This window comes from Argiope bruennichi, chromosome 10 (assembly GCF_947563725.1).
Source record: "Argiope bruennichi chromosome 10, qqArgBrue1.1, whole genome shotgun sequence".
NCBI lineage: Eukaryota > Metazoa > Arthropoda > Arachnida > Araneae > Araneidae > Argiope > Argiope bruennichi.
Window position 1 is genome coordinate 21,570,913 of NC_079160.1, and position 144,179 is coordinate 21,715,091.

At 30.3% G+C, this 144,179-nt stretch overlaps 1 protein-coding gene across 2 annotated transcripts; it reads right to left on the minus strand.

The window, feature by feature from the left end:
• Window positions 1-50,882: 50,882 nt before the first annotated feature.
• Window positions 50,883-108,919, minus strand: LOC129988957 (achaete-scute complex protein T8-like). 2 transcript variants are annotated; one of them, XM_056097251.1, is made up of 4 exons: window positions 108,851-108,919; window positions 101,687-101,934; window positions 86,265-86,495; window positions 50,883-51,349 (listed from the first exon to the last, which is right to left on the minus strand). In XM_056097251.1, the coding sequence occupies exons 1-3, from the start codon at window positions 108,885-108,887 to the stop codon at window positions 86,268-86,270; spliced, it is 513 nt and encodes a 170-aa protein (XP_055953226.1). In that variant the 5' UTR covers window positions 108,888-108,919; the 3' UTR covers window positions 50,883-51,349; window positions 86,265-86,267. The 2 variants fall into 2 exon arrangements, with proteins under 2 accessions (XP_055953226.1, XP_055953227.1); XM_056097252.1 differs by lacking the exon at window positions 108,851-108,919 and adding an exon at window positions 108,651-108,790 and having other exon boundaries at window positions 50,885-51,349.
• Between the last annotated feature and the right edge of the window lie 35,260 nt (window positions 108,920-144,179).

Consider the following 144,179-nt stretch of genomic DNA (forward strand, 5'->3'; position numbering starts at 1 on the left):
AAGAGAAAAATAAATAACATGTCCGAAAGTATTTGGATAAACCAATGGTTAAATGGATTCAGCTATTGCATGACTATGAATAGGACCAAACATCTGTTGCTAACTTTATGGAAATATATGGTATATATAAAATTCCCAAAATTACAATACCTCCTCGTGTTCACATTATCTAAAAGAACTCTGCTAGGCACCACACAGAATGATTTTTATTGAAACTCAGCAGGAAAGAAATCAAATTAGCAGTTGAGTTGCTGTTTAAAACCATACAAAGGGGTTGGATAAAATATTCTGAACGCTTGTGAAAAATTACTACTCGAAATAAACCTCTCGTATGCTCCTGCCCAAGAGCAGTGAAGGGTGCCACTTAATAGATGAGAAAGTACACTCGGCAAGTATCGGTCAGCTACTAGGAGTGACAGATGTCGCATGCGAAATATATTTGTTGAAATTGCGTTATGGCTCACCTCTGATTTCGAAAGAGGCATGATTGTTGGGGCTCGTCTTGCTGCAATCTCAGAAACGATGGCGGCAAGGCTTCTGGATGTTGGGAAAAGTACAGTGTCGACTATATCAGCATATTTCAAAAACGGGAAAACAAAAAAAAAGCACAACAGTGGTCAAAAGTCAAAGATGAATGACACAGACAGAAGGGTTTTGAAGCGGACTGGGGCAAAAAAATACAAGATAACAGCATTCCAGATATGATGCAATAAAAGATATATATGGTAAAAACAGTGTTAAAAAGTATGAATGCATTGGCAATATTCAAAAATGAGTCGGTTCAAGACTTAGGAAATTCAAAATGACACATAAAGGTCTTGGATGTAAGGGGAAACTGGCTGATGTATTTATTGACAAACTGCAAAATTACAACGATATTGCAATACGTAGTAATGTAAACAATTTGCAAGAAATGCAAAGTGCAGTGATTGCATCCTTTTTTCATTGCTGCTCAAGTGCAAAACAGCCTATGCATGGCCAATGCCCAACTGGACCCAACAGCTGGTGCAAATTTCAGAGAGCTGTATATAATGGATTAAATTACACCGAAAAGTCAAAGGGACTACCCCAAAATATTTTGAATATTGTGAAAAAAGAATACATGAAACTATGTGATTAAAAAATTTTAGAAAAATGTTTACACGGGAAAACACAAAATGCCAATGAGAGCTTCAATGGTGTTTTGTTGAAATTCATACCCAAAGATGTCTTTTGTTGAGCTCCAGACCCTCAGATTAGGGGCATTTATGTCAGTAACACATTTTAACAAAGGTTTTGTGGGATTACTGAACATCCTTAACCCTTTCGCGCCGACTGTCACCTGTACGTGCCAGCAAGAAACGCACTCACTTCCCGGCCGACACGCCGGCGTGCAAGAGCGTTTTCTCGTTCACCCCCGGCCGTCACCCATTAGTGCCAGTGTCCTGGAACGTTTTAAAAACTAAAATTTTTACCAGAAGATGGCATTATATGTCCATATGGTTTCAGATACATGTAGATTTGACCTTCTACTCAAAATGAGAGTAGTATGACTCACATACACGTGGTTTTTAGGGGGAAGGAATGAAGGAGAAAGGAATGTTTCCGAATGGCGTGAATTATGACGGCTCTTTAAATTCGCACGTGGTATTTGTTTACAGTAAGCAGGGGAAGTTTTTTTTTTTCGCTACAGCGTTGGGTATTTCGATTTGCGGTCCAGTTTTTAGTGGATAGTTAGATCTTGTAGACGTGAATTTTTTCTCTTTTTACCGTTAGAATGTCGAAGCGTCGAAAAATTTTAACTGAGCTTGAAATAGCGGAAATGATGCAAAATATTTCAGATATTGATTCTGAAACAGATTCGGATAGTGACAGTGATAGTGACACTATAATATATTCTGATCATAATGAATCTAGCGAATCTTGTGATGATGAGGACATTACTGATATCTGTATGCCGAGTACATCGAAAGCAAGTACTTCTCCATGGTCATCCACAGTAGAAAATTTAACACAATTACCATTCAAAGCAGTGCCTGGACTAAAAGTGGATGATTCGGTTGCAGAAGAAATTGATTTCTTTAGGCATTATTTCGATGATACAGTAATGAAATTAATTACGGAACAGACCAATCTGTATCAGAGAAGTATATATCCTGAGGATGCATCTGGTGCACGTTCTTCGAACTATTTACCTGTCACAGAGGAAGAAATGTTTGTTTTCTTTGCTCTTACAATTTTGATAGGCATTATAAAAAAACCCAAAATCAAAATGTACTTCTCAACGAATCCCATGCTTGCAACGCCATTTTTTAATAGCGTAATGAGTCGTGATCGATACGTTGCAATTCTTCGATGTTTGCATTTTGCCAGCAGCGATGCCAAAAAAATCGGAAAGCTTCAACCAGTTTTAGATAAAATAATTGAAAATTTCAAGTCCGCTTACACCCCTGAAAGGAATATATCAATAGATGAAAGTTTATTATTGTGGAAAGGAAGACTTGGATTTCGCCAATACGTCCCTGCTAAACGATCTCGATATGGAATTAAACTCTATAAATTATGCGAATCTAAATCAGGATATATATACAATTTTATTATTTATACGGGGAAGGATACAGTGTTAAAGGAAACTTTAGGATTATATGGGGAAAGAGTTGTGAAATCTCTACTTGAAGAACTTTCTGGTCAAGGGTACCATTTATATATTGATCGTTTTTTTATGTCTCCATCATTAGCGGATGAACTCTTCGGACTACAAACAAATACTTGTGGGACTGTAATGAGGAGAAGGAAAGGAATGCCTGAAAATTTTCCGCCGCCCAAAATGAAAATCGGTGAGATGTTGGTTTTGCAGAAAAAGAACATGAACTTAACTGCTTTCAAAGATAGACGAGAAGTGCTAGTGATATCAACTATGCATGATGCAAAATTGCTTGATACTGGTAAAAAAGATCGCGCAACATCTAATCCCATAATGAAGCCAGAGTGTATCGTAGAATACAACAAAAATATGGGAGGGATAGACTTAAGCGATGCCGTCATAATTCAGTATCCATCTTTCAGGAAAACTGTTAAATGGTATAAGAAACTTTTCTTTAATATCATGGATATGGCTGTATTTAATGCCAATATTCTTTTCAACAAAAAAAGTAAGAACAATCTTCCTCTCCTTAATTATCGCCTTAATTTAGTTAATCAAATTATTTCTCAGTATTCCTCTAAAATCCCCAAAGTTAATGTCATACCAAAATCAGCAGAATCATTAAATCCACTCCGATTAACTGAAAGACATTTCCCAAAACTTTGTTCAAAAGAAACGGGTGAGAAAGTGAGACGACGATGCTTCGTTTGTTCACATTCCCGGAAAAATCCTCCAAAACGGCAAATGAGTTATTATGAGTGCAAGGACTGTAACGTAGGACTGTGTGTAGATCCCTGTTTTCAAATTTTTCATACGAAAAAAGAATTTTAAGTCATATATTTAGTTTTGAGATATATGATGTTAAAAGTTATTAAATGGTAAGTACATAGTGAAAATAAAATGTGTAAAATATATATTTAAACAAGAAATAACTTAAATAAATAAAGTATCTATAGAAATAAATATGAAGCATATGCCATTTAAATATTCTACAGAATATTATTAAACAACGCGTTGATATTTCGGTAATTTCATGGATTTAGGCTTAACAGTGAAAAACCCTCCGGCCGTGGACAGACACTCGCGAGAGAGACTGCCGGCCTCAGCGATAAGCGCGCGTTTGCGCTTCGCGTCGCGAAAGGGTTAAGGCTGTTGGAGTGTATCCTAGTGAAAATGCAGTTAGAGCATTTGCTGAGCTCGACAAAGACGGAATAACTGAATCTAGACGGCATTAACTGCCAGAAAAAAAAAAAAAGAATGATTAAAAAAGGAAAATTGTTAAAAGCTGAGAAGAAAGAAGGTGTAACTTATAAATGTGGTGAATTTTAAGTATGTACACTCAGAATTTATTATAAAAACATGTTATTGTAAACTTGAAATGCATTTTTCTCAAAACTGATTTTTACTTATTTTTTGCTCACTCCAAATCAAATAACTCCAAATATAATTATCACATTACTATGAAATTTGGTACACTTTGTCTTTATACTATTTTCTAGGGAATGAACTAAAAGAATTTAGATTGGGTGAATAGTTTTTAATTTATAGCTTAATGTTTGAATAATAACGTCATAAATTAACTAAAAATTTCATGATAAATCTTCGATTGGTTCTAAAATTTTTATTTATTATTATAATCATATGATTGTAGTTCATTCCCTAAAGAAAACTATGTAGTTTATTTTCGTATAAGTTTTGTTTGGATAAGAATAATAGTTCTTGGTGTAGCAAATTTGAAGTTTTTGAAGAATTTGCTTAAATTTATGCTATAAAATGCCAATTTTCAAAAAGTTTTAATATTTATTTCAAATTTTGATATCCTATTACTAATTTTGAATGGTGTTAAACCTAGAAATATGATTAGAAAAAACATGGTGCAGGCATACTTTAAAAAAGTGCTCCGAACGTGTTCGGATACCTTAAGGAAATAAAAGGCTTGGTCTTTTCATGGAGGGATACTGTTCAATGAATATGAAGATATTTTTAGATGGTTCATGTTCAGTTCTGAAGATAGTACGCATCCTGGTAAAAAATATAGGTTTAAAATGCTTTCTAGCTTCTTGCAAACGAAGCAGAAGAGGTCAAAATTCAAAATTGTAATATGGATGGCTAGGATGAGACTGAATTCTAAAATAACAATGCAATGAGCATTTGTCTTCTAAGGTGTAAATCTAATTCATAACACTTTCTATATAACTTTTAAGTGAAGAAATGCAGAAAGCTCCAGAACATATTTTAAGAGCAGCCTGGTGGACAGGCTCCCGATTTTTCCAGTACGCCTTTCTTAGCTGAGCCATAGATTACGCAGTCATAATCTATTTTCGAAAGGATGGTAGTTCTATAAATCATCAGCATCGAAATTCTGTAGACTCCCCAAGAAGCATTAGAACAAACTTTCAGGATAAAGCCCTCTCATATTTTTTCATAAAAAAAAGTTTGGTGGGATTGAAACGTCAGTTTTTTGTCAAAAGGAATTTTTTGGCCATCTAACATAATTTCAGGGTCTGGATGAAGATTGCTCTTCCGACAAAAAAATGCACTCCCGCTGTTTTTGCCGTTGAGAAAGTGAAACCATTTAAATCTTTAGCTCACTGCATTTGCAACAGTTTTCCTATAAAACGCATATGATTTCCCATTCAAGAAATGTACAGATCGTGTACATAAAGGCAACCTTTGACGTGTGTTGGGAGCTGGTTTAAAATATTAATCTTTTTACTATAAAGTGCGACGCTTAAAACACTGCCTTGCGGGTCACTTTCTTTTTGGGTAAAAATATCAGAGAATTCATGTAATAGTTTAAATTATCTCAATCGCAACAAATTTTGAATAAAAATTGGCAAGTTTTCTCGTAGTTTAAAGTCGTACAGATCTTTCAGGATACTATATCCCTATGTGTGATCGTACGGTTTTTTTTCTTTTTATATAAAAGATGACCACCAAATGTTTCCTCAGTAAAATTGCAGAACGAATATCGTTTTCTAATGTTAAAAGGTTGTCGAATGTTGATCTTCCCTTTTTAAAACCACTTTGGAATGGACCGAGGATTTTACGTCTCTAAAAAGTTTATAAGCCGTCCGTTAATCATTTTTTCTAAAAGTTTGAAAAGACAGTTTGTTAAAGCTATTCGGCGATAGTTCGAAGGATTCAAAGGATTAAGCGATGGATAATTATTGCCTGTAGATTTTTTCAACTTTCTACCAAAATTATCGGCTTGAAACGGAAGATTTCATAGTTGAAACAAATTTTCGCAACGACATGCTACGGCTATATCGTTGAATACATCGAGACTCTGCTTTGGCTGTTTTGTATGAAATTAAATTTTCGGATGTGGGATACCTGCAAAAGGTGCCCTTTGACTTGTTGACATTCACTATTTCACCATGGTTTACTTTGCTCGGTAAAGAAACAAACTTATGGACACTCAAACTGAACAGAAAAGACATACCAAATTAATTACAATAAAAAAAAAACACCGAAATCCGTGTTTTCCAAACAGGAAAAGCATGCATCATCAAATACATGGATAAATAGGTTGGAACTCTTATCTGCTGTCAGAATCCTGAAATGACTGAAGTGCCGCCTCCATATGAGATCAAAAGAAGCCAAAACTGGTAATTGAATATAATCATACTATAGGAAGTTTGATAGAGTGGATCAACATTTCCTCAATTAACCCATCGTACAGAAAAGAAAGAAAGTATATTTCAAATATTCTTTCACTTTTTTAATATGGAGGAAAATACTCTCATTTAGATTTTAGATTTGACCTCGTTGATCGATTGATCTAGAGGCTTGGAACCGTAAATGAGAAGAAAGGACGGCCAGGAATTTTCCCAAATCCCTTAAGGAGACCAACGAGGATGCTTTGTGTATTGCTCGAGAAGGAAAAAGGTCCAGAAATCTTTATCCGGATTGTAATATTGTATTCTGCTTGTCTCCATGTTTCAAAATATATCATACCAAAACTGAATTTTGAAATCAATTAAAAATGTAAATATTTAAAAAATAAATGCTCTTTAACATTTATCTCCTACAAAGTGCTTTTTTCAATTTAGTTCCCGCTTCAGAAAAAAGCCAACTTTAAGTAAAAATGCCTTATTTTCGATAAATAAAATTTATCATAAATTAATAAATGATGATTGTTGACTAGCTGAGGATAGAATATCATCATCCCACGGATGTACGAATAAATAAAGGTAAATCATTAAACATCAGTGAAATCGTCACACACACACACCCTCTGTACAACCCATGATTTCATCAGAAAGAAGCATGAATCACTGAGAAAATTCTTTCTACAAAGCCGCTTCGTCCATCAATGTCAATTGCCCTTCTTTTGTCGAAGGTTATTTATTGTAACCCCTCCAACACCCTCTTCTTCTCAACCTTCCTGTATGCAAACGGCGATGCAATCCACAATACCTAGCCGTTTGTCAACCAGCCACATTTTCAGAAAATAGCGATCTACCTCGGTTCGTTCTTTTAGACGAACCGTTCGTATCAGTCCGTTCGTTCTACAACTCATTCTTACTGCCAAACCATTAACGTTCATTTTTCTTCATTTATTTCTCTGACCCGCTCCAAAGCGACTGTGAATATAACTGTGTCCACTTTTGCAAGAGCAGCCACGTTTTCTTAATATTGATACTATATGCAATACAAATAAGCCGACAGGACCTGAACTGAGTTTAAAAGTTGTTGCCGTTTTCATCATTTCCAATTTTCGTATTCTTGGATATACAATTGTTACAAATCTGTAAATATTACTTGTCTTTGTCTTGAAATATCTCAGACAGATCTGAAGTACTCGGATTTTGGCGAAGAATCACGCAACTTACGCGTATTTTACGTTGAAGGTGGCATTTCCATTGGTCTGGCGACTTGGAGAGAAATGGATATTTCTGGGACGTTCCATCACCGAAGCTCTAGGACCAATATTAAGTGAGATAGCCTAGAAGCTTCCAGAACTTCGGCGAAACCACGAGATTTTCACGCCAAGTCGGGTATAAATTCAGCTGCCCAGCATATTAAAAGAGTAGTTCAGGTTTGAATGCGAGTTCAGAGCATAGAAACTGTTATCTGTCTGAGGTATCTGAGACCTGAGATATATTAGCTGAATTGGAGCGACATAACTGTGACAGTGAAATTTCCTGCTAATTCTACAAATTCCTTGGTGAATAAAAGTCTTCTGATTTTCAAAAGACAGTTTTATCGACTCTCAATCCACACGAACCCCGAAGCTCGGAACAATATATTTATATTTACTAGTATTTCATAAAAACTGGTTGGTTTGAAACCAAAAAAAATTTCCTGGTTTGACTAACCAGAAAAAATAACTTTTCACTGCTGCGGATATCATTCAGCACAGTTTTATAATGCAAAATTCAATTTCATCTTTAAACTTAGAAGTGAGCCGAAGTCAAGAGCGTGGAAAATTGGGTTTGGACAGAAAAATATTATCCTTCGTATTCTTATTCTAAAGACATGATTATTACCGAGGAGAAATGTAAAATTCATGGAGACCGGAGAATTTTATATAATCTGCATTTAGACTTGCATGCTTTCAAAGAGACGAGCTTGAAAAACAGTTTGTACACTAATAATTCTAAACAATGGTACACATCTGCCATGTCGATTGTTTAAATATGCATTGAAAATGGTTTTTATACTTGTAAACTGTTTCATTTCGTCGACTATGCATGGGAAAAAAACAAACAAATCAAAAATTTTAAAATATACAAAAAAATGCGTGGGCAGCGATTTTCATCACCTCAAGAAGCTGTTAATGCCTCCAAAACTATGTTTTTCAGATATCAACTTCAGAGTAGAAAAACTGTTTCAAGAATTGGTTTGAACGGATGGAAAATGTATAAATCTTAAAGGCGAATATTCTGAAAAGCAATAAAACAGTTTGTTCTCAAAAAGAAGTGAGCCGAAGTCATGAGCTTGGCAATTGTGTTTAGACAGAAAATATTATCCTTCATATTCGTATTCTAAAGACATGATTATTACCGAAGAAAAATGTAAAATTCATGGAGACCGGAAAATTTTATATAATCTGCATTTAGACTTGCATGCTTTCAAAGAGACGAGCTTGAAAAACAGTTTGTACACTAATAATTCTAAAGAATGGTACACATCTGCCATGTCGATTGTTTAAATATGCATTGAAAATGGTTTTTATACTTGTAAACTGTTTCATTTCGTCGACTATGCATGGGAAAAAAAACTAACAAATCAAAAATTTTAAAATATACAAAGAAATGCGTGGGCAGCGATTTTCATCACCTCAAGAAGCTGTTAATGCCTCCAAAACTATGTTTTTCAGATATCAACTTCAGAGTAGAAAAACTGTTTCAAGAATTGGTTTGAAAGGATGGAAAATGTATAAATCTTAAAGGCGAATATTCTGAAAAGCAATAAAACAGTTTGTTCTCAAAAAGAAGTGAGCCGAAGTCATGAGCTTGGCAATTGTGTTTAGACAGAAAATATTATCCTTCATATTCGTATTCTAAAGACATAATTATTAAAGAAGAAAAATGTAAAATTCATGGAGACCGGAAAATTTTATATAATCTGCATTTAGACTTGCATGCTTTCAAAGAGACGAGCTTGAAAAACAGTTTGTACACTAATAATTCTAAAGAATGGTACACATCTGCCATGTCGATTGTTTAAATATGCATTGAAAATGGTTTTTATACTTGTAAATCATGTTTTTCAGATATCAACTTCAGAGTGGAAAAACTGTTTCAAGAATTGGGATGGAAAATGTATAAATCTTAAAGGCGAATATTCTGAAAAGCAATAAAACAGTTAGTTCCCAAAAACTTAGAAGTGAGCCGAAGTCAACAGCTTGGCAATTGGGTTTAGACAGAAAAATATTTTCCTTCATATTCGTATTCTAAAGACATGATTATTACCGAAGAAAAATGTAAAATTCATGGAGACCGGAAAATTTTATATAATCTGCATTTAGACTTGCCTGCTTTCAAAGAGGCGAGCTTGAAAACCAGTTTGTACCGTAATAATTCTAAAGAATGGTACACATCTGCCATGTCGATTGTTTAAATATGCATTGAAAATGGTTTTTATACTTGTAAACTGTTTCATTTCGTCGACTATGCATGGGAAAAAAAACTAACAAATCAAAAATTTTAAAATATACAAAAAAATGCGTGGGCAGCGATTTTCATCACCTCAAGAAGCTGTTAATGCCTCCAAAACTATGTTTTTCAGATATCAACTTCAGAGTAGAAAAACTGTTTCAAGAATTGGTTTGAACGGATGGAAAATGAATAAATCTTAAAGGCGAATATTCTGAAAAGCAATAAAACAGTTTGTTCTCAAAAAGAAGTGAGCCGAAGTCATGAGCTTGGCAATTGTGTTTAGACAGAAAATATTATCCTTCATATTCGTATTCTAAAGACATGATTATTAAAGAAGAAAAATGTAAAATTCATGGAGACCGGAAAATTTTATATAATCTGCATTTAGACTTGCATGCTTTCAAAGAGACGAGCTTGAAAAACAGTTTGTACACTAATAATTCTAAAGAATGGTACACATCTGCCATGTCGATTGTTTAAATATGCATTGAAAATGGTTTTTATACTTGTAAATCATGTTTTTCAGATATCAACTTCAGAGTGGAAAAACTGTTTCAAGAATTGGGATGGAAAATGTATAAATCTTAAAGGCGAATATTCTGAAAAGCAATAAAACAGTTAGTTCCCAAAAACTTAGAAGTGAGCCGAAGTCAACAGCTTGGCAATTGGGTTTAGACAGAAAAATATTTTCCTTCATATTCGTATTCTAAAGACATGATTATTACCGAAGAAAAATGTAAAATTCATGGAGACCGGAAAATTTTATATAATCTGCATTTAGACTTGCCTGCTTTCAAAGAGGCGAGCTTGAAAACCAGTTTGTACCGTAATAATTCTAAAGAATGGTACACATCTGCCATGTCGATTGTTTAAATATGCATTGAAAATGGTTTTTATACTTGTAAACTGTTTCATTTCGTCGACTATGCATGGGAAAAAAAACTAACAAATCAAAAATTTTAAAATATACAAAAAAATGCGTGGGCAGCGATTTTCATCACCTCAAGAAGCTGTTAATGCCTCCAAAACTATGTTTTTCAGATATCAACTTCAGAGTAGAAAAACTGTTTCAAGAATTGGTTTGAACGGATGGAAAATGTATAAATCTTAAAGGCGAATATTCTGAAAAGCAATAAAACAGTTTGTTCTCAAAAAGAAGTGAGCCGAAGTCATGAGCTTGGCAATTGGGTTTAGACAGAAAATATTATCCTTCATATTCGTATTCTAAAGACATGATTATTACCGAAAAAAAATTCATGGAGACCGGAAAATTTTATATAATCTGCATTTAGACTTGCCTGCTTTCAAAGAGCCGAGCTTGAAAAACAGTTTGTACTGTAATAATTCTAAAGAATGGTACACATCTGCCATGTCGATTGTTTAAATATGCATTGAAAATGGTTTTTATACTTGTAAATCATGTTTTTCAGATATCAACTTCAGAGTGGAAAAACTGTTTCAAGAATTGGTTTGAACGGATGGAAAATGTATAAATCTTAAAGGCGAATATTCTGAAAAGCAATAAAACAGTTTGTTCTCAAAAACTTAGAAGTGAGCCGAAGTCATGAGCTTGGCAATTGGGTTTAGACAGAAAAATATTATCCTTCATATTCGTATTCTAAAGACATGATTATTACCGAAGAGAAATGTAAAATTCATGGAAACCGGATAATTTTATATAATCTGCATTTAGACTTGCCCGCTTTCAAAGAGCCGGGCTTGAAAAACAGTTTTTACACTAATAATTCTAAAGAATGGTACACATCTGCCATGTCGATTGTTTAAATATGCATTGAAAATGGTTTTTATACTTATAAACTGTTTCATTTCGTCGACTATACATGGAAAAAAAAAACTAACAAATCAAAAATTTTAAAATTTACAAAAAATGCGTGGGCAGCGATTTTCATCACCTCAAGAAGCTGTTAATGCCTTCCAAAACCATGTTTTTCATATATCAACTTCAGAGTGGAAAAACTGTTTCAAGAATTGGTTTGATCGTATGGAAAATGTATAAATCTTAAAGGCGAATATTCTGAAAAGCAATAAAACAGTTTGTTCCCAAAAAATTCTTTTTCCCCCATCTTTTTGTAAAAACTTAAAAAGCAACTCTCGTATGTGACTAATTTTGTGTATGCTGCCCCCCCCCTTTTTGTTCAAAAAGTTTTTGTTTAACTCTTGGCTTATTTGGTAAACAGGGTCGCTAGTTTGGCTTATTTTAAGCCTAATCTCAAAAATCTGGCTTTTTTCAAACGTGTTTGGCTTCAAAGAAATTGATTGGCTTTTTTTTTTGGTGGCTTTTTTTAGTCATTTAGAAGTATTTTATACATTTTTTTAGTTAGAGTGTGTTTTGTCACTATGGTTTTCTTCATAAATTATTTCTCCATGGTTTTTATTTCTTGTCGGTCAATCAGCAATCAGCTAATATACCATGAGCAATGAGATGGGAAAGAAATGGAGAATCGACTATTTCTGTTCTTTCGCGGAGCTTTGTCTTCGTCGAACTTTTCGATCATTGCTGCTTTGCGCGCGCTTATGATAACGTGAATTTACTTCTGCTGATCTGCTCACCACGTGTGATTATTATTTTATTTATTATGTCGTCCAAAAGTGGAAAGCTTTTTACGAGAGTAACCGAAAATATAACGAGAGTTGGGAGAAAAAGTTTGTGTGGTTAAAAAATGCAAGTGATGGTTCGGAGAATACATATTGTAAATTATGTCGATGCAATATTTTACCGAAATTATCCAATTTATCTCATCACGAATCATCTGATAAGCATAAGAAAAATACGCCAGCGAATACGCAGAAAACTATTTCTGTTGTAAAAACTTCAACATCTAAGAGGCTGTAAAAATAGCCGAATTGAAACTTGCTGTTTCAATGACGTACCACAGTGCTATAAGGACTATCGACCATTTAGGAGAAATCATTGTTCAACATCGTATTGGAAATCCACTTGGAGAATTAAAATTACATAGAACAAAGTGCATCTCCTTGATTAAAAACGTCATTTTACCAGCATTGAAATCTGATCTGATTAAAGACCTTCAAGAGAAAAAATATGAATTAATTATCGATGAGTCGACAGATATCTCAGTCTAAAAATATTTGTGTATTTTGGTGAGATTTTGGAGCGACAGAAGAAAAGAAATTTCAAGTCTATCGACTGGACTGTGTTTAGAAAAAATTTGCATTTTAAGCTTTACAATTTTCAAAACATAAAAGTATTGATGCTTAACACTTTGAGGTCTAAGCCCGAGCGTCACGCGGGTTGCCGTTTTCGGTGAAGCGAACTAAGCCCGAGACTCTCTCGGGGTCAACTTTTAAGCCTCTGAGCTATAAAAGTACCGACTATATTTGTTCGCCGACATTCTAAATATCATCTACGAACCTTTTAGTTCCAAAAAAAATATATAGATGGCAGCACTAAACAGAATTATTATAAAACGATGTAGAATAAGAGTTACTTTTTTGATTATTTGAGCGTTCAGTAGCCACTTTTTGCCGCGTTTTACGATGTCGCGTTCTAAGAAAAACGAAAGTTTGATTTATCAAATGCAGATGATTTGGAGATATCTTGGCATGCAGATATCTTGGCATCTGATTCTTTGTCAGAGTTATCTGAATCAGATGAAGATGATCCAGATTACCAGCCTACGTGTATAGGGGATCAGATCTCAGATGACGATGAAAATAGCACAGGTATATTTGAGTTTTAGCTTTTGAACAATTTTGTGAATGACTTATTTTTTACAAAATATTGAGGACCGATATTTTGCAAAATTATTTATTTTACATTATTTTAGATGACGAAATGGCAAATGTTTTGCCACAATTGGCTACAAATCATCCAGTGGCATCTACATCTCGTGTAGTGAAAAAAAATAAAACGAAAAATCAAAGGGATGATTCTGAATGGAGCACAAATGATATTCTGCCACAACTCCCTGTGTTCCAAGAAGAATGCAAGGTGACTGCAGCAGTAGATAAAGATTCTACTGAACTAGATTTTTTTAATATTTTTTTTGATGAAACATTTATTAGAAAAATGAAAACTGAAACAAACAGGTATGCTGGTTGTACAATTGAGAAAATGAAAAGACAAAATAAATTGAAAAAATCCTCCTTGTGGGGTAATTGGGCTGCTGTAAAACTTCAAGAAATGTACTTTTTCCTTGCAATTGTTCTGTATATGTGCATATTAAAAAACCTTGCATAGCCGATTATTGGTCAACTGATGTTTTCTTGCAAACTTCATTTGCGCCAAAGCTTATGAGTCGTGACAGATTCCGTTCCATATTTTTCAGGCTGCATGTAAATGATAACTCTACATATATTAGCAGAAATCAACCAAATCATGACCCTTTGCACAAAATAAGACCAATTTATGATTTAATTCGGCAAAAATGCATGGAATCCTTTTATCCGAATCACAATCTGACAGTGGATGAAGGCATGTTTTCTTTTCGAGGTCGAGTTTCCTTTCGTGTTTTCATGAAGAACAAACCTAATAAATATGGACTCAAGTTTTATGTACTGAGTGACGCAGAAAGTGGATATATACTGAACATGGAACTTTATACGGGTAAACTTGGTGACACTGATAACAGTATCAACTCTCTGATGTTGCGACTGTGTGAAAGCTATCTTGACAAAGGACATACAATATACATGGACCGATTTTACTCTAGTCCTACTCTTTTTGACGTTTTGTGGTTCAAAAAGACTTTAGCAGTAGGAACTGTAATGAAAAATAAAAAGAATTACCAGTAGCAATAAAAAGCACCACCCTAAAAAAAGATGGCATGATCTTTCGACGCAGAGAACATTTACTTGCTATAAAATGGAAAGACGTAAGAGATTTATATATTTTATCGACAAAACACAAAGCAACAAGTAACAGTAAAATCTAAAGTTGGCCCAATACAAAAGAGCAAGCCTAATGCTGTTTTAGACTATAATGTAAATAAAACTGGAGTAGATCGAGGCGATCAAATGTTGTCATACTATCCTTTCGACAGAAGATCTTTGAAATGGTGGAAAAAAGCATTTTTTCATCTTATAATGATGTCCATCACAAATTCTTTTGTGTTATATAGAAAGATAAAGTGTGAAAAAGGAGAAAAACTACAATAGAGCAAATATATAAGAGAAATCGCCATGCAGTTGGTTGAAAAAGGAGGTTCAATAATGAATGAATGCCAACCTGCAACAACCGTTGACAGACTTTTTGCAAGACATTTTCCAAAGCTAATACCACCGACAGCAAATAAGGAGAAACCTACAAGAATTTGCAAAGTTTGTAGCAGCAAATCAAAGGTATAAACTGGGAAAAAATTGAGGAAAGAAACTCTCACTTATTGTGAACCTTGTGGTGTTGCTCTTTGTGCAAATCCATGCTTTGAAATCTATTATACAAAAGCAAATTTAACTAAATAATGTTTATTTACAAATAAAACCCATTTTCAGAATTTGTACAACATTTGGGTAAGTTTTTATTCAAGTCTTTGTAAAATTTTATGTTCAAAAATGATGTTTTCTTATGTGGAACTTTTTTTTACTTTAAAACATGTTTTCAATAATTTCTCATTAAATATTAATTCTTAGCATATTTAAATAGTTCCTTCATTATGAATAAGTTTGAGTTCATAATAAAAAAAATTATTAAAATAAGTACCTGCCAGGTATTTTAAAAAAAAATCGTGAAAAGTATAAAAAATCCTCAGTCCACAGGGAGATGTGTGATCAAAATAGCTCAGACCTCAAAGTGTTAATAAGGAGTTGCAACGTCTAAACTGTTTCCTTTTCATACAAAAAGCTACGGAAGATGAGCATTTTAGCAATAAACTCGTACTTGGTGAAGGAAGTCATCTTTCATGTAAATGGCAAAGACATCTTCATAGCATGCGAATTTGGGAATCGGAAAATCCCCAAGTTTAAATTCACCAATAAAAGCATTCAATAAGGAACTCCCCAAAAGAAAATGTATTTTGTGCAGTATCTTCATCAAAGTTTTATGGTTCTTTTTACCGAACGATCAATGAGTAGTATTATCTACCTCGATATATTGGAAATTTGGTTTTTCCCTCACTTGAAGGAAGGTATGAAAAATGTCATTTTTCAACAAGATGGTGCATCACACCCTTGATATTTAAAGGCTTAAGTCTCTAAACAGAGAATCATCATGCTGTCGGATTGGTCATAGTGCAACCGATGATTTGGTCTTAGACACCTACCATCCTAGCTAACCTAACTTAACCCAATGAGACTTTTTTTTTCCTTTGAGATGTATCAAAGATCTTGTGTTCATATTACCTTTACCCACAAGTTTGTACGGATTTAAACAACAATTGCGCAATGCCTTAAACAATTTGCCGTGAAACATTACAAGGATTGGCATACTGCAATTATATTATATACGGAGCGATTAAAGGAAGTCATATCGAACACTTGTGCAAAAAAAATGTAACATTTTTTTACGAAATATTAATTATAATTTTCTGCTTGTGATTATGGAAATTATTAAATTTTGTAATCGTATGATTCTTTCCTGACATTAAGTATTAGGAAGAACATTTAAGTATTTGTAACGTATTTAAGAAACAAAAAGATAATCTTAATTAAACCTAACGAAATGGAGAACCTCGTTGTATAGAGGGGAAGAATTAAAACTGGTCCAGAAAGTATTAAGACAATAGTTGATTAGTCTCGTCCTCTGACAGTATACGTTTTTCGTAGTTTCCCTTAGACCAGGGATCGGCAACCTATTGAAATAGAAGAGCCAAAAGCAACGATTTACAAAATTTTCTAGTTTTTAAAGAGCCACAAAAAAACTTACGATTAAATATTGTAGTATTTGCTTATATATATATATATTGATTTTTAATTTAAAATAAACGTCTTTAAATACGGAATAATCTTTATTCATATAAAAACATCAATGGGAGCATTGGCTTTGCATGCCTTTTGAAAGTTTGATTAAATCTGGTTTATTTACTGGTGTTGCTTTAAGTTTCAAGCACAATTCTCGATTTTTATTTGTTAGTTGACTCCGAAATTTACTTTTATTATATTCATACAAAAGAACTCTTGCTCACACGAATATGTCGACCCGAAGATCATCAGCACTCCATATACTGACTTCTTCACCTCACTGTAGCATTCTGGAAGACTATTCCATGTGTCGAATATGAAGGCCTCAACTCGCGGAATTTCTTTTAGAGTTGGCCACTTGAGCTGCGCGATGTGCATGCATTTCTGGACTATCCAACTCTTCCAAATTGCTCTTGAGTTTTGTGAACTTGCCACTTCACAAGTCTTTGGTTTTCAAATCTAGCAATTGCATTTGAAGCGATACATCAATTCCAAATGGCTCAATGTTGATCTCATTTATATTTGTGTTGAGAGGATTTTACTATGAACAGGATTTACTATGAAAAACAGTATACTTCGTAGGCATTCCAGGAGCAAAAAATGGGCACCAACATTGAAAGATGAATTACATGTATTTTTTGCTTTGAATATTCTGCAAGATATTGTAAAAAAGCAAGTAGTTGAGCAGTATTGGAACAAGAGGCATTCTACATCCACGCCATTTTTTCCAAGAGTGATGTCATATCGCCGCTTTCAATTCATTTAGTTATTTTCATTTTTCAGATAATATCAATTTTGACATAAATTCGCATGAGTGTCCAAAATTAGTAAAAATATGGCCCGTGCTAAAGCATTTAAAAACTCGTTTCCAAGAAATGATCAGCCCTGAACGTGATGCTATCATAGACGAGTCTTATATTGTTCAAAGGAAGACTAAGCTGGAAATAGTATATTCCTCTAAGGCGATCACGCTTCGGAATAAAATTGTATATGCTTTGCGAATCGAAGTCTGGATATGTATGGTCTATGGCAGGTGTCAGCAACCTATTGAAACGGAAGAGCCAAAAGCAGCAATTTACAAAAATTTCCAGTTTTTAAAGAGCGACTAAAAATTTTTCGATTTGATAATATTGTATTTGCTTATATAAATTTAATTTTTGATTTAAAATAAACAGCTTTAAATACGGAATAATCTTTCCTCGTATAAAAACACAAATATACATAGTTACATCAGTGGGAGAATTGGTTTTGCATGCCTTTTGAAAGTTTGATTAAATATGGCTTATAGCTTGTTGTTTTAAGTTTCAAGCACAATTCTCGATTTTTATTTGTTAATTGACTTCTAAATTTACTTTTTATTATATTCATGCATTAGAACGCTTGCTCACACGAATATGTCGACCAAAGATCGTCAGCATTCCATATGCCAACTTCTTCACCTCACTGTGGCATTCTGGAAGACTATACTATGCGTCGAACACGAGGGCCTCAACGCGGAATTTCTTTTAGAGCTGTCCACTTGTTCTGCGCGAATTGCGTGCATTTCTGGACCTCCAACTCTTCCAACATCCTCTTGAGTTCAGTGAACTTGCCACTCCACAAGTCTTTGGTTTTCAAATCCAGCAATTGCATTTGATGCGAACCAGCATTAATTCCAAATGGCTCAATGTTGATCTCATTTGTATTTGTGTTGAGAGGATTTGCTATGAACGCGAGAGTACTTTTGTTTGTTTTGAATTGCTCGAATCTCTCAGCGTATCGATCCTTCGTGTTTTTTAAAGTTATGCTGAAGTAATTCGTGTCAATAGTTGCATTGGTCTCATCGCGATATTGCTCCAGATTTTTAAAATGAGGTAATTTATCGCTCCCCATGTCTTCAACAACAGACAGAAATGAAATGCAATTGGCTGAAAGATAAACATGGTCACGGTGTCTCATCTCTAAGAACAAAACGATAGTTCAAACTTATCTCATTACGGTCATGTTTAGCGTAGCGATTTGTAATTAACGATTATGTTAATAGAAGCTGTTGAGAGATTAGGTACTCAAAAATATATTCCCTTATTTTTTAAGGGCTTTGATAATAAATTATTAATTTTTTGTATGGAACTGGAGAGCCGCAACTTTACATCAAAAGAGCCGCAGGTTGCCGGCCCCTGCTCTATGGCAATATACATCAGAAAAGGAACTGTGTTTGATGAAAGTTACAAACATTTGAGCAAATCATCGCAGATTGTAATGACACTTATGCAACCACTTTTATATAAAGGATACTGTCTGACAACTTTTATTCATCCCCTGAAATAGCAGATGTCATCATTAGTTACTGTACAGATATGTATGGAACATTAAAACTTCAAAGAATGGAAGTTCCTAAAGCACTGTTGACAAAAAAACTTCAGAAAGGGCAAATACTCGCTTACCAGAGGAAAAGTGTGCATTATGAAATGGGTGGACAAAGAAGCCGTGTCTCTTATATCTACAATACATAATCCAGAAATGGTTCAAGAATCCACTTCGACGAATGAAATAAAACGAAAACCTAAAGTAGTTATGGAGTATAAAACAATGGGTGGTGTAGATCGAATGGACTAGAATCTAAGTAATTATCCTGTAATAAAGAACGAGGAAAGAAATACTACAAAAAATATTTTCTCATTTTCTAGACGCCTGTTTATGGAACGTTTATGTTTTGTATAAAAAGCTTGGCGGTAAAGATACGAATTTACAGATTCGATTGGAAATTGTCGATCGACTTATTGCAAGGCATGCAGCAGTAGAAGAAAGAAAAGGTCGTCCTGGATATTTAGCAACTCCACTAACACTAACAGAAAGACATTTTTAGAGGTAATTCCACCTGCGGAGGAAAAGCTAAGACCCGCAAGACAGTGTTGTGTGTGTTCATTGAAAAAAAAAATGACAACGGCAAAATAATTGGGTATTTTTGCCCAGACTGATGTTGGACTGTGCCTCTCGCCTTGTTTTAAGATACATCATACTAAATCAGATCTTTAAAAAAAGAAGGGCAAGTTTTTTTTTTTGTTTGGAAACATAATAGTATATGTAAGTGAATTGTAATCGAAAATGACTTAAGTAATTGTACTATTTTAACTGTTCCCTGTTTGGCGTTCAAGTAGGGAAAAAAAACTTGCAGGGAAAACTGATTATTTTCATTAAATAAAAAAGTTGTAATAAATGCTTGAAAATATTAGAAATGTTAATTTTAATAACATATCTTTACTTAAAAATATAAAATGAACAAAAAAATGCAATAAAAAAACGTGTCACTTATTGGATCGAATTCTGGAAAAAATGAAACTGTTAAAGGGTTAAAAAGGGGAATCGGAGCGTGAAATTTGCAAAAGCTGAAGATACGATGGAGAAGCATGGATACCATCTACTTCGCTAATCTTGATGAATCTACGGCCAAACGACAAAAGATGGTGAAAAAGTTCAAGGTAAACACTGACTATAATTACAATAAAATACATGAATTAGTTTTTTTTTTTTTTTTTTTTTTTGTCAGCACTGTAAACATTAAAATCATACATGGCTGGTTTGGAAAAACTATCATTTTTAAAAATTACCCAACTATTTCAGTGACAAATTGCAGCTTTCTCATTAAGTTGAGTCTTTTAACCCTTTCGATTCTAATGGACATATACGACCTAGAGATTGGATTTCATTCCCTCGGGCGTAAACAAATCCTACTTTTACATCGATTCTAGTAGAGAGAACCATTCTTACATGGGATTTAAAATTTTAATCATGCAAAAATTGGATCAAAAGAATTAAGGACATAGAGTAGAAAACTGATTTCTTTTGACACATTCACCTAATCATTTATAAAAACAATAATTCAGAGCAATTTTGCCACAAAACATTTACAGGTAAAAAATTATATCAGTAAATAAAGGAAATATTCACAAGACCTAAGTAATTCAAATAAATTAAATTAATACTACTTGTCACGACTATAAGCATTGAAATTCAGAAAATCATGATTCCACTACTAAATGTAGCTTATCACAAAACACTTCTCAAACTATTTCAGTTTTCTTATTTAAATCATTTCTCAAAATTGTTCTATATGCTATAAATTCAGAACCCCCAAAAAATTGCCACTCTAATTTTGCGACGATCACCCAAAGATTTTTTTTTTTTTTTTTTTTAATCTTCCAGAGAATTAAATTTTTCAAAGCCTTGCTGACTAACTAGAATCTAAAAGGAATGAAGATAAAGGGTGAATATAAATGAATGACTCAATCAACAAAACAACAGTTGCAAGACTAAAATAATGTAATTATAGAAAGGCTTAGAAAAGTTCCCAAGACAGGGGAGCAAATGTAAAAGATAAAAATAGAATTCGGATGCATAAAGAAATTAAAACTACATTAAAATGAACTACATTAACTGAAGAGAGAAAAATTAAAAAACAAGAATGGTAACTAAGTAAGAATCTAAAAAGTATATCAAACTTTTAAGTTAATTACACCTATAATAAAAATTTGAGCAATTAATACTTTTATCGTCGGAAGTCTTTGGCTTAGATCTTCATCAACACTTTAGTAGACGACCTTATGTGCAAACATTTTTTTAAATAATCTATTAAATATTTCGAAAATTATTGGTTTTTGTTAACGATTTTTCAATTCCTCAAAGTTAAGCATTCAACTACATCCAGGTATATAAGGTAAGTGTTCTTATGTTCAGCCATATCTCAAAAGTCAGCTACAATGGGATAAAATGCTTTATAAATAATTTGATTTTCCAAAAGACAACATGAGGTTAAAAAAAGAAGAAACTGAACCTCAAATTAGAACCTAAACAATTTAGAATGGAACTGATTGAAAAACAAATTTCAGAAAATCATCGTGACGAGTTTTTTTCCCACATCAGGAGACCCAGCAGTAGTGCTTCACCATTCAGGTTAACCTCAAGGCATTTTCCAGATGTTATTCCTGCTACTGAAAAAAAAAATCAAATCGAACGAGACAGTACTCTGTGCTCTCGTAAAAGAGATTCCAGAAGTAAGCCAGTAAGCAAAGAGACCAGATACCAGTGTACAGAATGTTAGGTATCACTTTGTGTTGTCCCTTGTTTCAAAAACTATCATACAAAGACTAATATTTAACTTTTTTTCATTTGTCCGAGATAACTCGGGATAGTAAACAAATGTGAAAACTAAATGCTTTTACACCTGTAAAAAATTAAAAATTCAATTTAAAACCTACATATTTTGTTTTATTTCGTTTCCTTGTGTTTAATAATAAAATTTTAAAATGTGACGATTTTTTGCATTTTTTTTTCAAACAAATTGGTAAGGGAAGCAGTTAAGTATAATAAATCAAACAATTAAAAAAAAAGGGAATAAACCCTAACAAAAAATGCTTCAAATATTAAAAATATGTAAGAATTATTACATAAAAAGAAAATCATTCAACCTCAAAAATGATGAAATTCCATTCCAAAAACAGAGAAATTCGAATTTTTGAAGAAATATATTGTTTTTGAATGAAATATTACAATTTCCAAATGTCATGTCATGTTAGTTGTCAGCCAATTGTTATGGGTAGTTGCATGCTTGATAAAGGTTAACCATTTTTGGTATATTGTACTTTTCTGAAAACACATTATTATTATTTGTTCTTACCTATAAATTTTCAATATTGATATGATAAATAGGCTAAAATGTTTAACTATACAAAATAGAAAAAAAATTTTTAGGCATGTTTAATATAAAGGGTACTGACCAAATTTTCCTTAAATACCCTGTAAATAGTCATAGATTTATCTATTTTTATCCTTTTCGCATTTATTTTTCATATGATAAATCTAGCTCTATACATTGAGGGAAAACTTTGTTACCTAGTTAATTTTTCTACATTGTCAGTCACCCATTTAACAAGAGGTAGACGACATGGTTTCAAAATCCTAGCTTCAGCCTTTATAATAATTTTTTAATTAAAAATTATACAAATAAATTTAAATACATTTTTAATAATTAGGGCTAATTACTTCATTTTTTTTAGTATTGATAGCTCATAAACCTACATATAGAAATAACCAAAATATTAGAATTATGAAAATGCTTTACGAAAACACCGATTGAAATTTGACAAAGTTCTTCTAATTAGAGCTGCCAGCAAATAGTTTTGTGTACCAAGATATATACTGCAAAATCATATCCATGTTGATTTGCCTGAAATATCTCATCAAATGGAATATTATTCTTACTGCAGCTGCAAAAAGGAAATTAATAAAATAGCTAACATATGTAGTGAAATATGAATTTTCGAGGAAGACTGTTGACTTATCAAATATTATGCAAAAGATTGCAATCTCAGATAACGGGAAAAATCCACTTAAAGATAAGTCTGGAAGAAAAAAAAGTGGTGTAATTTATGTTTGAGATGAAACCTTGCAATTAAAACAATTAAAATAAAACCACAAGCTATTAAAAAAAAAAAGGTATAAGAGAATGTTATTAGAATATGGCTTGATAAACTGGAATGCTTTTTAAGTGGACAAAATAAATTTTGAATTGGAATAAAATATCATTAAGAACATTCTATCTCTGATTAATACAGTTATAAATAATTATACCAAAAGGATAGGAAAATGCATATCAGCTGCAACAAGGGAATAAAAAAGGAATTATTGAACATAAATAAATATTAATGAGGCAAGTAATATACTATATGCCCCTTGATTGGTTTTGGGGGGTAATTAATACAGACTGTATTAAAAGTGATTTTTTTTTGACAAATTCCAAATGGAATAAAGAAGTAATATGAAAATAATTAGACCAAGAAAATTTTTAGTTGATTTGTAAAGTTTACAAATAGATTTCAATTGTATTAGATTTTTGATATACAGAATAAATCATTCTTTATGTATAGTATGTTTTTATTACCTACTAATTCTACTCGTACTATGGAGTTTGCTTATACAATAGATGGGGATAAAAATTGCCAAAAATTACTTAAATCGAATTCAAAACATGGATCCTGCTCTTAAAATTAAAGCTACATTTTGCCCTTTTTTTATCAAATGCGTAGCAAAATACTGAATTTACTAATTTAATTATATATGGATTTAAGAAATATGTACACTTTACCCAACATTAGACACTACAAATTATACTAAGATGTATATAAAATGTGACTGAAAATTTGACACAACTCAACACAAAAATAAACTATCTCCTATTTGGAAACTTCTAAGTAATTATGTTGAAATTGCAGGAGCTTATTAAAGCTATAGAGCTCATTTATCAAAGCAAGCAGTGGATGTTCAAATGGACAAGGCAAAAACTAAGAAAACAATTACTTCATATAGCCTTCAGTTCATAATACTGAAAATAATATTGGAAAACCTGATAATTTCGAGGAAGAAATTTGTAATTTAGGGAAAAAAATTTGTAATTTGGAGAAAATTTTTAATTTCAAATTTTGTAATTTTGAGTAATTTGTAATTAATCAAATAAGGCAATTATAAAATTGATAATAATGGTTTCCATGTACGCAAATAGAATATAAAAATCAGAATTATGCAAGATATTGCTCTTGAAAGTGATAGAAAAATACCATTACAGAATTTTTCTTGTGCGATCTTTCAACAAGAGTTCAAGTTTTCAAAAATTGGATACCAAACTAAATACTCGATCTTAGAAAAGGATAGTAAGCAAAGTTAAATTAATTTTCTTTTTCTAAAAAAAAAAAAATGTTCTTGAAGTTTTCTTAGACATCTCTTTTTATCCCAAACTAATTGCTGATTTTCAAAAAATGCAAGCAAGAGTGCCTAGGATTATTTCTTCAGCAGAATAGTGAGAATTTACAAAAAACAAAGAAAAGAAAAATTGACAAAATTTTGAAAATAAAGTACAAGAGAAATAGAATGAAAAATTAAGAACTTTTGAGAAAATGAAAAGAAATGGATACTTATGGATATTTCCAGCACAGGAGTAAACAAGAAATATCCCGAAGATGTAGTATTGCATAATGGAGCTTGAAGATATCGACATAATCCGAAAATCAGAAGGAATAATTAACCTCAGGTCTCAAGAAAGATACTAGAGGTAGCATTATTTTAACAAATGAAAATGAAAAACTCAAATAATATTGGGCACAATGCATGCCCAATTTAGTTGCATTTTGAATATGTATTATTACTTCTTTTATAGCAGCAAAAGCTATGAAGACAATTAGAAAGTTTTTTAGCTATTATAGATATTTTTTATCTAGAACATTATTTAAAGGTCCCTATCCCCAATAAAGTTTCACCATTTTAATTCAAGAAAATGTTATTAATTCAATACTATCTAATAAACAACAAAGTATTAACTGATTGACTATTGGTACTTTTATCATAAAATATAGGAAGAAACATTTAGTTTCTTATAATGATGCCATGAAATATTAATTGAACTAAATGAGTAATAATGCATAATATTTTTTAAAATTTAACCACAGAACTTATAGCAAATTTGATACCAAATCCTTTCGAATTTGACAGCCTTGCAAATGAAGAGGAGAGAAGCCCATATGCGAAATATAACGATTCAATATTTCCATCTTTATGGAAGTTGACAATTCAAGGACTTGGGATGTGTTCAGTTCTTAATATTTGAAAAAAAGAGTAATTAATTATTTCACAATCACTAAATTCTGATCTTTGAATTCCATAATCTATTTAACTGTCCTAGGAGAATCTATTACTTACTCACCCCAAAACACACAAAATTATGTAAATAACTCAACAGCCTAGCCTCACAGTCAATAATTTAGTCCAAGTATTAATTTGCAATGACGGAAGATTAAGATTTTTAGAATATATACATATATTCTGTAATAGGATTATTATTGAGAAAGGTTGAGTATTATTCATGGAATTTAATTCAAATAAAATTGGCTATATTGATTGGACATCATCCCATCATTTTTGTTAATCAAAATATCCAAGTCTTTTCTCATAAGTTACCAGGCAGTTAGAAATCATTTTCTGAATCAAGAGTATTGATATGCCAGAAATAATCAATATGGTCTAAGCATCTCTTATTCAAGCTCTTTTAAATGACTCAATATATTAAAAAGCATAACTGTAGTAGTAGCAGTAGTAATATTTCATTGTTCATTTAAATGCTTTTTTTATAAAATAAGTCATTGTTCAATGCACAAATATTTGCAATCAAACCACATAAGCACATCAAAAAGTAGATCTCTAAAAGATGATGCAAGATATTCAGTTATTTTCCTACATTGGCAATGTCTTTGTAATGCTTGAAATGCACAATTAATGCAGCAAAGATCTTGATAATTTTCTGTTGGTCTAAGTACTCGAACATGAAAAAGAATATAACTTTTGTTTTAATAAAGTACCTAACAGATTAAACTTGCATCTAAATGTATAGTTTAATGTTAATGTTTATAGCATAATGTTTATATAGAGTCTCGGTATTTTTAAAAATAGCCATCCTTCCATATCTGAAGAAATATATACTCAATAGTAAGTTATTTCTTAGGAGATATAAATGAGTATAGAGCTTATTCTCTTTTTGATGATTGCAGTTCAAACCAAAAGTTTATAATCGTAAATCTTTAATATTACAAACAATACTTTATAGTCATGTTAATCTTCTGTTCTAAAATTCAGTCCAGCTTTATCTACAAACAGGATATGCAAATAAACAGGTGGAATATATTTAACGCAACCAGGTAAAATAAAACAATTCAAGTAAATTCAACAACAGTCTCATTATGCTTGAAAGCGTTTCCTCCTTTTTTTCACCATTATTAGAAGCTTGAAACTTAAAATCTTTCCATTGCAACACATTTAAGCTCAAAATCATTTTCAGAAAGTTTGAATATCAAATGAAGATCTATGAAAATGTATTTGTGTTTACTATTCATGTCCGTAACCAAACCAGACAACAAGAATGAGAAGAAAAAAAATCAAACACATTTATCTTACTGGTCCACAGTCACAGAAGAGGAATGCAAACATGTACATAAAATCGATCCTCTATAAATATTGATCTTGAATCAGATTTCCATTTTTTTTTTTTTAATCATGATGCTAAAACTGTTTATACAGAACAATTTTTTCCCAAATAATTATTCATTCTTCTATGTGTGAATAAATATGTAAATTTTCAATTGTTTTCCAGAAGATAGAAAAGAAAACTGATAATCCATAGTCCATTTTGTTATCAGAAATCGAGTCGAAACATATAGCAACAGGTCGCAAATATATTTTCTCTTGTATTACAAAAAATAAATTTCACTCTAAGTCATACACACATAATGGCAAAAAATAAGATCTTTGCAGAATAATACAAGTTTGTGTTCACAAGTTCAAGAAAATTCAACTATTAAATAAAGATCTATGAAAATGCATTCGTATTCACTATCCATGTCCTGTAACTAAGCAAGAAAACAAGTGAGAAGGAAAAAAAAAATCTCAACCCATTTATCTTACTGGTCAGCAGTCACAGAAGCGGAACACAAAAGTGCACTTAAAACAGATCATCTACAAATAGTGAACTTGAATCCAAGTCTAAATTGATCACGATGCTAAAACTGTATAAATTGCAACACAATTTTGTTTTTCCAAATAATTATTCATTCTTCTATGTTTGAAAAAATATATGAATTTTCAATTGTTTTCCAGAAGATAGAGAAGAAAACTTATAACCCATAGTCCTTTTTGTTATCAACAGTTGAGGCGAAATATATATATATATACAAGTTTTCTCTCATATCACTCTCATGTCATATACATATAATGAAAAAATAATAATAATAAGATCTCCACACAGTAACACAGGTTTCTGTTCAAAATTTTACTTCAAGAAAGTTCAACTATCAAATGAAGACCTATGAAAATGCATTTGTAATCACTATCCATGTCCTGCAACCAAGTAAGACAACAAGTGAGAGGAAAAAGAAAAGAAAAGAAAAATATCTCAACCCATTTATCTTACTGGTCAGCAGTCACAGAAGATGAACACAAAAGTGCACTTAAAATAGATCATCTATGAATAGTGAACTTGAATCAGTAACTTCTGATCACGATGCTAAAACAGTTTATATCGAAATATTCTTTTTCCAAATAAATATTTATTCTTCTACATTTGAATAAATATATAAATTTTCGAAAATGAAGAAAACTGAGAGTCCATAGTCTTTTTTGTTATCAGCAGTTTAATTGAAATTTGCCATTTCACAAATTTTTCTGTTATATCTGCTAAAACGTATTTCACTTTCAAATAGTAATTGTACTTTGATATATATATTATTTGGAAGAAAACACACTACTAAAATAATTTAAAGGTAACTGACAGTACTAATTAGAATTCTTGAAGTCAACAGCAATGCAGGAAATAATTTCAATTCTGAAATCATAAGTTCATTTTGAAGGATCGATGATACCAGTTCACAGATGAGATGGAGCCAAATTTTTAGTGATATCCAAAAGGTATGTCTCCAGTTTCGCTATCATTAGAAAACAATTCTTCCAAATTAGCACATTTTCTATTATAACCCATTTTTGGAAAGCACAATCAACAAGCTTATGTCGTCATGATGATATATATGAAAAAGTTTCTAAAATGTATCCCAACACAGATGGTACTACATTAGAATGTAACGGTATCGTTTTGTTTTTCTATTTTCAGAAAAAGAATTCGTATAAAATAATAAACTGAAGTTCAGATTGTCCAGACGAAAGAACCAACGCACAAACGATTTAAGAACTAAAATGGCAGTAATTCGAATGGAAGAAACGCTTGGCAAGAATTGAAATTATTGAACTGCAGAATTCAGAAGAGGGGGGAAAAAAAATGCAGCTGTTATTTCAAAAAAATTTTTATTAAAAATAATAAAAATAAATTTTATTTTTAAAATAAATCAACAGTTTCCTTTAGGACAAAGTATAACTAAAAACCATTTCAAAATATTTAATTAAAAAAAGAATACAAAATATCACGTGCTAACGGTTAGCTTCATTCCACGGTACTCCAGAAAAAGCTAATCAGAAACTATTATGCGTCAATAATTGCATTAAATTAATTCATTAAATGTGCTCAGATACAAAACAAACCTCCTTAAACTGAAATTTACATACAAGCACTTTACGAAATATATGAAATAAGTTCTGCATGATTTATTATATTTTACTTAATTTCTTATTCCACCAAGTTTACAACTATTATTTGGAACTACACGTTTTATTGGATTTTAACAAAAACTTATTCAAATTATCAATTTTAAACCATTTTAAGCATAATTTTTTTAAAAAAATTACTGCATTTTCATTATATAAACAAGGTGTGTTCTGTGCTTCTTCGCGTTTAACGTGTATAAACACATTTGACGCTATATTGCCTTCCTTTTTGTTAGGTCCACAAATGATATTCAGATTAATCTTACACAAATACGATATTTCTAAATATTTTAATGGATTTTTAATAAAACCCATTAAAATATTTACAAAATGCAGGAGTATTTACTAATAGAATGTAATTTTTTTTTATTTTTTTTATTTTGTACTTTAAATTGTTAGTCATCCGTGACTGTCGCAATCTCATGGTGTCATTTTAATTTCAATCGCAAGTGACTGACGTGGTGCTTAACGTCCTCACATAATTAAGAGAGTTTTGTGCTCCCTAATACAATGAAGAAAACTGCACTGGTTTTGGAGGTTTCCCTTTCTGTCCGCTAGATACAAAATATAATTGTTTCTCTGAGCCTGGCCTACTCTTATTGTTTGTGAACAATCTTTCCGAGTGTCCTACAAAAGCTCTTCAATCGAGGATAAAAATATAATTACAAAACGAGGAAAATTTTAGAATTTATTCAAAAAACCTTAGAAAAATTCAGAATTCTTTAATGCTTATAGTTTGCTGCTTGATGCACTTTTACATCGAATCATTTCTTGATACGCTGAGTCTGACCATTTAAGTGTAGATAAAACAGGATACCTGGTTATTTCATTTATTTTAGACAAGATGAAGTGAATAATTGAATCCACTTTTAAAACGTATTTAGCAATGCAAGAAATGGCCCTTTATTTATTCCTGAGCAACTATTCCAATTTAAGTTCAATATTCGTGTTTCGAGATTGAATAGTTTGTATTTATATATAGAAATGACTTTATTGTTGCAGTTAATTTTCATTATTTTAAAGATTTTAAACATATATGGGACTGCTTCTCAAAATTGTAGTAAAATGCAAGCTTGAAATACTTAATTACAAAAATCGGATTTGGGATCGGTTTCAAATTGAATAAAAATAATAATGTATCCGAAAGCTATTCACGGTTGTGTATTTTTGCGAAAATAAACTTTTATAAATAAAAGAAATAAAATTTTATTCCTTTCTTTAGCATTTTGGACAAGGCTTCCAAATTTTATTTTGTTCCTCATAATAATTATATTTAATTTGTTTATGTGGGGGTGATGGCCAAAAAATAACAAGTTCAAGTTAGTTGATATTTAAGAACTTAATGAGTGACAATATAGTTACGTTAATGACGATGCACAAATTGAAGATGACAAATTTACAGGATGAGACTACGATAATCAGGTTCAAAGTTAACATAAAAGTTCATCTTCACATTCGTCTTTTAAACAACACGTCGTAATATTTCGCTTTCACCTCGCCACGTCTTGGCGTCAACTGGTTGCAACTTTCGTTTCCCCCTCCAGAGGCGCTGCTCAATGGCGAAAAATGAGGTTCCTGGCACCATATTTATTTTAATTAATCATCTTTTATTTCTGCCAAAAATAAAATTTCTCATCCAGCCATTTAACTTCCATTATTAAAATGTTCATTAAAACAAAACATAACACATCAAAAATTAAATAATTTTATAAAGAAATAAACTTAAAAAATGCAATTACGCGGCAGATTCTGAAAGCTTTGCATTTGTAGACTTCAAATAAAAGTAAATTAATTATCAATAATACCTTATTGGAATGCTTAAAGAAAAAGTAAAACAAAATAATTCAGAAATGTAAAATCTTAATTTTATCATCAAACTTTCAAAATAATTTTTTAAAAAGAATTTCGCATCTTTGAATTTTGATAAGTGATTTTGGACAGTAAAAAATTTTAAAAATATAGTTTAATTTAAAATTAACTTTTAATACAAAGTATTCGTTATAAATTTATGATCCCCTATGCAAAGGTAGTTTCTTTTAATATATATTACTAGAATAAAACATTATCAAATATTTAAAATATTTTTAATACAATACTCTTATGTCTCCAAATGCGATTTATTATTTAATATAAATTCTACTTAAAGGCAAACGATTTTCAAGTTCCGTATTTTCAAGTAAAATGTATTTAAACGATTTTCAAGTAAAATGTATAGAAGAGATAGGCTACATTTTTTTCACCAACTTATTTCATTAGATAAGAAATAAATTTTGCTTGTCCTTAGCGCTCAATGATTATTATATTTACAATTTTAATAGGATGTCAAATTACTTTAGAATAGGAAGTTAGAATTTACTAAGATTGGTCTCATCATATGAACTGACATCATTAGAAATATTTTGTTTATTTATATTAATGTCCAGTTTTGAAGTGATATAGTGAAGTCCCTCCCTTTAATTTTCGCATCCCATTAATGAGAAGCCGTTTGACCCTAGATGATACATTATTTAACTTGCATTAAACCCACATAGAGGGAAGGTTTTCTGCTGAAACTGTTTCGAAATATCCTTTGAAGCCGAAGTCGACATTTTACTACCAGGTCATTGTGGAAACAGACAGGAAAAGTTTCTTTCCAACATATTATATACATATTAATTATTATATACCAGTATATGTGCATATATTTCCCTTAAATATATTATCATATGCATATCTATACAATCTTTTCAGGCGCAAGCCCAAATAAGTAAAGGCAAAAATGAAGAGTTTAATTTAGTTAATATTTTTCGATTCACGCCTTATTTTGGAACCACGCAGATACTATTTTGGTGTGGATTTCATACATTTTAGGATGATTTAAAAAGAAACTCTTAATTTATTGAACTTTTACTCACAAAAAAATATATATGTCATTCATCTGCGATTCGATTGATTGTAGCTTTCTAGGCAGTGACAATTCAAGGTTGTAGAACGTAAAGAATTTTGGCAGTCATCAATTAATAACTATATATTATCAATTAATAACAATCCTTCATTAGAAAGAACTGGAGTGGAAGATAATTGGTTGTTTTTACTTCAACTATTTATTTTTTTTACTCCGAAACTATGAGGACGCTGATGTTTGTGATCAGAAAGTGCATTGATTTGACTGATTAACATACCATTTTGAATCAGGTCAAATGTAAAATGACAGCTAAAAATTTACAGGCATGAACAGGACGATGCGATTTAAATTCAGTTATTATGATCATAAATTAATGCTTTGTTTAATTCCAAGTTATCTTTGTCGCTCATATTTATGTATACTTTTCATTCTAGAGGGGTGCAATGAACAAAATCAAATAGGCTCAACGGACCAGACGCGTGTTACATGTACACGAGTTTAGTTGAGTTATATTAACTTCCCGTTTTATAGAAACACTAAGACTGCTTTGACACAATATTATAATATTGAACCTCGATCAGATGATGAGAAAAACACCCGAGTATCCACCTCGCTCTCCAAACTTCCACACGGCACCAATGGGAGGACAGTTGACCCCCACACATTTAACATTCACCTGATCCACACACACTGTAATTCTTTAGTAGAATCGGTGTCGGGGCCTTTATGACATTACACCGAGATGTAACCAGCAAACCACCGCGCCCTAACATGTACGTGTATTGGCTTAGCTAGAGAAGTACATGGAATTTCGAACTGTGATCAGATGAGACAAATAATCTGCATAATTACTAAACGAGACAAATAATCTGCATAATTACTAAACGAGACAAATAATCTGAATAATTATTAAACGAGATAAATAATCTGAATAATTATTAAACGAGATAAATAATCTGAATAATTATTAAACGAGATAAATAATCTGAATAATTATTAAACGAGATAAATAATCTGAATAATTATTAAACGAGATAAATAATCTGAATAATTATTAAACTAAACGAGTTAAATAACCCGAGATATTAAATATAGCAATAAATAATTTATATAAAAATAAGTGACGTTTTTAAACCCTTCGCCCTCAAAGCCGTTTTCGCGCTGACGAATCAGCAACTCGAGACTTTTGGCAGGCTTTGAATTTCTTACATCCAACTTAAAATGATTACACAGATAATTTTGCTTATAAAACTTTTATATTCAAACACTTTTTTAATCTTTAACTTTTCACGTGATATTTCACATGGTTTTTAAGAAACAAGAATTATTGTCGTGCATCTAATTTCAGTACCAATCAAAGTGGTGAGCGAGAGTTACCTTTTGATGGCAAATTGTTAAATTTTACATTCAGTCACCTTCAATCGTTATTTGTATCGTTTTCTGTAAATAGTTTCAAATACTATTGCAATGAAGAGAATTCTTGTTTATACAAAATACCATAAAAATGTTATACAATACAATTTAATAACATATGTCAGTACTTTAACAATATCACATAATTTAGTGTCATAACAGAATAATATGAAAGCATAAAATATAAAATTCACTCATATAATAAATAGGAGAAATTTATCATAGGAGAAATTCACATAATTCAACGCAACAATTACATAATTTCGTGTCACAAATAATTTATCACAATATTACAGTTCATTAAATAGAATTTATAATTGGCTAAATCATGAAACCCTATCATATAACACAAAGCAATTTCGACAATTTACAACCCAATTCAAAAGAAATGATTTTTTTTTTAAAAAAATTGAAATCATATTTCACTTTCTTCTATATCTTAATTCTAGATTCTGTTCTCAAGAGGGCTTGTGCAAAATAAAATCGAATCCTTCAAGCTTTCGCAGTGCCTTTTTTGTTTTTCTTCAGATTTTTAAATATTTATCAACAAAAATTTTGAAGAAAATTATTTTAATTTAAAACACATTATTAAAATTCGTCGAATATATATGTTTGACTTTAATCACTTTATTTACCACTAATTATTGATTATCTTTTAAATTTGTTTTTGTAATTCTATTCTAAATGAAATGAAAATAAAGTGAAAATAGGAATCAAATCCGCAAATGAAAATGGGATCGCGAATTTTAAAGAACTAAAAAGAACATAACTTTTTATACATAAAAGAAAATATTTTTTACACCTAAAATGTACAATATAAGCTCAAGACTACTCAGAAAAATTATTAAATAAATGTATAAGAATAAAATACTTACCTTGAAACTTAAATGATGATTTGAAATCTATGTTTGATTCACAATCGTTTTATTTTCTTTGTTTTGAGTTATACTTCTTCTGTATGTAAAAATCAGATTTTACTTTTTTTAGTTTAGAATTCTAATTTTGCTTGCTGGTTCAGATACATTCTAGCTCTTTCATTCAATTTCATTATTTCAAATTACAGAAAACAATTTTTCAGCAAAAATAAAAAGTTCATAAACAGTTTGTCAACAAATTATAAAGTTTCAGAAAAAAAGTCATTCATGTTTTTAATTTCCTTGTTTTGGCAAGTAATCACTGCAAATCAGTTCTACACCAAACGCAATAGGAAATAAGTGTGCAAATTAGTCAGAAGATGGCATGGCAGTCAGCAAGGTGCTGTGCAGAAAAATTTACATATTGGCGGAATCAAGAAACTTCGGCATTGATTCTTCTCCTGTGGCAAAGTGGTAAAGGTACTTCTAAGAGAAAACAGAAGTAATGTTGGGACAGTAGCTGCCGCTTAATCGGGATTTGAAAATTTTAATAACATTAATAATAATAAACGAATTGGATGAAGTTATCTATATTTTACCATGTCATGGGAAAGAAGAGGAAGTAAATACTTAACCTCAGGGCTTCTATAACTTATTTCAAAAATAACAATTAAAAAATTCCTATATTGTTGTTTATCGACAATTACTTTTTAACAATTCACTTATACATTGTTCGTACTTCTATTGTTAGTTTCTACAATGTAATTCAAAAATAACAATTAAAAAATTTCTATATTATTGTTCGTAGACAATTACTTTTTAACAATTCACTTATATTTTATTCGTACTTTTATTGTTCCGTAAGAAATGCTGAACGATGTTGTGTGCTGGATTTCAAAATGTAATTTCACCTTTCAAAATTCAATACATTCGTTCCTGTATGAATAATCAATGTTTGTTGCTTGGTTTCGCTCACAAACAGTACTCGAGATTTTTCAAAATTTTATAAAGAGAGTCTGTGTAATGTTCAAGTGCACCATACCATTGCATTGATTCATTTAAGGTGAACTTTCATACCTGTTAAGAATTTCAATTTTGCATTTAGCTCTTAAGTCAGTTCACCAAACTGTTATTTATATCTCTTCAACTGACTTTAGGCTCTACGTCAGCATTAATGATGGCGTCCTTGTTACCTAATATATTGGTTGAAATGGTGATCAAAAAGCGACAAAAAAATTTTTTGCCAATTTGGCGATTTCAATCATCAAATTATATAGCATCCTTAAAGCATACTTGAGAATATTTTTATAATTTGGTGAAATTTTTTCTTACCGCTTTTCGGTCGCCGTTAAAATTGAATTGTATCCAATTTTTAAAAAATGAGGTTCAGTCCTGAATTACTCTTCTATTGTTTTTTAAATGGATGGGGTTTAAATTGAGAATACCTACAAGGCCTTTTGTCTAGAAATTATTCATCAACGGAAATTTGTTGTAAATGAGTGCAATGAAAACTGAAACTGAATATTTGTTTAAAAATTGTGAATTATAAAACAGAATTTTTAACTTTCTTGTATAAGTAGTATTTGCATACTATTAAGCCAAAAATTTGACTCTGATAAAATGACTATGCTCATGTATGACTCTATGCCAGTAATTTGACTTTGACAAACCGCAGCTATCAGGCCTTACGTGTGTCTGCCTGACTGCGAACAATCAAAACATGCCAACTCAAAAAGGCAACAAACCAAACGAAGAAAATCTGATATGTGGCAATTATGCCAAAAAATGCGAAGTTCTATTAATTTCGGACGAAATACATTTTCTATAAATCTATCTGTCCCACCACATGCATGTAGATAAAATAACTTAGTTATATTCAATTTTAGTTAAATCATTTAGATTTAACTTCATATCCATGATTCCATCAATTACCAGACAATAAGGCCACATTATTTTAATTCAGTTACAACATATGCTCGGTTCGTTGTGTATAAAAATTGTCGAGACCAGTCTCAAAACATCATAGTGTCATTAAAAACTTAAATCTGCAATTCTTCTATCATATTCCGAGATGCTGTAATTCTACTTTTTTATTCATAACGTAAACTATACAGATATTAAACGGAATTCTTCATCTTTAGCGTTCAACAATGGCAGAAATTAAAACTTGATGAAACAGTGAAAACGGTTTGAATTTTAGATAACAATTAAATCTATTGTTAGAAATTAAGGAAAAAATATTTTTTTTAAAAATCGCATGCTTATTAAATGGTATTAGAGGAAAAATATTGCACGATTTTAAACCTAACATTAGTGGGAAGATAATTGTTTGAATTTTAAGATGATGTAATGGTTATTTTATGCTATAATATTTTCGAAAGTTAATATTCAAACTAATTTTTAATTGATTAAAATTCTAAGTAAATTTTTTTAAATATCGATCGGAGACACACACTTTGACCCTTCAAGGTATGTCTATGCCGAATTTGATTGTCGAAAATCAAACGTTCTGGCCTGTGACACACATGCAATTCAAAGGCTTGATTATTTGCCGATCTCTTTATTGTATGTGAAAACGATGATTCAAAGAAAGCTGCTAGCTAGACAGATGATTTCAGTAAATGAATTTTATACAAAAAGTGTCGACCAATATCTAATTATGAACGACATTCGTCAATGACTAGAACATTTGCGCATGTGAACTGTTAACACAAAAATGCGAAGAATTAGATGAATGATATTTGATATGTGATCTCCAAAATCATAAGTCTGCATCAAATTTGGTGCCAAATAGGTCGACCATAAAAAATTGGAAGTTTATGCAGGACAATTATTTTCTTATTCTGTTACAATATTTGCATATCAATATCAATTTGCTTATTTACAAATACATAACTAAATAGCGATTAAAAAAATCCTTAAACTTTAGCGAATTGAAAAACATGCAATAAACATAATATTTCTATACGAAGAGTAAAAAAAAAGTAAATAAAATAAAAGATATAAATAAATAAGTAAATAAAATGAAATAAAAAATGAATAAAAAAACCTGTAATATTGGTTTGACTAAAACATTACTCCTTTTTCTCATTTTTGCTTATTATTCCTAATGTTCTTATTTGTACCACCAGATGGCAGTCTGTTTAGTTTCGAATGATAAAAGTCAATTTTTAGCATTTGAGATTAAAACGAGCCATATTACCTGCCATCCACTCATACAGTTTCGTTGACAACAGCACCCACTTAATAATTTCCCCCAATTATTTACCTGTAGTAGTTAAGACAATTTCCTTTCTTTCTTAACCAAATTATGGGATCTCAATTTTCTTCCCCCCCCCCCCGGTCTCTATAACTAATTCTCTTCAGTGAACCTCGAGTTGACCAAAATCCTAAAAAAATGACCTCTCGTCCGATACGCTTCAACTCGCAGGGGATGGAAAAAGATAGCAATAACATTTTTTTCGCAATTAAACCGCGACGCATTGTAGGTAATTGCGTACCTCCATGCCTCGCCTTGATGTTTCAATTACGCGTAATTGACCATTAACAAGGAAAGAGGTTAATAATTTAGCAGACCTTTAGAGACGGATCTTTACCAAACATATGTCACGCACTCTCTCCCACACGGGGATCCTAACTTACCTGAAAGGTGAAAAGACCTCGAGGGTGGTTGAAAATGCGTCTGGGACAGGGCTGCCAGATCGGAGGAAAATGCCAATCTTCTCTTTAAAAAATAAGGCCAAACTTTAATTGTGTAATGTGGGTTTTTTTTTAAGTCATGGATCTTCATCAGTGGCAAAATAAGATGCTTTGGGCCAAATATTATTTTTTGATTTGTGTCATCATAGTTGATATTAAAAAGTATGGCAAACACACAATCATTTTGTCCTGGTGGATTCTGAGATGAGTTGATGCTCTATTTGGAGGAAACGTATTTTCTTGCCCCCCCCCCCCAGTCATGATCACTTTCTGTCCTTGATGTGTTACAGATTTTGATTCCAAGTGGATATACTAATATATATTTTAGTATGACAAGAAAATTGAGAGTTCTTGCTTCAGTGCTATTTTCATTTAACAAATAATGATTATGCAACACAGTGTGTTTATCTGATGCATTTTATTAAAATTTTGCTAATGGCACAGCTTAGTCAAATCTGGCTGCTGCGTCATGGGACCCAAATCAAAGAAACATTAAAATTTTCAATGCAAAATATTGTGATTCAAATTCTTCTTTGTTCTCCATCTATTTATGTTTTAATTACTTTTTTTTTTTTTTGCCTACTTGCGTTTCTTTTAAATGAGCGATTGGGAATTTAAAAATTTAGAAAGTCTTAGTTGTCATGGAAACCACTGATTTTTTTTTTTTTTTTCATTTAATCATGAATAGAAATTGGATAGCTTTCACTCAAAAGAATGCTGAAAAATATCTTGAATGGATTAAATACTAGTCACATTTGGAGAAAATCAAAGAAATATTAAAAATTTTCCATGCAAAATATGTTGATTTAAATCCTGTTTTGTTCTTTATCAGTTTATGCTTCAATTAATTTTTTTTTTTTTTTTTTCCTATTTACTTGTACATTTTTTAAACGAGCGGATGCGAATTGAAAAGTTTAGAAAGTCTGGGTTGTCACGGAAACTATTAATTTTTTCTTCTAAAGCTTGAATAGAAATTGGATTTCTTTCCCTCAAAAGAATTCGGACAAATATTTTGAATAGATAAAATACTAATCGCTTTCGGCTGAAAACTGGGATATTAGTTACGTTTGATTTCAGTTAAGCTGTTTAAATATACCTTCATGTCCATGATTCCCTTCATAGTCATGATACGGTTTGTGAAATATCCAAAACATCCATTTTAATTGGTTTTAAATATGTTCTGTTCATCTTGTACTTCCAGTGAAGACCAGTATAATCAAAACGTCGTTATAAACATAAATGCGCGCTTCGTCTATTTTCTAAACTTTTTTTCTATTTGTCCGCAAAATACATAGATTTAAAAAGGACCCTTCTTTAGCTTTCAACAATGGAAAAAAATCAAGTGAATAAATATTTAATGAAACAATGAAAACGGTTTGAATTTCTGGGCAAAAATATGAATTATTGTTAGAAATTGAATACATTTGAAAAAAATTGCGAAAATTCGCGAAAAATTTACATGATTATTAAATTGGTATCATTAAAAATATATTTTTTTAAATTTTGAAATAGTGTAACATTTATTTTTATGCTATAATAATTTCAGTAGTGATAAAACGCTCCAATTCCGTGTAATTTTTAATTAATTAAAATTCTTATTAAAATTTCAAAACAGTCTCTCCAAGGCTTGTATGTATCAAATTCCATAGCTGTAGGTGAAATGGTCTGTAAAGCGGCAACAACAACAACAACAACAAAAAAAAAAAAAAAAAGATTTTGATAGTAGTTTTAATGGTAGAACTGTTCATACAACAGCCATCTCGGTTTTTTCCCAAGTTTTCAATGTGAATCTACCTAAAAATAAATCTTCATGCAATTAATGAAAAAAATAATTATAAAAATAATGAAAAGAAACATATTTTTTTAAAAAAAATCATAAATTAATTTAAAGTTAAAATAAAAAATTTTGATACTAAACTTGCCAAAAGAAAGTCCCCCCAAAAAGTCATTAATTTAGCCTTAAAAATGCCAATATGGCAACCCTGGCCGATGGGAGCATGAAATTAAGAAGCCGCCACCCAGGTTAACGAAAACCCTATTTGAAATTCATATGGCTCCCCGTAAAATGGAATTATCGGCTGAGGAAGACAATTCATTGGCCAAAAGGTTATTTCGCCGTGTTCGCCCCTGGCACGTTTGATATTGAAATGATTAATATTCCTGGGAATTTTTTTAAAGAGCATTTAGGATAAGTGATTTTTAATAGAATCGATAATAGATTTGGTTATTAGTTTTTCAAAATTAAAGGGTTGTGGTCTTATGGGATGTTGTAGTACGAAGTTATTTATTGCGAAGTTTGTTTTTAGTACTAAGAGATAATTTGCTTGTTTTTGTGGTTTTAAGTATGACATTGACCTCTTGCTATTTTTTTTTTTTTTTTCTTCTTTCTTCCAAGATAATTTATTGCGTTTCAGTGTCAGTTTTATAGTTCGTTAAACAATTTAATTTGAAGAAAACACGAGCGATCCGATCGCTATTTAAAATGATTCCTCGAGATTCCATGTAAGAAAAAACTTATATTTATTTATTATTTTTTGCAATGTTTTTCTTTCTTCTAATACACTGGGGAAAGATTTTTAAAAAAATTATTACTCTGTAGAGTGTTTATTTTATTTGAAAAAAAAAAATGTTTTCTCAATTCAATACGTACAAAGGCGCCAAAGAAATATTAAAAAAAAAAAAAAAATCCTATAAAGTTTGAAGTTTGTTTATTGATGTGTTGTACTAATATGAAGGATGTTTACTGATTTTGAGTTTCTGTAAGAATTTATGATCATATAACTAAGAATATTAGTTTAAATTTTTATAATATATGTATATATATATAATCAAGCCTAATTATATTCATTACAATATATAAAAAAAATAAAAATAAAAAAAATGAAGAATAAGAACTGAAAGAAAAATCGGGAGTAAAATAGAAAAATGCGAAGAAAAAGAAGAAGAAAAATCTAAAACACAAGCGCTACGAATGTGGAAAATACTACAGTTCAATAAACGTTCAGGAAATAAATAGTAAATCAACAACAGATATAAAAAAACATAGTAGAACAACGCAATCAAGGCTTCAGTGGCGTCATCAATAGATGAAATCTTTGAGGATCACTTAACACTATAATACTTTCTACAAATAGTTTTTTTTTTTTTTAATTCTTGTTCGTCATTGTTAATAGAAAGTGCAATTTCTTCTTTAAAGCCCTACGCATCGATTTCATCTCCTGATAACAAGGCTGATGAGTCGAGCGTGTATTCTGCCTTTAGTTCAACTGATCGTTTTTAAAGTATTTTTGATTTACAATTATTTATATATATCAATGCGACAAAGCACTTGTATAGAATTGCTCAGTCAATAAATGTTTTTTTTTTAATAATCAAAATATCGATATTAAAAGGAATACTGTTTCAGAGAGAAATATCTGAGAAAAGACCATTAAAGAGAAAAATATTAATGTATCAAAACAAAGTTTAGTTGTATTAATGTCCCGTTTCGAAGCAACACTGTGTTATTTTGGGGCGGACCTCGTCATTTTGAACCGCGGTCAGATGACGAGGACGACATCCGAGCTGGCATTCCCACTCCAAACTTCCACACCACGGCAGCGGGAGGACGTTTGGCGCTGACCGATTTAACATGCACCAAATCCACTTACACAACGGTTCTGGGGTGGAATCTTATCTCGAACCTGAAATCTTCCTGAGATCTTACCACCAAGCCCCGCGGCCCTGTCAAAACATGGGGAAACTAATGACGCAAAAGAGATTTCTTAATGCAGGATTGTTCAAATTAAAATTTAACAATTTTGAGGGATGATACTTTGTTAATTCAAATGATTAACAAAATGTCAATTGTTATCAATTGATAGGGTTTCCGTTTATCAAATTAAAGAAAACAAAATTTAAAGACAAAGACAAGAATAATAAATAAACTTTAAGTCTTAGCAATAAAATTAATCCTTTAAGAAGTCCCATGACCAAAAATACCTATGAGATGAGATCAGGTTTACAAGAAGACCAAATTGTTGCGAAATAAAAGTCTGTCAACAATTTGTTTGTAAAAGTTTGTCGCAGTAAAGGCCGAACATTTGGAATTTTGTGGGAAGGAATTGTGTGTGGAATTCTTGTGAAATATTATGTCTTGAATTCATCGACTTCTAAGGTTTTGAGATCATAAAATTTGTCAACAAGTCATAAAATTATTGTCCAGTAACAGAAAAGATTTGGATCACTGTAGAAGTTACTTTTGAAAAAACAATTATAAAAAAATGAATAAAAAGGCCCAATGATGTTCTTGGAGCTCTCGCACAGCCTGTTGTTCTCTTTTATCTTCAAATCATTTGAATCTTTTACTTATATATTTGTGGTGTTGGATTAAGGATATTTTATTAACACATTTGTGAATTTCATATTATATAGCTCCATCTACCGACAAAATTTTGCATAATTTTTAAATTAATACATGGCTAAAACATCTTATAAAGTTATTCACTATTCTGTTTTTAATTTTACCCTATCTTCTAAACTTTATTAGACAAACATTAGTGAGATATAAATATAATTTGATCATGATAGTCATCCGGGTTAATTTCGAGAATTATAAACATCACATGAGAATGAAACAGATACTACATCTATATGTCATTTAACGAATGAATTATGTGACAAAGAGTTCTAATTAGAAAATAATTATTCTTTTTTCATAAGTTCCTTTCATTCATAACTACCCCCTCTCTTCGTTTCCTTCATGTTATGAAATGCATAAATCGGAGATCGAAATACTTATACCCAAGCGACCGGGAGACAAAGGAGGATAGATTCCACCGGAGCTAGTCTCAGAAGGAGCCATAAGGACAAAACATCATTGGATTTCATCAATTTCTAAAATTAATTATCCTGATGGGACGAGAAAGTGAAGGCATGCCTCAAGTGCCATTCATAATTGCCGAACAACTGAAGATAAACGGTGAAAAAATCATATTCTGGCCCAAGCGTCAGTTTTTGTCGCTACGACATTATTTGGAACACTGGCGTTTTCTAAATAGTCACAAACAATGATATATTATTTAATGCTTTTTTATTTATCATAACAAAAATTAGGAATATTTAATGCAATTTTATTGAATTTTATTATAAGCTTTCAAAATTGCTTTTGTAATAAAAAATTAACATTGCCATGCAAAGTATTCACGGCGTTATCTTATGTCCACAATATGATGCAAAAGGAAGAGATAAGAGCTGTATTAACAAGTACGCAAGAGTATTCTTAACTTTATGGAATATGAGTGATAATTGTGAAGGAAACTTCATTTGCTGATTAGTCCACGAGGCCGTAACAAGGAAACTAGTTCTTCGTTATGGGAGCCTGTATACCAATACTTAGCAGTGAAGCCTTGATATCTACTCTTTTTTTGAATTTGGAATAAATATATTTTGCTTTACAAATAAATACTAGGTTTCAAATGGAAATTTGATCTTGTTTTAGAAAAACAGCAAAACTTCTATTATCAAACCACTTTTTTTATATCAGCAAAAATCTATCTGAAAACTTAATTTAATATGAAGAGCTAGTTTCTTCAGTACACAGCTTGACTGGAACTAAAGAATTTAGGTTGTAAGTATATACTAGGGGTAAATATACAGTACACTCCCGATTATCCGCGGATAACAAAAACCACGGATGATCCGAAAAAAGCTAAAAACGGGTATAGCAAAAGAGAAAACAGTCATTCCAACTTTGACAAATCGTTTTATGTACAATAAAACGTAAAATAAACAGCAGGAAATGTTTAACTAACGCTTAATATTTTAATATATCACTCAAAACTAACCTAAAATGCATTTTGTTAATGAAAACAGAAAAGTGATTTGTACTTAAGAGAGGCGTCAAGGATACACAGAAAAATTAATACATATGTACTCTTTTAATACTGTAATGTATTATGTAATTACAAAAGCATAACTATAAAACTACACCTTTTTGAAGAAATCAGTCATTTGTGTTTGCTTCTTGCTTTGGAAGCATTTTCTCTTTGCTTGGAAGCAAAAAAAAAAAAAAAAAAAACACTTAGTGCGGCAGGCGCGGATAATCCGCACCGCGGATAACCCGCCCGCTGATAATCGGGAGTCTACTGTATATGTAATTCAGAAAAATATCACCTCTCGGGAATCGACATTTTTATGAACATAAATCTTTGATATACATGCTTGATATGAATCTTTGATAATACCATATAACTCTGATATGCATATCAAAATTTAGCTATACATTTTTTTATAAAGTAACAACTCATTTTTAATTTTTGATGCAGTGAATTTTAAAAATTATCTTGAGAAGAAAGTATATTATTTTTTTTATTAAATACACTATATAACTTTTTTTTAGTTTTTATTTAAAAATAAATTTAAAGTTGTCAATGATAAGGCAAAAATTTTGTAAAAATTACCGTTTTCATTTTTGAACTACTCACCTTACTTAATATGCACTGATTTAATCACCGTTTGGGTGCTGATCATGGCTAGTGATTTCAAGTTCAAGTTCAGTTACATTTAATTACTATGCGTCACGATCATGATTGAATTTTTATGCCACGATCATTGAATCATGTTTTATATGAGGATTTTCATGTGCGTCCATCTTTTCTTCTCTTTCATTTATCGATATTTTTTTATTTTGCTTATAACTGATTATCCTGTACATTTTATAAGCTAAATGTTACTAAGATACACACACGTCAGATGACCTTCTATCGAACAGCCAAACTTTAAGGCTCCAAAAATTATTTTATTTCAATTTACTTCAACCATTTGTATCTATCTATATAAATAATTTATTTTATCTCGCACGACTGACAAATGTTTTATTTAGCATGATAAATAACTTGGTAATAGAACATAATGATAATAAATCATGTAGCAGATCAAGTCATTTACATTTCAATGACTGCTTTCTCTGCTAAAATGATTTCAAATTGGAAATAAAAAAAAAATAAAAAATGCCGGGACATTAAATGTTTTTCCCCGAGCGATATCTCCCTATTGACACTTTGCCCTCCCGTAAAAAATCTCACGTTTACATTGTCCGAAGAATGGAAAATAAATTCCCAGTCGAATACTTTGCGATTAGTTAATAGCATCTTATTCACTCGCCATATCGGCGGAGTTAAAGACTGTAATATGCTGCTACGCTCTAACAACGGCATTAACGAATGATGGTGGCCTATTGGATAATGGCACGTTGTCAGACTTTTACAGTCTGTAATCTGATATCGTGCCTAGAGGTAGCTTGTATTACTAAAATCACTGAAGAACTAGTTGGAGAATTAAGATTGATAGATGCTGGTTGTCTGAGTGGCGTGTAATCGAATGACGTGAGCGGTGTTTTGGAAGCCATTTCTCAAGGCACCAAATTACGGCGCTCTCAAGGTGAAGGGATCCGGGGCCTTGTATAAATAATTCTGCTATGCAATGGTGTTCGAAGATTTCGAAATAACAAACAGATAAACCGAAATCAATAAAAAAGGAAAAAAAAAAAAAAAGGGTGACTGAGAAGATAAAACCTTTTTTAGTCCAATTGCAATGCATGATTGGACTTTTTAGACCAATTCATCAATTTAGAAACCAACATTATTTGTTTTGTCCAATTTACTAATTTAGTCACTAATATTACCTTTTTCAGTCCAAGTGCATAACGATGATTGGACTTTTTTAGTCCAATTCACCAATTTAATCACCAAAATTATTTTTTTAGTCCAATTTACTAATTTATCACCAATATGATCTTTTTCAGTCCAATTCACTAATTTAGTCACTAACATGATCATATTTCTTTTTTCATTGAATGAATTGTATATAAATCCTTGTACGAATTACGAGCTTAAAAAAAATTACTTACATACCAACAATGAAGATACAAAGCACAAATGTTTGTTGTTTCTGATGGCATTTGCCATGGAAAATCCGCTGATCTCGAATTCAGCGATTTTAAGGCGGGAGAGAGCGTTTCTTGTTTTTAGTAGCGCCAACTAGCTATTTTATTACTCGCGCATCACATTTGCTTGCACAGCCCCTTTTTACAGGGGAGCACATTCGCACATCTCACAGATAAAACAGATGAAGAGCAACCATGCCCGAACCAGGGCGGCCAAATCACGGAGAAGACACGCTACCCCTATGCCAGGACGCCGGCGTAAAAATGTTTAATAGTAACTAAGTTGATCCAGAAATAAATAATTTTTACCGACTGAATTTCCTAATCTGACTGAGAATTAAAATGCAAATTCTAATTGTGTTCAGTGTTTTATTTTTATATTTAATGACGACGTTTTAACACTATTTTAATTTGATATTCAAGAAGGCAGAAAAAGAAATTACATTAAATATCCTCGAATAAGTCACATTCTAATGTAATATATTTAGAATATATTACAAATAGTTATTTTTGGATTAAAAGAATATATTTGGATATATTTGGACAAGATATATTTAGAATATATTTGGATTTAAATAGTTATTTTAAATATCCGTGATTACCCCTGATTATCCGTGCATTTGTGTTGTTCGCAGGTGAGCGAATTTCGAGCAGGATCCAAACATGACCGAAAGAGAACACACATAAACACCAGAATACTACTGAGTTATTCAAACTTAATAGATTTCTGTGTTTGTAAATTTGTTAGTTTAAGTTTTAATTTTTTAAAAAAAGTTCTGGTTAATTGTATTTTTTTTTTCATTTCTTTTGATTTGTGGTTGAATTTTCTTAACAAGATTTTGATCACAGAAGATCGTCTATAATTAGCAAAACTCTACAATCCACTCTCAAGTAATGGAGAGCTGTCCATAATTCGAAATTTTAGGTGTTCTGCGGATGTTCGCAAGTAATGGAACTTTAGGTGTTCTAAATGTACTCTGCGGATGTTATTATAATTTTAATTCATATGTTTTCATATTATATGCAATTGTAATCTTATTTGTATTTAAATAAAATGTGGGGATTCAATTCTATTAAGTAAGGGATTTAACCTCTTAACCGTGGTGTCTATATAAACATCACAGGGTGTCCATATAGACATCGAATTACCGATTCTCACACTTACAAGCTGAAATCAAGTTATTAGAAGATTCCATAATTCACTATACAAAAAAAAAAAAATCATTATATTCCACAAACATTTCAAGTATTCTGTGGATTCTGAATTAAATCATTAGGACGGCACATTTTCGAAATGGAAATTCTCATCTCTCATAAAAAATAATAAAAGCAAAAGAATAATAAATAAATAAAAAAGCAAAGTAAGTAAGTATGCAACCGACATCTAAAGGTTGACTTTCGTCTCAATTTTCCCGAACCCAAATTTAAGTTTTCCTCACCTTTTTAACTTGTTTCTGTCTCTTACTTTTCCATTCTAATTTGTTTTTTAAAGTCATAGATAATTATAATTTGAAATCAATTTTACACTGCGGCTAATACGAAAGGTTTTCTATGAACTCGCTTTACAGGAAATAATGTTAAATGGGAAATACTCGTATCACGTACAAGATGCAAAATAGAGAATTTTAAACGATTTCTGTCTTTGTGACTTGTATTTTCTATTTTCCAACCGTAGAAAATTACTTTAAAAAATGACAAGCATATATATATATATTGCTGGCTTCAAAAAATTATTAGTATCTAGAGCGTTCAATGAAAAAATTCATTTTAGAATAATCCTAATATCTTTGCTAGGCTAAAAAAATTTACTGCAAACGGAAGTTCTTAATTTGTTTTTTTATAATAATAAAAGAAAAATATCTTAAATTGTGCCGAAAAAATATCCGAAAAATAAATGTATTCAAAACTTTTAAAATGGAATCACCTGTAGAAACTTTGTTAAAATAAAAATATTAAATTTGGATTGATTATGGGTTTAAATTTGAAATTATAATTATTTCTTGGATAATAGGTGATCATTAAGAAATGGGTTTTCAAAATTTAATTTAGATTTTTTTAATGAAAAATAATTGAAACTTTAAATTTAAATTTTTCTCAACAGCTTCGGGGCGAGTCATCACACAAAAATGATTTTATACTACGCTAAAATACAAAAAAAAAGGGGACATTTAAATTATATCAATTTTATTTCCGTATAATCTTTTCAGAAATTTTAATAATTTTTAAAAGATGTTTTTAAGTGTATTTTTCATTTTTTTTTGAAACTGTATTTATACTCATGCGCATTGAAATAATATTTAAATACATTTTTTTTGTGTGCACATTGTTATTATACTTATACAAATAGTAAAACCTCAAAAACTATTTTAAATTCGAAATAGACTAATTTTAATAATCTAATATTAGAAACTCAAAAGAAAGTGGTTATTACTTTTTAAAGCAATTTTTAAAACTTTTTTTCATGATTATCCTTTTAAAATAATTATACTTAAAATTCTTGAAATTTTTCACTTCGGTTAAGTTTTTTTTCTAAATTTTATTTTTAAATCAAGGAATCTGTTGCTAATTTTATTTCTCACATGCAGTTCTAGCATTATTATTTGTCCTCCAAATTCCAAACTGAAAAATAAAGTACTATTTATAAAAAATATTCTAAAATGATACGTTATATTTTTTATAAAAAAACACAAATGTTAGATTTAAAATAATAACAAAAGAAAAATTTAGAAAAAAAATTGTACAGAAGCATAACAGAAAGTATTGTTTATTGAATACTTAAATAATAACTACTGCAGCTTTGTATTTAAAATTTTATTGGAGATTGAAAGATAAAAATGAAGGGAAAAAAAAAAAAAAGACATCACATTGGGAAATTGAATATTTGCCTTTTTAAAAATAAATTGTTTGCTTTTGTAATGTATGCAGATCCAAAATGTGTATAAACAAAATTTATTAACTTTTTCTGTCTTTGAGATTATCATTCATGCGCCTTTGAATTGGAAAACAAGAAGTCACACAGCAATTTCGTATTACAGAAAGAAAATATTAAAACTGTAGTATGATTTTAATTTTCTTGTGCATGATTCCAAAAGATTTCTATGTTACTTTCGTGTAATACTACAAGTCTCGCCTTCAAGATAAAATAAAAAATTTTTTTAATGCTCTATGATTTCTTTAAATATAATATCATATTATTTTCAAATTATTATAAGCATTTGCAACAATAGCTGCATATTACATGCACAAATATACAAGATGCATTTGTATAAATATGACTCCATTTATGTCAGCTGAAAAATGTGAGACGTGTAACCTGATGAAGGTAATGAAACAATAGAAACTTCATCTGTATCTGGTTCCCTTTGGTGGTTTGGTGCCTTTAATGGTTGGTGGTTGCCTTTGATGGTTTGGGGCCTTGTTGTCTTTGGTGGTTGTCTGGCATGCCACTGGAAGGAATACTGGATGTGTTTAATTTAAATTAAATATTTTATACAAAATGAGACTCTCATGATTCTCTTAACAAAAGAGGAATTTGCCCAATGGAGTTAAATCATGAGACCACTAAGAACTTAAAGGATTAACTGCTTAAATATTCTATTTCAAATTGCAGGTTGTTTTTTGATGCAATGTAATTTCACTTTGATTTTTCAAGTAAATTGTTAAGATAATTAGCAGAATATTTCTTTCTTTTCTTTTGAAGGAAGAAAACAATTTTAAATGTTTGATGAGACAATGAACACTGTTTGAATTTTATTGTGACGAGAAAATCTAACATTAAAAATCACGCGAAAAATATTATTAAAAAATTGTCAATATTCAGGAAAAAATGGTGCGTAAATTAAATTGGTATTATTAAACAGTTTTTTTTTTAATTTTAAAGTGGAGTAAAAATGAAATTGGCGTTGTATTATATTCTCCGAAATTGTGGCGGAAAAACATAAAAAGTTTAATAGTTTTTAATAAATTAAATTTTTAAGAAACTCGCTTCGAAATGCACATTCTCACTTTCTAGAGTATAACTGTGGCGAATTTAGCAAAAGAATCTTGAGAGAAAGACCTATTTGAGATTCAAAGAAAAAAAAGAGGCTCGTTTTGAGAAAATATTTTTTATTTTTATTTTTAAAGATTTCTATACATCAAAATTATTATACAAATACATCAGTTTACAAAAGAGCACTGTTATAGCTTTTAAACGGTTAAGGACACTTGGTGAGATTATGATTTTGAATAATGTCTTAATTTTAAAAAATCAAATGAGTTCTTAAGTTTCTAAAAATATTGAAATGTTCATGGATAATTAAAGTATAATATCGAACATCCAAGATTCCCTTTTGTCAGAGTTCTGTCATGCTTTCTAGAAAAATTCAGAACTCTAAATAATTTTAATGCAACGATGTAAATGTAACGTGGGAAATTATTTGTAAAAGCAGTTAGAAAACAAGTGTTTAATTTAGATATCATCAATTAAATATTTTGGGAATAAAACATATATCTTAGGTATTTTTAAAATAAATAGATACAATTTAAGACACAATTAAAGCCTTCATCTTAATTATAAAAATCAGCAGATGTATAGACTGCCTAAAGTAAGAAAAAATTTAAAAAAAAAAGGTTATTCTAAATAAATATATTGTGTATATTACTTGATATTAATTCAATTAATTAACATTTAAGTTAAAAAAAGATATTCTTTTTTATTTTACATCAACTTTTTTCATGTAAATTTAATAGAATAATAATTTATTTCTTAATTTAAGGCAATAATAATTATTTTAATTAGCGTTATCGCTCTATAACACCCACTCTGAGGATAAATTGTTTATAAAGCAACAATTAATTATTTTTATTTTTGATACAGTGAATTTTAAAAATTATCTAGATAAGAAAGTATATTATTTAAAAAAAAAATACGACAAACGACTTTTTTTTTTAGTTTTAGTTTAAAAATAAATCTCTAAAGGATATAAATTTGTTACATTTTCTTTCAAATTCATATTAAACTTGTTTTTTCTACAAAACAAGGTTTTTTTTTTTATCTATTATTTTTCCTTCTTTTTCCTATCTCTTTATAATCTATTTAAAATTTCTTCCTATTCCTTTATAATCTGCAAGAGCTGTCATTAAAATATCAATTATGTTATATTTTCCCATAGAGTTAAAATAATTTATTATATTATAGCATATTTATTATTATATTTTTATGGATTCTAAAATAGGATAGCATTTGAAAAAATAGTCCCTAAAAATAATATAAAAACGATTAAAAATATTTCAGATTTGTTTAAAAACTAGTCAGATTACTTTCTGTAAAAAAATGCTTTTAAGCCATGTTTTAAAAAATAATTTTTTCGTAAAAAAATATTCTTTTCTTTAAATTACTCTGAAACAAAAGGGAAAATCACCATTGGAAATTTCCTATATGGAAGTTTTTGTTTTTTAATAAAGATATTCCATTTAACATCGTCAAGTTGTTACATATTATCAACATTATTTAATTAAAAGAGTTCTAATACTATAAAAGCAAGAAAGATTACATTGTTATTTGGAGAAAAAAAAAATAAGGAATCTACTGATAATATTTTTCTACACAATTAGCAACATGCCTATTAGATATCAGACCCTTTTTCCAGCCTTGTAAATAGCGTTTCATCAACAGTTAATCTCTCATTTGTCCATGAGTTCACTTATCACAAAACAGAGTCAAGTAGTTGAAGATAATTCCACATGTATGTGTATGCATATGCATTATCACCTGTAAAGTTATTCACAAATTCTACAAGTAGATCAACGCCGACTTCGAACCTGGAAAAAAAGAAGGAAAAAAATGATTTAAAAATTGATAAAGATATATGAGTTAACACAAATTCGTCACAGTTCAAATAACATACGGACGTACCAATTGTGTAATTAATATCTGAAGCAGCTTTTAAAATCGAGCATTCACATTATTTCAGAATAAAGTATTCATATATTCTATTCTAATTATATTTAAAAAGAAAAACTGAATAAAAAAATAATGAAAAGGGCATTTAATAATTTTAGTTTCAAACTATAATTACATAAATATTAGTTAAATAAGATATGACATATTATTCGTTGTTGAAAGGGTTGCCTTTTAAAAACAATTGCATTATAAGAAAAAAAGAATGACTAGTTGTTTCAAAATAGTTAATAATTCATTTGTGGCATTTAACAATTAATATCATACAAAATTTATAAAAACACAGTCACTTAGAAAAGTACTAAAAATAAATATGTTATTTCATTTTTAAATACTAATAAATACGGAAATAATTCGCAACAGAATGTTTAATATTTAAATATCAATAGTGTGCGAACTTCGACTTAGCCATAAGCTGTGCGGGTAACTTTATAGGGTCGCCGAAGAGCAACCTCACCTAGCACTAAGAAACAAACTACACTTGATGACATTGGGCCCTTGCAAACAATAAAGAACTCTCTAGAGAAAACGCATATTGGTACAGAAAAAGAATAGAGAGAGAGAAAAAAAACATTATATTTCACATTACATATTAAGTTGTGAAACATTAAAAATGTTTCAAAATGTAATTCACTTTCTCCGAATGTAAAAAATTAAATGAGTGTTAACATTTTACATTAGGAGAGACCTAATTACAAAAGATTTGACAAAATGTCCCTAATAGAAGATTTAATGACTGGAATTTTTATGAGTTCTAAAATTCCGGGATATCGTTTTTGCTATTTATTAAAGGGGGGGGGGGATCGCATTCGTAGTGCGAATAGTAAGTCTCATTCCAACAATGACTAAACTTTTGTGCTAAATATTAAATATTTTTTTATTTATGCGCATGATTGAATATAATATAATGTACCATATTTATCATATCTACAGAAGATGTAATAACATAAAACAAAAGATCTACAATTTTTATAGATATTTTCTCCTTCGTCGACTTTTTTTTTTCCTTCTAAGAAAAGATTCGCTTTCAGCTTTAAATTTTTCAATAAGATTATTTTCTTAAGTAAGTTGAGATTTTCGTGCATATGTTAGGCCGCGGTGGCCTAGTGGTAAGGTCTCGGTTTCGAAACCGGACGGCTTCAAGTTCAATACCCGATTCCGCTGTATAAGAGGGTCTGCCTAGCGTTAAATCCGTCGGGGCCCATCGTCCTCTCGCTGGTGTGGTGTGGAAGCTTAGAGAGGGGGAGCCAGATCAGTTGCCGTCCTCGTCATCTGACTGCGGTTCAAAATTACGAGGTCCGTCCCAAAATAACTCTAGTGTTGCTTCAAAAAACGGGACATTAATATAACTAAATTAACTTGTTTCCAAAGTTGAATGAACGCTTCCAATGGCACTTCCACTCCAAGCTTCCACACCGCACCAGCGGGAGGACGTTCAGCCTCGACGGATTTAATGTGCACCTGACCAGCTTATCCGACGCTTCTTCTGTGGAATCGGGTTTCAAACCTGGAACCCATCGATTCCGACGCCGAGGCTTTACCACCAGGCCTCCGTGGACCTAAGACTTTGTGTAATCCGTAATATATTAAAGAAAAGCGATAGGATTTTTGGAAAATATTTGACAATGTATTGAAATAAAAATTTGGCGCATAACTATAATTTTAGTAACAGGAACACGTAACAAATTTCATTTATCAAAGAGTTTGTATTTCTGAGTTATCGTGTTTACATGCATGAGAAAGTAAAGAACAACAAATGGTCAACCCTTTTACGGATTCAGTTGAAAATTCGAAACGCATATGTAGTCTAGATGATAAACTAGTGTACCTAAATTTTTCTATTTAGTTCTTCACTTTTTAACTTTCGTGTCCCCTTATAAACAGATATACAGGTACACAGCAAACTTCCAAGGATTACATTTTTTTTTTCAAAGTATAACAAAAATTTATAACTTAGTGCAAAAAACACATAATAAAATCATCCATTTCAAAACATCTTTGAGTTATGCGTTCATGGCCAGACATAATTTCAAAAAATGTACTTTTGGAAATCAGGAAACTTTGCATCAAAATTTCAAGATCGGATTTTTTTCAATAACGATTACATTTTTTTCTTTCTGTCTGTATGTTACATGTTTGAGAATGTAAAAATATAGAATCCCTTTGCAATTCCAAATATCTTTTCGTTTGAAACATAAATCAAAAATTTTCCTTTCAAAGTGCATTTCTATTTTGTCTGATAAAAATTCTTTTTTATTTTGATCCAAATAATTCCGATATATTTCTCTTAATTAAAAGATGCCTTTTCGAACTAAAAATGCAAATTCATTAAAAATTTCGAAGTCAAATTTTTAGACAATGATAATAGAGGTGCGAAAAAGTAAATCTCCTTAGAACGGTTATTTGATCGAATTTTACAGAAATGTTATATTTCTCTTAATGCAAATTAACTTTCTTATACAGCAGAAACGCTTTACCAAAACAGCAAAATAATGATTTCTTCATGAAATGATGATTCCCACATAATTTTTAATGATTATACCAAGAGGCACATGGCATACAATATTGTCTAATATTGTTCGTCATTATAAAACATTATTTTTCGTTGAATAATTTTGCATAATGATTACATGTTATTAGGGATAGCACTACCGGACTGTGTGTTATTGGAGATAGCACGAATGTAAAAATCGACAAACAGTAACTTTTTTACGGATGGAGTTAAAAATTCGAAACGCATATGTTCTCTAGATGATAAACTCATGGATTCTAAACCTAATGAGGCTCTAAGCTATTTGAGAAACTTTTGAAAACCCACCTAAGTAGTACATTTAGTACACATGACTTATTGCTTTGGTACTTTTTCACTCGAGGCTCCCTTTTTCGCCCCCTCTCTAAAGATAATGGGGTTTTATTAAGTTACATCTTGTGTAGCATATATCTAATTCTGTCACTGGGATACAAGAAGGCCTACTTTTTACTGGTCTGAAACTTCAAAAACGTTAAAAATTCTTTCGTCAAACGATATTTTTAAAAGCTATATTACATTAATGTTGTGCTCGCTGATTAGAGACAGGATGTATTCCAATTTACATAAATCATATTCCATCGCCACAAACACGCATCCGCACATTTTTTTTCCCGCTTTAGTTCAATCTCATTTTTCTAGAAAGTGGGCAAGACCCGACTTCCCCATAGCTAACCCCTGGCGTGAACTCTTTATCGAAAAATGACACTGACCCGCTCACCTCTCCTCGAACGTGGTTTCAATTACACTCAACTTTTCATTAGCTGTTAATTGAGAAATTACGAAAACATACCGACACGAGTCGGAGTCGGTCCGGCCCCCACAGAAAGAGAAATGGTTCAGCCGCGAATATCCGCGATCTCCCTCACGATATCCGTCACGCACGTCACTCTCCGATTAGCGCCCGCAAAAGGATCCGATTCCCGGTCCTTCTCGGCTTAATTAAAACGAGCGACCGACCTCGGACCCGAGAAGGACGACCGGGTCCTCTGCTGTTTTAGCCAAGAACTCGCTTGTGCTTATCCAAATCCGTTTCCGCAACTATTAGACCCGTAGAGAATAATTTAGCGGAAATGAGGGTTCCTCTTGTTCAGAAAATTTGGTGCGAAATTCTTCAGGGAGACGTTAAAACATTTTGGAATTTTTTGTTTGTTTTAATTTTCAAGTACGAAGCACCTGAAGAAAAAATATTTTAATTGTCAATAATTGAAAGTATAATAAATCTCAGAATTATATGCTGTTGCATACAATTTTGTGATTTATTATACTTCCAGTAATATAGATTCATATTTAGACCTTACAGAATTCCTCCACTTAAAAGTGAGCGACTTTGATAATATCTCTGTTTGCAAGCACGATAATTCAAAAGCAAATAAAGCCACACCAAGGAAATTTGATATGTGATCTAATCATTGCAACTATAGATCCAAATCAAATTTTGGACTTTTATTTTTCTACGCAATATAAATTCTGTTGAATATAAGATTGCCATATCTTGGAAGCACGATATATTTATTATAAAAAATAACATTGAATTATAGAGAATTTTGAACAAAGAAAGGCAACTAATAAGAATGTATTTTAGTTGAGATAAGCATCTTTAGTTGAGATAAGCATAAACTAATAAGCATGGAGATAAAGCATCCATTTATCTTAATTGCATGCTTTACCTCAATGCAATTTACCTCAAAGTCTTCGAGGTAAATTCGCCCACCGATGGTTGGGCAGCCAAAACTCTTTGATGGAAATTTATAAGAGAATTTAGAAGTAAGTTATCAGAAAATCCATCCGTGCCCCTTTAATTACAATCTGATAGAAAAACTGCGTTGCCAATGATGGGGTTTTGTGTGGTTCTAGTCTCTGATTATATGAACATAGTTTTGGTAAACTATCTTTAATCGTTTATTAAATCATCTTTGGTGGGACACATATTTTATTTCACTAATATTACATGTAAATATATTAGTCAACTAATATTAGTATATATTTATTACGTGAAAACAGTATTGGTATCTGTGCATTTTGAATAAAATTTTCAAAATGAGCCCAAAAATTTGTGCGTGGTCTTTAAATTTATCATTAAGTTAACCAGTTGCTAATATTCGAGATATATATTTGCATTGTAATAATAATATTAATTCTTTCAAAATTTCTCCTTTGACCTTACGCCATTCATCAGTAGTTGAGTCATTTGTAGTTTTTAGCGTAACATCAACTTGAACTGGCATTATTTATAGCAAACAGCCATTTATATTTTTTCAACAAATCAGCTGGCGTGTTTTTCTTTTGACTTTTTGATTTGCCACTACAATATGAGCAGGCGTTGTTCGTAAAGGATTGATATGCAAAAAAGTGCCTCGCTTTGCTGATGGCTGCTAAGCTAGCTTAGACCTGCTTTGACAGTTGTGAGAAAATTTATGTCCCCCATACCCATAGAAATTAGTGATTCTACAGAACAAAACATGCGCTTTGGGCACGTCCCATCAATTACACCTCCAGAAACGAGGAAGTAAATTTCATAGTGATATCCAGGTGTCTCAAGCACCCACCATTATGTCATTGAACGGATGTTTGAGACCTTTCATTTTTGAAAGAGATATGACACGCTTTGTGTTCCAGAATATTGAATTTAAGAACACTGAGTACAGAATTTGGGTGTTTCACTTCCCATCGATATTATATATATATATTCAAAGTTTGATAGGGTCTTCAGATTTAATGGCACATATCAAATTTCAAGACCAAATGCGCTGTATTTTTTAATTGGCTTGTTCACAGACGGATGTAATTTTAAAAATGGACTTTCAGATCCAGAAGGTCTGAAATAAGGCGATTCAGCAAAATCGAATTTATAGATAAATGCAATGCTTTCACTTTGTATACGAAAAAAGTAAAAATCAATCAGAGAATAATTAAATAAAAAGTTCATTGGTAGGGCAGATAAAGCACAAAGGAACTTCTAATAATACAGTTATTTCATTTGTGTCCAGTTCAGGAAATTTTCAGATTCATAATGGATAAACATTGTAAATCTGCTGTCCTCTTAGATAAACTGGTGAGACCCACACTGTTACACTTTCTGCAATTTTCCACGCCACATTAACGTGAGGACGTCTGACTTACAATGTTCAAATTAAAAATTAGAGCAATGCAATATCACTTCTGTGGTAGGAACAACCGCTATCAACACGCTCACTCAGACCGTCGCACATTGGATCAAATTTAATTGAATTAATTCGCTACTCTGCTTAGCTGAAACATTTTTATCTGATCCCAGTTCGAAATATGCAATCTGCCGGAATACTGCTTCCATGTTGCATCAAAAATGGATTAGAAAGTTAATTAAATTTAAGGATAATTTAAACAGAATATTTAAAACTAGCCGCGTTTGGCAACCAGCTGGCTCACCTAGAATATTGTTTTTATTTAATTTTCATTTAATCTCTTGTAGATATATTTATGTTCATGATTCTGTTCACAAGCTATACTTAATATATCAAATATTGGCATTAAAGCAGTTCTATATTAATAGTCTTACTCCTGTTCTTTGTTCATTGTACTCTAACGGAATCAAGTCCGATAACAGCATAATACTATAAAACACATAACTGCTTAATTCACCTATCAAATAACTTTCAAGACATTGCAACTTCACTTTTTTATTATCGATATAAACTACACAGATATCAAATAGAATTCTTCTTTTTTATATTTCAACAATAAAAGAAAATCACGCAATAAAACGTCTTGAATTTAATGCATCAATGAAATATACTGTTTACAATGATGCAAAGATATATTTTTACAAATATGCCAATATTCAGAAAATAGTTGCGTGGCGATTAAATTGTTAACATTAACAGGCAATTTTTAAAAATTTAAAATGATATAAAAAATCATTTTGTGCTTTAATATTTTCTGAAATTATAGGAGAAAAGGTCAACATTTTGCTTTATTTTTAATCATTAAAATTTCAAAAAATTCGCACTGAGATGCATATTTCTACTTTCCAAACTACATCAAAATTATCAACGGATGATTCTTGATTTAAATTATTTTTAGGTTAATTGCATGCTTTTGTAATTAAATTGTATTTATGTTAGTTGTATATTTTTTTGTATATGCTTATAGTTTTAAGTACATCGTTTTTTAAGTAGTTTTTTTAAACCTGTTTTCGACCGATTATTTTAAACGATTTATTTTATTTTCTTAGTGCTTGATGCATTTAAAATTAAACATTGTTAATTAATAGATCTACTCATGATGAATCTGAGAAAATTTTGTTGACAAATTCTTGAGATATTACATAAATTAAGAAAGATATTCTTTAGTGACCATAAAGTTTAAACGCTCAGTGACTCTATTATCAGTAATCATATTATTAAAAAAAATGCTTTGTTTCAGTAAAAAATATTATTATATTAATTGCAGATTAATCATTTACACTTTAATTTAAAGCATAATTTCTAAGAGGGGTAACAGAAAATGAGAGAGATACATATCACGTTATGACTGAAGGCCTTTATAATATTATGAGTGAATTATATGACTCTCAAAATTTTAAGTTTTAAAATATTTTGCTGAAGAATCTATTAAAGTTGGAATTGCGTAAAATATTTAATGGTACGACCGGAGTTTAACCCCCTGCTTGCGCAATTTTTAAAAATCGCCAACAACGGCCCTGCGAAATGTTCAAAAGCAAAGGAGCAGATGTTCAATTATAGTGCATAATAAAGATTGCCAGCTTTGGTGCGTTATCGCAACTTGGCGAAGAAGGGGGTTAAACTCCGGCTCAACCTATTTAATTATTAAAATTTAAACGAACATTAAGATTAGCGAACCGGCTGGTCGCCAAAGGCGGCTAGTAAGAAATGAGTGGCGCTATCTGTATTCACTTGCATTTGCTCTTTCTTTTACATTGCTCACTTCTGTAAATACCTCGTGCAATAAGTATGTGTGCCTGTTCTTGACCAAGAATAACATGATACGTAGGCCAACTGCAGGGAGTGAACTATAAGTCAAACGGCTGGTCTGTAGAGCACTAACACTAACACACACACTATTAGTATTATTATTAATAGTAGAGATGAGGAAATATAACGACTGTAAATAATTGTTGCAATTTTGTAATTTAAAAAACCATTGAAGATTATTTATTTATTCATAATATCAAGCAATATAACTAAATTTAAATTTAATTTAGGGAAATCCTATTTTATAAATAATAAATAAAAAAGAATGAATTTAAAGATAACCGCAACTTTGTATTACCTGATCCCAACCGCAGAAGAGCGGATATGATTTAATTTCAGCACAATGTTTCGAAATCTGTCTAGCGTGTACCTTCTTCGCAAACATTCTCACGCGGATGTGATATCAATCTTATTGCGAAACAAGGTTGTTTCCGGGTGGGATTAACGTGATTACCTTCTCATCGTTACGAATGAAATTCCGCTATTTAATGTTTCAATATGAATATTTAATGACGATTATCAAGTTGTAAAATTTATCATGCCTTTAAATTATATTTAGAGTTTCAGATTTAATTAATGTTCCCGAAATCTACAGTGAAGACTTATTTAAATCTTTCATAATGTGTCGCCAAATTTGGCGTACTAAAACAAAACAAATATCAATAACATGGTAAGGGTTATTAGGTTTTTATATGTCAATTCATCTATTACCGGTACGTGATGCAGATGCCATAATGCTAGAATCCAAAAACATATTTTAAATTAATACTCGAAGAATTGTCACCACGCACATAAGAACAAAAATAAATACTTAAACCTAAAAATACTTTAATATAAAATAAAATCAGAAGTGATATCATCTTTTGCAATTTTATATAAATTAAAATGAGTATATCATGTGCATCAAACGGTTTTTAAAAACCACCAAAAGATAACTTTTATTCATTTAAAATTATTAATGATTTAAAAAAAAATTATATAAAATTTTAAATAAACTTTGTAGTTACCAATTAAGAAACTAATAAATAATATGATATAAAAATATCTATTTAATATTTTCATCTAATAGGAATGATAGCACTAGAAATAAAATCATTTTTTTTCTGTACATGAGAAGGAGGTTTTTAGTTCATAAAAAGATAAATACTTAATTTCTATTAAAAATTTCTTTATAATTTAAACTACGTGAGTGAAATTTGAAGAAAATCCAATCAAATGTTAGATTTTTATGGCGTACAAATTATTTTTGGGTTTTACTTTTATTTACATTGATTAGTAGGAGAGACTCTGTCTCATATTCGGTATGGTTCGATAACACAAAGAGTTTTATTATATAAAAATCCAGCATAGCTCCGCAAAGCTTGCTCACTTCGCTTCTTCCATAGAGAACAAGAAATGTCTTGACACAGCCAAAATTTTGAAAAAAAAAAAAAAAAAAAAAGTTGAATTTCGTTTATTTGTTTTTGGCGCTGTAATTAAAATCGCCAAATAAAATTTTTTTTTATCTTGAAAAAGAGTTTTCCCCCTTTGTTTTTGTAAGCATTTAGAAAAAATTTCAAAAATCAAATGAAATTGACAAAGAAAATCACAAAAGTATAAATAAATAAATAACAGATTCAATAAATATAAAGAGAATGATAAAAACAAATTATTTAGAATTCTTCATAAAAAATTACTGATGTATCGTCTTTATGTATCGTCTAACCAAAAAAGTCAATTTTTTGGTTAAACATATATTCTAAATTATTTCATTTTGATGCTTTCACCTTGATCAAGACAGAATAAAATTCGTTAGCCCTGAAAAGAGATTTCTTTATACACATTAATGGGAGTGATTTGGTTGGAACCTTCTTTTCGGCGAGTCATGCTGTCTTCATTATAACAAAGTTTAAGAAGAGTGATAAATAGTTGATTTTACAATACCTATCATGCTTGTAGTGATGCAAATAATCAATACATTGAATACATTCTCTAAATATATGTTAATATATAAATGTCTACATATTAATATGCATTTTTTTTAAAAAAGTCAATACAATTGTAGATTGAAATATAAACTACTTGCTAAAGTATCACATGAATATAATCTTTAAGAACTGATTTAGTGAAGATTTTTTTAGACCTCCACCACAATGAAGCAAGAAAACTGAGTACCTTGAAACAAATAATTTTTTTTCCCTGTGCACCATACAGAATTTTCCACGATTAAATCTTTTGCGTATTGCATTCTTTTTTAATCAATCTTCAGATCATATTTAGCATCAAAGATGAAATTTATGCTTAAATCTCCCCCCTCCCCCACCAAAAAAAATATGATAAAGAAAGTGTATAATCATAATAACCAAAACGAAACTTAAAATAAATCGTGCTCGTTTATTTGCGTTTAGATAGTGAAATGTTGTAAATGTTGCCAACTTTTGTAGCTCAATATTGTTGTTTTTAAGCCACACGGAAGAAATTTTTATTTAGAATTATAAAAGCATTTTTAAAAAAATTACTATTCTTTAACCAATAATAGCAGTGAGTTGTTTCAATGAATTAAGTATAAAGTTGGGGAATTTTTTAAAAATTATTGTTGTTACAAGGCTGTTAATTCTTATAAGGTTTAATAGAGCTGTTTTTCATTCCTCATAGAATTTATTTTTAAAGTAAAGAATTTTTTCATATAGAATTCCTCATAGAATTTTCCTTATAAAATCTCCTTCATCCCCCATTTCCCACATAGAATGAAATTATTATTTTTTTAAATTCATGTTTTGTTTATTTACCAAGTTTCAAAACATTTTCAGTTTTGTTCTGTAAATCTAAATTTTTAGTATCTATGTGCTTTTGTGTAAATTAAAAAAAAAATGTGACGGAATAAGTAAAAATAAAATGTGAAAATTTCAAAATTGCTTTATATTATAGAAATGAAGTCTTCTGGATTTTTTTGTAATCTAAGATAGTTTAAGAAAATATGTTCTTTTATTAAGAAAAAATCATTTAATGTCATATCGATATAGGCGTTATTTTGCCTCTACTAATAGCGCGTCTTTGGAGATGTCAATATAGATCTTTAATTTTGTCAGCATGATATTTTCTAAAAGTTCCACTATACTTCACGATGAAATGGATGGCATCTGATGGAATAAAAAAAAAAAACCTAATTCATCTTTAAAGATATGGTTTTCATCTAAAGTGCTTTTAGTTATTGGATATATCTCTAATATAGCATGGATCGTCTTCGAATTTTAACAAAATCTGGCATGGGCACAAAAAGGTGGCAGTTGTTGTAGGCGAGAATGACAACTATGCTATCTCAACAGTTACCGCCATTCTGCGATTGTGGCTGTTGATTAAGCTTGAGCATGAATAACTTTTTTCATCATACGTCATATATCATCCGTGGTGATTATGTTTTAGTGGTCTAGATGGTGAAATCATGTACTTAAATTGTCCTGAATGCTTCCTGAACAATATGAGTCCAGATAATAACAAATCTATTATTTGGTTCATTGGTTATTCAGTTACTCAAATCCCTAGAATATTCCATTTTTCAATAATTAACGAGATGAAAAGTAGTCGATCTCAGCGATTTCATGCCAATGACTCTTTCAGTCTGATTATACCAGGAAATGACTGTCCACACCTTTATGAAACCTCCTCCGCTAATTTATTTGAGTAGTGCTTTGTTGGAAAGTTGCAACCACAACCTCATGAAATTTCCACCACACCTATCTCGACTATTAGCTATAAAAACTGGAAGCGTGACTCATAAGACTATGCTACCCTTCCCCAATTATCCAAGTGGTATACAGCCACTCGAGGATTGACGCCATCGATCTAATGTAAAGAAATTCGAGGGTCTTCTACCACCATGTTTGACAAACACCAAATTTTGCTGTTCAGACCTCAGATTCAATATGTTAGTACACCCTTTTTCATTTCTAAAATCATTTGGATATATTTTGGTATTTCAAACATGAAATGAAGTGAGTAGTTCCTTATTCTTTTAGCCATCTTGAGGAGTGAGGATTAAAAACATTCTGGCTTTTGGTATTCATCGCAAAAAACGGAAACCACAGAATCGATCTCTCTGGATCACGATGCTTAAAGCCGCTTTATCTTTATTTTTAATTTAATCTCTTTTGCTCTATCTTTATTTTTATCATTATTTTGCATTTTATTTAATATTTTAATTTGTGTTTAATTGTAATCGTTTTAACACGAAAATTAATTCAATGTAAGGAATAAATTTCTCTCTCAGATTTTATAGTTTCTCATTAGTGTCTAAAAACGTTGAGAAAAATTTGTAACAAATTTGAGGGGTTCTTTGAAAGCAATGAGTAAAAAAAAATTATATATTACTAAAGTAAATGTATATTCAACATTTGATTATAAAGTTATATAAAAAAAATATAGTTAGTTATATAGTTTATAGAAAAAAAAATCACGTGAACTGAGATAGTATTGCACCTAATATTAAAATGCACATTAAACTGTGCTTCTAAAGGAAGGTTGAACCGCGGTGGCCTGGGGGTAAGGTCTCGGCTTCGGAGCTGGAGGGTTTCAGGTTTGAGAACTGATTCCACCGAAGTACTGTCGTGTGAGTGGGTCTCGTGCACGTCAAATTCGTTGAGATTAAAGGTAATTCCGGTGGTGTGGTGTGGTGTGTAAGTTTGGAGAGGGCGTGCCAGCTCAGGTGACGTCCTCGTCATCTGACCGCGCTCCAAAATTATAAGGTCCGTACCAAAATAGCCTTAATGTTGTTTCAAAATGGGGCGTTAATATAACTAAACCAAATCAAATCTAAAGGAGGGTTAAATATGGCAGTAAATTGTTCTGTGTCGTTCGTGTATCGAAATTTATACTTTTTGTCAATTATCGCTCTTTGCAAATATCCAATAGGCGCTGATGATCACAATGCTTTTACTTTTGGGAGACATGTTATTCCACCAAGAACCATAAAGCGACTTTACATTGCGCAATAAAGCAGTTTCGACAATTTCTGAAATTATCCCATAAATCGAATTCCAACAATCATTCCACTTTCTTAAAAAAATGATAAATTACAAAAATGCAAGAGTTTCAAATTTTCAACCATTCAAGTTTTACAAAATATTCACATAACAGAAAACATTCATAATCATTCGTTTCTTAATATACTTTTAATGCAATGCATTTAACATCTACTTTTAACACATTAGTCCCTTTGAGAATCACCAATGACTAACATCTGTTTATTTCAGTAACACTCTGGGTCTTATAAGTGACTATATAGACGGATCTCTGAGCTATCTTTCGGCAATGCTTCAGCTTTGTGTATTTCACTATATAAAATGATTGACGTGGCCCTTCAGTATATTACTGCGATTTGGTTGTCAATATGATTTGAAATAAACATGCTCATTTGTAGTAAATTCATTCCATTAGAGCCATAACAAGCATTTGCGACCTCATAGCTGTTAAACTTTCTTTAAAAAATTGTACCAAACTAACAAAATACTAATTACATTTATATAAATTCACAGAAAACAAAAGTCATTTTTGAAGCAATTCAAAATTCTTGCTATTTTATATAAATTAGATGAAATTTCTCATGACTTGCAAAAAAAATTTTTCATCTACACTGATTTGTTGTTTTAATGTCACTGAAATCGTTTAATCCCAATCTTCATAATCATCCTTCGATTTTAAGAGTTTTAGATATTTTTAATAACGAATTCGCACGGTTTTACTGTTTTGCTCTTTGGGTATGTATCGTCGCATGTGGGAATTTTAAGCAACGGGAAAGCGGACAAGGACGTCAAATCGGCGACTGCTCCCATAAATATGACTTTACCAGCGGGCGACTTAAAAAAAAAGACACGTTAAAATAGTTCTTTATTCGAAATGGCAAACAGAGTGGGATTTTGAGATAGAGAACAAACTCCACGCTATCAAACCACTTTTACAATCTTGGACTTCATTAAAAAATGGAAACTCAGGTACTCTTTTAACACGCTTACGCATTGGTCATATTAGATTCATTATCTTCATCTTTTACTTGGAGATAGTTCTGGTTTTAGTTATATTAACGTCCCGTTGTAAAGCAACACTAAGGCTATTTTGGGTTCGTAATTTTGAACCGCGGTCAGATGACGAGGACGACACCTGAGCTGGCACCCCCCTCTCCACGCTACACCACACCAGCGGGAGGACGTTTGGCATGACGGATTTAACGTGCAACAGACCCCCTTACACGACGGTTCTTCGGTGGAATCGGATCTCGAACCTGAAATCCTACGTCTCACAAGCCGAGACCTTACCACCAGGCCACCGCGGCCTCTTTTACTTGGAGAACAACCACCAATGTGTTCACGATGTCTGTTTACCATATTTGGTCTGAATGTTCATGTTTCAGTGTTCAGCGCTTGCGTTTTTTACAGACGTCTACAATTTCTTTGTCAACTTTATTTGGCAAAATCTCTCATGTTAATCTTTTTGATTTTTTTAAAAATCCATAAAGCTTTATTCCCTCATTTAAAATATGTTTATTTTCTTAAAAAATATCATTTATAACCAATCTTAGTAAAATTTTATACACTCATATTGCTATGATTTTAAGCATTTGATTATTTTTTTTAAATTTTAAAGAAATAACTAACCTATTATATAAAAGTTTTTAAAAATATACAAAAGAAGATCAGGCTGAATTTAGTGCTTGAGGTTTCTGTTATTTTCGAGAAAATTACGAAAGCGTCGAATTCTGGTCGCAGCTGATGGGCAATGATTTTCAACGAACGAAACGAATTGTTCGTTGAAAATCATTAACTTTAGGGGAAAAAAATACTATTTGTTATTTTCTTCCAATTCTTAAAGCGTAATGCTAATCATTTTGCAAAAATCTATTATTATTTTTCTTTTCGTCTGTATGGTGTAACTATAAATTAACAATCGTTCATTTTTTCACCTATCATTCAAAATGCATATATAATATTATTGAATGTAGTAGAAGAAAAATAGATGACTGTTAAAAAAAAAAGCAAAAGTGGTTTAGTTTAGTTATATTAAAGTCCCGTTTTTAAAGCAATACTATTGCTATTTTGGGACTGACATCGTAATTATGAACCACACTCAGATGACGAGGCCGACATCCGAGTTGGCACCCCCTTTCTAAACTTCCACACTACACCACACAAATGGGAGGATGTTTGGCCCCGACGGATTTAAAGTACACCAGACCTACTTACACGACGGTTCGTCAGTGGAATCGGGTCTCGAACCTGAAAGCCTACGGTTCCGAAGCTGAGACCTTACTACCAGGCCACCACAGCAAAGTAAAAGAAAGGATAGAAGACTCTCGAATAATTGTTAATTTGACATGTACTGAAATGTCAGAGGTTCATGGGAAAAAACAACATAATGTGGGAAGTTATTTTAAGAGAAACTACCTTAAAACAAAAGACCAAATAGAAACTTCTAAATGTGTAGCTTTTACTCTGTAATTATAGATGTGTAGCAAATCTTAGACGAAATACTGCAAAAGAAAGTCTGGCTGTCTTTTCATTTCTGTTTATTTGTAAACACAACTCGCAACCGCAACTAACCATAAAAGATACATGTCAAATCTCTAGATTATATCAAATTTTGAACATAATCAATCAGTGCAGTCCAAATCACCAAATCACTGTAATCCATACACAATTTTCAGTACTTTCCCGTTTCCGAGGGCCGTTGGCGACAATTATTTTCGCCAAATCGCCAAAATTTCAACAAATTTGTCAAAGTTATTTTTTTTTTCTACGCAACCCTGCGCTATAAGTGTAGTAAAAAATCGTGTTAGATTTACCACAATTAATTAAACATCAGTCTAACAGTTTGCCGATTTTTTTACGGTCCCCGGAAACGGGAAAGCACCCATTTTTCTCCACTAATGTACAATGATACACATAAATGATGGAGATTCATATCATTGTGAATCTCCATCATTTCACTGTCATGCTTAATTTATGATTAAGAAATATTTACAGTGATTCTTAATGGAAGTCAAGACAATGACCTTCGATCTTGGCGACACATTTCGTAGCAAAAATGAAGATTCTATAAAATTCTAGAATCACGTGACATGCCACGTGTCATCACGTCTAATCGTGAATGTACATAACTGCGAGCCCGCTTTAAACAAATCTGAGGCTCGGCAATTGAGTCTGCAGAGTGTGCTGTGGTCAATGAGCGCAATTATCATTATTTAATTAGCGATTTGCTTGTATTATTAGTTTCTAAAAATGCTGTTTGGGTTTGTGCATCTTGATTGGATTTTTTTTTCCATGCGGGATATACTGAAATCATCTCTTTTGAAAGTGATCCGAAATTGAATGTTTTGTCAATTTGTAAAAATTTTTACTCAAAATTATTTATACAAAGATAAAATTAAATAATTATTACATATAAAGTAATCAGTTTAAATTGTCATCGACTTGTATTTGCTTAACAATGAACTTTTTATGCTATTATATCATGCCTCCAAAAATTATTAGCTAAGTCGAATTTTCTAAAGAATAGCAGTCGCTTTTTTTGAATCAAAATTATGTATTTTATGTTAGGTTATACATAAAATAGTCAAGGATTTCAATAAAAATTCAAAATATGTATTTTTTTCATAATTGTAATAAAATGAAAATTCCCCAAAAGTGTATTTGAGGATTAAATGGCAAAAACTACATTTCATAATAATATAAATAAAATTTAGGAATAATAGTCTGCTGAAGGATAATTTTCAAGAAATGTAACAGAATATTATTCTATTCGTTTTATATGAAACGTAATATCTTGCATTTAGTGCACAATTTAGTTTTTATTGTGGAATGCAAATAGGCCTAACCAAATAAAACATGTCAATATCGACAGGTTTTATTTGCATTAAAAGATATTTGTCTTTCACTTATGAGAAAATCCAACAAAGTCATGCAAAATATTGTTTTTGGTGATCCAAGTTTATTTGTAACACCTATCTGCTTCAAAATTCCGTGATATTTCATAACAGACTATCATTTTCAGTTATGGATGTATTAAAAAAGAAAATATCGAATTAATTAATGCCGAATTGATTTTTTTCTCAAATTAAAAAGGTGCATTAACAATTCTCTTTTTTGTATACTTCTAATAAAACATGTATTTAAAACTTACAAATTCAGTTAAGAACCCATGAAATGATAATCAGCATCCATTCTCATCATTATTAATTCAGGAGACAGACGATAATGAAGGTTTAGAAACTGGTTTCAAATGAATCTTATGTAGGTTGCCTTTGAATCTATAAATCACGACGCAATCCAATTAGAAATCATTGATACCTTCATTTCAGTGATGGATCCTCTCATATTGACAAAATCCAATTACCAAAGAAATACAATTTGATTAATAACCGCTTTTTGGATGTCATCGCGGCAACTGGAAGTGATAAACTGCCTTGCCCTCTGTTTTGTTGGTGTCAAAGTTCCACATAGGACGGATGGCAACGTAGAAACTATTTAACGTTTTCCAATGAATATCAAAAGCGTTGCCACTCTCTTTTTTCTGTTGAAACAATAACAAGTCATAAAAGTAAACGCTGCTTTTCGCAAGCGAGCCGCTTCGTGGAGGTGCAACATTTTTTATCGTGATCGAGCTTTGTTTTGAAGGCGACGCGAAATAGATCGTGATCTGAGATAACAGTAATTAATTCCACGCAACTGAATTAAAAATGAAACCGTTCGCAAGCAAGTTCTTTTCCTCCTCTTTTTTTTTTTTTTTTTTTGCTCATTTTTTGGATTTTGGGTTTTTACAAATATCAACAATGATAGATATCGCATGATGCAATCTGTCTGATCGGAACGTTTAATGTTCGTTGCCAACCGTTAAATTTTCAGCCGCAGACGATTTTGATTATTTGACCACCAAAATTGAACGACCGAGTGGCCAGTTTCACTAGTAAATGAAGAGCAGAGAAATGATACATAAATAAAGGGAGTATTTTTAAATTTGTATTTAGTTGAAAAGTTCAGATATCTTTAGTTTCTGCCAAAAACTAAGAATTATATTTAATATCTATTTAAAAAGATGAATAAGAATGTTTTGAAATAAAATTTGAAAGATTATTTACATCAAGCATCTAGTTCCAAATACTAGTTTTTATGAAAAACAAATGCTTTCTTTGGCATTTCCATATTTTAAAAGATTTCTATAACCTATTCACATAGATTTTATTTAATAAGTCTTTATTATAGAAAATTTAAAAATAATAATGAAAAGATAAATTAATTAATAGAAGAATCGTAATAATTGTACTTTCAACTCTCTTTAAATGACTCAGGCAGATGTTTTCTGGAAAGATTTGGTGAAAAATATACAATGGCTTGGACAACTTAAAAGTTATAGAAAAAGAAATTCTGCATATACATAATAATGGAAGTTATAAATCTATGCATGTGTGTGTATGATATCTCTTAATTTAATTTAAATTAATTCTAATTAATTCCCTAATTTTTATCTTAGCCCATACAAATTTCATTCTAAAAAATTCCCTTATTTCTTAATCCATTTCCCACATATTTATTTATTTATTTCTAACACGCGCTGACTCCGTGGCTCCCATGGCGGGAAGAAAGGTATGAAAATCCTTAACATCTGCACATCTTTTTAAAAGGTACCCAAGATTATCTTGCCTAAGTCTACAAGTAGGAAAGAAATTCTTATCAGAATCTCATAGTAAAATCACTGAAAGAACAAATTTCTCTCTCTTTTGCGTTTGTGTCACGATGTAAGCTGACGCATGGTCATTTCGCTTCTCCTTTGCACATAATAGATCTCCCGTGTAAAATGAACTGAAGTTAAATTTCAAAAGGGTCTTCTTTTCGACCACGCTTCTACAAAATTATATATTATATATATTACCTTCTATCATTTTTTTAACATAGTGATGACATTTTAAACATTATTTGTGTTGGATATTTTATCATAAATTCATAAATTCCGAAAAAATATTATATTCACGTAAAGATACGTTTCAATAAGTTAAGAAAATAATAAATAATGTTCGAATGCTGATCATTTTGTAACATACAAGTGACAAATCAAGTAAAAAAAGGCTAAAGTTAAATTAATTTATCACGATGATAAAACGACGTAAAAAATGTATTGAATTTTATTTAAAATTGAATTTAAAACAAAAGTTGTCGTCTAGGAAATTTTAACATGATTAGAGATTTATTCATAAAAAAATATACGAAGAATTCTTGGTTGAAAGATATTAAAATATCCATAAAATTAAATGAATTTTTTTATATTTCAATTTATCGGAAATTATTAGATGGGAGTTCAAATATTTTGCACTACATAAGTATTCGGCGGGGGAAAAAGTGCGAGGTTACTAAAAGGCGAGATTTTCCTCTGCGATCTATCTGATGAATGAGTCCATTATCTCTTGGCATCATGTCTATTGGAATTATAAATGAGAGACATTTAGCATTCGTTGTTATGGGGGACGAATGATTGAAAATAGAATAAATGAGGTACTTAATCCTAAGTATTTAAAATACTCTAGCTTAGAAATGAGTGGTTTTGAGAAGGTGACATTTATTTTATTTGTTAATAATTTGCTGTTATGGATCAGTGTCTTTATGTAAGTATTTAAATTATCAGCATGAAATTTGGGAAATCGAAAACAACCTTTTATTTTATCAAAATCTTAAATTGTCAATATTCATCTGTCTTTCTAAAAATGTCACTCTAACCATTGGATTTAAGCCCAATCAAACTTATATGAGTAGGAGGAAGAGCTCGAAAACATAATATCAAAGCGAAAAGAGAATTAAAAACACTAGAAGTCCTGGAATGGAGGAATATCAAAACAGAAATTACAAAATAATTCATCCATTCAATTCTCAGTGGTTTAAAAGATAGAAAGATGCTGAAGTTTTATGATTCTGAATAGGTCTGAGGCAAAAGCGGCATTACACTGGTAAAATGCCCATAACTGAAATAAAATAAAAAATGTAATTTAAATAGCTTCCAAAGGACTAGCTATTCAAAAAAGAGTCTTTCCTACGCATGTGTGTTAAATGCAAAGGAAGTTAAAGACAGCCAAAATCTTTTTCTTAAAAAAAAACAGAACAAAAAAAGGCAGACATAAAAAGAAAACCAGGAGGAGGTCTGAGTCCTCAAGTAGTAAATCCTACATAATATTACACAGTAACAGTATCATTTAAACATAATTAGTAAATAATAAAATTTACAAAGATAGGCAATTTAAAGTTTAAAAAAAGATAAATAAATAGGAAAAAAGAAAGAGAAAATAGTAATTTTTCTGATATTTTTAGCCAGGCAATTTTAAGAGTAAGCGATCCTATCGAAATGACGTCTAAGAAGGAAAACGAATACATGACCAAGTTATATTTTAAAGAAGTTGTCAAATTCAATAACGATGGAAGATACAAAGTCGCTCTTCTATCGAAAGAAGATCATTTTCCTATCCCCACCAATAAAGAAATTGTTATTAAACGATTAGAAACAGTCACTGGAAAATGGCATTTAGAAAATTTGCTCACGCCTTACTATGATGTCGGAGTTTTGATGTCAGACAAGTTGGATCAATGACATTTTCAAATTCAGATTTAGAAAACATAAATAAGGCGTTATTGCACTGCAGATATAAAAAATTTTGCAGATTAGTGCTCTGCGTAAATATAGAACATTCTGAAGCTTCGGGAACCCAAACTCGAAAAAGTTACTTTGAATGTGGGCATTCAGAGAGGGAAACTAGAAGATGCTTCCCCCTTCTTTTAAAGGCATTTGTTGAAAATAACCTCTTCTATTTCAACCACCCGTAGGTTAATCGGTCATCTGTCCGCTCCGTAGTAAGGGAGTTACCTTTTTTTTGTGGTTTCGCCTCGTCCGAACCCTAGAGAAGGCTTTTAATTGCAGTTTTATTTTATTTTATTATCTGAGAATTATTTCATCCATTCTGTAGGAGAAAATATTGCATTAAATATTATGATACTAAATAAATTGCAAATATGATATCTGCTGTATAGTTATTTAGTATATTAAACAAAAGAATTTTGAATTATAATTAAAATTAAATGAATTTCTCAAGCATGACTGAAGCTGCGAATTTATCTGACAACGCTTGAACACAGCATTGTGAACTTTATTTTATTTTTATAATTCTAACTCATTAATTTTAATAAAATGTAGCTATTTATATAAAATGTATTATAGATCCTAATTGTTTATATTTTCTTTTTAAAAATATTCATATCTCTTTGAGCATCACACAGATAACAATTATCTGCTATTTTGTAAATTAAAAGCATCTTTAAATGTTTTTATAATATTATATTGCTCACATAGAAATGGAATATAATTTTTATTCCTAACGTATTTTGAACCGTTTGTAATATAAATTACTAATAACGTTTCCCCATTATATTGTCGACGCTTAACATTTATATTGAGAAATTATTTTTTGCTGAGAATTTAAATTTTTCATTGCAGAGTCGTATTTTTGAAAAATATGCTCAGTTTTGTAGACATTCAATAGCTGAATTATAAAAACAATTTTTTTCTGCACAAAAGTTTACTGATAAGTAAGTAATTAGCAGATTTAAGACAATTAATATAACCAAAGTAAGACTAGATATGGTTTACTTAGAATTCGATACATAAGATTTGATTCCGAAAATATTACGCTAAAAAGTTGTTTTGGTTCAAATATTTATCATTCGATTAAATGAACTCAACTATAAACACATATTAATATAAAGTTGTAAAAATTTTTAGTTGTTACACATTTTTGTGTGTGCGTGTGTGTGTGTGTGTTTTGTTTAGACACCAAGAAAGCCTTTCTAATTAATTCTTGTTCTGAAAGTAAATATTTTATTTATTTTTTATCAGTTAAAAAAATTAATAATTTTTTTTCCCCAAAAAGAATTTTTGCTATAATTGTAGCTAATCATTTGTTTAATTTTTAGTGTTGAAAAGAAATTCCGTTAATTTTCTAAATTTATTTTTTCTCTCAAAATATATTTTAATTTTAATATTTTTCTCTAAGGTGAGTCTTCGTTTCTTTCATTTCTTTTTTATTTTGAAGAAAACCTATGCCACATTTTACCGTCATTGAAATGAGTCAATGAGCCATTGTTTTATTTTGAGGCTCTGAAAAAAAGCTTTTATCAATTTATTTTGGTTTCAAAGAAACTTCACTTTACTTTGAAAAGAGCAGTGTTTATCTCTAGAAAATTTTTTGGTTTAAATTTTAACTCTGTAACACCCAGTTTCTTTCTCTCTCTCAGAAATTGGTTTTTTTTTTTTTTTTTTTTTTTTTTTTTTGCTCTGAAAAGAGCCATTTGTCTAAGAGGAGTTTTATTTCATTTTTTTTTATTTATTTTTTATTTATTATTATTTTTTTATTTATTTATTATTTTGCTTTTTTATTTAGTTAGTTTTTCTACAATAGTAACTTTTATTGCAAATGAAATTTAGCTATTTCCCACTTAAGAGATTTTTTTCCCTATGTTGTTCGCAAGTTTTTCAACTTCTTCCAATTAATTTTAATTCAGATGCACAAAATTTTGCCTTGCTGAAATTTATAAGAAAAACATTTATTTGTATTGTTATTGTATTGTAATAAAATCATTCTTGGTTTCAAGCATTAGTTCCATTCAAAAAAGTTGTGTGAAACTTTATGAAGCAATCTTTAAACAGAGAGCTACATTGCAAGTCTTGCACATAACTGTTGAGCGTCTTTTCAGACCATTTTGTTTCCACACAAGGCACCTTCTTCTCTTTTTTTCATCAAACGGCTGATGACGGTTGTTTACAGCAGGGCGAGGTGTTTGCGAATTACTTCCAATCAAAGTTGAAATTACGTTCATCCTGAATTCTTTGTGTGTTACCTGTTTGAGAGTCACTTTTTTGAAGAGAGTAAACGCGTTTATTATTTTCAAGTCTAACAAATGGAAGAAGAGCTTTTTAATCCATTTTCGGGAATTAATTTTCTTAAATTGTTACGAAATTTGTCCGGGGTTCGTTTGGATAGTGGGAGTTATATGGTGTGGAGAACACTCAATCAGCAGGCGGCAGTAGAAAATGAAACAACGACGTTTATTTACACGAAGACACACAGGACAGCACAAAGACGACACTATATACAGCACAGAAGACGATTATCTTCAGCCGAGATGTGCAGCATACACAGCAGCTCTACTCTGTCGCTGCTCCGCTAGTCCCTGGAAGACGAATTCTTCACCGTCGCTTCCGACTACTCAATTCACCACTGGTTCACCCTACTCTGCTCTGCTCTACCGCTTCCGACTTCTTCTCAAATCACCGCTCCGGTTCACGACTGCTCGGCAGCTGCGGCTGCTTCCTTTTATAGGTCTCAAGAGGCGGGGCTAGACGCCTCTCAACCAATCAGGAACGTTCGAGGCGTATCTCCGTTCCTACTCGACGGATCGGGAAAATTCGATGTTTCGGGTATAATCTATTTTGGTGCCAAAGTCGCCAAATTCGTCGTCAAGCTCTGGGTCCACCTGTGGAACCAGCTATGCTGGGAAGCCGCATCACAGGTTCGTAACAATATTTTAGAAGATCTCTAAATAATTCTGGGGATGAAAAGTAATTGCCGCAAAGAGTTTGTGGCCTTTATTTTTTATGCATTCTGCCATTTTATGGACTAGGCTGTAAGAAGCAGAAGTAGAAGGGTTTTGCTGGACATTTTACTTTCCTAAGTAAACTTTCATTTCATAGGTGTAACCTGTCATATCAGCAATTTTAAATATTTTCATGCCCTACTGTTTTCGTTTCTTTGGAATATTTGCTTAAATTGCACCCTTCCTTTGTATTTGACAATGATTTCGTCAATCGATAAATTTTCGGTTGGATTATATGCATTTTTAAATACTTTATTTAAATATTCAAAAATGTTTCGCATTTTCGAAAGGCGATCGTAATCAGGAGCATCTTTCTTCACTCTTTTGTTGTTGTTAGCAAAATGAAGGAATTTAAGAATTTGTATAAATCTGTCGCGAGGCACGATCTTACGAAAAATTGGAGTTTCAGTCAGCTCAAATTCTGACCAGTATTCCAATATATTATCTTTTTCGATATGTCCCATTAAAAGGAATAATCCAAAAAATGTTAACATTTCATCTATATCCGTTGGTTTCCATGAAGAAACGTGCTTCTTATTTGCCGCTAAGGTGTTAGCTCTAATATCTGCTGGGCGTATCTGTTAGTTTCTTCAACTATCGTTGTCAATACTTCTTCTGTGAAGAAAATTTTAAAGAAGTCAGCTTCTCTCGAAAAACAGTTGACATTTACATTCAAACCAACTTTTCCAAGAAATGGCAAAATATTTACAGATTTGCTGAAATTTTCTGTTGGAGTTATCCAATCAAATGCGTCTTCCTTTTTGGTATCTTTATCCTCTGCAATTGAACTCTCATTTAATTCTTCCAACTCCAAATCTGAATCACTATCAGCGAAGTTTTCATTATTTGTGTCTTCCATTAATTTAACAGTTTCTTCTTGTGTAAGATCTCTGCTGTGTAGAGCTATTTCTAATACTACCAAATTAAGGAACGGAGGAAAAGAAGAATGTTTTCAATGGATTATTACTCACAAGTGAAATTATGCGAACTCATTCCATATCCCCCTAGGAACTTTAAAAAGAAATGTCGACAAAGCACGGGTCACAAAATTCACTACCGCCAACAGTGATTACAACAAGTGAAGGACAAAATTTCCCGATCCTAAGGGGTATGACACAAAAGGGAGGGGATTTTATGAAGTAATTAGGGTTCAGCTGGAAAGTTTAAGTGGGGAAACGAAATCCAAATTCTTTGCTGGTACAGTAGTTATACCGCCCATAAGCTAGAGATTAAAGGTTAAGTGTTATTAGTTTGATGGGGAAAAAATGTTGAACATAAAATCATGTGGTATGCTCTTGTTTGGTATAAAAAATAACCTCTTCTTTTCAGAAGCTGCATTAGAATACCATTCGTAATAATATCTAAAGAATTCAAAATATTATTATAAAATTGTCGATATATTCAAGAGTTTTTATGCGGTTGGTTTAGTTACGAACTTGGATAATAAATCTGAAATATTGCCTTTCATTGAAGAGTTCTCACTGTATATTGGACAAAAAATTCAATGAGAGAGGATGGAGATATAAAGAAAATTATGATCCATCATTTCTAGGATTGATTTGGAATCTCGGAGATGATGAACTGGAAATTAAAATATGTGGCTACATAAGGGATTAATTATTTAAAAAGCCCTATAAAATAGTTATATTTTAATTTTTTCATTAAAAAAGATTCAAGAAATGTCTATGAAACTAAAATACGCCAGTTAAATTACAAATTTTTAAAATATATATAGTTTTTTTTTGTTGCTTTTTTCTAAAAAAGATACAAAGCAAAAGTGTTCTAATTTTAAGGCTTATCAAAAGATTTGTTTAAAATTTTGCAGATAGTTTAAAAAATATATTATCTAATTCCCGAACTACAAAAAATAAGTTTTATCCATAAGTTATATTAATTCTTTGACTATTAAGATTCGATTTATAAATTTTTTTTTTTAATTTCAATAAAAATTTCGCATTATGAAGCATTAAAACAACTACAGAATATTTGTAAATGAACAGATTACTTATTATCTTGTCCACCTCCCTCTCAAAAAAAACTGCACACCGTATGGAAAAATTATTGCATCAAATTTGAACAAAAAATATGCATATGATTTTAATTTATAAAAATTCTAGACTTTGAAAAATGTAGAATTAATTTTAGAATTTGAGAAAATAGCATTTAAAAATGTAAAATGGGAAAACATGTATAATGCAATTTTTAAAAAAATCATTATAACTTCCCAAAAAATAAAATTAGAAACAAAATATAAATGGCTCGATAAAGATCAGAAAATTAAAAAATATTGAACAAATTTCTTTGAGTCCAGCGCACTCGACTATTTACTTTTGAATAACTCTATTTTGAATTCCTAGTTTCTTTAGAATTATTTTTTTAGTCATCTTATGCGCTTGTTTTAGAGTCTTATTGATATGCTGATTGCATAATGAAGTATTCGAAACAAGAATAGAGCAAATCTAACATTTAACTCAATCGAATGTGTAATATTTGGCGATTCATTCTTGGTATGCGGTTAATATTTAAGTACACGGTAATCGAATATGTTTGGTGCAAGCTTTTTTTTCGACCTATTGAAATCGAAATTTGATATAGAACTACAATTAAAGTCACAAGATCACACACCAAATTGCGTTTAAATCCATGCAATTGGAATGATACTAATGCGTTTAAATCCATACAATTATTAATGATACTAATTAAATAATTATGGAAATTTTTGCTAAATTTTGGCAATTTTTTTAAATTTTTTCTTTAATTTCCAAATACCGCTTAATTAATTAAAAAATACCGCTAAAATTTCAAATAATTTGGCGGAATCATGCAAATGAAGTTATATCGAAACGATTAATTTGAAAACAAATATAACCAATATTCCTAGTGGAAACAGCTGGTCGCCCGAGGTGACTATTATAAAATAAACGTCATGAAATCTGAATTACATTCTATTATTAGCAGTCCAGTTGTATATTCCGCGTGTTGGCAGGCTGTCTATTTTCTATTGCAGTCCATTTTCGAAGTTTAGTCTGTTTATTTTTACGATTACTGATTTTTATTATATCATATTATTATCGTGTAACATATAGTATCAGTTTATTTTGTTTGAAAAATATTTGAACTTATTTGCAAACATCGCATCTAAATTGTAATTTTTTAAAAATTAAGCAATCAGAGGATTCATGTCGCCCCAAGGTTACTAATATCCACTATCAAAGGAAGAGTCTTTAAAAATGCTTAGAATCAGGAATTTTTCATCTTTAATTCGAATAGTAATTTAATGATTATATAGTTATGGAATAAGTATTACGCATGAATAAAATAATTAGAAGCATTAATTTATATAATAAAGAGCTTATATAATTGCTGTAATCAAATTATGGGGAGCTGTAATATATGGTAACAATTTTACCATTGAATTTCGAATGACTTTTATTATTGAAGCATTTTAGAATTTTTTCACGTAATTAATTTTTATCTTTTAACTCTATATCTCGTACGGTATAGCGTTGTCTGGTTCTTGTACTACTAAAATAAAAAGACCACTAAAAATTAGCCCTCTAAAAATTAATGACATTCATATGAAATAATTCATTTTCTCTTCCACACCTCCCAATCAGTCCATCTTAGATACCGAACTACTGGAAGAGTCGAATTGCCAAAATACCAGATTACAGAGACAGCCATGTATTTCATTAAATTCTTCTGAGTTTTTCTGTAAGAATTTTTTTTTTAAATATCAATTTTCAAATAAGTTGCATTTTTACTTCTAATATTTAAAAACAAAAAACAAATTGCCACTTTATAATAGATTATTGATGTTATTCAAGATACTTCTTCGATGATTGTGCTACAAAGATATGTCATTTTTTCCAGAATATATTTCATTTCTCAATGATGAATAAAGGTTAAAAAACGATTGATTAGGCTTAGTAGAAGTAATCACTTTATACTTTTCAATTCTAGAATTAAAAAAAAAAAATTAAAACGTCAACTCTAAATAATCGATAAAATTGAAACGGCAGAGCAGCTTCCATTCACCGCATTTCTTACAATGAATTCAAAAAATTTTCCTAACAGTACTGGGCTACAATCTATATTAAAAAGGAAGAGAAAAAACGTTTTTAGCAGAGCGTGGTTTCGATCCACGGACCTCTGGGTTATGGGCCCAGCACGCTTCCACTGCGCCACTCTGCTTCGGTGCTCCCTTCCTCTTTATCGATTCTGCTGCAGAAATCCGTTACGTTTAGGTTGTATTGATAAAGAGGTAAACGTTAACCAGAGCAGAGTGGCGCAGTGGAAGCGTGCTGGGCCCATAACCCAGAGGTCCGTGGATCGAAACCACGCTCTGCTAGAAACATTTTTCTTCCTTCAATATTAACGGCCATCAAATGTATGCATTTTAAATTTGCCTTAACTAGTTTATGTTAAAGCTATCGTTGCTTTATTTCCTTTAGTAAATTATAACAGAAGATTTTTTTTTATTATATTTCCATTTTTATTTGACATTTATATTTCGGAAAGAGGCAATACTTGCTTTATCATATATGTGAATAATTAATGTTGAAATCAATAAATTAGTAATTATTTTTCATTAGTTTATAATTATTATTTTATCAGAGATAAATAGGTATTCATGAATTTTTTATAACATTTCATTGAGCATCGATTAATAAAATGCTTTTTATGTTCCGTTTTTGTTTCTCAAAAAAAATTATTAGCAGTGAGATAAGAGTTAATAGGACCCAGAATGTTAATATCATAATTAGATGTATAAAAAAATGTCACGTAATAATTTTATGACTTAGAACTACATTCTTTTTAATTACCTTTCAAAAATGTGTATCTTAAATTCAGATATTGTATTTCAATCATTTTTTATCAAATGAAAATTATTTTATTGAACTGAATAAAGCATACTCTTAGATGGACATTAAGAAAATTATGATTTACAATTTTAACTCTGCACTGCAATTTAAGTTTCTTTAAACCTTTATAAAGCATATGAAAATTAAATTATTTTTTAAACCTTTAAAAGGCATATGAAAATTATCATAAAGTCTTCAAAGAATGGAAAAATCTTGAAAATTCAAGCTTTTTTAATTTTATAATTATTAATAAAATATTTAAATTTATTTATTAAAGAAAATTAAGAATACTTTTATTTGCTTTTTAACTTACCCAAAATATTTTTACAAACTTTGTAGATGCAATATTAAATAAGGTGTTGGTGGCTCGAAAAACTGAAAGGAATCTAATAAAAAGGTTAAAAAAAATGTATCTTTAAAATTTATTATTTTGCCAGTATGAAATTGAAAACATTTTAAATTACCAAATATCAATAGTAATAACGAATGCGGTTTCTAAAAATCTCTTCCTTTCTGCATTGTATATTTAATTCCCTGAAAAACTAATTCAGTAAAGATGATCGCGAAGAGTATCTTAACACAAATCTACTTTTTTTTTTTTTGCTTTAAAAAAAAAATCTACTTTCTTGTTAGTACATAAAGTACATAATTGGACGGGGGGGGGAGAGAACTCTGGCGATATTTCACAGAAAAACAAAAATTATCATTATCGGCTCCTCAAATGATCATTTTATTTATTCTCATAAAAAATTCTAGTACATGTAGGATTTTTACATCAATTCAAATTAGACTTTGAATTAAAATTAATAATTTTTTATTTAATTCCACAATTAAAACATAATAAATTTTATTTCAAACAGTAACATTTTTGCATTTGTATAAAACTGAGAAGTTTTGACAAATAAGGTAATAAATATGTTAAGATTATTTGTACTTTTCACACGTATGTAAACATTTATCAATCGGTTCATGATTTTTCAATTATTTTCACAGAAGTTTCTTCAAAATTGAAATTGAGTGCATCGAATTTTACTTTATTTCTAAATTTTATGCAGCAATTGATTTAAAGTTAACAGTCACCATATTTTTTTCCTAAAATTGTAAAAAGGTGAAGAAAGAAACAGTAATTGTGGAAATTTCTATTAAATATCTAATTGACGTTTTTTGATAATGCAATAAATTTTGAAAAGTCGATGTGAAGAAAGAGGAATAAAATAGATTTTTTAATTGATAAACATATTAAAAAATTTGATATCTTACGCATTAAAAAAAACTGAAAAACTTATGGCAATCGTAATAAAATGTTTAAAAAAAAATCCAAACATTAAATTTAGTTCTACTTAACTGATAAATAATGTTTCATCCCCCTTAGTTTCTATCGGAAATGTCCTTTTCCTTCGCAAGCATAGTAGACTTGAAAAGCCGCTCATCAATCAATGTCAAGGTTAGCGGGCCCCCCATATCGAGCATATGGTGCGCTCGTCGCAAAATACCTTTCACCCCTTGAATTCACTTAAACGCCTCAAAGCGCCTGAGTCAGGCTCCTGTTGGACGGGGCGATCTCGGGCGAGTTATGGCTCATAGGGTTAAAACTAGCAAACATAATAGTAAAAATTTGATGAAACAATGAAATTGGTTTGAATTTTTCAAATGCTTTCAATATTAGAGAAATAAAATTGTGCAGAAATTAAACTAATATCACAAAAAGGTTAAATTTTTTATGTTTTAATATGGTTTTAAAGTTTTTAAACGATAATATGGTCCGTTGCTATTGAGAAAAAAAAAAGTTGACATTAATGATGATTTCGATTTTTATTAAAATTAATTTATTAAAAATGCAAAAACAATTTTTTAAAAATCCTTTTTAAGTGAGCATTTATTATTGAAGAATAAATAATATCAGATTTTGTATTTCTAAGTCCAATATTTATTTCCCACGTAAAATGTTGCATTTTATGACATAAACTTCACATTGCAGCTGTAACGCTTTTTACATCATCCATTTTAGAGATAACATGCTAGTTTCTGAGGCAAATTAAAGAGAAGGCGCTGTTAAAGCTATTGGACTGAAAGAATCTCGCGAGACACAGATTTTTTAAAGGATTAACGTTTTTAAAATTTAAACTTTTTTTTGAATTTTTCGAATTATGAAACATTGTGTAAAAAATAATTGTTATTTATTTCTTCTTAATAATAATTTTGCTTCACTTAACAAATTCTTAAAATAAAAATTCAAATCAAAGGTCTTTAATTATCAGAAAAGATTAATTAAACTAATTATAGAAATAAAATAACAATAATTATTAATAGTAAAAATCTAATTATGATGATTAAATTTTATATTTGTAAAGCGTATTGATTAAAACGTTGAAATGTACATATGCTAATGTGTCATATAAATATATGCACATTTCATTTAAAGGCCCAAATTGGCCCCAAAATGTTTAGCACCAAGAGTCTTCAATGAGTTTAATTCACTTCTGACAGTCTAAAAAATAATCATGTTTTTAAAAATTCAATGTTTGTCCATAAATATATTAAATACGGTGAAAACAATTTATTTTCATTCAGTTAGTGAGGCCAATTAGGTCTATGTAGATTTTGCATATCATTAAAAATTTCCTAAAAACAAAATATTTTAGATAAGTTTTTATGAGGTTTTCATACGCCTTTTCATTGTAGTTGTTTAAATTTTTAAACAAATTTATGTTTGCACTATTAAGCAAACATTATTGCATTTTTAAACAAAAAAAAAAAAAAAAAAAAAAAAATTGTGATTAAAAATAAAACGGTTATTTCTATATCGGAAAGTACTTTTTGTTTTACGCTATGTTATTTTTTCTCTCTACATTAAAAGCTTTCAGTTTCAAAATAAAATTGATCATTAAGAAAAAAAAATCAATTTTCTTTTTATCGTATTTCATTGAAAAATATCTTAGGATTTTTGAAAAAACTCAAATAATTTTAGTTTTAATATTTTTTATTGAAAAAGTGATTAAATTTTAATTCCAGTTTTAAAATGATCAAAAAAATTTAGTTAAATTGTTCGATATTTTTAAATTCCTATTTTCACAATTTTCTTACAGTGTTTCTTACAATTTTACAACACATTTTTTTTACACTTTTAGATAAAATCAATTTTTTAAAAGCAAACATCTAAGAATTCCAATTAAATGCATTAAGTAAATTTAAAAGTGACATGTTATCCCTAATGAGTTACGAAACAAAAATTGCGAAACTAAGGAATAATTTTTTAAATATCGAAATAATGTGTGGTGAGATTGCATATAGCTAAGCATAAAGTCTAGAGCGAAAAAGATTAAACAATCATTTTGAATTTATTTTTTTAATTAAAATATCTTTATGAATTTAAAAAGTCTTGCACCTTTCTATTTATTTCTATCATTTCACCTAAAATTTGAACTTTAGTATAGAACGGATCTTCAACTACATCTGAAGTTAAATGCTATTTGTGAGTGAAACATATTACAAAAATTTTATTAAAGGCATATATTAAACAAAAACCTATTTAACATCAGATAAAAAGCATTAGTAATAATGGGGAAAAAAACTAGGATGCAATATTTGTGGCAATAATAAAAACGTATAAAGTTTCAATGAGTATTACAACAACGAAATATTTTGTCGTAAAATTTACTTAAAATATTTTTGAATATCAGTTCGAGGTTGGGCAAAAAAATTTATTTTTGAATTTTTAAATGATTTAAAACTCGTAATAGTGCTGTAATATTTTGAAGAAGTTACGGTGAAAAAGTAAAATTGACTTTTAATTTTTTAATTGGTTAAAATTTAACTAAAAACTTTACAAAAGTGATCCGCAATAGAAATTTTTGTCTCTTAAACTATATTTTCACCAAATTTGGTAGCTTTAAGTCTACTGGCCTATTCAGTTGAGCATCAAAAACACACATTCATCTTTATTATTAGTACAGATTTTTATTAGAATATAAACATTTGATTTTTGTTCTAATCTATATGACAACATGCACATTCGTAAAAGATATATGGCCCAGTAATGAAACTTCATTATTTGTCAATTCTATAGCAATACATTTCATAAAAATTAGACACATTTTATGCTAGATTTTCATATTTATAAAAAAAATTAAAATTATGAATTAAATGAGCTTTTTTATGCATCATTAAAATTTTATGACAGTCATAAGAACTTAACCTTTTTTAGAAATACACTGGCTAGAATAGGATTTTTTAAAAGCGCTGTTTTTTTTAAATTAAAAAATATATATATGAGAATGGTTGTAAGAATCGAACGTGAAATAAAACAAAAGCAAGGGTATCGATCACGTAATGTCTTAGTAGCAAGGCATATGCCATCTAAAAGAATCCATTGACGTGCGCTGAAATGTGACGATATGCATATTTCGTTATTGCAAGACGTGAAAGAATTTCTAAATAAATTAGGCGCGGCGCACTTCATCCATAACACGTGATCAAGAATTGACTTCAAATCGTAACATCATTGTTTAGTTCAAAAGTTTATAAGAAAAGGCACTCGCAGAAAGACAAGAGAAATTGCCTTTCAAGATAGAAAGATTTATAAAGATATAGATTTCTCAGAGTAATAGTAGATGAAAATACTCATTAATTGTAAAAATAAGCATGTAATGAGGCAACAAATAAATAATTATACAAACAAACAAACAAATCTGGGATCTGGGATTTAAAATTTGATCATACTGCTCTATACCATCATGTGTAAGAACTTGATACACATTAAGGGTGAACATTCTTTCACCGACGTAATGTGAAAGTTTGGAGGGTGAATAGATAATATAAAGTGTTAATAAATAAATAATGTCTCCAAATAGTAAAATCAGTCTTGTTATATTAAAAAGGTGACTTTTAATAATGAGATGGTATATATTCATTTTATTTTGCTGTTCAGATATAAATGTCAGTTTTGATGCTTTTCTTGAATGCAATAAGCAGATAGCAGATGAATTGATATTTTATCTTTTTTTTTTTCTGAAAGGAATGTAAATAGACGCAATGAAAAAATAATTTTTAAAAAATATTCCGTTTAATAATATATCTGAGTACTTGCTGCAAATCTTTCCTTTCAATGTGGCCAACTGTAGTGGAATATTTCCTGTAGCATATTTTACGGGCGAAAAAAATATTTAAAATCATGGTTAACTTTTTATGACAATATCATTTATTTCAATTATAGAATGAAAATTTCGCAACATTCTATTCATATGTGCTTGGATTTCTACAAGACGCTACTTATAGGTAGACAACCAGAGAAAAATAAACTTGAATATCAACATAACATATATCTAAAAGCATGAAATTTGGTAACTTAATTTATATTAGACGAATCGAAAGAAGTGAAATTCCATGTGAAATTAAAAGCAAGAAGTTAAAGTTTTCCTTATTTATTAAATTCATTTTATAATTGCATTTTTACTTTCTCTTTTATGAATAGAAAGTATTGTTGGAGGAAAAAAGAAAAATGGAAAGAAAGGCTGAGTTAACGAATTCGAGCTCGAGATTTTGACGAATCTCCACTCTTCAGACCTCCACGAGCCCGAAAAACACATTTTTGGAATCATGCCTGTCTGTCCGTTCTTCTGCTTTTGTTCATTATAACACAAAAACGCTTTGAACAAGATGGATGAAATTTGATATATAGTTTTACATCAAATTTGTAGATGTCCATTCAAAGGAAGACTGTCTGTCTAACTGTTCGAATTTTAGATAATACAATAACTGCAAAACGATATTAATACTAGATGGATAAAATAATGTACGTGGATTTAATATCAAAAATGTAAATACGCTTCAAATTTGAAACCAAATCCGTCAAGAAATTGAATACTGTAGGTTTTATTTTACGAAATAATTTTAAAACATAACAACTTAGGTAAATGAAATTTATTTCACAGTTTTAGCATCTAAAATATATTCCTTATCGAATTTTCTTTGATAGATGTTCAATGGTTTCAAATTTTCAACCACATCTATTAAAGGGCTGACGTCTGTCGTTTTGTACTTTCACAAGCATGCTTACGCGATTACTCAAAAACGCAATGATTTAACACTTTCAATGCTACCGACGAGATATCTCGTCTCTCAGATACTTCCAATTATAGGCTTCTGTGGGCTAAAATTTGTCTCTTATGCCAGTTAAGATAGGTTGAACTTTCTAATGCATATCTGATGAATGTCTTTACTTTTTTCTTGTATAAAAAATGTCAACATCCGGAAGAATTGAAATTTTCTTTGATAATTGATATCTCATCATATAAAATTTAGTATGTGATCGTGTGATTTCAATTGTAGCTGTCTGCCTTATGTTATTTTCAGTCTATCGGGGGGAAAAAAAAAAAAAGAGGAGTCAAAAATATATATTCGGTTTTCTAGTACTTCAGAAATAGCCACTTCCCAGCTCTTGACAACAACAACAACAAAAAATACTCCCAAAGATTATTATTATTAGACTTCTCCGTAAATATTGTGGCGTAACCAATGGTAAGCGGTTAATAGTATACAAGTACATTTATTAAAGAGAAAATTTCAAGATAACCATTTCTGCTGATTATTTAAAACAAAACAAAACAAAAATATCAACATTTCGTTTTAAATCAAATAGAAATTTCTTCATTTCATTTTCGCTATGCGCTAGTATTAATCCAAGATCACTGACGGATAAAATCGTAGGGCCAAAGACATTAAGCCATTCCAAAAATTTGATTTTCAGAAAAGAGTTTACTCACTTTTTACATGACGTACGTATCCTGAGGTGCATAGGGCAGAATTATTTCCGTACTGTCTTCAAACATGTACTCGGGTATTCCATCATTGCAGGGGCATCCGAAATCGCACCTGTAGCCCATGTCCTGAGGCAGCCTCTGCTGAGGCGGGTAGTAGTAGGAAGGCTCCGGGGGTTGTCGGAGGATCTGTCGCAGTTGCCGTATGTAATCGATGGCTGATCTCAGGGTTTCAACCTGTAAGAGATGCAGGATCTGTTAATCCGTTTCAAACAATGTGAGAAACATGCGCAACAGAACTATGATAGCCTCACATTTTTTTGGAAATTACAGCCAGTGACAACTCTAGTTAACTGCGCGTAAAAGATTATATAAGTTCTCGGATAACATAATACGCGTTATTATGTATCTTAAGGCAGTAGAAAAAACTATGAAAATAAACAACTTTTCTACAGAATAGACAATTTTACTGCACAGAATAATTACAGTTGTGTATAAGAATAAATCTATTCAAGTATATTAATAACTTTTAGATTTATTTAAATTTAAATCTTTTCAATTAAGCAAACAATAAGGACGATTTCCGGATTGGGAAAAAGAGGGGCGGGGTTCTTTGCACGGTGCTAAGATCTCGGCATTGGAACACGATGGTGGTAGGCTAGCCGTGTAGGAGGGCATGGCACTCACTATCCAGCTGTTCCAAGTGTCTTCCTAATAATCTGAACGCTATTCAAAATTATGAGGCTGTAGTCCTCATAATTTTGAATAAATAGTCCTTGTATTAGAAGCGATTGGGTCTTTCTAGGTTCGAAAACTAATTTCACAAAGATCCACCGTATTTGAAAGTCTGTGACGCACTAAATCTGATTCGAGGTTCAAACGGCATTCAGCTGGCGTACAAACTAGAGAAAGGGAACTCTAACGAAGAGTTTGATTAAAATTCAAAATTATATATAAAATTCGAAACTAAAATATAAAATTCCGCTCCTAAACAGTTCATGTTACTTCAAAAAAGAACCTAATATAATTGATTTAAATGGAAGTAAAAATCTGACCGCGCAGTCAATTTGAGTTTCCATTTATAATTTAAAAAAATGACTTATAAATTGAAATTTTAAAACTTAATTATAAGATTTGTTTTTTCTTTTTTCTATTTTTGTTTATTATTATGAAAAAAAAAATACATAATACCATCTAAATAGCCAGAATACCATCTACATATACAATAATAGAATTTTAAAAGAATTAATTTCATTCTTAATTTTTTTATTTCTGTATATGATATTACTTTAAGAAGTAATATCATGGCAATGTGAAACTAAATTAACATAAGCATGTAATCGATGCAAAAAAAGTAAATATTACTTCTTAAAGTAATATTAGTTCTTGTATTAGAAGCGATTGGGTCTTTCTAGGTTCGAAAACTAATTTCACAAAGATCCACCGTATTTGAAAGTCTGTGACGCACTAAAACATCCTTTTTAATTATAAGTTTTGATTTAAAAAGAACGTTATTTGTAATGAGATCTCATCTTTTCGACCTTTCTTTCACACACGTGCTACTTTCACCCTACGCGGTATTCGACAATAGATCAATTTTGCTGAATTGATTTTATTTATTGAAACAGCTTTCTTTTCTGTTTTAAACAATGCCAGCTATCACAACCAAGAACAAAATAACTTCCCCTTGCCAATCACTCATATTTTTTAAAACCAAAGAAAACGCTCTCCCTTGTCTTTCTCATATACTTTCGTAACTTGTTGTTTTTGTACTTAGTTCCGTAGTATAAAGATTATAAATTTTGGGCCACTTCCACTGGCTTATAGAGTTTTTAGTTAGAGCGAAAGAAAAGTTAACAAAAGTTAAGTTTTCTTGAAGAGTTAAGCGAACTATTCATATTCATATAAAAAAATAGCGACTTTCTCTGGCTCTTTAATGATAGTCTTTGATGAAACACATAGAAGTTGGTATCCGTAGATAAGTGCATTGTAAAACCAGAAAAGATGATTTTGTTTCAACTGACACTTCAATTAAAAAATTATTTCAAAAATGTACTTCTGGATGATGGCTTAATTTAATTAATAAATAAAAAAAAATCACTTAAGCGAATTTTTATCGAAAAAATTCATGAAAATTTTAAGACATCTTTAGATAAATTTTGAAATTCGAATTAAAAGACCAAGGAAATAAAATTTTTAAAGATCTAGTGAGAAAAGTCTTAAAATTATTATTTATTTTGAGGTCTACACTGAATAATTAAATTTATATGTAAAATTGCCTGTCTCTGAAAATTCAATTACATAAATAATAGAGCTAAACTAGGTAAATAGCAATAAAATTAAAAAAAAAAAACACATTGTAACTGTAGGTTCCAAAAAAGAAGATAATTTTTTTTCGCAAATTTTTATAAAAAATTATCTTAAATATAATCCAATTAAATTGTTTATAAATATATAATATTAGTACTACTAAAAATACAATAAAATTGAGGTATAGTTAAAAAAAAAGAATGACAAGGTATTTTGAATAAATTTATATTATTGGTGACAAGATTGAATTAATTTTGATGTTTCGTTGTAAATATCAATACATTTTATTTTTTCCTGTTTAAAAATTTAATAATTTTATAAAGCCCTTTGTTATGATGATATCCTTGCTTAAAATCGCTTGATATACAAATATTTCTCCTAAAAATAAGACCTTTCTTTTTTGGCAATGTATTCTGTTGGTCAATACAAGCAGTAAAAGTCTAAAAAATTTTATTTGATTGATAGTGACATGGTTATAAAAGCTGCATTACCGATTGGTAATTTGATCATTTATCACCTTTAAAAGCGTTCGAGGTTCAAACCTGACATAGATTTAAAGACAGTGATTTCATGTGCACGACCATTATCTATCAAATCTAATGTATCTGTCAATAACAGAGAAACTCCAAGTGATCTTACTTCAAGGTTTTATTCGCAACATTTGGAATTCATTTAAGAATTCTCATGTTGGCAATATTTAAGCACAAAGAATTTTACACCTAAAAGGTGTTTTGTTTGAAATTATATTCGAATCAATTTATTAGTTGTTGTCTTATAATAATAAGCTAAAACTTAAAAATTAAACTATCGATGCTATTTAAGATAGAACTTAATCACTTTGACAATAATTCAATCCAAAATTTGATAAATTGTTGCAAATTATAATTGATTTGGGAATAAATTCCTTAAATTTTTTATTTGCCTTCAACTTTTATATATTGAAAATGCAGTTCCTTTGACTCTCTCAAACAATATATTATCATATATTGATTTTTCTACTTTTTAACTTTTTTAAAATCATAAACAGGGAATAAAAAGAATTGTTGTTATCTTCAAAAGAATTCGTTTTGAGATTTCGATGAATTTCACGTTTGAAATCTGGAGCAACGATCTTTAGGATTACGTCTGTCTATGCGGGAACACGAAAATTCAACAATCTCAAAGGATGCAATTTAGCACATGGCTTTAGCATAAGAATTGGAGATCTATTTAAAATTTCAAATCAGATCTGAAAGCGGTTTAGTCCTTTCTTGAGAAGTTTATTCATGTTTATTCGGAAACAATAAGAATTTTCGAGCGACGAGACTCTTTAAAAGTTACAAAAATGTTTACCAAGAAAAAATATTGGAGCTAAATACGGGTTGCAATTTAAATATGCAGATTATGATACACAGAAGTTGCAAGACACCTTCTTTTAGATGGAAAGATATTTACTTTCTTGTATACGAAGTATGCGAGATCACTATCGTAATAATAATAATAATAAAATTCTTCGACATTTTAGACAAGTTATAGAATTCTGGTTCCGCGGATAAAAAACTTAAATCCTATTAAAATCCGATATAATCCTATTAAATAAAAAATTTAATTATGCCTATCTGCCGGTGTATCATAATCAGTTAATAAGAATTGGAAAAAGGAATTATTCTTATACTAAAACTGTAAATTCTATTTGAATTTTGGGGCAAATTTATTAATGAATAAAGATACGAGGGGGATTCAGAAACTAAGTTTCAAAACTTTTGCAGTTGAACTGCTGCGTTCGTAATTTCACAGATGCGCATCCACGCAGCTGACTCATTAGCAAACAACAGAAGTTATTCGTAAATGTTGCTGTTTCTTATGGCACTTGCCATGGACAAGTCCGCTGTTACGAAGATAGCGATTTAAGCTGGTGTGTGTGTGTGTGTAGGGGGGGGGGGTCTCTTGTTTCTTAGTAGCGCCAACTAGGGCCAAGAGTACGACTTTGCGACTCACGCATCACTCATTCGCTTGCACAACCTTTTTTTACAGGAGGGCACATTCACACATCTCACAGATAGAACAACGAAAGAACAACCGTGTCCAAACCGGGACTCGAGTCCGGGAAGCCCAGATCACGGGGAAGACGCGCTACCCCTATGCCAGGACGCCGGCATTTGTAAATGTTTAGCGTTTAAAATGCTTTGAAAGTCGCTTGTGAGTGATACTCACCCATCCGCTTTCTTAATGATAGGAATACAAATCCAAGTGAAAATCACAGAAAAATACGAAGTTTTCTGACCAAATCGGATGAACGATTCAATGGAGGTGAGCGCTACGTTTCTATGAAAGACCTTAAAATATTCACGGTGAAGAAATAGGTGAGTGGTGGTCCTTTATTACTAAATTATTAACAGTCTTCATTACTAAAAATCCCACAATGTTAACATTCAAGATTTAAAAAAAAAAAAAAAAAAAAAAAAAAAAAAAAAACTATGCCTGGAATTCTGTTTGCATATGAAGGCGGTAATTTTAAAATAGAAGACATAGATGAATGAAATTTGAATGAATTGTTTCTACCCAATGACAGTTCTGATTATCAATGAACGGCTGTCTGTCTGCAAGTTTCCATGATGGCTTGAAAATATAACAAATTAGATGGGCAAAAGTTGATTTATACCTTTATCACTATCATTTTATATCCATAAAAAATGTTAGACTGTTTATTAGTATGTGAACATGGTACTCAAAAAATATTAATAATAATGATAATAATAGCAACAAATTAGATGAATAAATTTGGAATGATGTACTTTTCTATCAAATTCGGACCCTAATATTGACAGAGTACATTCAAAGTGCAAATTCTATTTTCGTCTCCAAACTAAAATACAAAGTATAAAATTCTCCAAAATGTAAAGGTACATAAAATATATATATAAAAAAAAATTGAGTAGAGATGATAAGCAAGGGATTTTTTTTTCAGTTCATGATTGAAAAAACTTTTTAAAATTCTTAGTTTATCCTCAATAAAGAATGAGCTTTCTTTCATTAATGAAAATTTGCACCGTTATTCTTTTGAACAGGACTCCTTTTTCTTAATTTCTAGGCTTGGATAAAGGAAATCAGCTAAGTGACTGGTTTTTAACATTCTTTCTTTTTTTTTTTTTCTTCAATTTAACCTGCAATATCTGGAGCTGCCAGGTAGAAATTTAGAATATTTGCTCCGTATAATTTTGTTTTAAATATCATTTTTTTTTCTATTTTTAATTGATATTCAGAATAACGACAGAAAAAAAGCAAGCTTGATAATGGATGTTACGCAACCTTCCGAAGTTAAAGAGAACCATCTTCATTTATTAGTTTTAGATAAAGTGCGAACATTTTATCCTCTTGATAAGTCGTAATCCAAAAGTGGTGAGTCACCTACTTCACGGTAGATAAGAGGAAACGGTAGATTTCCGTCAGATAGAATAATAACACATGCATTTATATGTATGTTTGTTGTAATTGATAACTGAACATTTAATATTTTATACTGATTTTATATTTATACGATTTCAAAAAAATATTTAAAAGTTTTTTCTGTATTATAACCCCAATAAAAAAGGCATAAATGAATACTCTGAATAAAATAACAGAACAAGTCAGTTAAAACGCGAACTCGCTTGCATTCTATAGTTTAATAAATTTTGATGACAATATTTTTTGTAGTACTTATTCTAATGCGATATAGAGGTGATTTAAATGAAAGCTCCAAATTCAAAAGACTGTTAAGCTGCAAATTTAAAACGACATAAAATATCATCTTGTAATTATTAATTTATTATAATCCTTAGCTAATTTAATCAGTTATTTGATGAAATAATTTGATATTCTATAAAGTAAATGAATTAATTACACTTAGGATAACAATTTTCCCAGATGTAAATGACAAAGCTCAACCAAAAATACAACAATTAAGAATGCTTAGATTTCTATTCAGTATGAATACTCAGACGCATATTAAATAAATGCTTGAAAAGACGGCCTTTTTTATAGTTTCATAGTACTTATAGTTAGTAAAACACATCTTCTAGTGATAGATTCAGTCCGAAATTTGAGTCAGATCTTTGATTCGGTTTAAGGACCATGACCCATATTGTAGTCATTTAATTAGCTACAGTTCTGAGCCATCATGTTCAGATCTATACTCAAATATAACGCATTAAATATTTTTCTTTTGTTTCGGAAGATTAAAAGGGGAAAATTTAAAACATTAAAATGTAACATCGGCGGTGATTACTATACTAAACTTTTTTTAAGCATACTTCAGATGTGTGAAGATAACAATACATGTATTCAAATATCAATTACGTAACCTTCTATTGCGTCCTTTGTCATATTTTTAACCGCAAGAAACGATTAATCAAATGGAATGGGTGTAAGTCTTTCTATTACTGTTATGAAACAATTGATCACCACGAAATAAGTAATCGCATGTTATAAGCGCACGACTTTGCAATGAATGACTACTGTATTGTTTTAAAATCGAGTTGGTTGTTGAATAAATTAATGTTAGAATAAAATTCTTTTATATTTTTCTCTTATACGTGGTACAGAGAAAGTATAGTAATCATTCAAAAAATTCGAATTCGAGATTTTGACGGATTTCCAGGTTTTAGATCTCCCTGAGTTCGAAAACACATTTTTGGAAAATGTCCATCTGTCTGTCTGTGACAAAGATAGTTTAAAAACTCTTTGAACTAGATGGGTGAAATTTGTTATACGGTCTATACATCAGATCTGCAGATTTCCATCAAATTTTAAGTAAAGTCCGTTCTGTCCGGCTATTCTAATATAAATTAACATGACAATCACAAAACTAAGAGAGCTAGATAGCTAAAATTCGGTGCACAAATTTAACATTCAATGTGTAGACGCCTGTCATATTTTTAGCCGAAACTAACAAAAAGTCTGCATTTTCAAAAGCACGCAAACGCGATCATTCGAAAACGCAGTGACTTAAATATATCAAATTAGTATGAGATTTTATGATTACAAGTGTAGTTTCATGTCGAATTTTTGGTTTCAATCAGTTCAGAAAAACGTATCTAAAATACAAATTCAATGTTTGGATACATTTAACGTATACTACGGATTAATCATCAAAAAACTCTCCAAGGATGACTTAATAAATTCAGAAAAAATGCTAAATTCACGTCAAAAGTTAATATTTCGTAACTGTTGTATGCCAATGCTATGTCAGGCGTTCTCTGGCATGAAACGTTTATTAGAGAGTATGCAAGAAAATTTTGGAGAGACCATTCAGCTAATTTTCTAATGAAACCAGATTAATATGGCAAAATTTAGACATCTTTAGTGTTGTCTTAATTATTTAAAACATTGTTGATAAATTGGATTTATATTAATAGTACAAAAGAAGTTTTGCAGTATTTCAGTGTTAAATATTATACATTATTAATTAATAATTAAATGTACATTATTTTAGTACTAAAATACATTTGTTTTTGCTTTGCCGTATTCAAAATAGACAAAAATAGAGTGTTACAATCTCCAAAGCATTCCATTTAGAGTTTAAGATGAATATTTAGTCATGAGTTTTATGCTTCTGAAAATCTGAATATACAATTTCTAAAACTTTGTAAGTCTGTCCGTGAACGTGATAATGAAAACACGAAGCAACCTTGTTGAGTAAAATTTACGTTGTGGTCTTTGAAACCACACAATAGATTCATATCAAATTTTAGATCAAATCTATCCTGGGAAAAATTGCCAGTCAGTATTTTCATTCATGCATTTTATGACGATTAAAGAGAAACGCAATAAGCTACTGTTATGTGAATGTTAGATGGTATTGATTTCCAAATTGTAGTTCCGGATTCAGATTATATAAATAATATTCAAAAAGCTTACTTAAGGGTAGAAATTCAAAAGTCCGTCTCGATTTTATTCATTATAGAACGAAGTTAAACATAAAACGAGCCCATTTGTGTAAATAGATCAAAAAGTTGGGGTGAGAGCACTTCTCTGCTTTAGTTATTACTAGCCGCCTTTGGCGACCAGCCGGTTCGCCAATCTTAATGTTCGTTAAAATTTTAATAATTAAATATTTTATGCAATTCCTACTTTAATAGCTTCTTCATCAAAATATTTTATAACTTCAAATTTTGATTGTCATACAATTTATTCATAATATTATAAAGGCCTTCAGTCATAACGTAATATGTATCTCTCTCATTTTCTGTTAGCACACGTAGAATTTATGCTTTAAATTAAAGTGGAAAGAATTAATCTGCAATTAATATAATAATATTTTTTACTGAAACAAAGCATTTTTTTTATAATCTGATTAATGAAAATAGAGTCACTCAGCGTTTAAACTTTATGGGCACTAAAGAATATCTTTTTTAATTTACGTAATATCTCAAGAATTTGTCAGCAAAATTTTCTTAGATTATCATGAGCAGATCGATTAATTAACAATGTTTAACTTTAAATGCATCAAACACTAAGAAAATAAAATGAATCATTCAAAATAATCGGTCTAAAACAGGTTTAAAAAAATTACTTAAAAAACGATGTACTTAAAACTATAAGCATATACAAAAAATATATAACTAACATAAATACACTTTCTTTACAAAAGCAAGCAACGAACCTAAAAATAATTTAAATCATCTGCTGATAATGGTTGTCATGACAACAATCAGAACACAAAGCGCATGCGTGAATTTTCAACGCCAGTTACGTAACGCACATACGTGATTTTTTTTCTACGCCAGTTGGGGTAACGCTATGCGGATTAGAAATTTTTAATTTCCTTTATTCTGTTTTATTTTAATTCAAAAGTACTTCAGAATGATTCTGAAGGATCGATTCATTAACAATGTTTAATTTTAAATGCATCAAACATTAAGAAAATAAACAGAATCGTTTGAAATAATGCGCCGAATAATGTTAACCCTAGCCTCATTACTGTTGGGAGAAAAAAAATCTGAAACCTTACTCATTTGGCGGTGGCGGAAATGGAAGATTTTTTTGGCGGGAAAGTTGGCGGTGGGGAAAATGGAAGATTTTTTTGGCGGGAAAGTTAGTTTTTAATTAATAATTAAAATTCTAATTAAAATTTCAAAAAAAGGGACCCCAGGTGCACATTCCCGACCTCTAAGGTATACATGTACCAAATTTGATAGCTGTATGTGAAATGACCTGACCTGTAGAGCGCCAACACACACACACACACACATTGAGCTTTATTATAAGTATAGATTTAAACTCTCAATCAAAAACAATTAATTTTTCGAATTTCTGTGCCAAAATATCAAATTCATTTGAATTTTAAAGCTCTACATAGAGGATTAATAATTCAATGCAAAATAAAATTTCGTTCTTTAAATTTCTATAAATTAAATTAAGTTACTGATTTAATTTAATAAGGTATTATTCCCAAAGAGTTCGTAAAAAATGAATTTACTCCTGTTTCTAACTTACCGGGTGCCAAAGCTTTCGCTAAGTAGTAACACGATTCGTTTTTCCATGTAACTTGTTATTAAATGCATAGGGATTACTTTATAACAAGTCTATATTTTGACTATTTCGATGAGAGGAAAATTTCAATAGGCAGGGAAATTAAATTAAAATCATCTAATAGAAACTTACGAAGTACAGTGACAATAGTATATCAAAACTTTTAAAAACTACAAAAACAATAGCTAATAGATATATAAAGAATGAGTAATTTTTATTCATTATTTTTTTAAGTTGAACATTAACAGTCATTAAACGTTTTTAAAGATTAATAAAGAGGAAGTTATAATTTTTAAAATTAGATATAAACATTTTAATGGAATTTAAAAATTTACAGTTGAATTTAATCAAAAATAATATTTTATTTTATGATAATCGTCTTCATCAATTAATAAGCAATTTTAAAAATCTATTCAATCATAGATATATTTTTTTGAATATTTTCTTTTTTTAAGACATAGTTTCTTTATCTTGAGATTCGAAGTACGAACAATTTCGTTTAAATAAACTCTGTTATAAAGAGTATCTTTAATCATAATCATATACCTTCATATATTATTGAACAGAAATAATATTGTCAAAGGAACACTCATTTAAAAAAAAAATATATGAAGAGTATAAGTAACAATCCTAAAAAAGCATTGAAGAAAAGAAAAGAATAAATATTAAAGTAAATTAATAATGTACTAAAACCATGATAAAAAAATTACAGCACAATTATTAACAGTAATTATAATAATTATAATTAATTTTTATATAATATTATTAGCAGATATTACATAAAAAATTAAGCCCATTTATTTATTTATTGGGATAAGATCATGTGATACTAAATACTGTGAGAAAAAGCGCATGGTCACCTCTTCTCATTTCAATGTTCAGCAGATAACAACAAAATTTTTGAAACCATAGTCATTCATATTAATATTGTGCTGTGCATTTATATTTCAGAGAATAATTTTAACATCAATGTAACAGTTTATCAAGTATGAAAGCTCTGAGAGTAATATCATAACGATGAAAGCTTATTACTAACCATGCTCATAACGATGAGAGATGTTTTTATGATTGTTTTTCTATAAATATATCATTAAATAGTAATATTCTTATGGGTGCTACCTACGGCTCATTTTAATGATAGCAATCACAGAAAAGATCATCATTTTGTTTAAATTTGCACACAGAACGAAAAATTGGATATTTGAATATCATCTTAAACTAATTCTTATTCATTCACAAAAACTATAAATATAGAAAATCTTCTCCAGGATTTTCATTGCCATCAAATTGTAAAAGATAATTATTAAATGATAAGAATGAAAGGTAAAGATTTGATTGAATAATAAACAAAAAGTTTTGGAGTACAAAATAAAAAATCAAATTATAGTTAGATATCTTTTGTTCGTGCGTACATTATCAGTACATTTGATTCATTCGTTACAATTTTTATTGCAAAATTCTTAATAAAACAAAAAGTCAATATGGTAATGAATTATCAGTAAACATTATAATGGGCTGGGAATAATATACAGAGCAATAAGGTTTAATGGAACTCAAAAGGGCCGTCGTTGAAATTTGGCAGCAATATGGAGGAAATGTAATATGCTGGCATCATACCAACTAAAACATTTTTTCAATGTATCGGATCTGAATCAAAATATTTTTATTAAAATAAACTTAAATAAAATATTGATTTCTACATTTCTAACTCGTGAAAGTGGTCTCCTCAAAATGTTCTCGCATAATCTTTAATAAACGTATTATTTCTTTCAACCACGTGAATAAAATTATAGACTTTCACAAAATATGAAAGATACGACTGCTCAGACTTTTATTTTCAGAATCACACACATAAAATCTGTGTGCTTCGTAGAAAAGAAGAGAAAAGCGATATTAATGTATTAACTGCATATCATTGAAGAGAAACAAAAGATCGATCTTTGGCGGGAATCTAAAATTTTTATTGAATTTATTGAATTTAGAGTGCGATCTTTGGAGATAAATTGCTAGCATGCGTTTAATATACAAGTACCAGAAAATCGAAAGTGTATTTTCAAATTTTTTTCTCCAGCCTGTCAAAATTAAAATTTGGCGTTAAATTAAATTTGGAATTGCAAGGTCATATATCATTTTTTGTTTATTTAAATTTAAATTTTTAATTTATTTAATAAACAGCATATTTATTGAGGATTAAGATATCTTCTTGCAGTAATGTTCAATACTTAACATTTTTAAGTTAAAAAAATATTTAGAGATTTATACAGTGAACCCACTTAAATTGAGACCTAATTTCTAGATCTTTAACAATCTGCATATATTATATATATAACGCTTATGCGAACGCAAAATGAAGCCGAATTTGTTAGTTGTCATTTGGCAACAGCTTGCACTTTCGGTATATGTTTACTTTGGGCTGAAAATCACTGATTTTTTTTAATTCGAATAATGCAAAAAAAAAAAAAAAAAAAAAAAAAAAAAAAGAGTTTAAATTAAGCAGTTTTGGTTATAACTCCATATCATCGAAAATGAGTTTGGGCAAATGAAAATGTTAAAAAATCATTCATAAGTAGATCTGGTCGGAATGAACGAAATATAGGTCCAAAGAGGTGAAAAGAATTTTCCGAACTATAGAAGCATCGCCAATTTTCATTGCCAATTCATTTCGCCACTTTGAAATATAGTTAAGTACTAAGAAACCTCCGTCATTTTTTCTCACTTATAATTTAAAATGGAATAGCTTTAATATAGATCTCCATAAACAATATTTGGAAAACGGTGTCTTTAAATTTCTGGATTTTGAGATGAGCTAAAATTGGCGTCCGCGACAGGATCTGTGAATTCTTTGAAACGGGAAAGAACAGAAGTCAGGCAATTATTTACGAAATTGTAGAAATCGCTGTGAAAACGGAACCGGTAATTAAATTGATGCCGGTATTTAATATTTTAAATGATAAAGCTGAAAGTTTATTTGAACTAGATTAAAAAATTGTCCCGCCCCGTCATGGACTCAAATCTGTAAAAAAAAAGTTCAATAATTTCTACGGAAGTAATATAACAGAACACTTAAATTGCCGGTAGTTACTTAAAATTTTGAAAGTGTATTTACGTCGAACTGCAATACAAAAATTAGAATTGAATTATTTCTTGTTGAGTTGAGTTATAACTGGTATGACGTATAGAATTTTAATCGAAGAAGTATAGAACAATTTTTGTTCTAAATGTAAATGTATCAGGGATATTTTACTAAATGTGCCTAATAAGATCATGGGACTGAGTAAAAATTTAGATACTACAATTTTTGGAACTATATTTCATGACATTTGAGACAATAAGTATAGTTCTTTCAGTTTAGATCCTTTTTCCTGTGGAAGTATATGATATCCAAAAGGAATAGGAACTAGCTATTGGGCCACAGTTCGTGCGCACTTATTATTAACTTTCAATAGCTTACGAAAATCGAGGAAATAAAGATAAAAATATATTCCTATAGATTGTTTTTAAGTGAACAAATTTTGAGCCCTAATTAGCAAAGTTTAGAATATTGGGTGAAAAACTGACTATCCAAAAACATCTCTAATATCTATTTCTCCCTTCAACTTATATTAAATGCTTAGCTGGCTTAAAAATGCTGGGCCAGACACAGAATAATTCAACGGTAATGATATTAAAATAATCCCGATTTTTAAACTGATTAGAAATAGGAATGTAACTATCTTATAGCACATTTATAGCACAATATTGCGAAATTTTATCCTTTTGATACTTTTTTAAACCTGACTGTAATTGCTTTCACTGTTTCATGCTTTAGACTTAAGTTGTAGCTTCTTAGCCAAAATATTCCTTTACACCATATAATCCTTCCTTTACGACATAATCCTACACCTAAGCATCCAACAAAACATGTCAAGTGCATTGAAAATTGCGATAGTATGGTCTTCCTAGATATCTAAAATGTCGCAACTGAAAAATTTGAACATTCTTCTGAGCAACATTTTTCATTGAAACTGGACATTTTTGTTCTTTCTTCTCGAAACACCATTTAACAAATCCAGCTGCACATTAGAGTTTTCCACACAGCCAAAATTACACATTTATAATAAGTAAACACATTTTTTGAGTAGTATTCAAAAAATTATGAATTTTTATTACTAGTTTCATGCCTTTTTATCTAAAAAATTTTTTAACTGAACATTTTCTATTGATGCTATTTTAAATAATATGTTTTTTTGTTTTTTTTTTAATAATGCTCTTTCGAAGTTTAATTTTGCTTAGTAAAAAAATTACCACATATCTTTCTGTACACCACATATTTTCTGAATGAAAAATGAATGAATATTGTTAAATTTCAAAAGAATTTTAGGTTGGGATATTTTTGTCCAAATATAGCTTTTGCAAAATTCAATAAAGTTCATTTCATTCCAACAATTTTTTTAAAAATATTTCATAACTATTTTTGATATTAACTATTCATACCTAATTCAACTTTTTTTTTGCATTTAAAAAATATTATAAATCTTACAGAAAAATATAATAAATAGTGTAAAAAAACAGATTAGTAGTTTATATTGGTAAAGTAAGAAAGCTTTGTAGGTAATCTGATTTGTTGCTGAAAATAGAAATTTTCATGTGCTCTTTTTTGGTAAGTAATTAGCTAGTATTTTCAAAGTGATAAAAATTCAAAAATTCTTACCAAAAAAATAATTTTAACACTGTATTAAAACGCTGGGATATTTCAAAACCCAACAATCTATATGCAGTAGTATATTTGTGGTTTGTAAAGTATATATATCGCGGTATACTGATACCTGCAGCACTAAGGGTTTAAGCAAAATAGCCTCACTCACCCGAAGTTAATGTAATACTTTACCTTTTTTAAGGTTCTTATAAAGATTAATGACAGTATTATAAATGGCATATTATGTACAGCATTCTTCGCATCTCGAATCATATTCAGATTTAAATATATACTATTAAACCACCAGGTTATAAATTACCAGGAAACCGAATGCATTAAAGTTTACGGTTAAGCAATGCTTTTCAGGTTTAAGGTAAGAAGGAAAAATAGTAAAAGAAAGGGAGCTGAACAGATAAAGACATGCAGAAAAAACTCCTCAATGAATGTCTTAATGATTAATGATGGCATTTAAAATCATTCTCATCTAATAATCTTGCCATGCTTTGGTTCTTTTAGAAGCTCATAACCTTCATTATTCGTGACACAAATCTTATATTCTGAGCAATATTTTGACTGCAGGTCCATGGGTTAGGTGAAATAAAAGAAAAGTAGTAGTTTTGGAAAATTCTTGATTCCACAGCAACAACAATCATGAGAACATAAGTTGAACCTGTGAAGATATATCTCAAAAAGTCCGTGCCCTTTAACGAACTGAATAGGGTTGAGAGAAATTTGATTAATATTAACATACGTACGAATAGAAAAGTTTGCCATCCTAATCTAAGAAAAATACTATTTCTTTTGGCAAATTCAATAAAAAAATAAATAAAGCAATAACTTTTATATTCGCAGCATTCTCCCAGACTGCATCTGAGGCATTATTAACCACTCCCCCCCCCTCTCTTCTTTCACGTCTGAGCCACTTATTTGTTAAGAAAGATCCTTTTCTCACCTTGCTGAGCCTCTTGCCCGGTCTCCCCGTCGTGGGAATGTACTGCCGCAACTTGGCGAATCCCATATTGACCAGTCGGACTCGCTTTCTCTCCCGCTCGTTGCGGCGAGCCACCGGACCGTGGCCAGCGCGCTCCGGACACCAGGCCTGCGGGCTGGATTCCTGGTAGTAAGGGGGAGAGTTCTGGGGAACGTAGTCCTGGTGAGAGAACATTTCCGTTAACTGGAAGGATGAACGTCCGATTGCATCTGGAAGAAAAATTATACTTATTATCAAATGAATTAAACACAGATCAAAAAAGTGTTTAAACACGAATATAGTAGGAATTGGCAATACATCGTGTAAGCAATAAAAACGTTTGCAACTTTTATGGGCATCAAAAAATTTTGCTCTAATTTTACGCTGAAAAAAATAATAATAAAATTATTGTGATCCTGAAAAAAAAAAGAAAAAAAAGGGAAGAAAAAAAAAGATAGTTTTATTTTCTTCAAAACTCAAGGATTACTTTTTTTCTCATTTCCTAAACTTTGAATATAATTTAGAACGAACGGTTCATAGGGTTTTTTTCTTCTTTTCCCATTTGATTTTCACAAGAATTTCTTGTCTAAACAGTGATTAAAATGCTTTTAGTTTTAAAATTAGTTGTAAATGGACTTTGAATTATAGTTGTCATGGCAAATCAAGTTTTGCTCAGAATTTTCATAAAATATTATATTGCTTTTTTCAAACTTTAAGTTATAAAAGTCATTCTTTTAATAAAATACAGTACTTTTTAAAATACATGTTTTATTTTTTATTTAATTTATGGGACTTTCATATTATTTCTGTTTCTTCCTTTTCTCTTCTTATATTACTGATTTTTGATTTTTAACATCGTTCTTTTTATTTCTTATCCAATTTTTAATCTCATTTTATATTCCTCCAAAAATTCCTTTGGCAACATCTACTAAGAGACTTTAATCAAATTAAATGTTATGTGAAGTATCAGGCGGACCATATGATCTTCTCAAAGAAGTCTAGATCAAGCTTAGAAAGTTCAGTCTATAGAATGTTAGACTAAGTACAGGTTTCGAAAAAAAAATGATTTTTTAAACAGCAGAAAGTTATAAATGGGAAAGTTATCTTGTTTATATTTCTATTATTTTTTTAGTTAAAGTTTTAAAATCTTTATAAATTTTAATTGCTTCAGATTATATTTTCTGTTAAGTATAATTTTGTTATTTGAATTTATAATATGCATTATTCAATTTACCTCTGAAGTCGAAATAATAAAACTCTTATTTTTTTTTCTTTTTCAAAAAAAAAAAAAAATTATAATACATTTGGTCATTGTTCGATTCATTTAGCTTGTTTTGATTTTCTGATTTGCATTCATCACATGAGAATTCTGAAGCAAAATGTGAGAATTAAGAAAATATTTCTTTAGAAAAAGTATTCGCAAAAACAACTGAAATTGAGGAATTCCAATATATAAATTTACCCAAATTTTGGGATATAATAAAGTAAAATCTATAACAAGAATTCATTAGAAAATAGAGGAGAAAAAATTAAATTTCTGAGATATTTCTTCAGCATATTTTACGCATTTTGTCAAAAGTGCCGGAGCTATAGGACTATTTCAAGTGAGCTGCTCAGATTAACCTCGTTGACTAAACACTTGAAGCATTAATTTTATATTTATGGAAACACGTTTCCAAGAAGAGAATTCTCAGCTTTTTTCTGCTAACTGTATTGATACGGACTGACACTTCTTGGATAAGGTAAATAGTAGATAATTTTTGTTTCATTTAGTTAGATTAATTTATTTTTTTCAAATATAAACAACGGCCATTTTGGAAATTTTTCACCATCTTTAATTATGGCCAGACGAGATAAGAAAAAAAATGGATAACCAAGTGTCAAGGCAGCTCTAGAGAGTTCATTCCAGTCTAGTTAAGAAGATACCACTGAAGCAGAGAAATACAGCAAGCACATTATCGCTTTATAAAGCTAAATATAGCGAGGGGATGAACAAATTATTCCATCACCCTGGTATAATACCTTTTATCAATCATGGATATATCATCTTTACGCAGTAAAGAATTTTATTTTTACTGCGTGACTGATTATTGTAAATAACTAAAGATTCACATGATCCACGCGCCACTTATATTTGTTACGTCGCCACTTAGGAAAATGATTAAAAGAGCCCCAGTTCCAATTGCATGAGATATATTATTATAAGATTGAACTAAAGAAATGGCAATCTATATGAAAATGGGAAGTATTTAGATGTTTTTTTTTATTCTATTCTATATATAAAAAGTTTGGTGTTTTTAAAAGTTATATCTCTGAAGCGTATACAAACTTCCAGGGCGAGAAGTGCTGTTAAGGGCTTAAAGATAAGTCAGAGTCAGAAATTTCGTCTTTACGTAGTTGAAGGCGTCGCAATTTCTCACTTTTGCTACATAATTACCGGCAATAAATACGTATTCGTTATTCGGCTAGCAAAATAAGACGACATTTTACCCTTGAATAGCCGGGAATTTTTATAAAAGAATTTTTCTAGAACTTTTCCTAAAACTGACAATAACTGCAATAATAGCTTTCAGAGAAATAGGCATCTCATCATAGTTACAACTTTCATCAATATTAAAATGGGACATGTTAAAAATGGTGTAACGATCAATAATTCTAACCTTTCCGATCCAATCATTGTCAACGATGCTACCTGAGCCCCAGGGGCTTTACTTTTTAGCAAGATCCCACTTTTAGAAGCTCACTTTTAGCAGGATAGTATCTTTCCGCGATTTTCTTTTCTTCAAGGGTCGTATGTTAAACAGTTTGGTGCACACCTACTCTACGAATGGACCTTACAATATTAAACACGTTGAATTATGCTGAGAATAATTCAAAACGTTCATGATTCCATGATCTGATGCTATCAGGCATATGTAACAAACCTAATGGTGTGGTTTTAAATACCTTTGTGAGCTTTAGACATTTCACTAATATGTTTATGCATATATTTTTTTTTATAAAACTGTTGTTGCGATCATATGTGGCCTTATTTATCCTCATTTTTACATCCTTTTGAACACGAAGATAATGTTTATGATTCTGTAGCTCTATGTCATTCCTATGCTTCACTGAATACTCAGTCATTTACAAAGTTTGTACAGGCTGGTTTGAAACACTCTGTAAAGCAACTTATTTTCAAATAAATTGAATTAATGTCATTTCGAATTTGGTTTTGTTTTCAATTCGAGTATCATTTCCGCTGCTATTTTAAGTAATTGCTTACTTTTGAATATTTTTTTTAAAAAAATAATATAATTTTCCCGTATTACTCTGATCGAAAGCATTCAAGGCGAACAACATTAAAAGTTTGGTACAAAACAGCAAAATGATAGAAAACATGCAATTTGGACAACAGTAAGATGATAGAAATTTATTGAATTGAAATGTAGTACAATTGAAAATGTAATAGAAATGTTATGTAAACTTTATTCCAAAATTATATGCTTCTGCTAACAAAGTTTGGCATATTCCAGTATTACTTAAATATTACTTAACTTGTAAACTTACAAAACTTACAAACTTGCTTAGCTTACAAAATATTACTTAACTTGATTGAAAATTCTATTATAAATTTTAAGATAAAATTTGAATTATTTAATCGATCTATGGTGCCTGTTTTTTTTTTGTTTGTTTTTTTTTGTTGTTTTTTTTTTAAAGATAATTTCAGCTTTAAGATTAGATTACAAGGAAAGTTAGTCGTAGCATAGGCCTACCACTGAAGCGGTATGACACTTTGGAAAGGAGAGGTGAATCAATTGTCTTCCTCGTCATCTGACTAAGACTCAAAAGGTTTAAGTCTGTTCCAAAACAGCCATGTTATTTTTAAAAAATATAACTAAGCCAAGCATATTGAACTATACATATAAAAGCATTATTACAGTACATACTTGTGCCAAAATGAAATACCTCCACAATTTGCCAATAATTTCAAAATGGTTTATCTCGTTCAACTTTTATTTCTTCACTAAATCTATGTTTAAGTAACGACATAATCTGTTCCTAACTAAGAAATAAATTTCCAAATAAATATGAAAAAACTGAAATTTTCTGGAGCAAATTCCTCGTTCCCGATTTGTGCGTATTAAGTTTTGAAATTATATATATAAAAAAATGCACCATAAAAGGAAATGCGTTTTGAAATTCGTCCTATTTGTAGGCCTTGAGACCAAATTTGCAGATTTTTACTTTATTTTGAAAGAAATCCATTCACATGGAATCTGTCTATCTGTATGTTCGATTATAAGTGAAGTTGATAAGTCTAAAACACAAAAAGCGAGTAGATAAAATGTGATACACAGTTGTAGCATTTAAAGATATATTTTTATCAAATTTTGAATGAAATCTGGGAATGCGTTGACCGTCTGTTTATCTGTAGTTTCACACGCATGTAAATGCAATAACTAGAAAGCGAATGACTTAAATCAATGAAATTCGGTACTTTATCGTGTGACTACAACTGTTCCGAGTCAAACTGATTTAAATCGGTAATTCAGGTGTGAGTGGATAAGACAATTTGGTTACAGCAAATTTCTTTCTTGATGATTACAAAATAATTGAACGTAAACTAATAAATAAAATTTTTTTTAAAAAAAGAAGATGGCGTGAAGTAGGGAGAAGATGATGAGACGGAGGATGCAAAGACAAAGAACACACGCAGAAGGGAGCCGAGCAAAATTTATAGTTTTTCATTAATTAAAAAATGCTCATCGATGACGACAAACGATGTTATGGAACTTCACTGCCTTTTCAGTGAACTTTTAAAATTCTAGGGACAGTCTTGCGAATAGGTTGACATTTGAAATTATATGTCATTATACAATAAAATGTTCTACGTTCGTGTGTGAATATATGTATGAAAATTTTAAAGTCGCTATTGATTTCCTGAACTGTATGCATATGTTTTAATTTTAATTAATCTGCATGGTTTTTGATATTTATTTGTGGTAGATAGATAAAAAAAAAACATAAAAGACATTGCAAGTTGCGTTTTCTATTAATGGCTTTACGGAAAAGGAAAAGAAGGGAACTTGCACGAACAGAAACATGTATTCATATATTATATATATATGGAAAAAAAATCTCTTATCCGATATCGGTAAGAACTTGTTATTACCAGATTGCAGATTCCATTGTCATTCTTTATTTATTGTCTATAAATTTATCTGATACCACGGCTTTTACATTGAACAAGATGATATTGGCATATGATACAGAAAAATGAATTTTGGCAACTCATTTACTCTTAAGAAATTTTAAGATTTCTAATTTTTTTTAAGGTTTTTATTTCTGACACACACATTCGTTGGTAAACGAAACATCGAATGCATCATCAGAAAAGATATTTTATTATATTATGCATAGACATTGATTTACAAGACAAATTAGTGCTCTAAAATATCATGTAAAATTTGAAATCGTTTCATTCTAATTCACAAACTCCTGTCTAACTAATACATATTTACAAATATTTTAAATTCTTTTTTAATCAGAGAGTAAATTTTTATGTATACAGTAGCTGTATCTTAATGTGATCTCTTTGGGACCTAAGAATTGTGACAATATTAAACGATTGATAAAAGAGCCGAATTGGTTAAACTTAACTTTTTTTTTATTACATCCAATGAAAAGATGAAAACAACAATGAAAAATATCATTAGTTATGTTTACTAACATTTATTCATTAGCATTTCATTTATATATTATTCGTATTTTAATTGTTTGTTTTTAAATTGGTTGAAAGAATCTTGATTCATATCGGCATTAATTGGAAATTTCTTTTTCAATAGATTCTTTCCCATTCGGAATCACAATTTACTGCTTTGTCTTGCTTACAAAAAGCTCAAGATTTTTCAAAATGTTACAAAAACGTTGCGAAATGTTCGACCGTTTCGTGCTCATTTTAGATAAACTCTCATATTTGTTCAGAATAATAAAAAAATATTTTTATCATCTTTTATAATATAGCAATTATATAAATTAATGCCAAAGGACAGACAAAGTCAGCATGTGAAAATATCCGTATATTCCTAACAAAAATTAAAGGATGCATAACAAAAGCAACTAAAATGCTTTTGAAAAGGTAATATGATATTAAATTTAACCTAAGAGTTCCAAAAGCTGCCCTCATATTACAAAATAAAATAAGAAACAATTTTTGAACTTCTATAGCTTAACATTTAAGAATTAATGAATCAATCTCCTGACTTATATTATTGTAGGTATATAAACTATAAAATTTAAACCTGCATTTAAGCTAAAGTAAGATATAATTTGAATGGACATAAAATTTATCATCTTATAATTTGAAATACTTATAAAAGCCATTCGTAATATAACAAGCAATTCATCATAAAACTAATTCGTAATATAATGAACAATTCATAACAAGAAAAGTTATTCGTACTAAATTACTTAAAATAAGAATTCTATATTTTAATTCTATTTTTAAACTTATATTCGGACATTGTGATCATTTGATACGTGTGAGATAATAATCGATGCAAGTCGACAATACAAATAATGCATACGGATAAAATTAAAAAGCAAGATTTTCATTTGATGAAATAGTGGTAATTATTATTCTAGTTATTAAGAATATAAATCTTATAAAAAGTTTATAGCTGCTCTTTTTCAACAAAAACAAATTACATAAATTTATTTTAAAAATTTAATTTTTCTCAAATGTAGAAAGCATTTTTCCTAATATTTTTTTTCTTTCGAAAAAATATTGAGGAGGTTTTAATGCATAGGATTTCAAAATTTTTGTAAACTATTTATCAACGAACACGAACTATTTCATCGCTTCTAACCTAACAGCACGGACCTATCAGCAATTCACTTCCTACGATGTTTTCCTTAATAACTTTTAAAAATATATATTCTATATATAAAAAGGATGATTTACCAAAAACACTAAAACGCGATGTAATCACTGCTCTGTAAGTAAACTGTTTACTTTTATTCCATACGTGATTAAGAATCGCACCAAACAAGCAGAACAGTAACTCTCGTCGTTCTAGCGGTAACTATCCCTCGGAGAACACGCGGAGCACATGCAACAGGTAGTGAAGTGAAAATCCAGTAAAGAAAGGATTGTTTACTTACCTCTGTCCTGCGGGGGATTGGACAGGTACGGGATCATGAGGCCCCACAACCCTGCGTCTGGGTCCGCCCACCACCACCAGGAAGTGGCCACAACTGACCAATAGAGCTCGCAGCTCGTGACGCCCCAATTAACACGTTCTACCCTCTCCCCCCTTTGATGACGTCATGGTAACCCTCGAGGAATGTTTACTTGTCTGTGTTATGAATTTTAAGTGAGATCCTTCAAGGCGTGAAGGGGCGGTATCAATTTCGTTTTCTCTGGAGGAATTCTACCAAGGCCCAAGGCTTTGTTTGGAAATGAGCGCCACTGATCCGTTGAGCCATCTCTAACAGCGCCACTCGAAACAATACAAATGTAGGGTTATTGCAAAAATAATAGTGAATTTTCACAATTTATATTTAAAGTAAGATGTTAATTATCTGGTTCGGTATTATTTATTGAGTGTTACAAGACAAGTCCATAAGATTATCAATATTTAACTTATTAACAGAAATGAAGTCAGCCGAAGACAGCTTTTTCGGATGCAAAAATTAAGGGGAATCTTTGAATATCTATAATGATTCATAAATTCTTATTTTATGTACACAGGAAAAATAGAAAATGTCTCTAATTAGATTACAGAAAAAAATTGGTTTTTCTTAAATAAATTGTTACTTCTATAAATCTACTTGAGAGTGCATCTTCAAGTAAGGTATATAAGAAAAGATCAAACATTCGTGAAATTCAGTTTTTCATCCTCTTGTAAAGTTTAGAAAATTGAAATAAATGGCGTCCCTTGATAACCGATGACATAGATTCTTCTCCTCCCCCCCCCAGTAAAAAGGCTCTTTGAATCGATAAAGGTAACTTCAATTAACATCAAGCTAAAACGTGCACACTTAATCTTAAAAATTATTCACATTTCAGACAGAATTAGTTTATAAACCAAAATCATGAGGATAAAGACTAATTAAGAACGATAAAATATTTGTCACTTATTTAAATAGGCGATTTGTTCTTTTTTTTATCCCCTGCTTATACAAACATTTTCCTGTTTTAAATTAACTAAAAAAACTACACATCGTTTTTAATTCAATTTTTTTTATTCTTTTATTTTTCTACCTTAAAGACAGCAATAAAAACTTTTTTACAGTTCTGTGGTGTTATGCACTGTTTTCATTTAATAGAGTTATTGAATCCGACATTTTAAAATAACATTAAATAGAAGTGAATCTGTAACAAATTTAAATTAATATTTTAAAGATGTATTTGTGAAAGTTTTTTTTTTTTTTTGTCACGTTTATCATTAAAATACGTAAATCCAATTCAAACTTTTTCTTGCTATATCCACTTAATTTTCACTTCATCTTAGGTTCACTTTTCATCTAGTGTCGCAGCCTCTTCAGATCACTGAGTTAGCAAATTTTCCGATATGTTTTATTAAGTTTTTAATATTACATTCAATCAAACAGGTATCTCTTGATATAAGCTGATTGACATCAGCCTCCACTTCCTTTGTATTTTTAGTTCTACCATACTCGTTTCCAAGTCACCTATAAAATAATGACCATGGAAATAACTCGTATCTTGAAAAACAAGACTTTTATTTTAAAATTACCTAATTATTCATACCTAAAATTGCCTAATTATCCAATGGTAAGTGCTGAGCAAATATAACCTATAGAACAAATAAACATAAGATTTTTCACAGATTAAAAATCTTAGGCTTAGGTTAGGTACCTAAAATTGCCTAATTATTCAACAAAAATTTCTGAGCAAATAAATGTGTGTGAAAATTTTCCTCTTTCCTCTAGAAATTTGATAAAATGAAAAAGTTTTTTCTATTTCACACTATTTATTAATTTCAATGTTCATTATATCTATTACATTTTTAATTAGTTTCTGAGTTATAACGATGGTAGAAACTTCGATTGTTATTAGACATAAGATTGTAGAGCTTGGGTAAGACCATGAATGTCTTGCATGGTCTTTTCGAATAGTAATTAGGAAATATTGACCCTTGGTAAGATAGCCGTATTTTTATTGAATCTATCATGTGATTCTTTGCGAGCCAGCTCAGGTGTCGTCCTCGTCATCTGACCGGGGTTCAAAATTACGAGATCCGTCCCAAAAATAGCCATAGTGGGACGTTTAAAACGGGGCGTTAATAAAACTAAACTAATTATATTACAAAGATTTGCGAACTTCGAATTAAAAAGTGAGCAAGTCTAGCTATCTTGACCTTTGTCAGTCTAAATCAATAATATGAAATGTGTCAACCCTATTTCGCATTGACGCAATTACTGTGAAAATAATTTATATTGTACCAAAATAAATCATTTTTTGAATAAAAGCCAGATTTTAAATGAATACATCTTTACAAGGTTGCACAAAACTAATCATTCGATTGACATAACCGTCCTGGTTTAAAAACTTCTTTCGATGGGGGTTCAGATGAAATGTTGGTAAATAATTAAAATTCCGAACCATGCTGGAAAGGCATCCATTCCTCGATACGATTCCGTGTGCGCGCTGGTGGATGGACATGCGTGCGGGATGTAATGGGGCCTCACGAATCCCTAATGGAAAAACGAGATCCGGGGTGAGTCGCCATTACGCCCCTAATCGGCCGCAACCCCGACGACCCGCTCGTCGACGGCCTGCTCTAAGCAGAGTCTGATTTATGACTGCCGATCCGCGAGTAATTTAATAACTCGCCTCTTCTGGTAGCAGGCTCTTCTCGACTGCTTCCTCGACTCGAAGGGTTTTACAATATGGCTTCTTGAGCTGTGGGGTCCCGACCCCGAGAGGGGTCGTGTTCATGAATTTGGGAACTATGGGATTAGAAGAGGGTGGTGAATGTTTCTATCGGAATTTTCAATACGAGTAAAAAGATAATTTAGATAGTTATCTTGATTAGATTTTTAAATTTTTACAGGAGAATTTACCTGTTAAATAAATTTTGATTTACAATTAATTAAGCTAGCTCTTCATCTGTGCATATTCTTTTCTTTAATAAAGATTTAGGGTTATGAAGAAAATTTTCTTTTTAGCAAATGAAAGGAAGGCCTTAATCGAAAATTGGAGATTTTTTTATGTTGTAGAGCAGCTGTTCATAAACTATGGATCATGATTCCACTAGAAAGCAGCTTGGGAGTTTCAAGCTATTAACAGGAGCAACTGATAAAATAAATGAGAAATCAGAGTACTTGATAGTTAGATTTCTTATCGCCCTTTCATAAAGATAATAGGCTATATAAATGCTGCACAAACAGTTTTTGCTTCTACGTTGCGTTGTTACGTTATGCACTTCTCATAGACAAGCCCGGAATTAAGCAGAGTTTGTGCAGTAGCTTCTGAGGGTAAAGCACCTTGGGCAGAAGTCTGACTTCTAGCTCAGATGAAGATGACACTCACACACTCGCTTGCACAACCCCTTTTTACAGGGGGGGGGGGTCTTTCATACACCTCACAGAAAGGATACAGGGTGAAGAACAGTCATGCCCGAACCGAGACGCTCAGCTCACGGGGAAGACGCGCTATCCCCGAGCCAGGACGCAGGCGCTTCTGCGTTGTGGTGCCAGTGACAAAAGTTTCATAATCTATTCCCGCTCCTTCTTTATCCCTCGCACACTTAATCTGTCCAGATATCTATTTATCCTGCCAATAATCTAACTCCCGTATCCTCCCCCCTAGCATTCCATGTATTAGGATAAGCATATTAATGATGAAAACAGGTCAGATTATGTAATTAACTTGAAATCAAAAGAGAAAGAAATTACTTTCCTATTTCTTTGTCAAAGTTTTCGTTTGAAGAGGATACTTAGAATTTTATTTCATCCGTTATTTAAAAGCGAAAAGTTAACCCCTTGGACGTGAGAAACCAGTTGTTATAATGGACTCTCTGCAATAAGGCATAACATAATGGAAAAGCATAGAATTCGATCTCATAATGGATAATTCTCAGTTTTCAATATTTAATTTAATGAATAATATCCTGAGTAGTGGGCTATTTCAGACTAAACCAAGATATAAAGATATATATGTCAATTATGTCGCTAAAATTTTTAGATGTTCCTGTTTTTACAAGATAGTCAAATTATCCGTCATATTCTTCAATTTTGATTCATATTAAGACCAATATTATTCTAATAAAAGATTATTCAATAGTTTAGCTAATTTTTAAAAATCCGCTCTTCTAGTAACGAACCAAGATGTCTCGTACAAAAAGAAAAAAAAAAAAAAAAAAAAAAGGAAGAGGGCTTCAAGATTATGTTTAGGTAACATTCTAATTAATTCAATGGGTAACAGTAGATGGGCCATTTAACTAATAACTACATTTTTATTTAATTATAGTTTAAAATCAGATTAATTTTTTGTCCAGTTAATTCTAGATTGTGCGAAAAGTGCAAATAAACTACTTTTAGACTTTTCAGCTTATTTTCAAAAATTCCTACAACTAACGACATATTACATTTTCTCCTATAAATGAGGAAAACTAATTTACTATTATATGTACGTGATATCTTATTACGTGTAATGGTGACAGCAGACTAACTACTTAGTACTAATTTGCAGTGAAATGACCAAAACAACACCTAATTTATAATAAAACTCTCTATACTCAAATACGTATAAAAAAAGATCGTCTCAACAATAATATAATTTAATGAGCGCCATATTCGTACCACTTTTGAAAAATTTGTACTCAAGATATCAGACTAGAAAGTTCCTCCTTACTACCTTGACCAAAAAGAAGGAATAAATGTAATTTCATTTAAGATATTTCTCATAAATGAAAACTAAAAATAAGACTCAGATATAACCAAGCCGAAAAAGATACAAACTATCCATTCTGAATTGTTGACAGCCAGTTTTGGCTGTTCACACAAAAAATTTTATTCTACACCACCATTAAAATGGATGGAATAATTTTTCATGAGTTATGAATCACTTTAAACTTCAAGTACTGAATCACTTTAAAGTACAGTACGTTGAAAATACAACATTTAAAACGCAAGAAAAATATCGCAATAAAAGAAACACAACATTTTGCAAATACAAATATACATCTCTGGGAGTAGTCTTCCCCAAATTTTGTCCAATATTTTCTAATAAACTTTGATCTTCCAACCCTCACAAGAAATTGTGGCACTTAGTGAAGACCGTGAATATCTTCCATGGCGTTGGGGAACGATAGTCACGAAATATAGAATTTTGGCGTGAATTTGGCATTTTCTGAGAATGTGTATTTTGGACGTCTTTTTTCCAATCGATTGACACTGTCATCCTCCATACCTTGACACGAAACTGCAGCTGTAATCCCAAAATAGCAGATCGAATTTCAATGATTTAAGTCGTTGCGTTTATATGCGTACGAAAGCACAGACCGACTGACAGTCAACCCTATGACAGATTTGGTTCAAAATTCGAAAAGAATCTATATCTTACATGTTAATACTGTGTACCAAATTTTGTCTGCCTAGCTCTTTACGTTTTGTTGATATCGAGTTCACCTGTATTCGAACAGCCAGGCACACACATTTTCTGTGAATGGATTTCGCTGAAAATTTGACAGAAATCTATGCATTTAGTCTAAGTCCATACACCACATTTCATCCATCTAGTTCAAAACGCTTTTGAGTTGTCGTTTCATGAACAGGCAGGGCAGAGATAATGCCAAAATGTGTTTTTCGGATTTATGAAGGTGTGAAATATGAAAATTCGTCAAAATCTCGAGTTCAAATTTTTCGATGGTACAATATATTTCGCGTACAAAAAAGTAAATAAATAAATTTAGAATGGAAAACAGTGAAATAATAAGCTTCACAAGGCCAGTACCGGAAACTTAAATTATGCATGACATTTATTAAGATTAAAAACCATTAACAGCAACGAACAACAGTTCAATTCACACGTTGGCGTTTTAACTACTGCTGCCTGTACGTGGTTGAAATATTAAAACAGCTCACGACCAAAATTGAAAATCCCTGTTTGCATGAACGTCAGCGGACACCCACTGAGTTCATACATCATACAGTAAGCACAATTAATTAATGATCGACATCATTAAGTATGCGACCTGCTGACCTTCACGCTCCCAGCAAGTGCTGATGGCCGCTAATGAGACAAGACCGCGCCAAATTTCTTTTCTAAGCCCTGCTCAACACATTAGCCACACATTTTTCACCCCATCTCTCTCTCTAATCACCGTCCAGAATCTCTGGATTTTTTAATGTGCATTGATGGCTATGGGTATTGGGATGGAACAATGCGGGCCCGAGGCGCATTTTTCTGAAGCCAACAATGACTTTTTAATCACCGCACCGAATCCGATTCATTTTCCTTGATCGCCGCATCTGATTGATTTCACTTTTTAGAGTAAGGCGCAGAGCGGAAAGCAAAAGTGTATTTCTCGGCAATGGATGCATTTTTATATACCTAAGTCTATTAAAGGATTCCAAGACTTATGTTTGTAAAATGTCGAAAAATTAAAGACTAAAATTGATAAACAATGTTAAAAAAAATACAACTAGCGCCGCTTTTCAGGTACAACATCAAATGAGCAAAATTCGGGTAAATGTTTTCAGCACTGCTTGTAATATACGCCTCACTTAGCAGTTAAAAAATATGAATTTTTTTGAAATCAAAATATGAGATAGATGCCTAGTCTGCATATATCCTCACATTACTGTTAAAAATAATGACCTACTGTGAGTTCTGGGCAAAACAATGTGAGACAATGCAGAGGCAGATTTTCAATTAGGTATATGTCAGTTGCCACTGAGCTGATTTTATAATAAATAAATAAAATAAAATGTAATTTGACAAGGTTATTAAAATATAAAATGCTAAACGTGAGAATGCTCGGTTTCCTGTAAGTAGTTCCGAAAATCACGAAAAGATATTTCTTCAATTTAGTGTGATTTATTTATTGTGTGTGTGTGATTTTTGAGATTTTCTCTTATTACACTTGCAGAGTTTATCATTTTTAGTCGGAAATTGTAGCACAAAATTGTACTAGCAGTTATAATAATCTATAAACCTTGTAATGCAGTGGCCAAAATGCAATTGTTCAAGAATTTTTTATCTTAGATAATATTCATAAAGTAAAGAGTGAAGTGAAATGAAAAAGAAGCTTCCAATATATGTTCAAATAATTAATTGTATGTAGAAAAAGTTTAAATTGAATTTTTTGATTAACTTTTGAAATTTGAAAAAGAGAAAAAAAAAAATTGTGACATAATTTTTAACAATATAAAAACGTGCTTTTAAGAGTGACTTTTTTTGTTGGAAAATCCAATCCTTCTTCATAATCAAAACAGTTACAAAATTTAAAAAAAAAAGATATATATTCATTTGTCAGACCACACTTTAAAAAGTTTGGTCAATATTTAATTTTTTTATACGAGCTGTATTTTTATCATATATTTGTATTAATTTATATTATTAAAATGGTTATTTTATTGATAACTATTATAATTTTATAAGTTTAAAATATGAAACCATTTAAAAATTATTCTATGTCCCTTTTTAGCGTTCAAAGGTTTTGAATATTACGCAATTGAATTTACGGTCCGAGATTCTTAGAGTTCGCTTTAGTTCTTCGAAGTAAGTTCTCTTCTTTGTCATATTTTTGAAAATTATTATCAAGTGTGATTTTTTTTTAAAAATCGTTGGTGATGTATTTTGCTGAATTTGTAATATGCATGGATTCGCAAAGTATTAAAAGTGTAAAAGCATTTTTAACCGTACAGAATAACTTCAAATAAATATTATTTTTAGTTATTTTGTTGCTCATCATTCTTATTTTTTTCAAAAAAGAAATTGCTTCTAGTAAAAAGAATTCCAATTTTAAGAATACCAATGATACTAATTTTTTTGCCATGTACATATTTTTTCTATATTTAATCAATCTTTAAAAAAAAATATTTTAAGCATATTTTGAAATGAAAATCGTAAGAATTCTAAGCGGATATTAAACTTATCAAAGAGCAATAATAAAAGAGTATAAGAATAAACGAGCAATAATACAAGAATATAAGAATAAACGAGCAATAATACAAGAATATAAGAATAAACGAGCAATAATACAAGAATATAAGAATTCTGGAAGAACTCCAAAGTTATAATTAAAGCCACTATTAAAGTAGCAGATATTTTTCATTTTTGTTTTATAATCTGAGTTATTATTCTGCACTTAACACAAATCATAATTGCAAAGCAGGAAAGCAAGAGATAAATTTATTTAATTTTCTGGGAAAGAATCTGAAAAATATTTATTATTTAAAATACTATTAAAAAGAAGAAAAATGACACGTTTTGCATTCTTTTAAGTTAGAAATGTGATTACATTGTTAAATGATTAGAAACAGAAAAATGTATCCATTTTTTGGAATTTTTGGGGAGCTGACGGAAAACAAGAGAAATGCAAGTAAAATGAACAAATGAAATAAATTATATATATAATAAAATCTGGAGTTAAAAATATTTTGCAGAAGATGTTATGACCTAGTTACTTATAATATTTAACTGAAAATTTTAGAAACTATTAATCCTGCAGAAATAGCTGGTTGCCAAAGGCAGTTGATGTCAATTAAATTAGGCTCTTCAAAATTAAACTTTTTTTATGATTTAATTCATAAAATCGTTGATTGAACAAATTTTCTGGATATTTCTTCAAGGTCATAAAGACATAAGACCATGGTTATTATGATTTACAACCATTTTGAAGCGGAATCACAGACGACCACTAAGGAAAGGTGAAGACCACTTGACCCCGTGTTATTGTTCCCACTCTTACCAGTAATTTTCCCATCAATTCATTACGATAATTTCAATTTCGCAACGGTTTCACGTTACCGCATTACTCTCAATTTCCAAATTTCATGTGCGTCGTTCGAATCTGCCACAGCAGTGATCATCTAATGCGCCAATCAATCAGGAACATCCCAGGCTCCTCCCCCCTTCAATTAGCTCGTAACTAACCGAGCGAGTTTTTGATGAGCGTCGGGACAGCAAATTACATGTCTTATGATTCGTTATGAGAGCCGATTACGTCACTGATCGAATAGCGTGTAATGGCGTCGATGACATGTCGATGCCTGTCAAAAGCTATGCTTGCACCTGTCTCGTTTTCGGTACTGTTCGATCCAGGGCACAGGTTAAGATTATTCATTGATATTATAACGTTTCATACTTCTAATACGAAAGCAAGAGAAAAGCAAAAAGGTTTTCTAAAAAATATTTTTAATGAATTCTGATATGAATTTCATCAATTTTATCATAGAAGAAAAATTGTACTCAATAATATCAATGATGTTACTTCTATAAGAATACAATATGCCAGACCCACAATATATTCGATTTGATTTAGTGGAGTTTGTGGCTCAAAAATCATTCTTGATTATGCTGCACCAAACGTATGGTAGGAATTAATACTTTGTTTTATTCAGTGGTTGATTTACAGTCACTCAAAAAAGTATTGGGACACTTGGCATGAATAATTATATAGCTATTTATAAGACTATTTATCACATTAAAATCAAAAAGATGAATAAAATAATATTTTAACATTTGGTGTACAGTTTGTAAGTAAAATTTTATTGTTATTTTAGAATTACAATTTGATCCAGCTTTTCAAATAAAATTCAAAGACAAAAGGAGTCAAAAAAATATTGGGACACTTTTAAAATCAGAAATTCAGCAAATATATAGGACATCAATATAAGTGAATTTACTGCCACTTTTTAAAAACTATAATTTTAAACATAAAAATTTCAACAGGAAAGATTATTTATAGAAAAATGGTGAGAAAATAAGATGTATAGAACGATGTGGAAAACTTGCAATAAGTCATTGGAAAAAATGAAGTCATTGGAATACTTAATAATACTGAAATGCCCGAGTATTTTCCTTCAGACATTTAAAAAAAATCCTTATTTTCTCAAAAATTTAGGAAAAATCTGTGCGACTATCAAATTAATTTCATTAAGAAAGACATTTTTTTAAAAAAAAATCAAGATATTGTAAAAATCATTTTTCTGTGCTGTAATGCATTCCAACATTATGGCTGAAAAACTCAAAATTTTGCTTCATTTGTAATTAAAATTTTTATTGAAATTTTTAAAAAAAAAAATCGCTACGAGGTGCACATTGTCACCCTCCAAGGTATATATGTGCCAGATTTGGTAGCTTTAAGTCAAACAGTCTGGCCTGTAGAGACGCAAAACAAACAAACACCCATTCATCTTTATTATTAGTGTAGATGATTCATGATTGCACTGTTTTCCATTATTATTTAAAGAAACATATTAACTTGCTTGTTATTTATATTTGCTGTAATAACTTAATGAAACAGTTGGAAATTTGACCAATTGCAATTGATTAAGGTTTAGTATTGTTCCAAAATTTTAATTTGGCGATTACCCTAATAGCAATTTTTTAATCGACCTCACGGCGGCCCCTTCTCAGTTGACATCACAACAAAAGATGGATTTTTAAAGCCTTGCTGGACTGTTGGGTCCTTCGCTTTGGACCACTTTTGACGTATGAACAACCGCGAAACCAGACCGGCGCTGTTTGGCCTAAAGGGATGATGCGCACGCACCCTCATCCGTCATCGTGTAATAGAGATGAAGCGATAACCCTTCTTCCTTCAATCAATTAGCGCTAATACCCGCACGCCGGCACTCATGCGTAGGTATGCGGATGCGCTCTGTGTGTTCACGCACGACCATAGGCCCACCATAAATCAGGAGGTCCGGCGATAATTGTTAGCACCGATACAATATATATACACTGCGTGGAGAAAGAGTCGACTGACCCCCGCAGAATTGGTCATTTACAGCAAGGAAAGGAATTAAAAGCACGATGAAAAAAGGAAAAACGGAGAAGCCGCGAGATGATTTATGGTCCGGCAAAGTTCATTTGTGGACCGACTAATGAGGAAGGGTTAGGCGAGGGGTGACGGCAGAGTAAGCTCGCGTGGGAAAATGGGTTGAGGAGATCTGACCAGTTTTGGGGACATTTCTTGCGGTTTACGGGAAGATGAAAATGATAGTCTTTCGTGATCAGTTTTAGTCCAATCGTCCTTGATTATCGTTTTAATGATGTGAATAAAAAATTTTTAGAAATATTCTTTTATTAATGCATTAGCCGCCTTTGGCGACCAGTTATTTCGCCGGGATTATTGGTTGCTGAAATTTTCATATTAAATAATTTTTTTGTTATTTATTCTTATTCTCCATTAGCTAAAAAATTTTAAGTTTACTTACACTGCACTTTTCATTATACTAGGAATTTTCTTCATTTTTTCCTGTTTCATTATATATAAAATTATATTCAAGAAAAGGCATAGATTAAAAAAAAATTTTCACCTTCATTAGATTATAAAATTGAACCTAATGGAACAAAATTTCAAAAATTTTCTAACAGCACGCTTTGTATTGAAACCTACTCAATGTAGAAAAACAAACAGTACCTTCATATCCTGATTATCAACGGTGGGAAAAAAATGTCAGGATGAAATTTTAATTAAAAAAAAAAAAAAAAACCGATTTGAGTTTCACTTCAAAAATAAAATGTATTATTGTAAAATATTCTTAAAATATTTTTTAGAAAAATTGATCAAAAATAGAAAAATTATACGACATAAAATTGGCATCGATGAAAGAACAATTTTTTGAATTTTAAGATGATGTAAAAATTCCTTTTGTGCTGTTATATTTTCGGAAGTATGGTGGAAAAATCTTTTTCTTAATTTTTAATTAATTACATTTTTAAAAAAAAATCACATTGAGATGCACATTTGCACACTCCAAAGTATTTTACCATATCTAATAATTCTAAGTCAAAAGATGGCCTGTAAAAGTCGAAAGTACACAGAAACACGCATTCATCATTTTATATAAAGATAGAGATAACCCATGTCCCGTACCGAAGTAACATAGAAACTAAATGGGTTTTTTTTTATTCCAATTATTTTCTATTTTTCAGTCAATAAGTCTACTGTCAGATGTTTATTGAATAAAGATTTAAATATTCCAGTTTAAATTCCCAGAAAGATAAAAATAATGTATTGTCATCAAGGACGTACAAGAGCGAAAAAATTGAGAATTCTAGCACAAGAAGAAGAGAAAAAACATTTACAAAACTCCATCTTTATAAACATCAAACAAATTAATGATAAACAAAAACACTGCTGGAATGGTGCCCCTAAAACTTTCTTGCATACTTTCTAATAAAGATGTTATCCCAGAGAACGCCTTGCATCGAATTGGTGTAAAACAGTTGCGAAATATTAACCTTTGGCTTGAATTTAACGTTTTTACTGAATCTCTCATAAGATTTTTTTGGCGAGTTTTTTTTTTTTTTTTTTTTTTTCCCCTGACATGCGGTAAATAATATCCAAAAATCGAATTTGCATTTTAGACGTGTTTTTCCCAACCGATTGAAATCAAAATTAGAACACAGAACTACATTTGAAGTCACAAAATCATATTCTGAATTTGATATATTAAAGTCATTACATTTGCATCTGGAAATACAGACCGACAGATAATCAACCCCTTGTTGGATATTGTTCAAAATTTGATTGGTGCCTACACTATTATTGTTAAATCCGTGAACCAGATTTTATTCATCTAGCTCTTTTCCTTTTGTATTTACCGTGTTAACTTATATTCGAACAACCGAACAGGTAGACTTCCTCTGAACGGATTTTACTAAAAATTTGACAGAAATCTACACATTTGGTATAAAGATCGTATACCAAATTTCATTCATCTAGCTTAAAGCTTTTTTGAGTTATTTATGTCGCAAATGCACAGACGAGCGATCAGACCAAAAATGTGTTCTTCGAACTTAGAGAGGTCTGAAAGTGACTATTTGTTAAAATATCGAGTAAAAATATTTTGACGATTACAATAATTTCTCTATTCTTCGTATATGGGAAAGTAAAAAAGTTGACATTTAATTATCTGATATAATAATTTTTTATGAAATGAAGTCAAATCACGAGGCAAACGTAACGTGTCATTTTATATGCAACTGCATATTATTTATAGCTGAAGTCATTTCATTTTTTTCACTTTCCAGAAACTTTCAGGTAGCTCAATTTATACGCGAAAAATTAATACTAATAATCAAAAACTGTGATGCAACAATCCACAAAAACTTTAACAGTCGTAACGCAGTAATGTAATGATGAAATCAACTCCATTCTTGCACATTTTATAAACACAGATTCAACAAGGAACTCCACATTTAGGAGAAAAATAATTCTTATTTACTTCGGAAAAATTTCAGACTTCCTGGTTGGGTCATTATCATGACCTTTAATACTAAATAAGACATAACGCAATTCAGTCAAATTGTAATTATACTACGTGCTAATCTAAGGTTATCTTTGGGTGGCAATTTACGGTGTGACCTAAAAACAAATTACCCATAACAAGACAGCAGGAAAGGATGGTTCTTTAAAAAGGAAAGCTTTACTAAACATATCACTTGCACTTTTTGTCCCGCATATTAATCAAACAGGATTAGCCACACCCAGTTTTAGGTGTCAAGTTGACTGCGCACTAAACAAGAAAACATCAAATTAATAAGCGTTTAACTGGATAGCGGTGGTATTACCTTAAGGTCTTTTCATTAGCAGAATGGAAGAAAAAAAAAGTGTAGGTGTTTTAAATTTATGGTTGAAATGAGCGTCAAATTATTTTGGGTTTAGAATTATCAACACAAATATCGTTTATTTGTGTTTTTAAAATTTATTCATTGTGCATTTTAAACTGTAGTATTAATTATTGGATTAAAATTTTTTCAAAAATATGCTCTTTACATTTTAAAACTTACATTCTCACGGGGTCAAGTGGTCTTCACCTTTCCTGAGTGGTCTCATTTACACTCAGTAGTCAACTTTTTGGTCAAAAAATACAACAGTTATTTCTGGAATAAAATGTCACTATTGTGTCTTTCAATAGAGACGTGGCGTTAGAATCCTGCTATATTTTGGAATGCTAGATTATTTTATGAGCACAAATACTGAGCAACAACAATTATTGTTTACAAAAATATAAATAAGCTTTAGATATATTCTATTTTCGACTGCAGCTTTGAGTTTTGTTTGCAGTTAGTCAATCATTTTAAGTTGCTGCATGTGTTTTTTCTGTGTGACTTCAGTATTGCTTGTAGTTTGTTAAAAAAATTCTGCTGAGGAATCTTGATTAACTAGGAAACTCCGAGTCTCCATATTTCTGGTTCAGTTTGACTCACAGGATTTGGAAATTTAACTGCTGACACATGTTCCTCATCAAGCTCAAAATAAAACTAAAGAAAATGGGATTTTTCACTCTCCAAACAGTGGTGGGATCTCAGAGAGGTAGATTGGAGTCGTTTTGACTTCACTTTTTCATTCCTTAATCAAAAGTTTAAAAAAGTATTAATACTCTACAAAAAGCATGAGAGTTTGCCTAGAGTGATTTGTTGATTCAGAACAGTTTGCAAAGGTATTTTTCTAAAAATGAAATAAATAAACGCATCCTTTATCTTACTTAATTCTTAATTTTCATTCATACATTTCTAAGCTTTATTCTATTTACCTACACTAAATTATTAACATTTGGTATTTATTTATTCGAATAAAACTAAAGGTAAATCATGTTTGAAATAATATTGATAAACTATTATTTAATGATTAACAGCTGACATGTTTCTTTGGGGTTTTCTGCCACAAGAATCATGATGTTGATCATGCTGCGCCAAACAATAGGTACAATTATATCATTTTAAAACAGTCATCGAAGGGAATATGAGCAGAATCTCAAATGTAATCAAGATTCAAATAAATGGATAAAACTTTATGGACATTAAGAGTTGGGCATGAGGAATTTTATCAAGCAAGAAAGATAATGGAGTGCAAGGCTTTTGAAAAAACTATAAATGCTAGGCACTGAAATTTGGGCATTCTGACAATATATGTTGTACAGACATTTGACAATGACATCGCGAACACAGTGGTGGTACAGCTGACATAAGATCACAAAATGAAAATATATGTTATTTTTTTTTCTTCAAAACTTAAGCTTTGTATTTTTTTTAATAATTCATTTATGATAAAAATAATAACACATTGAATTGCAAGCTCTAAATCATCAAGCAAATATTGAAATTTTTTTCCGTGTTCTTATATATGTATTCATGGTGAAACAAATAGTAACATTTAACAGGATGTTAGTGTTCTTTTTGTATTCCGAAGCCCTTTTTCTTTATATATGTTCTAAATTATTTTAAATTATTTAAAGAAGGAATCTGCTAAATTCTACTAAGATTAATAAATGCTTCGATTTTATTTTTTAAAAACCTTTAGAAGAACAAACAAGAATCACAAGAAAAGACTTCAGAGAATAGCAAGAGATTATCTTGACTCTATATTCCTTGAATGATAGCGTGCATACCGCGCTTTCCAGGTTCCAATTTTTATTACTTTTCTTACTTCCTTTTCTACTGAATTGAACTTTCAGGAATGGTGCAAGATTTGATGTTAAATAAAACATTACTACAGTAAATAATGCACAGTAAACAAAAGGCTTTTATTTTTAATTATTAACAATGATCCAAATATTATTTAAAATAACACTTTTTTTTATAATATTTATCTGTATTGATACAGCAGAAATTGTTCAATGATGAACATTATATTTGAAACAACATTAGTTTGCAAAATACATCGCCGATGATACGGAAAAAAAAAAAAAAACCCGAGCAATACTGAACCGTATAATTCAAACTAAAACTTCGTTTGAGTCAAACATATCAGCAATGATGCGGAAAATAGACTGTAATTAACCCTTTCACTACTAACACTTACCAATCGATTGTGCAGATTAATACAATACACACTATCTTATATTATACCACTTAATTGACCGTCTGGCTACTTGTAATCACTTGAATATGAAAGATATATCAATTCTTACCTTCAATTCTTTTAGGCACTATTAAATAATTAATTTAAACCTATAAAAAAATTTTCAAAAGATATGCAGAAGAAATTAAAAAAAAAAAGTTGTAGAGTAATATTAGTCTTACGATTTTATATTTTAAAAAATCAATTTGCGTCAAATTAAAAAAATAAAAAAGGAACTGAAAATAATTGAAATAAAAATAGCATGTAGAAAAATTTAGTACCATTGAACAGGAAGAATTTTGAATTTTAAGATGATAATAAAATATTTCTTGTAAGATAATTTGCTAAAAAGTTATAGCAGAGTAACTGCAACAGTTTCGTTTAATTTTTAATTAATTGAATATTTAATTCATTTTTGTACTTTGAAAAGTTGATGGTATTCTTTCTCTTGTCCTAAAGAATAAACGCGTAAAGTTTGATTGAAATTGGTTCCAATCATTTAGAAGGAGAAGAATATGTGGGAAATACATATATATGTAATGATATCTTTAAATCCAATTTAAATCTTAATTAATTTTCTAATTTTTAATCTTAATTTAGCCCTTATTAACTTCATTCTAAAATATTCTCTTATTTCTCCTTTTTATTTATAAAATGTTCTCTGATCCAACTTCCACTTTTTATTTAATTAATTAAACAATCGCTCTATAAAACTGTTGGTCTCAGCATTTTCTCACACTCTGAGTGAAGGGATAAAACTGTTTAATGATTACAACATTCTTTCAAAGGTAACTAAATTTCCCTCTTCTAGGACTGCACGTATCAAAGAATTCCCTATCCAAATCTCGTAGTAAAATCACTGAAGAGAAAAATGTGTCTCTTTTGCACTTGTATCGCGATGTAAACGGACGTCAGTTTTATCATCACGTTTTGTACACAAAATGCCTCTCGTAATGAAATAATTCAAAGTTTTAAAATCTTTAAAAGTTTCTTCTATTCAGCCACGTAATTGCTAAAATATGTTTACATATATTTATATACATACATAATCACAATGACCACTATTTGTATTAAGACCTGACTTCTGGATATATCATTGATCTTTGAAGTACATTTCTATAGTATACTACTTTTAAGATAAATATTTATTTCTATAATAAACATCACGCTACTAAATTTACATTTGAAAACTGTGACTGTGTCTTCTTCTCCAATCTTTTCGTTTTTCTGTCGTCGTGGCGCACACGTTTTTGCTTTTCTTCTCATTAAATTGATTGGATCGACATCTATAATTCCGGTTAAAAAAAGTTTATTTGAAAAAGGTAGTTTTTTTTCTTCTTTTTCTTTTTTACGTAACCAAGTTTATATCAAAGATACTTTTCCAATTCATTAATTTTGTACAAAGTTTAATAAAGATCCACAATTTTTGTACACTGTATTTTCATAAAGAACTGTTAATTGGTTCTTCGCAATTTATAAATGTGTTTGTTTATCACCTAGAACATGGCCCGAAAACTCGACTGGCATCTTCGCAGGCTCTCCCTTCTTCAATTTCCCTCCATCATACAGAACATAGCTCCGCCAAAGTACATTAGCTGTCAAATTTAAGTTACTTCAGGTTCCCATGCATAATAAATGTTGGTCCAGTCCAGTCACGAATGCTCTATTCTCCCATCCGAAACCGAGATTCTGTATTCTTAATTCCCCTACCCCTCAAAAAAGTCGATTTATTTATGCTTTCAAATTGCTGGCAGACTAATAATTAGTTGAGTCGCTATATAACTTCAATATTGCTGCAATATCTAATATAAACATAGTTGACCCTATTTACCTTTCTAAGCGGACAAACTGTTTTTTCCTCTTTCAGTTTTTTATGTACTAATTTTTTATATAAAAAATTAAATTGTTCTTGTTAATTTTTTTATTTCCTTAAAATTCTGCAGATAAAAATATTTTTTTGAGATTTCAAAGTTTAGCCTAATTATCAAAAATTACGCTTTGACTCCGAGCGATATTTTCTGAAAGGTATTAAAGATGTTTTCTACAGGTACATATCCAACGATATGATCTTGCGTTATCTTATATCAATATCAGAATGTTCTGCTGTGTAAATAATTGACAAACAGGTGATGCTTTTTCCGAAAGCTTTCGAGTGTTTCTGTTTATGGTCATTTTATCTTCGCTATTTGAGCAGCTACTAAATCCCTCACTTATAAAAACTTATAGAAAGAGATAAATACCTATCATGTCTTTTCCACTAACGGGCATTTTAATTATGCAAAAAAATGACTTTATCATTTTTATATTCTATATTACTGATATTTATTTGAAATGAAATCTTCCTTTTAAATCTGTTCCTCTTTTCCATTTCATTAATCATTTATTAATAAATATGCTTCTGTCACATTACTCATGTATGCAGATTTAGTATAAACAAGATTGATAAAAGTGGTTTTTAAAAACATATTTTCCTTAATATATAAAACGTACATTTCTTCCATGTTCAGTATTTTCTGCTTTTAAATTTTAAATTTATTATTTTAATCAATTTACATAATCATTTTTTTTCTCAAATTCGCTAGTAGATGTTACTGCTGATCATTTATAATCAACATTTAATTATATAAATCAATTAAATGAAAATTCAATTCTGTAAATATAAAATTTTTCAATTTTTCTAGCTGGCAAAAAAAGTTTTGGAGCTCGAACGATTTTGAGACGGTCAAAATCTATCGCTCTTCTTAATGTTGGTGATTGCGAAATAAAAATCGTGTGAGAACATGATTTTTTTCTGTAGGATTGATACTAAATGACTTTAAAAAAAGTAATGTTCTCACATAATAACTTGAAATTTGCGATAGCAGATTTCAATTTGTTTGTTTGTTTGTTTTATTTTGTTTTTTCACCAAACGTTATGACACTTCACTGATCCGAAAAGGTGGTCGGGATAATACAGATATGTCGAAAATAAAACCCAGCTAAAAATAGATGTAAGGCTATTGAATTATCATATCATGTTACTGTCAATTTCATTTTGATGCTGAAAAAAAAATTGTTGAAAAAATTATAAATATCAGGTCATTAAAAAGGCATTTAACTGAATTTAAACACAGGCAATATTTTTGGTGAAACAGGTGCTCATTAAAAGCGGCTAACAAATGATTTTTACTATTTAATATATATATAATAACTGGATGACTCTAATTCTTATTTCTTTTAATCTGATTATTTATATCTTAATTCTCGTTGACTTTGACTCGATGATCTTGTTTATTTTTGAAGTATTATTATTTCGATTTAAATAGGTTAAATTTGAATGTTCTTAATTCTATTAGTTCAACTAAGTATTAAGATCACATTATTAAAGGAATATATAAAGCAAAAACAAATAATGATTTCATGCTGCAAAAGAATTGTTCTTTTTGATTATGTTCTTGTTAACTGAACAATACGTACTTGATAAAAAAAAAAGTTTGAATCTTCCGCACTCACATTTTAAACTAGAATAGCAAGAATAACTTTGGTTTTATCATGCGAGCATGAATTTATCTTATCAATTCAAAGAATAAAAATGGATTAACAGCAGAAAGCTGTAAAAAAATTCACCTATAAGATAATTTTACAAATTGTTGGGAATTTCGATACCGATACATTTCGATGTAACTGCTTTCTAAAAGAAAATTTAAGTTACAATATTTTTTGTTATTTTAAAGTACATATGTTTGGAGGCAAGTTTGATTCGGCTGTCTATATTTAAAACCTTCTATTCAAATTTTGCTGTGAAACATGTTAGATAAAGTATTTAGTCGTATATTGCCAAAATAAACACCGTGATGCCTGTTTAATAAACAGTTCAGTGAAGACTACAGTTTACTGAAAAACTCAAGAACCAAAAGGAGTAATCCTCTCAACAAAAAAAAAAAAAAAAAATCGCATATTTTCTAATAAAGGTATCTCAGAGAGCACCTTCTATGGCTTTATTCACTGGCGTACAATAGTACGAAATATTAAACTTTGGCACGAATTTAACATTTTTACTGAATCTATCCTGTGATCCTTGGCGAGATTATTGGCGATTAATCCCTAGCATATGATTAATAGTATTCGAAAGTAAAATTTGTAATTTAAACACGTTTTTACCAACCGATTGAAACAAAAATTAGGCCTAAAATTAAACTTGTATTCATACAATGGCATACCAAATTCGATATATTTAAATCATTACATTTTTGAATTGTCATGTTTATCTATTTCTGAAAATACAGACCGACAGAGATTCAAGCTCCTTTTGGATTCAGTTCAAAATTTGATAGGTGTCCACAATATAGATGCTAAATTTGTGTACTGAATTTTATTCATCTAGTTCTCTTCATTCTGTATATATATAGTGTTAATTTATATTCCAGGAGCCGGATAGACATATTCCCTCTGAACTGATTTTGCCCAAAATTTGGAAGAAATCTACAAATTTTGTGTAAAGACTGTGTACTAAATCTCATCTAGCTCAAAGCGTTTTTGAGTTACCTTTGTCACAGGCAGACATTTTTTCAAAAAAGTGTTTTTCGAACTCAGGGAGTTTAAAACATGGCGAAAGTGAAAATCTCGAGTTCGGATTTTTTGACGCTTGCGATACTTTTTCTATGCTACGTATACGAAAAATCAAAAAGAAAACTCTTTTTGTTTAATGCAACTTTGACATGCAATTTTAAATAGAATGATATTTGTCTTAACAAATTTAGGAGTGTGAAGAATACAATACATTATAGCTAGAATACAATACATATATTTAATAAATAGCAAAAAGTATATAGTAATTATTTTGAAAACCGATGGACTGGTACATATGTTTTAGTGAATTATTCTAATGAGTATCCGATTAGGCAAACTAGGCAACTACCTCAGAACATTGAATTAAGAGGCTCAATTAAAAAATTGTTTGCTTTGTTGTCGAATAAATAAGTTTGCAAAATAAAAATTAAATGAATAATAAAATATTACAATAATATCAACGCCATCATAAATAGTTAAATTCCTATCTGTTAAATTATATTCTCTTAGTTATTATAATATTTATAAACATTAAATGTCTGTTTAAATATATTTGTATACAAAAGATGCGTAGTTATGACTAATGATAAATAAACAAATTGCATCATATATATTTTTACATAATTATTAAAATAAAAATCATTCTAAAATAAATCCTTAAAATGAAGATTAAGTTCAAAATGTATTAGAATGAAACTAAATTGACAGTTTAATTAAATATGGACTTCTTAATGCACACTGTCTGGCATTTGCGATTTGCAAAGTGCTTAAATCCGCCATTGGTGAATTACTTAGAGATGTACTTCCATGCATTATTTGGTGTCGCTTCGATCGCATCGATTCAATTTATCATCATCAACATCGATTTATTGCATCATTCTGATTAAGATTAAATGAAAGTAAGTGGCAACACTGAGTCACCATGGAAACCAGGAAAAAAAAATACAGATGAAGTTCGTTCTTTTTTTGGTTTCGAATAAATGAATATTGGAGAAGGTAAATAAAATATTATCTTAAAAAATATTAAATAAAGAAAATAACCATAATAAATTATTAAATAAATAATGAATAATTAAAATATTAAATAAAATATAAATTGGAGAAGGTAAATAAATAAAATATATTAATTTAATTGAAGCCGAAGAAGCATTATTATATATCTTCATACAAGAAGCTTCATATTAAATTGGAAAATTAGGACAAGTAGGTCGAGTCGTATTTATACAGAAAACGAATCATATCTGCACAGAAAGTTTCCTATACAGAGAAAGAGAAACAAATAAAACTACCGAGTAAAACTTTTCCTCAATATCTAAGTTTTTTAAAAGGATAAATAATCCGAACGAATGAAAAATTTAAAAACATTCTAATAAATGTATGACTCAATGTAGCAGTTTAATTATTCCTTTGATTAAGTATTCTTAATTTCGAAAGAAGTAATGAATTCTAATAGAATTAAGAAATTTTCTTTCTAAAATAATAAATATCCTTCCACTTTAATGGACGAAACATCATTTTTCATCTCTTACAAGCTCGATGGCACTATTAATAAACATCCACAAGTAAACCGGCAATTTTGAGGCTGCTAATTAACGCATCGTTGACCGGTCACGAGTTAACTCGTAGTTAATCGAGAAATGTTACTGACCGGTATCACGTTGACTCATGTTTGAATCATCGCTTTCCAGTTCATTAAGAATGCAGAAGAATTTTTAATATAAAATGTCGACGATTTCTCTTTAACCAGTTACGAGTAATTACTAAAACAACAGTTTTTAATTTAATAATTAAAAATATATGATTTAAAGCATATAGATATATTTGAAGAATATAATTTCCGTTTTATTCTTTGTCATGTGCTAGTGAACTATCTTTTTAAATTTATCTTTGATAAGATTTAAGTTCAGTGTTCTATTTTCTAACTATGTAATAACTTTTACTCTGACAATAAAATTTGTATATACTCATTTATATGATTTAAAAAATTGTATGAATTTTTTTTATGAGAAAATAAAGAATTTATATTATGTTTTGAATAGAACCTGCTATTAATTATTTCATTTCTATTTCATATTGTATGAGTACACAACATCTTGATATTAATTAAAATTTTTTTATTAAAGGTTATCATTATTTCATTCAAAATAAAAATAATAAAATCTATATTGTTATCTTTGCTTGAATGGGCAGAAAATAATTCCAAAAATATCACATTTTTATTACAGATGTCTATTGTAGAAACTTAAAACCTTACACTTTTTGCATTTTTGTTATCTAATTAGATGATACTCTTCGTTACGAAAATGTTATGTTATTACCAATTGTTATTATGTTACTGAACCAATTAAAACATAAAAGAAAAAAAACATTAAAACATAAAATTGATGAGCATTATACTTTTTTTTTTATGCTGTAAATCTTTATTTACTATTTTATTTATTGTTCCTATAGATGTATTTAAAGATTTTGCAAATGATTTCTGCATCAGCGAACCTTCTCTTATTGCCAGTAATTCTAGTTTAGAAAGAATTTACCTTTTTCCAGCGTTCATATAGAATCGTCCTTCCATGTAGAAGTAATAACTGACAGTTTTTTTTTTTCCTTTCCGATAAATTTTCAAGAAATTTTAATATTAAGCATTTCAAAAAGCTTTTGAATTGAATTGTTCTCGGAAAACACAAAAACATATTCCTTAATACACAACTTGTTTATATCCGAAAGTTTGAAAGAAGAATAAATTTAAAAGCAGCAGACGATATTCTTCATTTCTAATAATAAGCTGTTGCCAAAATTTTTTATTCCAAATCATTTGTTTTTTAAAAAAATCTCCATCAAATTTGTTCTAAAAAGAGGTAAATATACTCTGTATTTTGATAAGATTTAAAATTAGTGCAAAGTTTCTTAATCACAACAGTGAAACCATTCAAAAATGTATCAAAAGTCCGCCTCTTGAATCTTAAGGAAATAGTAACAAAAACCGTTTAGGGTTGCTATAAAACTTTTCAATATTTCCACATTTAGCGTGAAATTGATTCAAAAATTCAGCTTTGTCTATTGGACATTATTCTAAACCCAATTCTTATCTAAATTCCTAATTTTGATTGTAAATATATTATGGAATTTGCCTTTTATTTTGTAAAATATATATTTATATTTTTTAATATATAAGCTTAATCTAATCAAATAATTTCAAAAGTGAGTTTTTGAGAAATAACTGTACAAAAAAATACTGCCATGGTTGCACCGGAAAGAGAGCCTTTTTTAAATTTTGAATCAGTTTGTTCCGAAGATAATTACATGATTTTACCTTTTATTCAAGAATTATTTATGTATTATAATCCATTCTTCACTTTATATCACATAAAAATAAAACTGAAAAGTCTAAGCGTTTGCTTCAACGAACCATCATCTGCTTTCTGTTTTGGATATTCATATTGCTTTACCCTGAAGTTTGAATGCATATCTTCATTAAGGGTTAAGGTTCATTAAGGATCACTAAGAACTTGACTGAACACAAACATATACTAAACCATATTCCTTCGTGATAATCGAATCGCTGCATAAAAGCAACATACGAGATTTTCTACGATACCATGCACAAAATGGTCATTAATGATTTTGAATCTCTACTTATGAAAAAAATGAATATATTTGCATGTTCTCGCTATACAAGCTAGACCACTGGACCTAGAAATGCCAAATTTGGCCCAGATGTACTTTGAAGTGATTTTTTGAAATTTTAATTTATTAAAAACAAATTAGATTCTGGTGTTTTCTTCGTGATAACTTTCAAAGATATTACTGCACAAAAACAATTTTTACACCCTTTTAAAGTCCAAAAAAATATCTTTTCATTGGTGCCAATTTAGCTGAGGTAAAATTCTCTAGTTTAGATTTAATTGACCTTTAAACACATTTTTAAGAAATTTTTGCAACAATCTTTTCATTATTGTTAATAAAACCAAAATCGTTTTCGTTGTTTAATCAAATATCTGATCCCGTGAATTTTGACTATCGTTGAAGGCTCAAATAAGATTCTGTTTAATAGCTCTGTAGTTATAGAAGAATATTAAAAAATTGAAGTTACAATACAAATACAGAAAATTACTTAGACAAATGAACCAGACAAAATAGCGTATAATGTTATAAAATTTGTCTGCATTGCAAAGTGTATATCTGTAATGAACAGAACGCATGCAAGACTATTAAAATAACACGGCTTTCTTGTCTCACAATTTGAAGGAACACGGACAAGAAGTTTTTATTTAAACGATTTAACTGAAATTAAATATAACCAATATCTCTGCGAATCAGCTGGCCTCCAAAGACGACTAATCATTAATAATATGAAGAATATTATGTCCAGTGCATATATTTCTAAGCACTGAACATACCAAAGGGAAAAACAAACAAATAACAAAAGTCTTTGATAATTTGTTAACGTTAAGTCTTACGTAGAAGCTACGTGGAGGTTGTGATATTTTTCCTGTAAGAATCTTTTATCAGTTTCATCAGGGAATAAAGATCTTATAAATTCTTCAAACGAATGAATTTTTTTCAATAATTTTTTTGAACGAATAAATTTTTATGAATTTTTTTCAACCAACATTATTGTGTCCAGTGGACATTATATTCCAATGACAAATAAGCAAACATAACATTATATCCCAATGACAAATAAGTAAACTGGACATTATTTTGTCAAAGCAATACCCCGTTTTAAAGCTTGCTACACGATGATTATACTATTTTTCCTGTAAAAGTAATTACCATTTTAACAGGGAACTTAAAAGTCTTAAGGAATTTTTTCAATTGAAGCTGTGTTCTTCCAATTCACATTACAATGAGTTATTGAAATTCTTGCGTATTACATTAATTCATGCTTACATGTAAGAAAATTAGTGTAAACCTTTGATTTTTAGATCATTAATTAGTCCACTGAAAGAAGAGCATTCCATCAAGAACAATACATAAATTTAACTATATATGAATTTCATACATTCATGTTACGTATAAGATTAGCAAGAAGGTTATTTAGGTTTACATTATTTAAGCCCTTGTTTAAAGGATGGCGTCTTATTTTTATTTATTTATTTTTTGTACTTGTCAGTTGTAACTGTGACTAAAAAGCGCCAAGAGAAAAATATCGCCAATTTGGCGATTCCAGTCGTCAAGTTATATAGCATGTGATTCGCACATTCAAAATTTTTTCATAATAAATAATAATGCACTTGAGTGTATTTTTATAATTTGACGAAATTTTTTCTTGGTGCCGTTAAAACCAAATTGTACATCTTTTTTTTTTTTTTTTTTTTTTCGAATGAAGTCTCCACACATTCCATGTTAGATCAGCAAACTTCTTATCGCAAGCAAGAAAACAAAAATAGCAGTGATTCATCGAACCGATCACACCACGATGCATCCCTCCCGAATTAATATCTCCAGATATCATTCCGAGCAATTCTCACGAAGGGTATCAACCACCATTTTTCATCGCAACGAGCGTCGTCCGCCGAGTCAAGGTGTCGATTAGAGTAGCAGTCGTGAACGGCTCTTTGCACAAAGCTGAGCGGAATGTGTGATTATGCGGCTTCCATGGGCACATATTGACGCTGCCCCCCTATCATCGCCTGCCTCACCTCGACCCCTGCAGAAGATGGAATGAGGATGAAGCAATTTTCACCTAACGCCGGTTCCAACCAGTGATTATTATTTTCCGTGGATGGGCCTTTGGCCTTTCTTCTTCTTTCCTCCGCAGAGCATGTTGGGACACAGCCAGAGCTCTATCATTATCGCTTTATAGCTTTATTTGTCGTGGCCATTGGAGATGGAGGAGATATTTCTACAATTGGAAGGCGGTCTGGAACACCGAAAAACACAGAAATCACAGGGTGGCGAGGGAAATTGACACGTTTCTCCCAGACGGATCAGTAAGTGTTTGTAGGCGTTAACAGAGGTGTGAAGACTTCAATGAGGATTTCAGTCGACAGTAATTTGCAGGCTTTCACTACCTGTTGCTGAAGGATTCGGACGTAGATTTAGATGTCTCGTTTGTAAATGGAAAGCTCATCCATTAAACCATGAAAGGCGGTCTTGATATCAAATATATCTGAAATATGAATTGACTCGAAGCAACTTAGTATTAAGCTTTCTTTTTTAGTTTTCAGAACTAGGAAGGCTGACAAATGAGAAAGGAGTTTGAAATCTGCAACCTATTATTTTGTCTAGTTACAAGTAAGATGTGACTGATTGTTGTTGTTGACTTCCTTTAACCGTTTTCCTGATTATCACGAGTTATCTCGGGTTCGTATACAATACAACTAATTACTATTCCGAGAATATTCGAATGTAGCAGAATTTGGACGCACGATTTGTTTTATCATTTTTTTCACTTTTTTCTGACTGAAACTTAAAAAGGAAGAAAATATTTAGATCTGAATGACAATTTGCAAGTTTTGTTGGACAGCTTTGTCGTTGGACGGCGTGAATGGACACGTGCTTTGCCCTATTATAACCAGATAATTACTTTGAAAGAGAGTTAAAAGAAATGGCAATGCACATGAAAACGATGCAGATTATTTTTGAGATAGTGATTATGAAGAGGTGAACTTTGAATATAGAGGACTATTATTTAACTTTTTTCATTTGCTCGAGATAGCTCGGGAGAGTAAAGTTATGATATAAATAAATACTTTCACATATATACAAAATTATAAATTAAACTAAAGCCTTGTATATTATGTTTTATTTCAGTTCCTGATATGTTATAACAAAATAAAAATCTGATGAATTTTTGTAATTTTGTCATTTAAATTAATAAAGGAATTGGTTAAAGATGAAAGTTGATTTAATTGATTCTCCTTATGTTTTATTGAGTTGATGCTGTTTTTTTTTTTCCAATTATCAAAAAGTTTTGAAACAAAAAAAAAATTATAATTAATATAAATATTTACGACTCTTTTTGAAAAAGGGGTTAAACTTCAATATAAAAGCACTATTAAATATGATTTCAAATATTCCAAAAATTGCTTTAATTATAATCAAAATGCCTTGATCATCAGTTTTGTTTTGAAAAAATAAATATTTATTCACATAAAAAAAACTGAAATTGCATTAAAATACAAACATTTTTATTGTATTCATCTTTCTTTGTCTATTGAAAGTTTCATGTAAAGCCAGATATGACTATATTGTGCCAAAACTTCCAATATTTTAACTTTCTTTTTTAATTTTTTAACCTCTCATATATTCCAATGAGCTTCACGATTCACTTCAAAATGCCCATTATTAAATAGGTAGGTTTGGCAACGCCTACTATGTGGATTCTTTTTTTCTTTTTTGCTGTATTTTCAGCACAATTTAAATTTGTGATTATCTTTGTCGATTATATAATTTTGTAAGTAGCATGTGCGGGAACTAATTCAAATTAAATTAATCATAGTTTGAATTTTAGAAAAATTCTTAGAATTTTTTTTTTCATGTTTTCAAATTTCTTTTCAAATTAGTGTGTGCCTCTACTTCTTTTACTATTTAGCTGGCAGGTTTGCAAGTTGAACGTTCTGCTAAATTTTATTTTAAAATATTTATATTAAGTTAAAATGTTTTGTAATTTTTTATTAAAATTTATTTTTTAATTTAGGAATTGAATTATTTTTACGTAAAATAGTCAACTGAAATCAACTTTTTTTGAAGGTTATAAGCAATTTCATGCTTTTTGTTTCAATTTGTTATAACATTTTTAACTTAAAAATTTCTTGTATTGAGATTAAATTAAACTGAATTTTAAAAAAACACCTGGTTTCAGAAGTAGAAGAAGGGAAAGAAATTATTTATTGCTACCCTAATTAAATAAGTGTTTCGTTTAGAAGTAAAAATGTCTTACCCCTATTTTGATGCACTCTTTCTTTGACTTTCACCCTTAAATAATTTTTTTCCCAATATATTTTCTTAGAAATTTTAATTACTTCATAGTGAAGCGGCTTCCCAGATACTTGTATTCATGTTGACTTTTGCAAAATAAAGATGGAACAAAAATGTAGAAAAATTATTTCCTTCATTTCAGCACCCTTAGCCGATTATATCTCTCGTCAGTTTGATGGAAGAAAAAAATGAAAGATCAATAGGTTAGGTGGAATGTAACACAATTTGCGGATTCCATATTTTTAGAGGGGTTCGCGATAAAGTCCGCCTTAATAAAGTATTCCTAATCAAAGCAATTTACGAAAAGCAAAGCAAGACGAATTAAAACTCTAAATTCTTTTACGAGAAGTAAATGCGCACACGCATTCTTATGAAAATTTTTAAAAAATAGTTACAGTCTGAAATTCGAAATGAACGCAAATGGTTTGATTATTTATAGTACTTCTCAAATAAATAAGTAGTTTTCGCTTAGTCCAGTAACTTCAGTCCACTGCGCTTTGATGACAAAACTTTGTCTAAATATCCTTATTTCCTATCCAACTTGCATGTGGTCTTGGTTATCTACGTCTCGCATCAAATATCTTCTCATTGGTGTGGTTCAGTATTTTGGAATGGAAAGATGACTCAGGTATTGGCCCTCTTATCAACTACGATTAAAAATTAAGAGTTCCATTTCATGTAGCATACATATAACAACGAAAATAGAAATAAATACAAGTTCACAAAATACTCTCAAATAAATTTACAAAATTGTGAATAACTTAAATGTAACAAAATGAATGAAATCTCAGTGTTTTCTTACGGGACTTAAGAAATATCAATAACAAAACTTTATTATCGATTAAAATGTCCAACTGATTCATCATGATAAATTGTTTGAGGACAAATAGTGATGAAACCTTCATCTACCAGATTTCAACCAGTGGCCATTAATGATTCATTATCTCGCAAGCTGCTTTTTTTGTAAAAATATTTCAGGGAAAGTCTAAACCAAAATTAAAAGTTTAAAAACTTGATCTTAGTGGAGATTTTTTTTTTTTTTTTTTAAATGAGTGAGAAAAAGGTTTTAGAAAACAGGGGACGAATTAAGATACCATTCAAAGTTCTTAGTTACAATGCCATCTGCAAGAGCTTTCGATTAACTCAGAAAAGGATACCATTTAAGAATTGCATGCATTTGTAAGCATGTATAAGCAAAAGTCCAACAAGCGAATAATCGATTATTTTGCCTGCGTTTTGGCTTAGGGGTAGTGCGTCTTCCCCGTTATCTGGGCGTCCTGGGTTCGAGTCCCGGTTTAGGCATGGTTGTGCTATCTGTGAGATGTGTGAATGTGCCCTCCTGTAAAAAGGGGTTGTGCAAGCGAATGAGTGATGCGTGAGTAGCAAAGTCGTACTCTTGGCCCTAGTTGGCGCTACTAAAAAACAAGAGACACCCCATCCCCACCGGCTTAAATTGCTGTCTTCGTAACAGCGGGCTTGTCCATGGCAAGTGCCATAAGAAACAACAATCGATTATTTTGCTCTGTTTAACCCTTATCGTGGCAAGATTACTTTTCTGAAGAAAAGCAAATATATATATATATATATATATATATATATATATATATATATATATATATATATATATATATATATATATATATATATAGGTAGCTTCTTTACGCTATAAAAAAAATCAAAAAATAAATTTAAAAAATATAGAATGTCATGTGTTTAATAAAACTAAGTTAAAAATTATTTTATAATGGTTGTATATTTTTATAAAGTTGTATGTATGGTATACTATACAAAATGAACATAAGGGTTAAGTACAAAATAAACGCACACAGACACAATAAAATATCAAGTATAGCAACTTATATGAATGATTTGAGGGTTTAATTTTTATAAAGTGCACACCGACAGGGATATCAGCATTTACCTCCTTTATAGATAAGGATTTTAATTCCCTCCAGTGTTTTGCCTCCTTCTGTAAGTGTTCTGCATACTCATTCAGAGATCGAATCCGCTACACCCCTTTTGATTTTGTTCCAATAGATTTCATCTCTGCTTTACGAATTCAATCTGCATGCTCCGAAGTGATGGTCATCAACTACCGCGGCAGAAAAGAGAGAGACATCAGCAGAAAGGAGATATATTCTTAAACGGAATATCGTGAGGCAGATATGCAGCGGTGCGTGATTAAACCATTTGCGCTTTCCTTTGCGCTCGGATGGTATCGCTGATAGCTCCCGTTGCTCACAATTTACAAATCTGATAACCTACATTGCACCTCGCGGGGTTGGAAGTCAAGCTGTATTTAAAAGGGGGATTATATGTTTTAAAGAGATTCTTATCACCTCACTGAGAGGAATGGTACAGCTGCGATTGGAATGCCCCAGGAGTGAAAAATCTCTCTTCCAAATATAATTATTTCGACTGGCGATAAATTTCGCTTCAGGAATCAGCCAACAATTGATTTGCTCGGAGATTCCGTGATGAACTTACTGAAAAAGGTGCTAAAGAAAAAGAGAGAGAAAAAAAAAATTGAAATATTTCAAGTAGGTGGAATATGTTATGCTTAACAAGTATGTCTCTAAATAATTTTTAGCGCAATAGACAGTGATGTTGCGAGTGGGGAAGGAGATGATATGCTCCAGGCTTTCGTCTAATGGGTATCACGAATAAAATATACAGATAAATTTATTTATCTTTATAGCACTTAACATGATGCCAGGAAGAAAATGAGAAAATACTGTAGCTTGGCGTCATTTTCTTTTGTTACACACTTACTTTTTGTTTAGTTGTAATAAATGATTTTTTTTTTTTTTTTTTTTTTTTTTACGTGGATGAACGGCGACTGAAATGCCTCAGGAGTGAAAAATCTCTCTTCCAAATATAATTATTTCGACTGGCGATAAATTTCGCTTCAGGAATCAGCCAACAATTGATTTGCTAGGAGATTCCGTGATGAACTTACTGAAAGAGGTGCTAAAGAAAGAGAGAGAGAGAAAAAATTGAAATATTTCCAGTAGGTGGAATATGTTATGCTTAACAACTATGTCTCTAAATAATTTTTAGCGTAATAGACAGTGGTGTTGCGATGGCGAAAGGGAGGGGATATGCTCCAGGCTTTTTTTAAATGGGTGTCACGAATAAAATATACAGGTAAATTTATTTCACTTTATAGCATGATGACAAGAAGAACACGATAAAAAACTATATCATGGTGTCATTTTCTTTTGTTACACATATGTAATAAATAATTTTTTTGTGGCCAAACTGATTTTTTTTAACATGACGATGTTTATAGGCTGCCACACTATATGAGAATTGTGACATGCTGTATGTGAAAGTTTTTCAAACCTCTTTAAAGGACAACTCGTTAGATGTAGAGCTTCCAAATTTGTCACATAGATACTTCTGCGATAATAGATGTTCACAAAAAAAGTGTTTCAAAAATTAGATTTTAGATTAAAATGTAATTAAAAATTAATTAAAAACTATTAATTAATTTAAAATTAAAATTTTAGCATATTTTTCAATAACTTCGGACCATATTATTTTACAAGAACGCTACTTTAAAATTCAGAAATAAATTTTTCAGGGATATATATTTTATTTCTATAAATTTTTTTTCTCCATATTTAATAACATTTGAAATCAGTTTTTAAATGTTCTTTACAGTAATACTTTTCTTTAGTTTAATTATTAAATTCATAGTGACAACATAAAATAAATTTTTTAACGGTATTATTATCATAAAATCCTTATAAATAAAAAAGAAATATCAATTTTTTTTGTAACCTCTAGAAATGTAAGCTACTGAATATATTCACTTCAAATTCTGCGTTTTTTTTGTAATGCAACTCAAAGACGGTTTTATCGAAGGTTTACGGACAGACACACTTTCTAAAATATGTTTTTCGAATTTTGAAAGTGAAGGCCATCAAAATCTCGAGTTCACATTTTTTGACGATTACAATACACGACAAAATAAAAATAAGACACAAATGTAATCTGCATGTATAATTTGTCTATATGTGACAAATATAAATCAAATTTGGTATACGGTCTTAAAACCAAATACGTAGATTTCTATCAAATGTCGAGCAAAATATATTTAGTGGAAATCTGTCTGTCCGGCACTTCAAATATAAATTAGCACGATAACTACAAAAGGAAGAGAGCTAGATAGATAAGATTAGGTTTTGAGCCAAATCAAACAGGGAATTGACCGTCTGCCTGTCTATACTTTCAGAAACTCAATAGCGCGATAACTCAAGAGCTCAATGACTTAAATTTATAAAATTTGGTATGGAATTTTGTGGCTACAACTGCAGCTCTGTGTCAAACTTTTGTATCAATCGGTTGAGAAAAATGCGTCTAAAATGCAAATTGGAGTTCGAATAATATTAATAAAATGAAGGAAATTAATCATAAAAAAAAACAACACACCAAGGATATAAAAATTCTAAATTCATACCAAAAGCTAATTTTGTAAATATTGTACACCAATGCCACAGAGGGCGTTTTCTGGGGTAACACTTTTATTGGAGAGTATTCTCTCCCACTGATTTTATTCTTAAAAATCAAAGATTCCGTACGTAAGAAAACTCGCACAAACATACATTTTACACTTCGTCTTGCAATTTTTATTGAATCAAAATATTGCAGCCATTTTCAATCATCTTATTATTATTATTTTTGTGTCCAAGTTGAAACTTGTTATGTCAAATTAGATTTTATTTAATTCTCTAAAAACTATTAATAATACAAGGTGAAAATTAGCTTAAAAATCAATTCGGCCGGGATAGCCTGGTTGGTAGAGCGTCGGATTCGCGTCCCTTAGGTTGCGAGTTCGAACCCCGCCGGCCGCAGATTCCGTGCTTGGAATCTTCGGCGTGCTTGGTGGCTGACGCGCGTTAAATCTGTCGTGATCTCAAAGTCCTCCATGGCGAGAGATACCACTAGGGGTACTGGATCAGGGGTGATCGTTCTCTGATTCAGGTCTAAATTACGATCTGTGAGTGAATGATATGTGTGAATGAAGTCCGCCCCGTAAAAAGGGTTGTGACGTGTGTTTAGCTAAGTCGTTTTCTTGGCCCTAGATGGCGCTCCTATAAAAACAAGAGGCGCTCCCTCTCAGGCTAAAATCGGCTGTCTTCGAACAGAGGGCTTGTCCATGGCAAGTGCCATAAGAAACAACAACAACAACAAAAATCAATTTGGTTCAACTAAAATTTCCAATTTTATCAATAAAGCGTTTAAGATGGTAAGAGGTTTTTATGTATTAAAATAAAAATGCATTTCCTACTTTAAAATACTAAATATTTTTATATGAGCAAAACCAGGTATCCCGCTAGTTAATTTAAAAAATAAAATAAAGAAAGATGAATTAAGCCTAATACATTATCATGCAGTGATGTTTCAGAATATAGATTTGAATCTTCTTTAAAGTGCTACTTTTTAGGTGTGAAATATACAAAGTCTTCTGAAGTCGAAAATGCGACTAAGGTAGAAATAAACTAAATAGGCTCACTAATATGGTTCCGAATCGGCACCATTATCGCATGACTAGCTGCAGAATTTTAATAAAGATTCATGCAAAAATTTTACTTTCATGCAAAACTTTTTTCACTAAATGCTTTAATGTTTGCGCGAATATTCAATGAAATATATAATTAAAAGTCATCTTAAAAATAAATATATTCACAGTTTTACATTTTGTACGAATCCTTATAACTATTCCCAATTGATCTAAACTTTAAACGATAAGTTTCTATATATGGTTCAATTCCTTGATTATTATTATTATTATTATTATTTAATTTGACGATACCTTTCATTTCGCGAATATGCTTCTTATTGTATCCATTAAAAATTCATAAAATACTCGCGGTGTTTATGCACATTACACATTTTTCTGTATCAAATAATAGCTGCTTTGAAGGAATTTTTCAGAAACGATTATTTGATACCATATGGCGCATGAAACGAAGATTAAGGGGGTTTAGTACAACTATTCTTACGTCTTTATTTGAAGCAATACAAGAGTTATTTTGGACAGGATCTCGTAATTTTGAGTGGTAGCCAGATAACAAGGATGACATCTAAACTTGACCATAGCCCCTCCAAACTTCAGTGTCGCAGTAATAGAAAGACATGGGGTTTTTTAGTGAAATTGGATTTCGAACCTGGAATCCAATTTCACTGAAACGATACCGGTATCCAATCAAGAAACTGTCACAACCATATTTGGGAACTGAGAGTCACGTCACAAATTGTTACGTGAATTAATTCTAATGCATTAACTGTCACACAAATCGCTAAGAGTTATATGTGTTTTTGACTAAAAGTACAGCGCTGTATGAATATTGAATGCGAATCATGTATTTGTTACTGTTTACTGAAGAGAAATTAACTAATTTCAGCATTAATTATTTATTAAATTGCGATGTTCGGCAGTCATATGGTAGTTATGTTTTTAAAAGAGTTTTGCCCTAAGTAAATAAGTCAGTGAATCATAACCACTTTCTTTATAGACAATTTTTTTTCGAAATTTCACAATTCATTTCAAATAAATCTAATTCTGTTATATTTATAATTATCTTTGTTACCAATATAAATATCATGCAGGATTTTAATATCGATAATTTAATTTTACATATTTTTATCTATTTCTATTTATATGTAATGATATCTCTTAATCTAATTTAAATCTCAGTTAATTTCTTAAATTTTATCATAATTTAGCCCATATTAATTTTATTCCAAAATGGTCTATCATTTCCAGATCCAATTCCATTTTTTATTTAATTAATTCAATACGCACTTCAGCATTTTCTCACGCTCCAAGTGAAGGAATAAAAATCCTTCATGCTTACAGCATTCTTTTAAAAGTACCTAAGATTCCCTTGCCTAAATCGACACGTGTCAAAGAAATCTTTATCAAAATCTCATAGTAAAACTACTATAGGGAAACATTTTTG

Coding starts and splice junctions, on each gene's coding strand:
- LOC129988957 (XM_056097251.1), bottom strand. CDS start 108,887: ATGATCCCGTACCTGTCCAATCCCCCGCAGGACAGAG. Junction 101,935..108,850: donor CAATCCCCCGCAGGACAGAG/GTAAGTAAACAA, acceptor TTTTTCTTCCAG/ATGCAATCGGACGTTCATCC. Junction 86,496..101,686: donor CGGGCAAGAGGCTCAGCAAG/GTGAGAAAAGGA, acceptor CATCTCTTACAG/GTTGAAACCCTGAGATCAGC.